This window comes from Lepus europaeus, chromosome 14, assembly GCF_033115175.1.
Source record: "Lepus europaeus isolate LE1 chromosome 14, mLepTim1.pri, whole genome shotgun sequence".
In the NCBI taxonomy this organism is placed as follows: domain Eukaryota; kingdom Metazoa; phylum Chordata; class Mammalia; order Lagomorpha; family Leporidae; genus Lepus; species Lepus europaeus.
Genome location: NC_084840.1, coordinates 37,390,860 through 37,531,193, shown reverse-complemented (window position 1 = coordinate 37,531,193; position 140,334 = coordinate 37,390,860). Strand labels below are relative to the sequence as shown.

At 54.9% G+C, this 140,334-nt stretch overlaps 2 protein-coding genes across 2 annotated transcripts in view; one reads left to right on the top strand and one right to left on the bottom strand.

The window, feature by feature from the left end:
• CAPN2 (calpain 2) overlaps positions 1-35,686 on the bottom strand; it is a 44,910-nt gene extending 9,224 nt beyond the window's left edge. Inside the window, exons 1-13 of the mRNA XM_062210440.1 lie at positions 35,414-35,686; positions 31,591-31,660; positions 9,640-9,758; positions 9,124-9,257; positions 8,019-8,187; positions 7,305-7,388; positions 6,088-6,173; positions 5,301-5,375; positions 4,457-4,617; positions 3,517-3,686; positions 2,826-2,837; positions 1,621-1,832; positions 383-419 (exon numbers count right to left, since the gene is read on the bottom strand). Of these exons, the coding sequence (XP_062066424.1) occupies positions 383-419; positions 1,621-1,832; positions 2,826-2,837; positions 3,517-3,686; positions 4,457-4,617; positions 5,301-5,375; positions 6,088-6,173; positions 7,305-7,388; positions 8,019-8,187; positions 9,124-9,257; positions 9,640-9,758; positions 31,591-31,660; positions 35,414-35,650 (1,566 nt within the window). The 5' untranslated portion in view covers positions 35,651-35,686. The remainder of the gene's footprint in view (positions 1-382; positions 420-1,620; positions 1,833-2,825; positions 2,838-3,516; positions 3,687-4,456; positions 4,618-5,300; positions 5,376-6,087; positions 6,174-7,304; positions 7,389-8,018; positions 8,188-9,123; positions 9,258-9,639; positions 9,759-31,590; positions 31,661-35,413) is intronic.
• Positions 35,687-66,970: 31,284 nt separating this feature from the next.
• On the top strand, positions 66,971-137,600 carry CAPN8 (calpain 8). Its single transcript, XM_062211336.1, has 21 exons — positions 66,971-67,207; positions 74,707-74,776; positions 101,749-101,867; positions 102,353-102,486; positions 103,943-104,111; positions 104,897-104,980; positions 107,765-107,850; positions 109,982-110,056; positions 110,799-110,959; positions 114,140-114,315; positions 117,784-117,795; positions 121,258-121,469; positions 124,666-124,702; positions 128,072-128,140; positions 129,156-129,213; positions 131,011-131,075; positions 134,422-134,490; positions 134,910-134,988; positions 135,547-135,663; positions 136,140-136,198; positions 137,456-137,600. Exons 1-21 carry the CDS (start codon positions 66,971-66,973, stop codon positions 137,477-137,479), a joined length of 2,112 nt encoding a protein of 703 aa, XP_062067320.1. The 3' UTR covers positions 137,480-137,600.
• Positions 137,601-140,334: the final 2,734 nt, after the last annotated feature.

The window sequence follows — 140,334 nt, the reverse complement described above, 5'->3', positions numbered from 1 at the left end:
CCTCTGTAGGGCTTTTCACTCCTTAGCTTTGGGTTTGTGAGGATTGGGCCTATTTGAAATTCCTAGATTATAGCCCTAAAAGCCCTTCAGGATTTGCCACCGCGTCACAGTCTCAGAACTCCAGGAGACTGGAGAAGTCGTGTCACCCTGCATGGCCATCGTACACAGGAAGCAGGCACTGCTCGGTGCAGCAGTGGCGCCCCCGTGTGTGCGGGCCCAGCACACACCAGCAGGCAAATGATGGCCCAGGCCCCAGGGCTGTGTCCTCGCTTCCATGTCTGATGGTGCAGTCCTGGGGCGCCTAAGCCCTGGGAGCTACCGCTTGTTTCTTGGCTTTCTGGCTGTCCAGGGCAGTGCGTGGAGTTCAAGGAGTTACAAGTACCTCTTCCAGGTCGGCCTCGATTTCATCATCGACAGCTCTGGAAACAGAAGGAAATGACGTCAGTGGAAGGCAGGCGAGGGCGGAGAGGAAAGCCCTGCTGAGATGCAGAGCCACAGGGCGGCGGGTCTGTCCTGTAACGCCCTACACGGTGGAGGTGAAGGCAGAGGACACGCGGCACGGGGGCCTGTGTGCATTTCTGGTCTCCATCAGATGGCAGTCTCCCCTGGGGTGTGGGGCAGGGACCGCAGGGACAGCACTTGGGTCCCACTTGAAACGCTCCCTGCCCTCGCAAGGCCTGCTCGCGGCCAAGGCTGTGACCTCCCCTGCGGCTCCGACAGTGGCTGCTGTGTTCCCAGCGGCATCCTGTGCGGCGGGCAGGGGCCTTCTGCTCCGGGGTGAGGGTCGTGAGGCTTAGGAGGGTCTTCCTTGGGCCCCTGGGATCTTCTCATTTAACTCAAGTTTATTTTAAAGGCAGGGAGACAGAGATTGAGAACAAGAGGCCAAAAGACCTTTCAGCTGCCAGTTTACTCCTCAACTGCCTTCAACAGCCAGGAGCCAGGACCTTCGTCCAGGTCTCCCACGTGGAGGGCAGGGACCCAAGTACTTGGGCCATCATTGTGGCTTCCCAGAGTGTGCACTAGCAGGAAGCTGGGTGGGAAGTGGAGTGCCCAGGACTTGAACCTAGAGACTGAGACTCGGGATGTGGGCGTCCTCAGTGGCGATGTAACTGCTGCGCCAGGTGCCCACTCTGCCCCTGGCTTCTTAAGCCGGGCTGAGAGCCCGTCAGCAGGGCAGCACGGCACAGGAGCCAGGAGGCGTCCCGGTGCTCACAGCCGGGAGCTGCGGCAGGAGTCACAGCCCGGGACGAGGACACCGGGTGGGGAGCTCATCAGGGGCTTGAGGATCCCAGGACGGTGGCTGGCAGAGAAGGGACAGCACTGGGTTTGGTAAAGAACAGGGTCAGCCCAGTGACACTGGCTCACATCACCTTTTCCTTGTCAGTGGGGACTAAACTACCCCAACCAGGCTTCCTCCAGGGATCCTAGGATCGCACCAGCTGTGCCCAGCACTGGGCAGGTGCCGGGCCTGGGCTCCCGGGCAGCCCAACACAGCGGTCGACGCGACAGCAACGGCTTGGAAACAGACGCAGCTGTGAGGCGAGCTTCTGCAGGTCGCTGCCGGCCACCGTGCCCAGCCCCGCCCTCCCCAGGACGGAAGGCGGGCAGCACGCCACCTACTGGTAGTCGGCCTTCTTCTCGGAAAAGACGCGGACGCAGAAGTCGCCGTTCTTGTTGGGCTCGAAGGTGGAGGGCACCAGGATGTACTCCCCCGGCGGCAGCTTGAAGCGGTTGAGCACCTCACGCAGGTTGATGAAGGTGTCCGACCGCTCCCTCGCCCGCGTGGTCAGGAAGAAGTTTTTGCCCAGGTGGATGTTGGTCTGCCCCCGTAGCTGATGAGCCGAAGCAGAGGTCAGTGGGCGTGGTGGCAAATGTGAGGATCACAGAGGCCAGGTCTGGATCGTGCCAGAGAAAAAGAACTCGGGGACCCCAGCCACCCAACTGTGCAGAGGGAGCCCCAGCTTTCCACCTGGGGTCCACATGGCAGGAATCCGGCTCATTCTGTGTGGTGGGTGACACACGAGTAAAAGCAAAGACCACACCGAGGGGAGAAGGGCTGGTGTGTTCCGTGGGACCACGGCCCGGGGCCGGGGCCAGCAGATGCAGCAGCTTGCCGCGCGAGAACACGGCGCAGCAGGCCACAGTGCCCACGCCAGCCGGGGCCTTTCATCCCTGGTGTCCCTTCTGGTCCCGGCCTCCCGGCATTTGAGTCCGGTGAACAGGACGGCTGCCCGTTTTTATCAGAAAGGAAATGGCAGGGCCGGCACTATGGCACAGCGGGTTAAGCCTCCGCCTGCAGCATCAGCATCCCATATGGGTACTGGTTCGAGACTGACGCTTCACTTCTGATCCAGCTCCCTGCTTAATGTGCCTGGGCAAGATGGCCCAACTGCTTGGGCCCTACTGCCCATGTGGGAGAGGAGACCCAGAGGTTAAAAGAAAACTGAGCTATAGGAGGGATGTGTGCCTTGTCTGAGGCCATGCAGCCTGGGAACTGGGCCCCAGCCTCTTTCCCTGCGCACCCACGTTCGTATGGTACAGCCTGCAGGTGCACCTTTGCCTTGACTCAGCCTTGTTCTCAGAGCCAGACTGCTGGAGTCCTGGGCTGTCCACCTGGAACTGAGGCCTGCACAGGCTCTCTGGGGCCCCTCAGAGGGCTTCCAGGGATGCCCTGCCTTAAGTGTAAACCAGCAGGAACTAGAACCCAGGACCCCAGCCCCTGGCCAAGCCCTATACCACTCCCTGGCCTCTGGCAGTCCGTCTTGTCCACATTGTTGGACCCGCGCCCCCGGGGGTAGGTGGAGGCCGATGCGTGGCAAACGTACCTCTTCTGGAACCTGCAAAATAAAGGAGACGAATGAAGGGCCCTCACCCCAGACCCTGGGAACACAGAGCGTGAGAACGCCTCTCTACGGCATCAGCAGCATCGACCAAGTCCACACACCAGCTCATTCCCCGAGCACTAACATGCCAACGAGACCCAGCCCTGCACACCAGCCCCAACTACAGGGCATTAAACCAAAGCAGAGATGGGACGCCAGCTGGCTGCAGCCCCCTCCCTCCCAGCCCGGGACAGCTGGGCAGAAGGCCCCCCAGGCGAGGAGCCCGCAGGGCCGGCCTCTGGCAGCCACAGCCCAGGCTGCTGCCGTGACCTTCCCAACACGGGGCTGAGGCACGCGGGCCTCCAGGGGCCGGGAGCGGCTCCACACATCACAGGCTCCGCCCACCAAGCCTCGCCACACCAGGACTCCAGCCGACGGGGGCCTGCGGGGAGCCCCTGTCCTCCCGTCCCAAGCACCCCACGGCCCAAGCTGACGGCTCTGCTGGGCTCCCCCCGGCTGGACCCGCTGGCTCAGTGCCGCCCACCGTGTCCTGAAGCGCCCCTTGCGTTCTGTTCTGGGGGTGCGGGAAGGGCTGGGGGCCCAGGTGGCATGCAGCGGCTGCGTGCAGTGAGTAGGCCATGGCTCTACACTGCCTCCGCCGAGCTCTGGGCCCGGGGTCTCCTCCCTGGCGCACCTCGTAGATGCCGAAGCCGATGGTGTGCATGTCCTCGCCCATCTTCCTCTGGCGCCGCCGGTGCTTCTGGATGAGGCCCACCAGGAAGGTGCAGCCGCTCTCGCCGTCCTCCTGGTCCTCATCCTCCTCCTCCAGCTTGATCACGTACTGGGGGTTCATCCAGAAAGTGTCTGCATCCGGGAGGGGCAGAGGAGCCGGGCCCTGAGCAGGTGCGCACGGCCCGGCACCTGCACCAATCCCAAGGCGGCCTGAGCCGGGACTCTCCCTTGGCTGGGTGGCTAGAGCGGTGGTGCCCCCTAGTGGTACCGCTCCCTCGCTGGGCTCTAACGGAGAGGTCAGAGATGAGCACTGCTGGCCTGGCAGAGGGGCCTGGGCCCACAGACCCAGCAGTGCTTACTCTGTGGCAGGGGAGGGGGGAGCTGCTGACCCCTGACCCCGAGGTGCCACACCCTGAGGGGAGGACGTGCGAGTGGCAGGGGCGGCAGCCAGCCAGTCCTCGTCTGTTTGCTCTGGGTCCTGGCATGCCACCGAGCCCCAGCGCCTTCATCTGTCAGAGAGTCGACACACAGCCCTGCAGGGCCACCACGACTGGGTCTGGCCTGGGTTCACATTCCAGCAGGCACCTGGCTTTGGGCATCGTGAGACCCCTCCCAGCCAGGTGATGGCAGGGGCCTGGTGTGCGGGCTGCTGGGGGCAGTGGGTGAGGTGAGCCTTTGAGGCTTGGCTGCCTGGGTTTTGGGCAGGTGCAGCAGCTCCTGGGCGTGCAGGGGTTCGAGCAGGCCTCAGTGGGCATAGCAGGGGGTTGGGGCCTGGGAAGACAGCTTAGGAATCTTGGGTTCTGCCAAAGTGGGCGGCGAGCAGATGCAAGAGGTAACGGGGCTCAGAACACAGAGATGGAAACCCAGACAGACAGGAGAGTGGGGGCCCCTGCTGCCCTTACTCGGGTAGTTCCTGCAGCCTCCCGCGGTGGAGCCCCGCCGCCAGTTGCCGTCCATCTTGGTGAGTTTCCACTTCTTGTAGGTGTCGCTGGTGAGGGTGTCGGGCGTCAGGTTGCAGATCTCCAGGCGGGAGTAGTGCCTCAGGAAGTCGCTGAAGGACATCCTGGCGAAAGCAGTGACACTGGTTAGTGGAGGACACGCGGATCGCCCTGAGCTGCTGGGACCGTGCAGGGCGGCAGGCCCAGGATCAGGAGGCCCAAAGCCCAGAAGCAGCGCTGCCACCTTTCAGCTGGGCGACTCTGGACCTCTCTGAGGTGCAGAACTTTGTTCTGGTCAAGGGGGAGCCATGGGCGGACGTGGGCACTCACGGGGCGAGCGGTGTGCCGCGTGCACACCAGGGTCCCCAGGGTGATGCACACACACAGCCGTGCAGGCCAACCCCTGTTCCCAAGGACTGGGGTCCAGGGCTGAGTCTCCAGAGCCCCACCTTGGCCCTGCTTGTCCTTGGGGTGGGAACCTCACTGCGGGAACCTCACTGCGGGAGTTGCGTGTTAGTCTGCCAGAGGCAGCTCAGCGTGTGAGCCCCATTGTTGAGATGGATACGGGAAAGGAGTTCAGATACATTTTTGGCCAGGGTCTGAGAGTGAACCTGAGATAACAAAACCAGAACCCCACGCCTCTGGGCTCTGGACAGACTACTTTCTGTCTGTCTCTCTATTGGGCAGGGTTCTGTGGCAGGGCCCCGGCCAACACGCACGCCCCCCTGCGGCAGAGCCCTGGCAAACACGCGCGCCCCCGAGGCAGAGCGCCGGCTGACACGCGTGTCCCGGGCCCCTCCTGTCTTACCAGAACTCGCCATCTTCATGCCGTTCGGCCAGCCTCTCCCTCACCTCGGGGTCCACAGTGTTCCAGTTTGGGCAGCTGCAAGCAAAGTCAGGGGAGGTGGTGAAAACTAGCGCAGGGCGAGGACGTCCCAGTGATAGCCGGGCTCAGCTCTGAGCACTCGCCCGCACCTAAAGTACTTTAGGACACCTTATCCCAGAAGACGGGCGCAAGGAAGAATCCAGAAAATGAACACAGCCCATCAGAGAAGTAGCGTCCGTTGTCCAAACCGCCAGGCATGGCCACGCTTAAAGGCAACAGAAAACCCAACAAGCAGCATCTCGTCTTGGCCTCAGCGGGTGTCCGTGTGCTGTGGCCAGGGTTCCTGGGCCCCCGCCAGGGAGGAGGGAGAAGGGCTGCAGGTGTTGGGAGCTCAGCCCAGGTGGCTGATGTCACAGGGCCTGGCAATCAAGAGAGGGTGGGCTCTGTGGTCCCTGCACCCAGTTCACAGCCTGGGAACAGAAGTGCTGGGGGGGAGGGATGTACTTTCTCCCTGTGAAGACCCATAGAGGGGAACTTTGAGCTAGGGCCAAGAAGAACCATGACACAACGGAGCCCGAGGCCTGTAGCCCTGCACCCAGTCAGCCACAGGCGCTGTCCTGGTTCCGGGGCCCTCGGAGGGCCTGCCTGCCCCACGGTCCCCCCGGGCATGGCCGGTGCTCCTGGAGCCGTGTTTCCCAGCGCCATGCACACTGCCTCCCCGCCCCGTGGGAAGCATGCCTGCCCAGGCTCCCCGCAGAGCCCTGCTCACTTGTCATTCCACCTCCCGGTCCACTCCACTTCTCCCCAGGGGTTGCGGATGCGGATCAGCTTCTGCAGGCTCCCAGCACTTTCAACCTGAAGATGGAGATGAAAGACGGGAGGCGGAGCTTGAGGACAAGCCAGGCCTGGAGGGGCTGGGGCCCAAGCCCCCTGCAGCGTGAGCCAAGATGGCAGCCCATCAGAAAAGTGGAAGGAGCTACCCTCCCCTGCCTCAGCCCCTCACTGCTGCCCAGCTCTGGGACCCGGGAACCAGAGCTCCCAGGGCTCCACTCCTGCAGGACTGGGGTCGTGAGAGGCATGTACACACGGTTCTAGAAACCACGCTGACCCCTGCACCTCACTGGCTGACCAACACAGGGGCCCTCGTGTCACGATGCTCAGAGCGGCCATCCCACTTGGTGAAGAAGCGCGGGGCAGAACAAGCAGATGGGCTTGGGGCTGAGAATGGACCTCTTGGGCAGCTGGGAAAACGCCCATAGGGACTGCACGGCAGTGATGCCACGGAGTGAGCGGCGGGAAGCAGCGGGCACGAGGAGGGTTCGCGCTTATGGGTGAGGTCAATGCTGCAGCGTTTAGCAGTCAAAGCTCAGGACGCCCACGGCTTCCGACTGTGCACACAGATCGCTGTCCCATCTACAGGGACAGCGTTTGGATGCTTATTCTGTCCTTCTACCAACTTTTCTGCAGACTCAGCATTTTAAAAAATAAAACCACGTGTGTGTCTATGTGAGGGGAAATAATTTTTTTTAAGTCCAAGATTAAAAAAAAGCGAAGGACAGGGACATGTCAGCAGACCCGGGTCTGGTGTGGGTTTTGTCCTTAACAGTGAACTCCACAGTCACAGCCCGGCTGGATGTTGCTACTGTTTCCGCGTCAGGGTTGGCAATGAGCTCAGGTAACTTCGCAGGCCCTCTGTGGTGAGACGCAGAGGCACATTCGACCGCGGGCAGGGAGGCCTCTGTGCGATCTGATGGGAACGCACTTGGAGACGCTAAGACGCCTAGTGCTGCTGACGGCGCTGAACTGGCCCTGGGAGCCGGGAGGCAGCAGCGCTGGCACCGAGCCCAGCCGGACGCCTGCAGCGCGCCGGTGTGGCCACCAGGGGGCAGCGCAGCAGCGCCGCCGGGCACGCGGGCACACCCACCGGAGCTGCGGGGACGGGAGGAACACGGCGGAGGCCCACCCCGCGTCCCAGGAGAGGGTTACCTCCTCGGCTCCGGTGACCGAGTACGCGTGGCCCTTCACCAGCTTCTGCAGCGTGATGGCCTCCGAGTCGGCGGCGCTGGTGATCTGGAACGGGGACGCTCGGGTGAACGCGGTGTGTTCAGGGCCCCGCAGGCCGGCCCTGTAGAGAGGGCCGATGGGCGGCCCAGCCTCGCAGAGCTCCAGGCTGCACGGAGCCCCCAGCCCGGCCGCCCCGACTTCCCTCCGGAGTGGGGATTTGCTTCGCTGTGTTGGACTCCCCGAAGCCACTCCTGCCCCCATGTTTCTGGGGTTGGACAACGGGAGGAAGGGCCACCCCGCGTTCCGCAGAAGGGAAGCTGTCTAGCGAGTCTACTGGGCTTCTGGTCGCCTGGAGGGGGCAGGGCCGGGTACTGGGCACAGCTTTTGTATCAGGACACCTGCCCACCCTCCATGCCCTGCTGAGATCTGCCTCCTGGGCCTTCTCACACAGGCCCACAAACCCTGCAGGGGGCGTCAGGACTCGTGGCTGGCAGGGGTTCTCCGGGCAGTGATCTCGGGGTAGGGGGTGAGTCCCAGCAGGCGGAGGACACCCCCCCACACACACACACCCCGCCTGGCCAGCCCTGGCTTCCGGGTGATGAGTGCTGTGCACAGGGTGGGGCCTCCTGGGGTGCTGCTGGGCCTCCCCTCAGCTGGCGCAGGCTGGGGTGCGTTCAGGCGGGAGGCGGGGCTTACGTCGATGGAGCAGCCCAGGAGAGAGCCTTTCTGCAGAGCCTTCTGGATGATCCTGAACAGGTCGGGAGGGGCCTTCCTGAGCTCATACCACTCGGCGATGCCCCCCGTGAAGTCCTCGAAGCCCTCGGTGGTGGCGCCCCCCGAGAGCGCCTCGTAGCATCCGTTGATCCTGCGGGAGAGGACGGGGCTGCCGACTCCAGGAGCCGCCCCGGAGACACCCCCCCCAGGGCTGCAGGGACCCCTGCTCCCCCCACCCCGGCTCTGCCTGCAGCCCTGGGTGCCGAGGAGGGCACAGCTCCTGTGGTTCTGGTGCTTTGCGAAGTGTTTTCAAAGCCTCCCAGCACCTTGGAGCTGGAAGGACCTCAGCACAGGTCTGACCCAGCCTCCCAGGCTGCTTCCCCAGCATCCTGTCGGGGAGGTACGGTCTGCTAATTGGCTGTTTGCACCGAGAGCTTGCCAGAGAGACGACGATCCAGTAATGCAGCCACTTCCCCAGGGAACAGGTGCTGTGCCAGCCTGGGCTCGGGCTCTGGACCACCGAGGCTGGGCTCTGAAAGCTTTAAGAATCTAGCGTTTGAGCTCTGGGCCCCAGCAGCCTCCTGTGAGCCCCTGGGGCCCGGGGCTGCCTTCCAGTGGGGGCACTTCATGGAGGGAGCTCAGGCAGCACGGCCAAGAGCAGGCCGCCCTGGAGAGGGCTGGCGTGGGGCTTCCCATGGAGAGCAGGCGGCGCCCTGGCACAGCTGGTGGGCAGTGGCTGGCGGACGCCTGGGGAAATCAGTTCTGACCAGCGACAGGACGGGAGCTTCCCTGAGCGTCCTGTCTCTGCCACAGGGACACTTCCCTGCGGGCAACACCCTGCTGTTCACAGTTGGCAAAACTGCGGGGTGAGCTAAGGAAGCAGGGCTCCCCGGGCCCCCTCCGCCCCTTCTGGTTCCTGTGCATTTGGCATTTCTCGGGGCGGAGGGGGGCCAGGCGCCCCACGCTCGGCACTCCTTGAGCTTAGAGCCTGAGGGGGCCCGCAGGGTCCCTTCTGTAGCACAGGACTGCTCCTCGGGGTGCTCCCAGGCATTCCGGGCAGGCCCGGGCGCATGGTGCGCTCACTCACTTGGCGTAGGCCTTCTCCAGCAGGGCGCTCCAGAACTCGCTCCCCTCTGCCGAGTGCACGAACAGCAGCTCCCCGTCCTTGGTGGGCAGCCGGTCGTCCACCACCACCTCCACCCACTCGCCATACTGCCAGAACTGCGGGCACCGGGGAGGGAGGGGTGGCATGAGCGGGCAGCCCTGGGACCCCAGCCTCCGCCCCGGCCCCGGCTTCCTGGGAGATGTCCTTCCAAGTCCTCCTGCTGCAGCAGGGCCCTTGCCACGCCCACCTCCTAGAAATCCTCTATTTAACTCAGGAATGAATCACTTCCTGAACCCCTGCTCTCCCCACTCCTCAGGTCTCAAGAGCCCCCTCTGTGGCCCCTGCTGGGTCCCTGGCTGTGGGCGGCCTGGGAGCTCCCTGCATTCGCTCAGTGTCCTCTGCAGGCCGGCCGCGGTCCTGGGAGTCTGCAGACACCGGGGCTGACTAGTGGGGACCACCCAGGGGGCCATGAGGAGACGCGGCGCAGACCCGAGGTACCTGGAAGCGGAAGATGCCCGCGTAGTTCTCCTGGAAGCTCTGGTCCAGGGGCACGACTCGGGCCAGGACCTCCTCGTTGAGGGTCAGTGAGGCGATGGCTGCCAGCAGCCAGCAGTCACCTGTGGACAGAGCACGGGTGTACTCAGTGCCAGCCTCACCTCCCCGGAGCCGACGGGCGCTGCCGCACACGGGTCTCCCTGAGGGGGTGTGGCAGGACCTGCGTGGTGTCATCCCTCAAATGCCTGCAACAGCCAGGGCCAGGCCATGCCAAGCTATGAGCCTGGAACTGCCTCTGGTTCCATGTACCTGAGCCGCCACCAGCTGCCTCCCAGGGTATGCATGAGCAGGGAGCTGGGATCAGGACCCCAGGCACTCTGATACGGGGCAAGCACTTCCCGAGCGGCATCTTAACAGCCGCACCAGATGCTTGCCTTGAGGAGTGTTTTAGTTGTGCTGGTGGCTGGGTGGAGGCAGGGACATTCCCTCTCAGACAGACCCAGAACCCCGAGCTGGCTGACCTGTGCCCGGCACCTGGGAGCCAAGGCCATGCAGGGTGAGTGATGCCAGTGTGGCCAGCAGAGGCTCCTGGGAAGACAGGCTCTAAAGGGAGCCTGGGTGGGAGGAAGAGGACACGGTGACAGGTGGGAGGGGGTTGCGGTGGCCCACTCCACCCAGGAGAGGAGCTGAGAGATGAGGAAGAGGGCCAGCAGGCGGTACAACGGCAGAAGTGCAGGTGATGCAGGCGGATCAGCCACGAGGCGGTGTGCGAAGGTCTGTGGGTCTGCCAGAGTTCCCGGGCAGGGCCGGGTGGGGCCGCCTGGCCCCTCCGAGCCTCAGGACCCTCCTCTGGGCAAGGTGGATGAAAGTGGGGCATGGTGAGAGCACCAGCATGCACGTGGTGCCATGGCAACACTCAGCAGTGCGAGACGGTGCAGGGTGGGGGCGGGGTCGTGCGTGCTGCCCAGTACAAACAAAAGGGGTCTGGGAAGAGAACGGGGGTGCTCACCCCACTCCTGGGGCAGGAGTGTAAAATGTCCTAACAATGACAGCAGATGGCCTCGGGTGAGTTTAATTCGCTGTCGGGTTTACCTTTGCTAATTGACAGGCTTATTAAGAACATCACCAAAGTTCACTGATGGTTCCTCAGCGAGATGTCCCCCGTGGACACTGAGAAATGGCCACATGAAGCTCTCAGAGGCTCATAAATGCCAGTGACAAGGTTGTACATGGGGACACCTGCCAGGGCTCCTGTGTGGGCCACGGTGCTGGGACTGCACCTGCTCTCCTCCTGGGAACACGGAAGTTGCCCCGATGGAAGGACTGCCCTGTGTTCCCGTCCTGCACTGACCCTGCCCCCACACGGAGGGACCCTGTGGACATCTCCCTGGCTCCAGGGGCCGGCAGGGCAGGGCTAGGACTGGAGCTCTGGTCTCTTCACTTCCAGTCCATGTTCTTTCCATCAACAGGTGAAAAAAATATATAACAAGTAACTACCATTGGTATAATACTTCACAGTTTAAGTTGAAATTTTTTAAAAAAAATTTGAGAGGCAAGACAGAGAGAAATCTCCCATCAGCTGATTCATTCACCAAAGGCTTGGGCCAAGCTGAAGTCAGGAGCTGAGAACTCAATCCAGGGCGCCCACGTGGGTAGCAGGAACATAAGTTCTTAAGCCATCAGCTGCTGCCTCCCAGGGTTGACATTAGCAGGAGTCAGGAGGAGGGTTGGGACTTGAACCCAGGCACTCAGAAACAGAACATGGGTATCTGAACCCCAGGCCAGAGCTCACCCCTACTTTACAGTTTAGAAAGGTCATTTGGGTGAGCATTTGGCACAGCGGTTAGGATGCCACATCCCGTGCTGGAGTGCCTGGTTGAAGTCCCAGCTCCTATACTCTGCTACAACTTCCTGCTAGCGTGCATCTTGGAAGGCAACAGATGACAGCTCAAATACTTGGGTCCCTGCCACCCACATGGGAGACTTTGGCCTGGCCACTCCCAGCTGTTACAGGCATTTGGGGAAGGAAACCAGTGGATGGAAGATCTCTGTTTCTCTAACATTCAAATAAAATGAAAATAAATAAACGAATGAATGTTTCAAAGAAAGAACATTATGCATGTTTCATTTGGTCCTCACATTAATCTCATGAGGTGGTTATCGTTCTGATTACCAGCTGTTTGGGATGAAGTCTCAGGAGTAGGTAATTGGCAAGCCTCACACGCAGAGCCTCTGAATCCAAATGCCAAGTTTTGAGAGGTAGGCATTGTGGTGCAGTGGGGTGAGCCACCACCTGGGATGCCTGTATCCGGTACTGGAGTGCCAGTTCAAGTCCCAGCTACTCCACTTCCAATCCAGCTTCATGCTAATGTGTCTAGGAAGGCAGCAGAGGAAGGCTCAAGTGCCAGGGCCCCTGCCATCCAAGTGGGAGACTTGGATGGAATTCTGGGCTCCTGGCTTCGGCCTGGCCCAGCCCCAGCTGCTGCAGGCATTTGGGGAATGAACCAGTGAATGAAAGATAGGTGTAGGGGTGTTTGTGCGTGTGTGAGAGAGAGACTCTGCCTTTCAGGTAGATTAAAATAAAAAGTAAGCATTTTTTAAAAAGACAGATGCAGGGTTTTGTGTAGGAACTACACCTTGACAGTACTTTCTTTTGGTTAAAAGGATCAAATTCCTTTAAGGAGAGACCCACTAGGAATATCCGACTGCAACTCAAATTTCAAGCGACGGGGTAACCAGCTGGTGGCTTCCTTAAATCCTATACTGTGTTTCTAAGAGCGAATACCCATGGGTTCATGAAATATTAATCCTGTCACCTGTTTCACGCGACATAATTCACCAAGACAGCAGCATGGTCTGTCACCCCCCGGCCCAGACAGTGGTGCTAAGCTCAGTGCAGTTGGGAGGAAACATTTTCCAAAGATCCCAAAAGTTTTTCATTAGTTTCCCAATTTCTGGAGTTGAGGGAGACTATTAAGGTGGAAGCATCTGAAGTCCTATTGTATATTTCTTTTTTTTCTTTTATTTTTTTTCTTTTGACAGGCAGAGTGGATAGTGAGAGAGAGAGAGAGAGACAGAGAGAAAGGTCTTCCTTTTCGCCATTGGTTCACCCTCCAATGGCCGCCGCAGCCAGAGCGCTGTGGATCAGAAGGCAGGAGCCAGGTGCTTCTCCTGGTCTCCCATGCAGGTGCAGCGCCCAAGCACTTGAGCCATCCTCCACTGCACTCCCTGGCTACAGCAGAGAGCTGGCCTGGAAGAGGGGCAACCGGGACAGAATCCGGCGCCCCAACCGGGACTAGAACCTGGTGTGCTGGCACCGCAAGGCAGAGGATTAGCCTATTGAGCCACGGCGCCGGCCCTATTGTATATTTCTGATTCCTTACTTCTCTCCCTCACCCCAGCGAGCAAGTCAGGAAGTGCCCTTATCACCCAATTTTTATTTTAATACCTGCTCATATAAGCTTTCCCAGGAAGAAGATCTGCACACAAGGATCCTAACAGCTCTGTTCACTAGGGCTTACTGCGGACCAGGCCCTGAGCGAACACTTTGTGTGCGTGGCTGCGTTAGCTCATTTCATGTCACAAAACAGCCCCAGGCAGCCACCATTATCCTCCTACTTCACAGGTGAGGAAAAGGAGGTTGTGGTGCACACACACACACACACACACACCCCTCCCCCCCCCCTCCCAGCTAATAGTGGCTCCCAGGTCTGCTTGGTAAGGCACACCCATGTTTTTACCAGATAAGTCTGCATAGATAAGCTACAAATAGGCTGAGGTCATTTTAAAGTCACCTACTTCAACTTCAAAGGACACTGTTTTGGGGCCGTCTGTCCTTGACAGGTGACTGGATGTTGTACCCTGGGGGCTGTACGGTGTTGTCCTCACTCCACCTGGGCGTCCTTCTCATTCCACCTGGTTGGCCTGTATCTGCTACAGGGCTTCTCCCCCCAGGACACCTGTTACACTACACAGCCCCATCAGCTGTAGCCTCCTTCAGTGTGCCCTGCCTGGGGCACTCCCCGTCAATGTCAGAATCCACCTCCCCTAAGATAACTTCTGGGAACCCTTCTCTTCTGGGTGCCCCCGCGTGACTTGCTGGCAGGAGAAGTCCATGGAGTCTCCCTGTGCTGAGCGAGTTCGGGGCAGTTACATACTAGTCTGGATAAAACCAAGGCTGGCTGGTCCCAATGCTCTCCAGAGCTCCCAGCCTGCCTCCTGGTGAGTTTTCCAGTAGTTGGAAGCCTGTGGCCTCCCAGTCCGGGTGAAAAGTCTGTTTACCCTGCTTATCTGTTGCTAACTCTCCATCCATAATGACCCCACTTATCTCAGAGCAGATCCAATCCTCCTGGGGCCCGAGCACCTGACCTGACGCCTTGCAGCTGTCTTTCCACGTCCAGTCTCCACCCTCCATCCTGCTCTCTTGCGGGAGCTGGGTGACCCTGGACCTCTGCAGCTGCTGGTAGGGCTCAGCCCGCAGGGGAGCGTGGAGCCCCCAGAGGGGACCTCCCTGGCTCCTGGAGGGGCTTTAGACCATCATTCACGTCTGTTTTAAAAAACTGGCCCATAGTCTTGCCTCAAAATTATCACAAACATGCTATTTCCTCTTAAGTTACCTATACACTTAATACAATAGTAGTAATACGATTTAAGAAACATTTGGAACTTAGCTGACTCTAAAGTTTATAAGGAAAAATTGAAGACAAAGCACAGGCAGAAAACAATGTGAAAGGGAAGGGAGCGCCGTCAGCTGCTGCAGTGTGCGTCAGGCTGCTGTAATCACCACGGGGCAGCACGGTGTCCGGGCACACACAGTCCAGGGAAGGTTCCACACTCAGGGACCTGATCCAGAGAGCCAGGCCCGAGTGGCACTGGAACTGAGCGTCCATGCAGCAAGAAACCAAGCTGCAGTTCGTCTTGTCACAGGACAAACTCTAAATGGAGTAATAATTATAGATCAACAGGTAACAGTATACTTATGTACATATTTTCATGTGTACATTATCTGCACATTCAAAAATGTGATAAACCTGGCCATTTGTGTTCTTTATACATCATGGTTTACATAATGTATCTTATTTGTATTTTAAGATATCTCTATTATAATGGGATTTAACATAAACATAACAGCTGTATGAATTCATAAACATTCCAGGAGACAATGCGAGAATTTTGGTATAATCTCAGAGTGGAGATGGGATATCTAATGATGGTCTGCAAGCTATAAAATTTTAAAGCTAATATTTAGGTTCAAAATAAGATAAATTCAACTAAAGTAAAAAAAAATTACATGGTAAAAACCACAACACGCTCTACCAAAGAGAAAAAAATGACACAGAAAAAAATATCTGTTTTTCTGATCTCAGCTCACAGGTTAACTTTTCTAGGATAAAAAGAGAAAAAGGGTCAGAGCTTACTAGAAAAATGGGCAGGTATATAAGCAGAGCTAACAGAAAAAGAACACATTCATGACTCTTAACTAGGTTAACTCTTCACTGTCTAACTACACCCAGCCTCAGGGCAGGTGGTCAGTGCATGGCCACACTCCATGTCAGAGTGCCAGGTTCCACTCCCTGCTACTGCATTTTCCAATCCAGCTCCATGCTAATGCGCCTGGGAAAGCAGCAGAACACGTCTAAAATACTTGGGCCCTGCCACGCGTGTGGGAGACCTGGATGGAGTTCCAGGCTCCTGGCTTCAGCCTGGCCCAGCCCTGGCTGTTGTGGCCAACTGGGGAGTGAACCAGCAGATGGGGGATCTCTCTTTGTCTCTCCCCTCCCCTGCACCCCGTCTTTCTGCCTTTCAAATAAACATATAAGCCTTTAAAGAAAAAGGCGCTCATCCTAGAAATGTGAAGAAAAACTACACCGAGATACCGTTTTCACCTTTCAGATTACAAAGATCAAACAGCGTGACGATCTGGAGAGGCGCGGGAGACACCTCTCTCACGGGGGCCATCTCCCTAAAGGCCGCGAGCCACCTGCCCACACCAGCCACGAGCCCGCCTGTAGACGCACACGCAGGACACACAGCAGCGCCAGGCTGCACCGTCACCATGGCAGCTTGGGAAACAACCGGCCACTCCCGCACAGGGCCGCCGTCTCAGCAGGGAACACCTCCACAGCTGAAAGGGATCTCCCAGAGACAGCACGTAAAACCAAGCAAGGCACAGAGCAGTGTGCACATGCTGTGCCACAAAGAGAAATAGGAAATACAAAAGAGGGGGAAAAGAAGAGGCCGGCACAGCGCCTCTCCCTTGGGTGAGGCAGAACTTCGCGACCTGGAGGGATTTCCGGGTGCCGGGTAAGGAGATGAGCAATACATAGCCTTTTGTGCGCTCAGATTATCGTTTTTATGACCGAAAGCCTTAGTTTAGTGCCCTCAATACATCCTCCAGACTATGTCTGTGCTCACGGCCAAAAAGGAGAGCTTCCTGTCAGTTATTCGGAGAGGAAAACGCTGCTTCATGGTGGAAGTCCGAGATAGGAGCAACCAGTCATCTGGCTTATTCCGGTGTCTCTCCAAAGTGCATCTGGAGAAACTCGGTCCTCAAGAAGTGAGTGGGAATTCCTTGAGGGAACGTTCTATGGTCAGGTAAGCTTGCGAAACACACAGCTAACCAGGTCAAGTGCGGAGACGCCTCGGAGCGCCTCAAAAATCTCACAAGGTGGTAGGGGTGGGGTGGTGCAAGCTCAGACTTAGGGGCGCCCAGAACCACCCCCTCCCCATTGATGTCTCACACAGCCAGCGCCCCATGGGCCCCCGGGCCTACCTGGTGGGTTCTCCCTGACTTCCCCCCTCAAGGCCACGGGAGATGTGTCCACGGCCCTCAGGCAAGTGCCTGCAGCAGCTGGGGTACCTCGGACAGCCCCCGGGCCTTGTTCTCTCCAGATCCAAACCCTCTTCTTTCTGGACTGTCTTTCCTTTAGGGCTATTTTCCTTTATGGTTTGTGGGTCAGGGTTTGCGCCTCTGGTTTGCGGAATGAGGCGCGGCCTTTGCAAACACTAAGGTACTCTGACTCACTGGCCCTCATGCGCCCCTCCTGGCCAGCCTGTGGGACAAGAACAGGGAGAGGGGTCAGCGCGGGGGCACTGTCCATCTAACAGCCCCTGCGCCTCCCCAGGGAGTGAGGCGGCTGCTAGGGATGACCGATGGTCATGTCCGTGTCAGCCAGGGCCTGCTGGGGGTTCCCCACGAGGGAGCAAGCAACTAGAAGAAGGCCAGACCAACTCCACCCCACAGCTCCTTGCCAGCACGCACACAGCAAACAACACAGGATGGATGCCCATGTGACAAATATTTGCCAAAGGACAGTAAGACTCTAGTTTTGACAAAAACAAGTTGGAAAAGGCTCCATTAAGACCGCCCCTACCTTTGCAGGAGCTAACATAACCCCTGCATGTGCTCTTTGGAGATGACATACGAATACCTCCAAGACTACGACACCTCAGTGGCTTGGTCTCTCTCTACCAGCCCCTTGGTTTGCTTGGAGCTTCTCTGTTTCCCACTCTTTCCTTCTTTTGCTTCTTCTCTTCTCACCGTGGTGCCCGGTCTCATAAACTGGCATGGACACCAGGACCCCAGCCGGGACTCATCTCACCAGCAGTGGGCTCACAGCTGCAGGCTCCAGGGACACAGGTGGGCCACTCCTTCCTCCGTGTGCTCCCCAGAGCCAGCTAGCACAGCCTGAGCAGCTGGGGAGAGGGGTGGGGACTTTTCTGCCTGCCTGCTTCCTAGGACAAGTCCACCTGGGCGTCCCTCATGCTTAGGGGCTGCCTGCGCCCTTCCTCCACAAACCGCACTGCTTCTGGTCTCCGTCTCCTGAGCAGGAGAAAGAGCTATCACCCCACATCGCGGGATCACACTCAGCCTGCAAACACCCATGGGAGAGGAACCCTTGGGTTTAAATGCCCCGATGTGCAAATGCCTGAAAGGTTTCCAGTGTATGCTGGAAGGAGCAGGGTTCCAGGGGTCTGCAGCCAGCATGGTTAGAAGGTGATCAGCAAGGGTCCCGAGGCCTCACTTGCCTCCTTATCGTTTGCTTGGGTTGGCACCGAGATGTCCTGCCTTCCCCAGTGGGCCTCCAGGGTCCCTGCAAGAGGCCTGTCTCACTAGAGGCCGGGTTCACGTCTGTTCTCTCAGAAGAGCTAAACTCACTGTTCCGACCCTGGTTCTTTTTTTTTTTTTTTTTTTTTTTTGACAGGCAGAGTGGACAGTGAGAGAGAGAGACAGAGAGAAAGGTCTTCCTTTTGCCGTTGGTTCACCCTCCAATGGCCGCCGCGGCAGCGCGCTGCGGCCGGCGCACCGCGCTGATCCGATGGCAGGAGCCAGGTGCTTATCCTGGTCTCCCATGGGGTGCAGGGCCCAACAACTTGGGCCATCCTCCACTGCACTCCCTGGCCACAGCTGAGAGCTGGCCTGGAAGAGGGGCAACCGGGACAGGATCGGTGCCCCAACCGGGACTAGAACCCGGTGTGCCGGCGCCGCAAGGCGGAGGATTAGCCTAGTGAGCCGCGGCGCCGGCCCCGACCCTGGTTCTTACCCTGGCTGCCATCAGCCTGAACACCTTCTGCCTCCTGGCCCCGAGGCAGCACCTGCCAGCCCATCCGTCTCCAGGTTCCTTGGATCCTGGGCTCTTGGCTGGCCTCTCACTCCCCTCTGCCTGCCTTTGTTCCTCCAGCTCAGCCCCTTGGGATCGCCCTTCCTGAGCCCCTCCGCAGGCACTGTCCCCTGGCCCAGCACCCGCTGTGCCATGCGCACTAGGAGGAGGCAGGCTCCTCAGGGGCCCTGTGGCCTGCAGGCCAAGGGGGAACTCGGGGCAGGGCTGCTGCTGAGCTGGGCGGACAGGGGTCCCAAGCAAGTGAGCTGGTGCACTCGCTTGCTGTGGCGGGTTCACAGCAGTCCCTGTGCAGGCTGCCTGTCCCCTCAGGAGGGAAGAGGAAGGGGGAAGGGAGGGGAGGAAGGGGAGAGGAGGGAGGATGAGAGGAAGGAAGAGGGGAGGGGAGTGTGGAGGGGAGGGGAAAGGAGGAGAGGAAGAAGGGGGAGGAGATGGGGAGAGGGGAAAAGGGGAAGGGAAGGAAGGAGAGGTGAGAGGGAAGGAAAGGCGAGGGGAGTGGAGGGAGTGGGAGGAGAGTAGGGGGAGGGGAGAGGTGGGAAGGGGAGAGGAAAGGGGAGTGGAGGGATGGAGTATGGGAGGGGAGGGGATTGGAAAGGGAAGGAGAGAGGTGGGGGAGGGAAGGGGAGTGGAGGGGAGAATAGGAGAGGGGAGAGGAGAGGAAAGGGAGAGGAAAGGAGGGGAGGGGAGGGGATAGGAAGGGAGGGGAGGGGAGAGGAGAGGAAGGAAGGGAACAGGAGGGGAGGGGAGAGGAGGGAAGGGGAGAGAAGAGGAAGGGAGGGGAGGGGAAGGGAGGGGAGGGGAGGGGAGAAGAGAGGAGGGAAGGGGAGGGGAGGGGAGGGCTTCAGTGAGGAGGGCTGAGGGCTGTGGGGTCTGTCTGCATCCCCGGCCTCTGTAAGCTCTTTGGAAGGGGCGGGGGCAGGTCCCAAATAACAAGGATAAAGAGGAAGGAAAGAGCACCGGGGGCTGCAGGTGCAAGCTCGGACCCCAGGGGAGCCTGCAGGGTGCTGCTGCCCCTCACAGCCCTCGCCTGAGACCCGCCCCTCCCTCACCAGGGGCAAGGCTGGCTTTTCCGCCCCTTTTCCGCCTTGTCCCCCACAACACGAGACAGTGGGGCCGCAGTCCCTCCCCTGCCTGGGCCGTGGGTCCCCCCGGGGAGCTCTGACCACGGCTTCTTCAGCTGTTCCACAGCTGCTTGGCCACATCCTCCCCGCCCCGCCTCTGGGGCACCTGCTGGCCTCATGAGTCCCTTTTGTGTGCTTCCAAATTCTCGCTTCCTCCTGTCCCCCACTATTCGGGGAAAGGAGGCCCCAGTGAGACTTTTGGACCTGGAGGCCGGCTGCCTCACCCTGGGTAGGGGGCTTCACTGTCTGCAGGGGGCTCCCCCTCCTCGGGCGCCTGGGTGAGCAGCCCCGGAGTCTGCAGCCTGTCCTCCACGCCCACGCCTCAGACAGGACCTGTGACAGGACACCGCTCCCAGACAGACCTGATGAATGCCCCTTTATGCTCGGGCCCTCTCATGAGAAGGTAAATTCATCCAGGCCGCATTAGTAAGTTTCCACAGGGTCAGCTCTGTGGGGAGGGGCTGCAGCCGGCGGGGGCTCTGTGGGGAGGGGCTGCAGCCCATTACTCATACTTGTGGCGCTGGTGGCTCTCCCACAATAGTTTTGTGTTCTTGTTCTTTCCCTTCCACCACGACCGCCTTTCCGTCACAAACAGGAAAGCGGGGCAGAGCTGGGGCGCCACCCAGGAAGCCCAGGGTATGCTAGGCTTCTGATGCACCTGTCCCCGCCGGGACCATCTCACCATAGATGCAGCGGCCCGCCGACCACCCCAGAGGGACAGAGTCTGGCTCATCACAGTCCCTGGGCCTGCAGCGGGGAGTAGGTCCTCATTGCTGTAAACACCCCCACGCCAGAACCAGGCCCAGGAAGTCCTTCCTCCTGGAGCGGCAGACAGAACGCCCTGCCCGGTGCCCAGCGCCAGCCCTGCTCACAGAAGCCCGCCCTGCCTCTGCACCCCCACTGTGACTCCTCACCAGGGGCCCCACCCTCCTCTGGGCACCCCTGGCCTCCCAGGCACTCATGTCTGTCTTCTCCCCTGACTCCAAAGGGCTATTTCAGAGGCCAGCTCCCAGCCAGCACACAGCCGGGGGACGTGGTCAGATGGCAGCGAGCGTGCTGGGCTGGCAATCTGAGCAGGCTGCCTGGGTGCCCAGGGGCAGAGGAGCTGGGGCTGAGCCCTAAGGGGCTAGGGGGTGGAGCTTCTTCAGGGAGAGAGGTCCAGGGCAGAGACCCGACAGGAGTGGGGGCGGGGAGCACAGTGCAGGGCCAGCAGGTAGCAGGACAGGCCGTGCTGGGTGAGCGGAGAAGGCTGAGCTCTGGTAGGAACTGGGACTGCAGGGAGGTTTAAGCCAAGAGCTCCTCTCGCCACTTCCACGTCTGCACCAGGCCCTCGGGGCACACGGCACTTGCGCTGTCCAGAATGAACCACCTCCCGCTGCAGAAGAACACACTGCTCCCACTGCCTTAGGCACGGATGCCTTACACCTCCCCTATCCCTCTCCCTTCACAACCATCCTGGGCGACTCCTCCTTGGGGTGTCCCCTGTCACCTCTGGCTGTTCCCCTTCACGGGACCCCAGCGTTCCAGCACTTCACCATCAAAACCTAACACTGGGCATCCCCTCAGCTCCCTGCACACCGGGGTTTCTGGCAGGAACGTCCAAAGTGAACTAGAGACGGATAGAGACCCAGATCAGCACTACAGGGGAGAATTAAGGCCTGGAGGAAAGGGAGGCTTGGGGACAAATTAAAGACGTGGGATGGAGAGGACTGGCCGGAGGTTGGACGGGAGGCTGAGGCAAGGTCTTGAATAGAGAGGGGGCATATTTTTATTCTGTCTTCTCTGGCCTGAAGCCCCAGGCATTGCTCTTCCTATACCGGGCACCCAGTAAAGCTGCCAAACAGAAACAGAGGCGATGGCTGGCCTGTGCTGTCAGGGCACACAGACCCTGGGAGTGTCTCAGAAACACTTGGGGGTTCCCCCACTGCCTTGCATATTGGGAGCCCCAGAACTTCCCTGCCTCCCCCAAACCATGATGGACTAAGTAGCTGTGGTCACCTGGGTAAAGGACAAGAAGGCTGGTGTCCAAAGAGGAGCAAAATGGCAGCAATAATAGTTCTAGTCTCCCAGACTCTTCCAGAATGTTCCATTCCCCGTGGGGAAGTGGGGCCTATGTCCCTTCCCCTTGAACCTGGGCAGAACTTTGTCCATCTCAATGAGCAGGATCTGCCAAAGTGATGCTATGTGACTCCTGAGCCCAGGTCATCTGAGGCGAGCCAGCTTCCTCGACTCTCTTGGGACGTTACCACTGTGCAAGCTCAGCTCCCTGCAAGCCCATGGCATAGACCACGTAAGAATCAAGCTCCCTGGAGCCCCAGCTGATCCACCTCCAGTCTCAGCCCCAGACATGCGGGCGAGGGGGCTTTAGGCAACCACATCTCCACCCTTGTCTGACCGTACTATCCTAAGAGACCTTGGGAGTCACCTAGCTCAGCCACTCGGCTTCCAGAATGATAAAATGACCACTGTCTCAAGTCGTTTATTTTGGGGTGGGCTGCTACACACTGGATGCAGGTGCAGTAAGACAGGGACCTTCCTGAACTCCGTGCCTGGGAGTCTGGAAATCTAATTTAGGCCAGGCACAGTAAGATGCACCTGCTAACAGGTACCACCTCTGGTAGAGCCAGCAAGAAGAGGGAGCCAACACCAAGAGAGGCATCAGGATTTGCAAGACACCCAAACACTCTGCGGCCCTTGGGGGCACCTCGGGACCGAGATGTGTCCTACAGTCTCCCACGTGTGGTCCCAGGAAGGGCACCTGGGCCAGGAAGCTGAGGAGACAGACAGGCCTGCCTGGGAGGCATTCTCGAGGCAAGGGGGTGGGGCCGTCTCCTGCTTGGCTGGCAGGAGGAGTGCTGGCTCCCACAAGCTCAAACATCCCAGCAACGTGCCCCCACGCTGCACGTTCATTGTGCTCTCCCGCCCTACAGAGCCGACTCCCAGCTGTGGCTTCGTGAGGCTGCAGCAATGCTGGAGAGTGCGCCAAGTCTGTCTCAGCACTGATCCCTGCCTGGCCACGTCCTGTTTGGGGATCTTCACTGATCAGCATGGGACTCTCTGCACTGGTGCCCAGTGACCTCCCCCCTTAACATTTCCACATTTCCCCCGGACCCCTACAGTGGTCCTCAAGGGGGCCCTTCTCATCCCCCTCCTTCTGGGAACCTTTGGCGGCATCTGTGGCTGTCACAGGGGCCAAGGCTGCTGCTCAACACAGACCACTGCACAGGACAGCTACCCCCAGGGGGATTCACGTGGGCCAAGACCAGGCAGCCCTGCTCTGTCTCAAATCTGTCTGCTGCCTTAGAGAAGCGACAGACTGGCCCAGACCTGATGGCTGCCAGGCCACCTCTTACCCTCCCTGAGACCACAGTATCTTAACACCCTGCCCGGAAGGGGCAGCACGGGGGAGGAAAGCTACATAGGAGCCCCACCTCCCACCCCCAGCACTGGCGGGAGAGGGCTTCCCTGGAGGACACCTGGCCCCGGGTTGGGGGGGGGGGGTGGCTGATGAGTCACTCTGGGCCACCTTCCAGTTACTCCCTGCAGCGTCTGGCAGAGCCCAGTACAGGTGACCCTGGGCCACGAGTTCTCCACCCATGCACATCACCTCTTTTCCTATCAGGGGCTGGGGGGAGGCCCTGGACTTGACTCACCTCCCAGCCCTTAACACACAGGGTCCTACCCCATGCCCTCCTACAGCCGGAGATGAGGATGCTGGGGCCTGCAGGTCACCCCCTAATGTGCCCGCGCGCGCGCACAAACACACACACACACACACACTGTCAAGTGGCGGCTGTGGAAGCTGAGCCCCTTCCCTTCTCAGCCGTTCCTGCTCCAGGAGGATGCCTGTTCCCTGCAGCCCTGCCCCCGCCAGGCCCTGGCCCCACGGTCACTACCCGATCCCAGGGCCCCCAGCACCTTCCTCCCCTGATCACTGCGCTGTCACAGACCCCACAGGAGGGGACGGGGGAGCACGATCCTTGGCTGCCAGCTCTGTCCCACGTGCCCGCTCTTCCAGGACCTCCCCTCCTCACCTCCTGGAGGAAGCAGGCCAGGCGGCTGCATACCTATGTACACCTATGTTTCTGACTCGCAGGGGCATTCACGGGGCTTGGCTAAGAAGGTGGTCCCTCTGGGGCGGGGGCGGCAAAGTGCAGGAGCAATGTCACACGGAGGACTGGCCTAGCAGGAAGGAATGCCGGCGAAGCTCTCAGATCCTGCTCCGCAGAGAAACAAGGGAGCCGCAGAGGCCCGGGTCCCACCGGCACTGTTCAGTCACATGGTCTTAAAGTTTCCCACCTTGTGGGAAGAGGAGAAGGACCGACACACGCCTCCCTGTTCTGACACTGTGGCTGAGAACCACAGGGTCCCCGAGGCAGGTGCCTGTGTCGGGAGAGGGGAGAGTCCCAGCTCTGTGGCATGGAAGGACCCCTGGCCCTTTGGGGGTGACACTAGGAAGCAGTGACCATCACATGAGCTCAGAAAGTTGGAACAGAGACTTCACTGAGTTTCTGGAGGTTTTCCCTGAACACCGCTTCCTCCATCACACCCTTCTCCAAAACGTCAGTGGCTACCGACGCCCAGGGCCAAGGCCGGGACCCAGCACAACGCGGCTCCATCTCCATGGCAGTGCTCCTACAGACACCAGGTCCCTGAGGATACCACGCAATCCGAGTTTGCAGACCCCTTTCTGCACATCACCTGGGCGCTCCAAGCTTTTCATGCCTGATTCCAGTATAAGCTCACCGCTTCCCGCTGACCCCGGCAGATTTTGTTATCCGCATTTTAAGAACAAAGAACCAAGACTAGAGGCTTTTTACTCAAAATGACGGCATTTATGAGTGGCAGAACCGAGAGGCCAGCCCCTAACTCTTGGACAACCAAAGCCTTGTGCTTGACCCTGATACTTGCAGGCAGTGACCGGCATCTGTGCCTTGCAGGGAGGGCTTTGCTGTGAGGCCTGGCCTGGCTCAGCTGAGCTCAGCTCAGCCCAGCCCGGCCCAGGGAACAAAGGATGGAGGCTGGATCCCAAAGCTCAGTTGTCTGCTGTGCTGCCAAATGAACGGTGGCAATAAATTACAAATTCATTGCATTCATTCGTCACATTGCAAGTGCTCAACAACCACAGGTGGCCAGTGACTACCTTACTGGGCAGTGCAGATCCAGAACATTCCATCCCTGCTACCCATTCTGCTTCAGTGCTGGTCAAGTATCTGCACACACCTGCTGGCCAGGCCAGCCAGAGGCAATGCCAGCCACCTCCTCCTGGGCGCCATTGCCCTAGGTGCTGCCGGCCATGACCCCTGCAGACCTCAGGCCAGCTTGCTTCTGAATGCCCTGGGAGGGGCCCCTCTGTGGTTGATACAGTTGGGAACTGAAGCTGGACACCTGGACAAGGCACCCAGGACCTTGGAGCAGACATGTCCTTGCTCATAAACAGGCATCCAGCAGGAGCTTGGGGAGGGGGGATGCAGAGTGGACTCGGGGGCTGCAGGGGGGGTGACAGCAGGTTTCAGAGTCACAGAGGAAGATCTGACCCAGCTCTCTCATCTCAGAGCCAAGGGGACAGAGGCCACAGCGGGTGAAGCGAGTGGCAACGCTGAGGGAGCACCTGCCCAGGTGAAGTATCCCCTCCTCTGACAACCACCCCTGATCCCAGGGCCCTGGGTAGCAGCTGGGCCCCAGGCTTCAGGGGAAAGTGTGTGGGGACAGTCTCCTCACCCCTGCTGCCACAGCCAGGGGTGACCTGACCTTCAGACACCTGACGAAGCTGCAGCCCTGTTGTCCAACGGCCACAGCTGGTGTGGCCAGGCCAGGGTCTCTGGGTACCAACAGGGCTAGGGTTCATCCCTGCCCTGTTTTTGAACCAGATGAGTTGCACAGAGAGGGCAGCTCAGAGGAGTGGCGGAGCAGCCACAGGGGCGAGGAGAAGCCAAGGGGAGACTGTGTGACTCATGGGCCCCATGTCTGCCCCAGAAGTTGGGGTGCTGAGGCTGATGGCCGAGTGACCATTTTCAAGAAAAAGAAAAAAATATTTAGGGGCCGGTACTGGGGCGTAGCGGGTGAAGCCGCAGCCTGTGGTGCTGGCATGCCATAGGCACTGGTTCAAGTCCCGGCTGCTTCACTTCTGATCCAGCTCTCTGCTGTGGCCTGGGAAAGCAATGGAGGATGGTCCAAGTTTGGGCCTGCACCCATGTGGGAGACTCAGAGGAAGCTCCTGGCTTCAGATCATCACAGCTCCAGCCATTGCTGCCAACTGGGGAGTGAACCAGCGGATGGAAGACCGACCTCCCTCCCTCTCTCTCTCTCTCTCTCTTTCTCTGCCTCTCCTTCTCTCTCTGTGTAACTATTACTTTCAAATAAATAAATGAATCTTAAAAAAAAAAGAAAGAAATATTTATTTTCTCCATCAAACCAGCCAACCCCAGGGTGAGCACTTGGCCTAGTGGTTAAGGTTCCAGTTACACCTTGGTCCCACACTGGAGTGCCTGGGCTTGATAACTGGGGCTCCGGCTCCTGACTCGGGCTTTCTGTTGATGCTGATCCTGGGAGCCAGCAGCGATGGCTCAAGCAGTTGGGTCCCTGCCCCCACGTGGAAGACTGGGATTGAGTTTCTGGCTCCCAGCTTTGGCCTGACCCAGCACTAGCTGGCAACTGGGGCAGTGAACCAGTGGATAGAACATCTCTCTCAAGTAGGTAAGTAAAAACTAAAAAACAAAAAATCAAAACAGCCAGCACCTATATTCTAGTATTCTTAACTGCACGCGTTATTGTAAGGCGAATTCCAGTAGAGGGTCATCCTCCAAGATCCCCGACTGGCACGCCTGAAGGCCACCACAAACAAGACACGACCGAGGACCTGTCACAGCCAAGAATGCCGAAGACGACAGGACAGCTCAGGGTGGCGAGCTGCCCTGGGGGGACCGCGGGACAGCAAAAGGACATTAGGTGAAGACATAGGCAAACCAAAGTGCGGCCTTTGAGGATGGCGTTTCACCATTGTACCCAGTGCTCTCTATTGCCGTAGACGCTAACTACAGGGGAGACTGGGTGTGCCATGTGCAGAACCCTCGGTTCCGTCTTCTCAACTGTCCTGAAGTTTTCAGTTGTTTTAAAATAATAAGTCTAACATATTTAAAAAGTACAAGTTGTAAAAGCAAAATTGTAAACGTGTAACTTAAAGATCATTAAAAAAGTTATTTAAAAACATTTATGACTTCAGCTTCTGAAACCGAAGAGTGTGCATCTGCCCCACACCCTCATGCGTCCCCCCTCCCCACACACTCCTCCCCCTGGGTGCTACAATCACGTGCTACCCAAACACAGCTCACCCATAGGTCCCATCAGCTTTTCAAAGCACGAGGGTCTACTTTCCAACCCAACTTATCTCCTTTTTCTTTATAAGATTTACTTATTTCGAAAGTCGGAGTTACAAAGAGAGAGACTGACTCTTCCACCTGCCAGTTCACTCCCCAAATGGCCACAATGGCCAGAGCTGGGCCAGGTTGAAGCCAGGAGCTTCTTCCGGCTCTCCCACATGGGTGGCAGGGGCCCAAACTCCTGGGCCATCCTCCACTGCTTTTCCCAGGCCATTAGCAGGGAGCTGGACGGGAAGTGGAGCAGCTGGGACACAGTCGGCATCCAGACGGCATGCTGGTGCTGCAGGCAGCGGCTTCACTGGCTATGCCACAGTGCCGGCCCCAAGTCAGTTCCTTTTTCCTCCTTTTCTTCTTCTTTGACATCTTCTTTCTCTTGCACATTTTGGTGGAAGGACTTTTCACGTGGCTAGACTCGGTAATAACCAGTGGCCCCTGGAATCTGTGTAGGACTCCCCAGCGTGCCAAGGGGGTTAGCCTACACTCCTCACCGTGCTGGGAAGGGCGCATGCTTATCAGAGATGCTCCTCAACTCATCACAAACTGAAAAGACCCTCAGTCAAAAGCGCATTAATATGCCTCGCTTACCCCAAACGTGCTCGGGACACTTACAGCAACCTACGGTTGGGCAAAACCACCTGACACAGCCCTGAGGATCCCAGGTACCAAACACGGCACAGGGCCCTGACTGAACGGCTGCCCTAGTGATCGCATCGGTGGCTGCTGCCTAGGGTCTCAAGGAAGGCTCATGGCTCCTGTAGTCCAGGGACACGTCCAGATTCAAAATAAGAAGTGCAGTTTTGGGGCCGGTGTTGTGGCCTGAAGTGCCAGAATCCCACATGGGCGCTGGTTCTAGTCCCAGCTGCTCCACTTCCAAGCCAGCTCTCTTCTGTGGCCTGGGAAAGCAGTAGAAGATGGCCCTAGACCTTGGGACCCTGCACCCACGTGGGAGACCCAGAAGAAGCTCCAAGCTCCTGGCTCCAGGCTTCGGATCAGCGCAGCTCTGGCCGTTGCGGCCATCTGGGGAGTGAGCCAGCGGATGGAAGACCTCTCTCTGTCTCTACCTCTCTAACTCTTTCAAATAAATAAAATAAATCTTTAAAACAAAAAAAAAGCAAAGAAACAAAAAAAGAAGTACAGTTTCTGCTGAATGTGTATCAGTTTTGCACCATCACAAAGTCAAAATAAACCACGTCAGGTCAGCATTGTGGCCCAATGGATTAAATCGCCACCTACGACGCTGGCATCCCATGTGAGCACCAGGTCAAGTCCCAGCTGTTCCAGCTCCCTGATGGTGCAGCTGGGAAAGCAGTGGAAGACAGCATAAGTGCTTGGACCCCTGCCATCCACGTGGAAGACCCATGTGTGGAATTCTAGGTGCCTGGCTTCAGCCTGGCCCAGCCCTAGCCGCTGCAGCCATTTAGGGAGTGAACCAGTGGATGGAAGATCTGTCTCTCCCTCTAACTCTGCCTTTCAAATAGATAAATAAACCTTTTAAAAAATCAGGTCAAGCCATTGTAAGTTATGGATGTCTGTATCGCTGTTTAACTGACGAGAAAGCTGGGGCTCAGGGATACTGGGTAACCTGCCCGAAGTCACACAGGCAAATAAGGGTGGAATCGCAGTACTGGAAACGTCACCTTCTGCAGTGCTACTCCCACTGGCCCTGCCTCTCCCCACTCTGTGGTGCTGAGCAGATGGGAAGGGCCAAACAGCTCCTCGTGGGTATCCTGGGGGGCCCAGGGGACTTTTGGGGATGGGGTCAGGGTGAGCCACCCTTAAGGTTCCTGGGGAACTCGGGGCTGCACTGTTTCAACAGCTCAGACAGCACCAGCAGCCGTGGTCTCTACCCCAGGAAGCCAGGGCCGGCCAGGGCTAAGTCCCATGTGCCTTCCAGGCAGGGTTAGCAGCCTCAGGGTAGGAGAGGTTCAGCATTTGAACCTGCTGGTCCCTGGGGGCCATTCCAAGCAGCAATCACCACCAGCAACTGCAAAGCCACCCTAGCACCATCTCAATTCTGCCGGTGACTCACCGTCAAGGCAGCCCTGCAGACACGACCTGCACTGCTGAGCCTTCCAGGAAAGATGAGGGATACTTGCAAATAACCACCCGTGGTCAGTAACAGTAAAGGCCACAGAGGATGTCACCTTCACAGGTGCCCTGGGGCACCCGAGTGAGTGTCAGGGTGGAAAGGGCAGGAAGAAGAAATGGATTTTTCCAAGGACTGCTCCTTAGCACAGCACCCTGGCGATTCGGAGGATGCCAGGGTCACGGTCGGAGCAGAGCTCATCCCCTCCAGCATCGTCAGGGGCGTGTGGCTTTCCAAGTGCCCGCCCCTCTCCGTGCCTCCTCTGCACGATGGCGATGAAGTTACTTCTGAGTAGGGACGACCGCATGAGCCAACGTGGAGAGCTGCTCCACGAGCTGCTGCACACGCGACGGGCAGCGCTGCTGCCCCGGGTGGGAGCCAAAGGGCGATGTTGTGGCCCTCGGAGCTCCCCCACGGGAACGAGGGCAGCTGGGAGGGAGCCAGGGCAGCCTCACCACAGCCCAGCGCCACTCCTCAGGGGGCCTCTGGGCCCTCCTCTTCCCTCCCTGTTTTTAGAACGCTGAGGCTCTGACTGAGGACTTGGCCACCGTCTTCCAACCACACACAGAGCCCAGCCTCCTGTCTCTGGCCACGTGGCGGGTGTTGCTGCCATGGCCCCTGGTCCAGATGCTTCTGAGCCTCCTGGGATGCAGCGACGTCATCACCCCTTCACCATCCTAGCCCAGATGCCAGGACCAGGGCGGGAGTTCAGTAAACCACGTTTCACAAGCAGCCATCTAACCAGGTTCCCCTCTAAAATAAAAGGCCGGGAGAGCAAGCTGGCCAGCGTAGCACTGAGTACGAAACAAAGAAATGAGGCAAACCTTGGAAACCCCAGGCCAGGGGCCGGCCCTGCAGCGTAGTGGGTTGAACTGCCACTTGCAACGCAGGCGTCCCCTGTCCGAGTGCTGATTCGGGTCCCAGCTACTCTGCTTTCCATCCAGCTTCCTGCTAATGTAGCAGGTGCTGGTTCAAGTATTTGGGTTGTTGCCACCCATGTGGGAGACCTGGATGAAGTTCTGGGCCCAGCTCCAGCTGTCATGAGCATTTGGGGAGTCAATCAACAGAAAGGAGGTTTCTCTATCTCCCTCTGTCACTCTGTCTTTCCAGTAAGTAAATATTTTTTAAAAAGAGAGAACTTACAAGTTTCTGAGAAATTTAAAAACTTCAAAAATGTTTACATTTCAGTTTGGTTTGCTGAGTCCAGAGGGGACTTTCTCCCAGGAATGTAAGCTTTGCCAGTCTCCTCCACAAATGGCGTGCTGGTATTTAAACAGAACTCCAACCACGCACTTGCTAGTTGCAACCTGCCCTTAAGAGGCTGATAAACCTTGAAGTAGATGTTTCGTCTGGGTATGTGTTTAGCAGGTGCCATGTTTGTCTCCATTTGCTGAAGTCCCCAGGATTGTTCAAAGTCTCCATCCACGGTAGTCTTAGGAAATTCCATCCTAAGCAGTGGGTGCTCCTGGAGCACCCAGGCTTCCACCTGTGGGTGGGAGAGTGCACGGGAAAGCGGGGGTGTGCTTCCTGCAGGTCGTAACCTGCTCTAGCATCTTAGCAATCTGCACAGCGCGAGCTCTCCACAGCGGGCTTCTCAGCCCAGCTCTGGGTCATGTTCTCCCTTGAGGGCCATGCGATCCTAATGACTCACACAGAACTTGACACCCATCAGGGCTGTGTGCTCTGCCTGGGGCTGCCCCCAGGATGAGACATCCAGGGGGTTCTGGACATGGAAATGCTAAGCTACCCAGGGAGGCAGACAAGCCCTGGATGCCCCATCCCTCCCAGTGCCCCCTCTGGGAGTCTAGCTCAGGGGTTAAACACATGGGCCCTAGGTTAGACTGTATTTCCTGCTTCGCCTGTGTGAGAACCTCAGTGTGCTCATCCATAAAATGGGAATAATCGTGGTACCTTAGAAACTTTGCGAGCAGAGCTGAGTGTCTGGCAAATAGCACATGCTAACTGTTCCTAACTGTCACAGCTGTTACTAGAGTGTCAGAGCCCCCGTGAGTTGAAAGAAAAGGAACTATAATTCCAGCTAATCAATTTTGGGATTGATGGATTTATTTGGGGAGTCAGATGGCAGGAAACAGGTTTTTGGTTTCTCCGAGCCGGTATTCTGTTCCAGTAATCACAGGTTCACAAAGTATAAACTTACAGAAAAATGGAGGGTAGCTTCCAAGAGAACTTAAGTAATGGTCATAGGTCCCGCCCTGGGGACTTCATAGCAAGCCTGGGGCTTTCAGACCAAGGCTGGAGGAGCCCTCCCTCCACAACCTGGTCCAAGACTTCCTCAGGCAGGGGATCCAGACACCTCGTGACTCACACCTCAGCCACTCAGCGGCTTTGCTCCAGTGAGCACCACAACCCTACAGCAGCGCGGAGTGATAACCGCGACGAGCCGGCCTGCAAATACCGAGAGCGCTTGCAAACGCGAGAACGCCTGGTGCCTGAACTTCCTCTCCCATGGTGCTGGGTTTCCTCTTCCTTTACAATGAGTCATCTCCCCCGCTTCCCAAACCTCAGGGGCGGGGCGGGGGGGTCCTCCCTCTGGGTGTGGGCCCCTGGAAATTCCGGCCTAGGACAGCCCAGGGACCAAGGGGAAAACTACAGAAGCCCTCCTGACCTTGGCCGCATGCCCAGCGCGGGGCTGCAGGGAGGACCCCCGCCCCAGAACCAGAACTGCCACCGGCAGGGAAGGGAGAGAAGCCGCAGACCTCCCCTCACCCCTTCCCGGGTCCGTCACTCACCCAGGGCTCCCTGGCAGATGTCTGTGCGGGTGGCTCCTCCAACGATGAACTGGGGCTCAGGGCTCAGCTCCTGCGAACGAGACCCAGAGGGTGCCGTCAGCCAGCAGGCAGCTGCTTCTGCAGCTAGGACACCCGAGCTGCCGGCGGGGGCCTCGGCACCCCTCTCTCCCCCATGCAGTCAGCGCTCTGTGTGGAGGGATCCCTCGGACTCCTGCTCCATGGGCCCCAGGGAGTGGGTGGGGGCTCCTCCACCCTGCTGTGTCCCAGGGAGTCCAGTCTCCTCCACCAGACACTGAGACCCTCTCCTCTCCGGAGCTCCCCGACCCCTCCTCTGGTCCTGGGCAAGCTGTTTTACTTCCATGGAATTCCTCCATGTCTCAGCCTGACCCCTCCTTTTCTACACTGCACCATATCTGGCAGCTCCTTGCCACCTCCTCCACGGAGCCCTCCTTCATAGTCCAACCCCCAGTGAGCACACAGAGCAGGGCCTAGGCTCTGGCCCTTCTGAATTTTTCCCTAGGCTGGGGTACCTGAGTCTCCGATTCTTCTGTACCTGCTGTTTAGTAAATACTGTGCTTGCAGTTTTACCCTTGGGGCCCTCTCTGGAGCACAAGACCGGTTCATCCTGGTTTCACAGAGAGAGAGACACACACAGAGGGAGAGAGGAAAGAAGAGAGGCAGACAGGCAGGCAGGCAGCCCTGGGCGCTGAAGTTAAAGCACAGCTGCACTCCTGCTGGGCCCTAACTGCTAGGAACCAGCTCCAAGGGCATTGCAAGCAGCCCGTGGGGGAGCCAGCCCTGACTCATGCCGGCCCCTGCAGTGGCCTCTCTGGGTGCGTTTGCGCTCCACCCAAGGCCACGGAGGAAGGCAGCGTGCGTGTCCAGGTTCCTGTTGGCCTTTGTGGCGTGATCCGTAGGCATCTCACAGCTGGTCGAGTGCTGCGCGTGTGCACCCCACCCCACACCCCACACCCCAGGCCGCATGCCCCACGCCGGCTACCCTGGCTCAGGCAGCACAAGCTCTTCTGTTGCACAGCACATTCCCTTCGTTCCTCTGCATTGTCCCCTCCCTGCTCAGATCTGTCTGTCCCGGCAGCTGGGAGCGTGTGTGTGTGTGTGTGTGTGTGTTAGGGGGTGGGGCAGTGACAGGGACAATGAGAAAACTCCCCCGGCTCAGATCTGTCTGTCCCGGGAGCTGGGCTGAGGGTGTTAGGGGGTAGGGGAAGTGACAGGGACAATAACGCTCTTTTGCTGGGGCAAATGAAGCCAGCTTTGCCCAAGGCCCGCCAGCCAAGAGTTCACCGGGCAGATGGAGCAGACCGGGCTCCCTTAAACAGCACTGCATGCCACTCCTGAGGCTGCCAGGCGCCTACAGGGACTTTGCCCACAGCACTCGGAACGCTGGGCCTCGTGCACAGTGAGTGGGGGGTCAGCCTCACTGTGGGATGTGACAGTCAGAGGGGGCGGCCCCAGGGCCTGGGCGTCTGCAACCTCATCCTGAGCCCTGGCTCTGGCACTGTGTTACGGGTCCTTTGACCCTGGCCTCAGTGTCCTCACCTGCACAATGGGAACCGGCTGCACAGGAGGACACTGAGGGTTAAAGGAGGCACCTGTATTGCACTCCATAAGTGTTGCCCATTGTTTAATCATCACTGGCTTGGAGACAGGACATGTGGGGGGAGGGGGGGCTGACCGCGAGCAAGCCACCTGGCTCCCGGGGACAATGCCCCCCCCCCCCCCCCCACCTAACGGAGGTGCCACCGCGGCATCACACCGGCTTCCTCTTCACTGCGCCCCGGGCACTTGCACCTCACCCTCACCCTCACCGGGACTTCATCCACTTCCTGCTGAGCCCCTGGACCCACCGGGAGCCTCTCTCTGAGCAACAGCGGTCCCTCCTCCCTGCCAGGCGAAACCACACCCAGCCCTGGCCGCACCCCGAACTCTCACTTCCTCAGGGACCCTGCTTCACTGTCTTTCCGCCTTTATCTCCAATCCCTTCCTCTCCAGTGACTCAACATGGAACATATTCCGTCATCGTAACACACCCCAGCTGCTTCCAGCAGTGTGGCCTCTCGGGCCCCAGACTCATTCACTCTCTCTCTCAGATCTCCATCTTCACGTCTGCTTCCCTCACCTTGGAGCCTGCTGCAACCTGGCCTCTACCCTGGCCCTCCATGGAAACTGCTCTGCTGCGATGACTTGCTAACATCCACACCCAGTAGAAATGCTTCTGTCCCCCTGCCTGCCCCCAGCAGCGCTGGAGGAGTGGGAGGAGGCAGTCAGAGCAGCTGTGAGAGGGGTCCAACATGCTCAGACCGGACACAGCCCTGGCTGCACCCTGCACACCAGAGGGACTCCAGTAAGCAGCTAACCTCCCCCAGCCTGTTTGCTCACCTCCCGTGCACTGCCTGCCTGCCTGCCCCACACAGGGGCCTGCCCGTGGCCCTGGAGCTCTATTTCTCGTCTGGAAACTCCAGCTGTTAGGGAACTTGTCTCCTCTCACCCACCTCTAAAATCGTCAGAGGTACAAACTATATGCATGGCATTACAAACAGTAGGTATTCAATAAATGCTTAATGAATGAATTAAAATCAGCGAAAGAGTGCAAATTCATTATGCAACCCAGACTGTGCTACATGACTGCAAGACAAACACACTTTGATAACTAGGATTTCATGGAGGGCTCATTACAAACTCACATCCACTCATTCCACGGTCATTTTCTTTTGGGCTCACTGATGCACCCTGAGTGTTTAGGACAGTGCCAGGTATGTTATAGGCACTCAATAAATACTGTTGAATGAGTAACGAACGTGGAAGGGCACTGGGTACATATTGCATAGGGATGTGCCGGACTTCCTGCCGTAGCAAGGGCAAACACACGGCGGCAATTACTTGTACACATTGTAAAAAAACCGCTGTGAAGGCCAGCAGGGAGAATGAGGAAAGGGGGAAAGGCATTGCTAAGGATGGGCAGGAAAGACCACTTGGGGAGGGGCCACGTGGCAAAGGCCCAAAGGGCGAGCGCAAGGCAGACTTGGGTGAGAAGGCCAAGGCAGGGGAGAAGGGAGTTAGCATTTAGGCGTCACTGCTGCTTCCAGCCCTGGAGAGGTGGCAAGGCAGGGTGAGTGCTGGGCACTTCCTGCCGCTCAAGGCTACCCAGGGGCTGGACTGGGAGCACAGGAGACCCGCCCCCGTGGAAGCTGGGGGAGGCCCCCTAGTCTGGGTGTGGGGGCCGCAGGGGCAGAGTGGACAAGCAGGTCCGAGAGCAAAGTTGTCCCAAGGCCGGAGAGACCTCGAGGGGCAGCACAAGGGGGCTCTGAGGTTCCTAGGGGAGGGTCGGGGGCCAGGGGGACCACGACCAGGAACCCGCAGCTCCTGGGAACACTTGCTGTCCGCTGCTCCTGTCGCGGGATGGGCTCCCGCAGCTCCTTTCCGCGGATAAACAAGCAACTCCGGATAAAGGTAGCGGGCCCCTTGGTGAGGTCGCCCGCATATATGATCTGCATTTCTCGCCCAATACGCAAGGTCCCCATTGGCGGCCCACCCTGGGGCGGATGGCACCTCCCTGCAGCCCTGAGGGTTCCACCGGGCCTCCCTCCGGGCACCACCTGAGTTTTTGTGGGGTTCCAATGGGCCCCCGCCCCGTGACCACAGCCCTGAGGGTTCCCCCCGGCCTCCCTCCGGGTGCCACTCGAGTTTTTGTGAGGTCCCAAGGCGAAGTCCCCGCGACCCCAGCCCGGGAGACGCAGCGCGCGGCCGAGGTCCCGGGCGGGCCGCCCCGCGCCCAGCCCCGCACCCCCAGCCCCGCACCCCCTACCGTGGGCCGCTTCCACTCGATGCCCCGAGTCTTGCTGGAGTAGGGCCCCAGCTCCTTGAAGCCCAGCGACGAGGGCTGGGCCGGGAAGGAGGGGTCCTGGAAGAGCGTCCCGGCCTCCAGGCACGCGTCCCGCAGCGCTTCGTAGTCCTGGTTCAGGTACTTGACGGCCCTCTCGTGCGAGCCCAGCCCTTCGGCCGCCTCCCGGTCCCTGGCCAGCCTGGCCGCGATGCCCGCCATGGTCGCGGCACTGCGCGGGAGCCAAGTGTTGGCGAGCTGGGGCGCGCGGCCAGGGCCCGGCGCGCTGAGCGGACTGCGGGCGGGCGGCCGGGCGGGCGATGATTCACCGCGGAGAGCGCCGCGGCCGCGGGGTGTGGCCTGGGCCGCTCCCGGCCTGCTCGGCGCCGGCTCCGGACGCCGACAGCCGGGGCCTGCGGAGCGCGGAGCCGGCCCGGCGCGGGTGCTGCCACCTGCGGCCCGCGAGCGGAATGGCGCGGGCCGGACAGAGGCTACACCTCGGCAGCTCCGGCCAGGAAGCGGATCCAAACCTCCAGGACACACCCAGAGTCAGGAGGGGATCGGCGAGCCGAGCCGCGGAGCCAGGCCAGCGTCCATCGCTTGGGCCCCGGCTTAGCGGTGTCCTGCCAGCAACTCCGCCAACAAGGTGCTGCTCGCTACCGTCCCATCTTACAGATGAGAAAACTCAGTCTCAGAGACTCGAAAACCCGGGGCTGCTGGTCCCAGCCGACGAGGGATTCTCAGCCGCCAAAAACACCGTGCTCCAGTGCTGCTCAGCTACTTGGTCACGAAGCCCGCTGTGCCACTTGGTGGGAAGAAGAGGAAGCGCTCTCCTCAGTTGAATTTGCGTTTCCCGTAAACAAGGAATGCCTTCCTAAGTGTATGTATGTCCCCAATACGGCATGAGTCCTTATACTAACACAGGGAGGCCTTCTTTCTCTGGAGCCCAAAGTAACTGAATTAACTTTGGGAAAGTGCTTAGAACAGCACCTGTGTGGGTGGCTACCGGGGCCACTGTCTTGGGGCCCAGTCTGTGATTATCACACACAGAGAATCAGGTGTGAACCAGAGGCTGATCGGGGGAAGGGGTGGCCCCTCTGCCCTCCACCCTGGGAGGAAAGGATGTGCATTTTTTTTTTTGGACAGAGTGGACAGTGAGAGAGAGAGACAGAGAGAAAGGTCTTCCTTTTTCTGTTGGTTCACCCTCCAATGGCTGCTGCGGCCGGCACACCGCGCTGATCCGAAGCCAAGAGCCAGGTGCTTCTCCTGGTCTCCCATGTGGGTGCAGGGCCCAAGCACTTGGGCCATCCTCCACTGCCTTCCCGGGCCATAGCAGAGAGCTGGCCTGGAAGAGGAGCAACCTGGACAGAATCTGGTGCCCCGATGGGGATTAGAACCCGGTGTGCTGGTGCAGCAGGCGGATGATTAGCCTAGTGAACCGCCGCGCCAGCCAGGATGTGCATTCTTTCCTTCAGTGCTTCTCAGCTGGGGGCGCTGTCCCCCATCCCACCTCCCCACCTCGGGAGATTTTTGGCATTGTTGGGAGTTTCATTTAAGTTAAAATTAAAAATTGAGAGGGAACCAGAAAGAGTGCACGAGTGAGAGCACACGCCCATCCACTGGTTTATTCCCTAAATGCCTGCAATGGCTGGCAGCTGGGCCAAGGCAGGAGCCAGGGGCCAGGTGTAGGCCATGTAGGTGTCCCACGTGTGTGGCTGGGGCCTACTTCCTTACCATTACTGCTGCCTCCATCTGGAGACAGGAGGGGAGCTGAACGAGGACTTGCACCAGGTACTCTGACGTGAGACAGGGGCATCTTAGCTGCCAGGGAAAAAGCCCGCCCCTGGGGACACTTTTCTCCTCTCAGCTGGGGCATGGGGTGCTGTTGGTCTCTGCTGAGCAGAAGCCGGGATGAGGTTTACCTTGCCACGCCCAGGACGGCTCGCAGAGAAAGAAGTATCCGGCTCAGGCTGTCAGCAGCGCCGAGGCGGGGCCATCCTGGCCTAGGGAACCTGGCAGAACAGTTTTTCTACAGACAGGGAAATGACTTCTCCCCTGTGAAGGGGCTACTTACTGCAGATCCGAGAGAAGCCAGGTTTGGTCTGTTTGCTCGCTTGTCTCAGTAGCCCTGGCTCCAGGAGGTGGGCGTTGTGGCACAGTGGGGCACGCCCCTGTGATACCTGCACCCCATATCCAAGCACCTGCTTCTCTGCCTCTGACCCAGCTCCCTGCTAGTGCATCCTGGGGGCCAGCTGATGTTGGCTCAGGCACTTGGGTTCCGGCCACCCACGTGGGAGACCCGGATGGAGTTTTGGGTTCCTGACTTCAGTCTGGACAGCCATGGCTGTTGTGGACATTTGGAGAGTGGACCAGTGGATCTCTCTCTCTCTCAGTCTACCTTTCAAGTAGATGAAAAACTTTAAAAACACTTAAAAATAACCAAATATACTTCACTCCATGTAAATGGATGTTTCTTTGACTTCTCATTTGAGTCATCACACCTGGTTCCTTAATTTGAGTGCAATGAAACCTTTAACCCACGTACATTTTATACCTGTGAGTCATATTACCTTTTAAAAAACATTACCTTCACCTGTATTATCCCCTGCCCACTTCGCCTTGTCCTTGACCCAATGTCCATGGTTGTCCATTGCTTTGCTTGACCAAACCTTAGTTGAGTCTCTTGTCTCTAAGCATTGCTTGCCCTAAGCCCTTTAAGTGAGCACAGCAGCCCAGCCCCAGTCCTTGCGTCAGCTCCACGCAGGGAGACCCTGTTCCTTCCAGCACCTTCACCCCCCCTCCGGTCATTTCTCTCATTTGTCCCATGTCCTCTTAAGAATCTGCTCATCCAAGGCCAGCGCTGTGGCTCACTAGGCTAATCCTCTGCCTGCGGCACCGGCACACCAGGATCTAGTCCCGGTCGGGGCGCCGGATTCTGTCCCAGTTGCCCCTCTTCCAGGCCAGCTCTCTGCTGTGGCCCAGGAAAGCAGTGGAGGATGGCCCAAGTGCTTGGGCCCTGCACCCCATGGGAGACCAGGAGAAGCACCTGGCTCCTGGCTTCGGATCAGCGCAGCGCACCGGCAGCAGCGCACTGGCCGCAGCAGCCATTGGAGGGTGAACCATGGCAAAGGAAGACCTTTCTCTCTGTCTCTCTCTCTCACTGTCCACTCTGCCTGTCAAAAAAAAAAAAAAAATCATCTGCTCATCCTTGCTTTACCCTGCAACAGAAAACCCCTTTTCTGCTTGATTTTGAGATGCTTGGAGATTTCTGAGATGGGAACACTCTTCCTGTGCAATCATCTTTCCAATGAAACTCTCTCCCTGAGTCTGGATTATTTTTCTTTGATGTCGGCCATCTCCAGTTTGTAAGGCTGGGGCGTGCTGCCTGATGGACAGGCACCACTGTCTCCCCCCACCCCCACCCCGGTTCTGTCGGTGCCATTGGATGAGATGGAGATGCAGGCAGGCGTTTCTAGCTCATGGGTTTCTGGCACAGGAGTTTGCTGAAAGCATCAGAACTAAGAGGGGAGACAGCCCTTTCTGGGAGCTGTAACTCTGTTTCACTGTCTGATTTCTGTTGGCTCTGCCCTGATGTCTTCTGGCTTCTGGGAGGAAGCTTGTCCACCTGCCCAGTGGGGCAGAGCTCACACTTCTTATCCCGCCCATCTCCTCAACAACAGCTCCCTTCCGGGGGAAGTGCCTCCTCCCCAGGCAGCTGGAGGGGGCTCCCTCCCAAGTCCTTTCAGCAACAAAGGACTCGGCAGGGTGGAGCCATCATCCCGGTTAAATCAGAAGCTTTGCACAGCCCAGGGGCAGAAGAGGCTTCTGGCTCACCCCGGACTTCCACCTCCTAGCCCGGGCAATGCCCCGTCTGGTGCAGCCCTGGTAGCAGACCTTGCCAGGCACCGGGGACTCTGCACAAAAGCTGCTGCCATTCTGCAAACACACACAGTGCCTCCTGTCCCCACCTGATGGACACGGCTGTTTGCAACCTGTGTGAACCTTGCTCCTTATGCTTCTCAGAGCCTCTCACCCAGTGTCACCTTGCTGCACCTGGCAAGGCCACCTCTGTCTCTGACCGCACGGTGCCTTTCCCGGGAGCACAAGGCGTGGACAGACCCGCACTCCACCCGCACTGCAGTGGAAACCCTTCCTGCAGTGAGTCATCCCATGCCCGGGGCAGCCGGTGAGTCAGAAGCAGCAGAGAGGCTCACCAACCGCCTGGGCTTGGCCCACAGCCCTTGTGAGAAAAAAAAAAAAGAAATTAGAATGTGTGTATGTCTCAGGGCCACAACAAGGGAATCTTTGTTAACAAATATTTTCAAATGTTTAAATATTTATCAAAAGTAAAGCCATTCGGTTCATTTTCAAAGTAAGGTGTTTAGCTGTGAGTCGACAGTAACCAGCATGGCAGCTTGCGGGTGTGTGGTGCAAAGTTACAAGCAGCTGCAGGCAAAACAGTTAGGTTGCACACACCTGGAAAGCGCGCAGCAGTGGCCAAGACAGCTGAAGCAAATGCGGGAAGATTGAGCCGGCACTACTTCTTAGCCAATGAGGGGCTGGGGGAGGGACCTGCGTGTACCAGGGAATAAATTACTGGCTGAACCTGCATCTGGAGCGCCTGCCTACCGGACACCCGGTCTTCCCAGACCGTTAATGAAGTCTCATTTTTGCTGCACTTGCTCAGTCTGCGTCCGTCCTTTGCGTGGCCCTGTGAGGCTGTTTCTCACAACATTCCACAAGGGTTCCATGCATTTTTGATTAACCTCTAATTATCATGCATATTTATAGGCTATGGTGTGATATTTTAAGACATTTGGGGTTAAGCAGCTTTTTGTTATGACAACAAAAATACCCAAGGCAACCAATTTCATCAAGAAGGGAGGCTTAGGCCGACGCCGTGGCTCAACAGGCTAATCCTCCGCCTTGCGGCGCCGGCACACCGGGTTCAAGTCCCGGTTGGGGCGCTGGATTCTATCCCGGTTGCCCCTCTTCCAGGCCAGCTCTCTGCTATGGCCCGGGAAGGCAGTGGAGGATGGCCCAAGTCCTTGGGCCCTGCACCTGCATGGGAGACCAGGAGAAGCACCTGGCTCCTGGCTTCGGAAGATGCGCCGGCCGCAGCGGCCATTGGAGGGTGAACCAACGGCAAAAAGGCAAAAAGGAAGACCTTTCTCTCTATCTCTCTCTCTCACTATCCACTCTGCCTGTCCAAAAAAAAAAAAAAAAAAAGGAGGCTTATTTCTGCTCACGGTTCTGCAGATTCCCAACCCGACATCCACAGCCCCCCCCCCCCCCCCCCCCCGCCTGGTTTGGTGGCTGGCCATGACATTCTTGTGGCTGGAGCCTTGAAGTGGGGCAGAGTGTCACAGGGCAAGAGGGAGAGTGAGTGTATGAGTGTGTGTGTGTGTGTGCACGCACGCGCGTGTCCCTGTCTGTGTGGTCTCTCCTCATGAAGCCACCAGGACAGAATCACAGGAGCTCCATCCAAATGGCCCAACCCAAGCCACTCACTTCCCAAAGACCCCGCCTCCAGATGCCATCACGCTAATATCCAAACCACAGTATATTTATACAGCGAGCAGTGATTAAACTGTGATTTGCATTTCTAGCTTCCTGTCACTTTTGGAGCTCATCTTTTTAAAATAGACGACAGGTTATTGTGAGCTGTGACCACTCCTCCGTGCTGTGGAACACTGGTGTGTATCCCTGTACTAACCTCCCTCTCTGCTCTCTCTTCTAACCCTTCCCAACTTCTAATAATTGCTAAGCAGCCCATTTTTGTAGTGTTTTCCTTTAGAAGATTTTCTCCAAGTACAAAGAAAAAGAAAACTTAGAGGCTGCACCAACTCCACGGCTCTGACGTCTACCAGAGGCGCCATTTGTGGCTTCTGGAGACTCGCCGGATCCCCCATGTTAATGGACGGTCTCCACACGCCAGCTGTCGAGCCCGGTGCTATACATGCGCTGGCCCTTGATCTTCACTGCTGGCCAAGGGCCACCTTAGCTCCTCATTCTATGGAGGAGCAATGGTAGACCAGGGAGGCGGCAGCGTGTGGTGGAGGCTGGCTGTGTCCTCGATGTCCCCTCCCGGCTAAGGAGGGCAGAGGCACTGGCAGATGGCGGCTGAGGAAGAGTCCCTGGTTTCCTCCTCTGCCTCTCTCAGGGCTGCGATGGGAATCCCAGGGAGAACGGAGAGCAGGTGAAATCGCAGTTACCGTGGGCTCATTAGGAAAGAGATCCTTTCTCGTTCGGAGCCGTTACAGGGTTTATTCTTTGCTTATGACGTTTGCACGGTAATGGACAGGGCTGTTAGGTACCATGAAGCACTCAGGGGCTGTCTGAAGGGATACTGAGGGTGGAAGGAGATGGGATGCTGAGCAGAAGAAAAGTCCAGAAAGCGCGGAGCAGCCCCTGCAGCCTGCAGGGGGCCACTCAGTCTGCAGGAGCCCAGGGGGTCGTGTCCCACCCCCACCGAGAGGCTAGAGCAGCCGCTGCTGCCCCTCACCCTCCACCTCCAGTGCTGACTCTGGGAGGGGGTTTCATGGCAGGGCTCTCCCAACAATATCTGTGCTAGTAATAAATTATAGCTTGTATTTATGGTGTCCCTCACAGGTTTTTTTAATATTTATTTACTTGAAAGGCAGAGTTACCAAGAAGCAGAGGCAGAGAGAGCGCGAGCTAGCGAGTGAGTTCTTCTATCCACTGGTTCACTCACCAAATGGCTGCAATGGCCACAGCTGAGCTAATCTGAAGCCAGGAGCCAGAAGCTTCTTCCAGGTCTCCCACATGGGTTCAGGGGCCAAGCACTTGGGCCATCTTCCACTGCTTTCCCAGGTGCATTAGCAGAGGGCTGGATTGGAAGTGGAGCAGCCAGGACTCCAAGTCCAAGTGCTTGGACTCCTGCCACCAAATTGGGAGACCAGGATGAAGCTCCTGGCTCTTGACTTTGGCCTGGGCTAGCGCTGGCTGTTGCAGCCATTTGGGGAGTGAACCAGTGGATGGAAATGTGCTCTCTCTCTCTATCTTGCTGTCACTTTTCCTTTCAAATAAATAAAAATAATTTTTTTAAAAAGAGACCTGCTTTTCACAGTCCACAGAGTGGTCATCAGTGTCGAGTGACAACGTGAGATTGTTTAGGGGGTGGCACTGCCCTGGGTGCCACCATTGTTCTCGTCTACCATGGGCCTCTCTGGCCAGCACATGTCCGACAGGAGCCACAGGTCCTCCGTACTCGCCCTCTGAATACAGGTGAGTGTCTCTCTACTCCGTGGAAAGTAGTGGAGTCACCTGCCAGCACCACCCATAATTCCCACTGCAGTAACCCAAAGCGTCCCCCCAAAACGTGTTTCTAAGCCAGAAGGGGTGTTTACTAAGTGAGCTCTCACCCCCTACCCTGTCTGCCATCCACGTTGTCTTCATCCCAAGCAGAGATTCTAGAACTGACTCAGGGCCAGTGTTTGGCCTAGCTAAGAGGCCTACGTCCTGTATCAGGTGCAGCGTCTGGGTTTGAGTCCTGGCTCTGCCCCTGATTCCAGGTTCCTGCCAATGTAGGCCCTGGGAGGCAGCAGGAGATGAATCAATAGTTGAGTCTCTCTTGCCCGGGTAGGATACCTGATGGAGTTCCTGGCTTCAGCCCCACCCCAGCCCAGCCTTGGCTATTGTGGGCATTTAAGTAGTAAACCAGCAGATGGCAGATGACATATGCTGGAGTCCCTATGGTAGGGAGGCCAAGGCAGCACGCTGGCACCAGCCCTCCTAGCCCTTGGTCCAGTGCACAGTGTCCCCACAACCCCAGCCATGGCAGGAACCTGTTTCCCCAAAACTTCCCAGCAGCTGTTCCTAGGTATAAGAATCCCAGTGCCAGTTTAAATTGTGATTTAGGCAGCTCTCTCTGTCTCTTTCCCTGCCTCCCTCCCTCCCTCTCTCTCTCTCTCTAAATATTTATTCATTTGAAAGGCAGAGTTACAGAGGGAAAGACAGGTCTTCCATATGCTGGTTCAATCCCCAAATGGCCTTAACAGCTGGGACTGAGCCAGGCCAACGCCAGGAGGTAAGAACTTCCTCAGGGTCTTCCACATGGGTGCAGGGGTCCAAGCACTTGGGCCATCCTCTGCTGGTTTCCCAAGCACATTAGCAGGGAGCTGGATCGGAAGTGGAGCTGCTGGGGCTTGAACCTGCACCTCTGTGGTCCAGACTGGCCATGTGGGATGCCTGCATTATGCGTTGCAGGTGGTGGCTTTACCCATCACACCACAGTGCCGTCTCCTTTTTGTTTTGTTACTTCCCCCAGTTCTGGTCCTTTCCTCCACCAGCCGATGAACAGGCTCGTTACCTAGATGTGTGTAATAACCCCAGTGGTGCCAGCACAGAGCACAGAAGTGGGCCGGGCCTGGGGCCGCTAAGGCCCTGCTGTGCAGCCCTGAGTCTTCAGTTCCATGGACCGGGAAGGAGTTGCTGGGACAGCAAAGGCCAAGGTGGGGGCGGGGCTCAGGGACAGCCACCTGCCAGTCCTGGGTGGGATGCGACAGCCACGTGGGTCTCGGCACTTCCCCGCCCTCGGTCACCTGTGTCTCAGGACAGTCTGGACCAGTCTCGGTAGCCCTTCTGCACTCCCTGGGGCCACGCCTGCTTCCTTGGTTTGGCCTCCTTCCTGATTCAGGCACAGGGTTGAGCCTGCCTTCCTGGCTGCTCCGCTCAGGCGCCTGCCTGTACCTTTACACAGGTGCTCCGGCTTTCCTGCCCGGGCAACACCTGTGCTTTGAGCATCCACAGGGGCCATTGGTAAATGTAGCCAGGGTTTGGGGTGGAGTATCCAAGACATGTCCGCTGGCTGGGCCTCTTCCCCTCTGAGGTGGTCTTTTTCATTTCCTCCCCTCCCCTCCCCCCCCAACCTTTTTTTAAAGATTTACTTTATTTATTATTTGAAAGGCAGAGTGACACACACACACATGCACATACACACAGATCTTCCACGGGCTGGTTCATGCCCCAAATGGCCACAAGGCTGCCTGGGGCAGGGCCAGGCAGAAGCTAGGAGCCTAGAACTCCATCTGGGTTTCCCATGTGGGTGACAGAGACCCAAGCACTTGAGCCATTCCCTGATGCTTTCCTAGGCACAACATCAGGGAGCTGGATTGGAAGCAGAGCAGCCAGGAAGAGAATTGGCGCCCTACAGCATACCGGTGGCATCGTGGGTGGTGGCTTAGCCCACTGCACCACAGTGCCGGCCTGTCCACTCTTTCCTTAATATAGGTGCAGGTGACTTTTCTGTGGACGTGCCCACTTTCTAGGGTATCAACTGGCCGTCAGGCACAGCTGGTGGTGTCCGAGTGGCTGTCCTGGAAAGCCACCCCGTGCCTCAGCCTCTCCAGGGATGAGGCCGTCAGCCCAGAGCCCAGCCCAGCCTGTCTCCTCCATGGCCCAGAGAGGCTCTGCCTCTCAGTTCCCGAGAGAGATGACACCGAAACCCTGCGGGGGCCAAATAAGGGAATGTTCCAGAGGGCCCTGAGAGCCCCGTCTGCGTCTGAGTCACATCTTGGCCAGCACGGCCACGCAGCTTCTGACTCAGCGCATGGAGATTCTTGGAGTGAGACACTGCATGGGTTCAGAGGAGCAGGGGCGGGCAGGGCTGAGCTGCATCCGGGGTCAGGGCTGCAGCCGAGGGGCGGGGCCCTGGGCAGGCCGGTGTCAGAGGGAGGGCTGGAGCCCACGGGGGATTCTCCAAGCACAGGAGCAGTTGGCCTGCTCCCCAGCCTCTGGCCAGCACGCTTGTGCAAGTCGCTGCCCCTGGCCCTGCTCTGCTGGGGAGGCCTTGGCTCCCTGACTCACGCTGGGAAGGGAGTGCCTTAGAGGGATTCCTCTCCACACCAGCCGTCTGATAAAAATGCAAGTCATGTCCAGACACAAGTGCTCTCCAGCATGCACTCTGGACGTGAGCTTGAATACAAATCAGCCTACACAGCGGCTGCTGCTATCACCTCAGCACTTGGCATATTTGATGGCAGTGCCTCTTCCAGCCTGCACCACCTGGCGCCAGGAACACTGGCGGCTCCCGTTCCCGCTGGCCGGGTCGTCTGCTCCTGCAGGGGAGAGACTGGATTTTTTTTTTTTTTTAAATTAAAGATTTACTTATTGAAAGGCAGAGTTACACACAGAGCAACACACACACACACACACAGAAAGTGGAGAGAGAGAGAGAGAGAGAGAGAGAGAGAGAGAGAGAGAGGTCTTCCATCCTCTGGTTTACTTCTCAAATGGCTGCAATGGCCAGGGATGGCCAGGCCAAAGCCAGGAGCCAGGATCTTCTTCAGTGTCTCCCACATGAGTGCAGGGGCCCAAGCACTGCTTTTCCAGGCACATTAGCAGGGAGCTGGAACCCCTGGGACTTGAACTGGTGCCTCTGTGGGATGTCGGTGGCACAGGCTGTGGCCCAGTCCATTAAGCCACAATGCTGGCCCCAGACTGCGTCTCGTTCAGCTTTGTGATCCTGACTCAGTGCTTGGCACCTGCTGGGTACTTGGTAAAGGTTGACTGAAGGAAGGGTCACGGGCACAAAGCATTCCCAGGGCAACGCTTGGTGGCATCTTCAGTGGGAATCCCTGCTTGGGCTCCGCGTCCTGCCGAAGGGCCCCCGAGTTAGTAATAGCTTGGGATTGTTCCGGATTGTTCTGTGTGGGGGTGGGGGCAGGCTCCCTCTTTACCAAATAGGAGACCTCTCCCTGGCTGGGCGGCGGGGGGGGGGGGGGGGGGTCCATGGCAGAGGGTAGGGGTGTTCCTGCGTCCACACAGCCCCTTGTGCCCTGTTGCCTGCCCTTCCCCTTGCTTTCTGGGGCTGGGCTGGTCTAGGCCCGGTGTGGGTGCTCGTGTCTGTGGGTAGGGCTGAGGAGCTGGGGCGCCTCCTTGGGACAAGTGTGGCCATTGCCACAAAGCCCAGCTCTCCCACCCATGGCCACCCCTGGGACATCCTGCAAAGTCCTGGAAAAGGAAACCATGGAGACGCCTTTGTCCTCCCATGCAGGGATGGAGGTGGGTGGGCGTGGTCCTGGGGGTGTCAGAGACAAGCTGTTCACTCAGTGACATCGTTCAAGCGTGATGAGGAAGGGGCTTTCTTCAGGACCCCCCCCCCCCCAGCCCGTAATTGGCAGAGGGACCACCACAATGGAGGCCTGACTGACTAAACCACGGGCAAGTGGAAATTTACACCAAGGAGCAGAGCGGGGGTCAGTGGATGGAAAACGACTGAGGAGAAACATGAGGTGTGAGGGGGCTTCTGTTACACTGAACAAAGAGGGAGCCGGTGTGTGGCACAGCAGGTTAAGCTGCCGCATGGGATGCTGGCATCCCACAGGACACCGGTTCGAGTCCCGGTTGCTCCACTTCCCATCCATCTCCTGGCTGATGTGCCTGTGAAATTGGGGGGAGGGTTTGTGGCCCAAGTGGACGGGCCCCTGCACCTATGTGGGAGACCCTGACAGAGTTCCAGGCCCCTGGCTGTGGCCTGGCCCAGCCCCTGGCTGTTGTGGCCATCTGCGGAGTGAACCACCCAGTGGAAGATTCTGTTTCTCCCTCTGTAACGGCCTTTCAAATAAATAAGACTAAATCCTGAGGGGAAAAAAAAAAACCCACGACCTAACAGGATTGCTGCTGGACGGGACAGGCCAGAAGGACCCGGCCTCCCTGTGGGGTGGTGAGGGGCGAGCCCCATGAGACATGGAGGGTGCGCAGGTTGGGGATGAAGTGGAGCAGGGGTGCGGAGGGGCTACCCCGGGTGGGGGCGGCTGTACGGACCGTGGCGCCGCCTTCCGGGACGCAGAAGTGGCGGGGAAGGCGGAGCCCGCAGCCCTCGGAGGCTCTCCGGGGACGCAGCTGCGGGGAGGACACCGCCCCGGGCCCCCTCGCGGGGCTGGGTGGCTTGAGTTTTGAGGAGGTGTAAAGCTCCCTAGGAGTTCCTGAGCAGCAAACCTAATCCTGCAGCCAAGTCTTCGCACGAAACCCCGCTCTCCACAGCGAACAAGGTCGGGGGAGGTCACGCCCAGGCCGACCCAGGCTGGGGAAAATGGCGGCCCCCGAGGCCTCATTGGCGTCGCGTTGGCGCCACCACGTGGCTAACCGTGGTATTGTTACTCCAAAGCAAGACACAGCCTCATTGAACTAGGAAATCCGCCCGCAGGAGGCCTCTGAACCTCTTCACCCAAACTGGCGAGACGCAGTGCTGTGGATCCCGGGCAGTCAGGACTCAGATCCCCTCGCCCCGTGAGTCCGAGTCCTTCATCTGCTGGTCAGTGAATGGATCAAGAGTCGTGACCGCGTTTGTGCAGGGAGGCTGAGCGCCAAGGCTTGACCCGAAGGGGTGCACACACGGTGAGCAGGCAGCTGTGAGTCACTGTGGTGAGTGCTGCGGTGGGAACTAAGTGACTGGGGGTCCTCGGGCAGCGGTGGGAGCCTGGCTGCTTCAGTCAGCTGAGCCCTCAGGGTTCACTCACGTTGCTCGTGACGGGACCTACCTCCCTTTTTATAATTAAAAAAAAATTATTTTATTCTAAAGGCAGAGGTATGGGCAGGGGCAAAGAGACAGAGAGACAGAGGGCTTCCGTCCACTGGTTCACTCCCCAGATGGCCCCCATGGCTGGAGCTGGGCGGACCTGAAGCCAGGAGCCAGGAACTTCTTCTGGGTCTCCTACGTGGGTGCAGGGGCCTAAGCACTTGGGCCATCCTCCACTGCTTTCTCAGGTGCATTATCAGGGAGCTGGACTGGAAGTGAAACAGCTGGGACTCGAACTGGTGTCCATATGGGATGCCGGCATCACAGGTGGCAGCTTACCCTGCTACACCACATTGACCCCTTACTTCCTTTTTGAAGGCAGGATAAAAATATGTTGAATGGAAGTCCCCCACCCCCACCCACCCAGGGGATGTCTTAAACAGAAGGCACAAACTGAGGCTGGAGAGCTGAGCTAGGTTCACATGGGGCGGGGGGGGGGGGGGATGGGGAGAGAACAGGAAGGGAGAGGACTCCAAACCAACCAGTGCCACTGGGCTGGGACCTGAGCGAGATTAGAGTGGCCAGGCGCAGAGTCAATGGGGACAGTGGTGGAGACGAGCCTTGGGTCCCTACCACTCCCATGGAAGACCTGGATGGAGTGCCAGGCTCCTGCCACTAGCCTGGCCCAGCCCTAGCTGTTGGAAGCATTTGGGATGTGAACCAGCAGATAGATGGGCTTTCTCTCTTCTCTCTCTCTCCCTTTCAAATAAATAAAACAGAAACAAAGGAAACCACAGAGCCACATGTGTTTCGCGTGTTTCAGGAGTTGGCTTGCGCGGAGCGCTGCTGTGATCCGAGCGCACCCAGGGAGGGTGCACGCTGACCAGATTGTGAGCAGGGCTCGGAGGAGGGTGTGATGACGACTCATCCAGCAGCTCGCCTGCCTTCCCCTGCTGTCCGTGAGTCCCACCCCGCCCCCTCCTGTCATCACTCATCCATCAAGATGTCTCTGGCTTGCACTCTCCCAGTTGGCAGGCTTCTAGCTGTGGGAAACACCATGGCCATTCTTCAGGCACTTACACACAGGGTTACCCTGTGATCAGCACCTCCACTGGGTGTGTACCCTAAGAATGGGGAGCAGGGTCTGGAGGAGATCTCTGCACCCCTGGTTCATATCAGCCAAGAGCTGGGAGCAACATGAGTATCCATTATTGGATAAATGGAGAAATGAAACGTAGTACGCACACAGCGGAGGACAGCAAATGGACTACAAGCGGTGACACTGCTACCTGCTACAGTGGATGAGTGAGATAAGCCAGTTACCAGAGGACAAATCCTGTGTGATTCACTCACACATGGGGTCTTCCAAAACCTCGCCGAAAATGCACATTTAAAAAATTTCCATTTTCCATGAGTTCTTGAAGTCCCTTCATATAGCAGACTTAGGGTTGTTGAGTTCAGAGATGGAAGGAGAGTGGAGGTGCCTGTGCCCATGGGGCTGTGCAGGGGAAGTCAGTCCAGGAGCTGTCACACTCAGGTGTGAACACACACACACTGTGACCTGCACACGCAGACGTGGTCAGGGTCCGGGAGCTGTCACCTCAGGTGTGAACACACACACACTGTGACCTGCACATGCAGACGTGGTCAGGGTCTGGGAGCTGTCACCCTCGGGTGTGAACATACACACACCGAGACCTGCCCTCTCAGATGTGGTCAGGGTCCGGAAGCTGTCACGCTTGGGTGTGAACACATACACACTGTGACCTGCCCTCTCAGATGTGGTCAGGGTCCGGGAGCTGTCACGCTCAGGTGTGAACATACACACACACTGTGACCTGCACACTTAGATGTGGTCAGGATCCGGGAGCTGTCACGCTCAGGTGTGAACACACACACTGTGACCTGCACACTCAGATGTGGTCAGGGTCTGGGAGCTATCATGCTCAGGTGTGAACACACACACTGTGACCAGCACACGCAGACGTGGTCAGGGTCCGGGAACTGTCACACTCGGGTGTGAACACACACACTGAGACCTGCACTCTCAGATGTGGTCAGGATGATGCGTGTTGTGTTGTGTGCCCTTCAATTACAGTGAACCTCCTCCTGCTGTGCCTCCATCGGTCAGCCTGGCATAGCTACACACGGACAGCCGGGGGGTGTCCAGAAGCACCAAGCCTGGCTGGGAGCAGAAACTCTAGCGGTGAACAGTGCTGTTGGCTTCCTGACCTCTGCTCCCTCGGACAGAAGCCCGTGTCTAGCAGAACCCTCTGTGATGTTTGGGGAGCCCCCACCCCAGCTGAGCCCTGCTGACTGAGTGGCTGCGTATTGGCTCCCCAGAGACGTGCAGGGCCTCCTCGCCCTAGCACCTGGGGCTGCATTGCCTCCCTGGCACAAGGGACTTTGCAGGAGGGATTAGGTTAAGGAGCTTGAGGAGGGACGGTGATCCTGGATCATCTGCGTGGTAATCACAGGATCCACAGAGGGAGGCGCAAGGACTGGTTAGGAGTAAGAGATGTGACAACCGAAGCAGAGTGTGGAGCGATGGGAAGAAGGGACCAGGAATGAGGCGGGCAGCCGGGCTCTAGCAGTTGCCAAAGGCAAGGGATGAAGCATGCCCTGGGCTCCGGTGGGAGCCAGCCGGACCTCCAGCACTGTAGGGCACTGAATGTGTGTGGTCTGATGCCACCTGGTTCCTAGGAATGGGTGACCACTGCCACAGGGCACCAGTGCAGCGGCGCTGTGCCACGGTCTCTAGAGCTCACACGATTGGACCCTCACCTTCCTGGTTCCGTGGGAGTGGGCTCTTGGGTGCATAAGCTGGGCATTGCCTGTCAGAGGCTCCTGCCAGGACTGTGATATGGAGTGAGTCACTCAAAGAAGACAGTGGAAGGTTCTCAGGGGTTGGTGGCGGTGGGACATACAGGGTCTAATGAGTGACCTTTGGGGTCCTGCCCAGCTCGTGCAGTGGCGCCTCCTGCTGGATCTGTTCCGTGTCCAGTGTCCATCAGGGAGAGTGATAGTGACAGCCTCACTTGGTCCTTATGGCATGGCTTTGGCTCTGTAGCTCTGACTTTTAAATAAATTAAATCTTTAAAAATATATTCCATATATATAGTGGTTTATTTATTTGAAAGGTATAGAGAGAGAGAGGGAGAGAGAGAAAGAGAGAGAGAGAGAGGTTCACTCCCCAAATGGCCACTATAGTTGGGGCTGCGCCAGGCCAAAGGCAGGTGCCAGGATCTCCATCAGAGTCTCCTATGTGGGTGTTAGGGGACCAAGCCTTTCTAGTTGTGTTAGCAGGAAGCTGAACCGGAAGCAGAGCTGCTGGGGTTCGAGCTGGTGCTCTGCTGTGGATGCCAGTGTCACAGGAGGCTTCCACAACACTGGCCCGTCTCTTACACCTGCTCTGCTCCGGCTCTGGAATGAACCAGATGCTGCAAATCCCCAGGGCAGACAGATCTCTGGCCCCTCTGTCCAAAAGACCCACCCGGGAGTTCTTGTACTCTTGAGAATGTTGGATTTGCCCTTGGTTGATTTGTTACAGACCGATTAATAGCACCATGGCTCTGTAAGGGTAGATGCTAGCACAGAGATTCTTATCTGGCCCAGATGCAAACACATTGTCAGGTAAAAAGTAAAATAGCACAAACTAAAATAAAAACGGAAGCAAAAGCCCCAGATCCCAGAGGTCCCGGTTTCCTTGTGCTGCATGACCTTAACTAGTTTTGTAAATAACCCGGAATCCTCTTTTGAGCCTCCTTTCTCCCAGTGCCTGTCATACTTAATCCCTTACATTCTCGTTGAATCAGCTTTAGCAGCCTGCTAGTTCTCTCAGTAATTAGATAAATAAATAATAAAAATCAGGCCAATAAACTCCATGCTCACTTCATGTTTATGAAAGTAAATAAAATAGGTTTTTAACTTGTAAAATATTATACTTTGCTTCCTGAGCACTGGTTGAGCTACAATTCCAATGAGCACCATGTGGCTTACCTTAACTTTTTGTTTTTCCATATTTCTTTTTTTTTAATGTTTAGAGGGGTTGGCGTTGCGGTGTAGCAGGTTAAGCCACTGCCTGCAATGCTGGGTCAGAAGTAGAGCAGCTGAGTCAGGAACTGTTGCTCGCTGTGGGGTGCTGGGGTCGCACGCAGTGGCTTACTTTACTGCCTGCAAAGCTGCCTGGCTTTGTTCCTCTCCCTCTGTCCCATAGACTCATTTAGAATCTGAAATCTGTTTTGCTATCCATGCTACAGTGTGTTAGCGATGGAGGTACCTTTCACATGAAGACGGCCCACTGCTTTTTGCACAAGGTGGCCATGTAAATAGAAACACCAAATGCACATGGAAGTGACTTCGGCTGGCTTATTAATAATTTTCAATATTAATAACCCTGTGGGTTCTTGCCACTTAATCAGAGAAGAATTCTGAATATCGGCTCAAGTAGGCCAGGCAACATGGTAAGCTTTATAAGCTTTTATTCAGTGAGAGGAATGCACAGCAGAGTGAGGGCTTTATTTAGGGGAGAAAGAGAGGGCTAGAAGTTAAGTTGGGTCCACACCAAGCAGAGAGCAGGCCGGGAGTGAGCCCCGTGGAGCAGGTGTATGGTTATGAGCAGCCACAGGTGGCTTAGCACACGCGGCAAAGCGAAAGCAGAGCGCAGGCCAGTAGGCCACGTCCCCAAGGGGCTGGGCAACAAGGGGAGAGCCCACCATGTTCCAGGCCTTTTATTTACTCCCAAAGCGGGTGTGGTTACGTAGTCTGATTGACAGGTGGGCCTACTGGTGGGGTCAGGCGGGGCATGAGATCACACAGGGGCATGGTCTTCCAGCTCATAAACCTAATCGATTTTATCCTATCCGCCTGTCTATATCAGAAAGGAATGTAAGAAAAAAATCAAGTGGAGTTTGATGTGGCCTCCCGAGTCATGCATTCAATTTACCAGTGCTTCTATTTTATTGGCCTTCCACTGCTGTCCTAAGTACACATTAGTTCTTTCCACCCCACGTGGAAAATGGCAGTATCGGCACATTTTAATTAACTCCAGATGTATTTCTCCGCTCAGAATTCTGAGACGCTGATCTTCCTCCAGACGACCTGGGTAATAAAAAGCAGCTCCAGTTCCCTAGAGCTGGGCCGTTCAAAGCCAGTTTTAAACAAGAGGGGGCACGATGTCCCCGATGTTTCATCTTCTGTTTGGTGTTCATGCCCTTCTGGTGATAAGGGTTTTTTATGACTCACAGAAATGATGTCTTAATTCTGGTTTTAAAAAGCCGGGCTGTGTGAGTCGCTCCTATTCCTGAGGGCTGTGTGATTCAGCTGGGATGGGGATCTGACGAAGCCTCCTGGGGGAAGACTCTGGAGCCTGTCCCGGCCTGCCTGGGTTCCCCCATTTCTGTGTGCCGTGCCCCTGGGGCATTTTCTTAAACATTAGCCCATCTTCTCTCATAAAAGGACCCACAATTCATTCTGATTAAGGTGCAAATAGCAGGTAATAGCTGCCAGTGCAGTTCCTCTCTTCCAGGCTCCCATGGAACACCCTCAGGGCAGCCCACGTAATAGGCTTGGTTTGTCGGGCAAATTGTGAAAATGTGGGCATTCTGTTCAAAATGCGGGGGAAAAGTGCTGTTAAAAGTGTACAATATCCAACTTCTTCTAGAAAGCTTGTAAAATGTAATAGGGATAATAGTGCTAGATGAATAACAAAATATACTTAGAGATACTCTTATTATATAATACAATGAATAATAATATTTTATTAGTGTGATACCTTGATGGAGCTTACTATTCTCCTGGGTTGCTTTTCTGCATATACATTTATTAAGCCATCAAAATTCGTACTTTGAAGAGAGTGACAGCGTGGGGACATGACTGTGCTGGCTGCCGCCTGTGAAGCCAGCCCTGCCACCCCGGTCGCTGGTTCTCTGGGTCTGGGCGTAGATGCTCAGGTGGAGTCTGGTGTGGGGAGTAGCTATTAGGGATCAATATCTGTGGGTGGACAGGGGAGGGAGCAGTCTTGGGCAGAAAGGGAAGTTAAAATGTGATGCAATTATGGCCGGCGCCGTGGCTCAACAGGCTAATCCTCCGCCTTGCGGCGCCGGCACACCGGGTTCTAGTCCCGGTCGGGGCACCGATCCTGTCCCGGTTGCCCCTCTTCCAGGCCAGCTCTCTGCTGTGGCCAGGGAGTGCAGTGGAGGATGGCCCAAGTGCTTGGGCCCTGCACCCCATGGGAGACCAGGAGAAGCACCTGGCTCCTGCCATCGGAACAGCGCGGTGCGCCGGCCGCAGCGCGCTACCGCGGCGGCCATTGGAGGGTGAACCAACGGCAAAAGGAAGACCTTCCTCTCTGTCTCTCTCTCACTGTCCACTCTGCCTGTCAAAAAAAAAAAAAAAAAAAAAAAAAAAGAAAAAAGAAAAAAAGAAAAAAAAATGTGATGCAATTATGACAAAGCTGTGGCCACTCCCATGGGTGCCCTGGATCCCACCTGGCCCATCAGAGGTGCTGGGTGGACCACAGTGTTGGCTGAGGGAGGGGGGCTGCCTCAGCTGTGGCAGTCGTGCGAGCAGGAAGTTACCAGCTCACAGGTCCTTTAGCATCTGTCTTGGCTATGGAGAAGCCACCTCAGCCACCTCACAGCTGCCCCAGGTTGACCTACGACCTGAGTTATCGTCTGAAGAAAATAGTGGCAAACTGAATCCAGCTACGTACATGTGGCCATAGATCTCAGCCAATAGCGTGTGTCTGTTCCACAAATGGGAGGGTTGGTTTAACACGACCAGGGGATCAACTGTTGGTTGGTTGATCTGCATTGAAAGAGAGATGCCCCAGGCACACATAGGAAGTGAGAACTGTCACCAGTCTCGGAGGGTTGCCCGAGCGCATCTCGTGGGTTCTTTTCCTCAGCTTAGTATAGAAATAAAAAGCTGGGAAACAATTGCAAAGAGGCAGAAACTTTTATTAGACAGAAAAGAAACTTTTAGTTGATTGACAAGTGTCAATCAGAGATAGTGTCTGGTCCAAGAGGAGAGCAGGCGGAGTGCCCGAGCGGGACACTGGCTTTGAGGAAGTGTCCTGGGTTTCTAAGGCATTGGTATCTGTTCACTGGGTCATCCTACTGGGGGTGCCCATTGGACAGGGGTCTCACATATGTATGTTGATTGGCTTGGGGCTCATGGAATTAGCAGGGGTCTCCTTAGGAGCTCAGCCCCCTCCTCTGCTAGCTCTGGGTGGAAGACTGCAACTAACTTAAAGGCATGATTTAAAACCACAAGGTCACACGAGATAGCCAGGGTCTCTTAGAGTCAGTCCAACTCTCCCCAGAGGCTCAGCCCCTTCCCCTGCCAGCTGAGGGTGAAAGACTGCAGCCACCCTGAAGGTGTGATTTCGGGCTGCAAGGTCACACGTGCAGCGCAAGACGCTATTAGTGGGGGAGATGCCAGTCGGCCTGGAGACAGGCTTTCCAGCCACAGCTGACAGCTTGCATGTGAAGGGCGTTCTGCCTGCGTGTGAAGGGACCCACAGACCCCCAGCCCCACTGGCCGGCCTCAGAAACTAAAGTGGAAGGGAAAGACTTACCAAGTGCGCGGGAGCCAGAAGGAAGCTGCCATGGCTGTAGTCATATCAGACAAAATAAACTGTAAGGCAGAAGGCATCGTTCCAGACGACAGCGGGTGGTTTTGTAACAAGGCTCGCCAGGGACGTTAGGAAGACAGGGAAGCTGGTTGAGCGGAAGCACAGGGGAGAGCTTTGAGGTCCGTGAGTGTGTCCGCAAGCTCAGAGCCTCGGCACCCTTTTCCCACCGGCCAGCAGGCAGAAAGTGCAACGTTTGCGTTAGTTTAGTTAACACCACAGAAAGGAAGGTGCTGTCAACTTGTGGAGAGACGTGGGGGAACCATGCATTTGAGGGTATTCCAAAGGGTTTGCAGAAAGTGAAATCAAAGCTAAGTTTACTTTTATTATGATTTTAAGGATTTATTTATTTGAAAGGCAGAGTTAGAGAGAGAGGGAGATCTTCCATCCGCTGTTTACTGCTCAAATGCCTGCAATGGCAAGGCTGGGCTAGACTGAAGCCAGGAGCCAGGAGCTCCATCTGGGTCTCCCACGTGGGTGTATGGGCCCAAGCACTCGGGTCATCTTCTGCTTTCCCAGGTGCATTAGCAGGGAGCTGGATCGGAGGTGGAGCAGCCGGGACTTGAACTGGTGCTCATATGGATGCCGGCTCTGCAGAGGTGGCTTAACTTGCTGCACCATAATTCCCAAAGATAAGGGTTTTTTTTTTGGTGCACAAAATGTTTGAAATCCATGCATAGGAGGAGGTCATGAGAAGGCATATTATGAAGAACTGTGTGTGAATTTCAACATTTTTTGAGCTCAAACATATCTTTGAATCCATTTTCAAGCCTTTTGATGTCCATCTTGTGTTACTCAGTGAAAAAAAGGCAATCTGAAAAGACCACATGCTGCAGCTCACTGATGGCTCCAGAAAAGACGAAACTACGGAGACAGTAAAAATATAGCTGCCAGGTGTTTGCTGGTGTGGTGGCAGAACAGGTGGAGCAGAGAAGATTCTCAGGGCACTGAAACAGCTCTGCACGATGCTCTGATGGTGGACACAGGTCGTGGTAGCTTTGTCCAGGCCCACAGAATGGAACACAGAAAGCGAGCCCTGATGTCAAGAAGGGTGACGACATCACGTCAATGTAGGTTCATTAACTATAACCAGTGACCCACTCCAGTGCAATTGGGGATACTAGGGGAACCGCATCTGCACCTTCTCGATTTTTCTGTAAACCCCCAGACTAAGAATGCCCAACCTCAGGGCCTTGGACAGAATGCTCCCATGCGTGGCCGCATTGAGGACCTTAAGCGTTAGCAGCAGGAAAGCCCTGACTCTGCAGGCAGAGCTTCCGTGTGGACGTGACCCCCAGGACCAGCTTCCTGATAGGACAGGATTGGGCAGAGTCGTGAAGTGGACTGGGGTAGAACGGTGGCTGCCAGGCACCAGGCGGATGGGGCGCTACTGAGGCGGGTGGCGAGGGTTGCCCCATCCTGTGCGTGTACTTATTGCCGGCAAAATGTTTGCTGGAATGATACATTTGTTTTAAAATGTAAGTGCATGGGGCTGGCGCTGTGGCGCAGCAGGTTAAAGCCCTGGCCTGAAGCACCAGCATTCCATATGGGCACTGGTTCTAGTCCCGGTTGCTCCTTTTCCAATTCAGCTCTCTGCTATGGCCTGGGAAAGCAGTAGAAGATGGCTCAAGTCCTTAGGCCCCTGCATCCGCATGGGAGACCCGGTAAAAAAAAAAAAAAAAAAAGAAAAACAAAACAAAACAAAAACTCCTGGCTCCTGGTTTTGGATCAGCGCAGCTCTGGCTGCTGATACCATTTGGGGAGTGAACCAGCAGAAGGAAGACCTTTCTCTCTGTCTCTCCCTCTCACTGTCTGTAACTCTACCTCTCAAATAAATAAATAAAATCTTTAAAAAAAAAAAAAGTGAGTGCATGCTAAGCATCCTGAAATGTCATGGAAACATCAAGGAGAGTACAGTCACGCTCCAGGAAGAGCTGACGGAGAGAGTAAGCCGACGTTAGGATTCTCTCTCCACACCTTATTTCTTATCAAAGGCCTTGTGGCAGGGAAGGTGGGAGGAGAGGTACCCCAGCTTTACTTCTCCCGGTTTCAGCCATCAGATCCAAGCCCCAGGGAAGGGACTTGTTGGTCCCTGTTGGGTCAGGTACAGCCCCCTGCATCGATCAGCCGTGGGCACCAAGACTGTGGGGTGCGGGGTGGCCGAGTTTGCTAAATGTCCCGTGTGTGTTTGGTGTTGCAGGCTCAGTATTTTATACAGGCTGAGGAGGGGAAGCTTGTGAACTGTGTTGTTCAAATCTTCTCCATCCTCACTGGTATTTCTGTCTGTTCGTTCTGTCAGTTGCTAAGAATATTATAGTAAAATTTCACACTAAGGGACTGGCGTGTGGTGCAATGGTTAAAGCTGCCACTTGGAATGCCCGCATGCATTATGGAGTGTCTGGTTCAAGCTCTGGCTCCCCATTTCCAACCTAGCTTCCTGGTAATGTACCTGAGAAAGCAGTGGAGGATGGCCCAAGTGCTTGGGTCCCTACCACCCATGGGGGAGACCTCGTTGAAGTTCCTGGCTCCCAGCTTCAACCAGGCCTAGCCCTGGCTATTGCTGGCATTTGGGAAATGAACCAGCAGGTGGAAGCTCTCTTTCTCCCCCTCCCTCTGTGTCACTCTGCCTTTTGAATAAATAACTAAACAAATCTAAAACAAAAACTCACTAAGATTGTATGTTTTAATTTTTTGTCCTGCCAATTTTCACTTCATTACTTTGACTTATGTTGTTGTGAGTATACAAATTTAAAATTATTGCAGCATCTTCTCAATGAATTGATATTTTATTATTATGAAATATCTCTTTTATTTCAAGTAACTTTTTTGTTTCAAGGTGTTTTTTTCCCCTAATGTTAGTAGAGTTACATCAGCTTTCTTTGTACACATTATTTGTCCTTTTATTTTTAACTTTTCTTTATAATTAAGCTGCATCACTTTAAATTAGTCTTTTAAATAAAAAAAATATTTGGAAGACTGACGGGGGGGGCGGGGAGAGAGAGAGAGAGAGAGAGAGAGAGAGAGAGAGAGGTCTTCCATCCACTGGTTCATTCCCCAAATTCCTGCAACAGCCAGGGCTGAGTCAGGCCAACACCAAGAGCCAAAAACTCCATCCAGGTCTCTCACATAGATTGCAGGGGCCAAATACTTGGCCATCCTCTGCTGCTTTCCCAGGCACATTAACAGGGAGCTGGGTTGGAAGTGGAGCAGCCAGGACTTGAACTGGCACTCCGATATGAGATGCCAGGGTCACAGGCAGCAGCTTAACCTGCTGTGCCACAAGGCCGACTCCAAGCTGCATTTTCTTGTTTTTAACTAGTCCAAGAATCTCTCTCTCTCTCTTTTTTAAAAAGATTTATCTGAAATAGTTATATATAGAGAGGGAGAGACAGAGACGAGGAGGTCTTCCATCTGCTGGTTCATTTCCCAAATGGCTGCAATGGCTGGGGCTGGATCAGGCCAAAGGCAGGAGTCAGGAGCTTCTTCCGGGTCTCCCATGTGGGTGCAGGGGCCCAAGCACTTGGGCCATTCTCCGCTTCTTCCCCAGGCGCATTAGCAGGGAGCTGGATGGGAAGTGGAGCAACCAGGAAACGAACTGGCACCCATGTGGGATGCTGGTGCTGCAGGTGATGTCTTTACCTGCTTTGTACAGTGTTGGCCTCTAGTCCAAGAATCTAATCTTTATAAGTGCAGCCATTTAGATGGAATGGGATTGCTGATTTATTTGTATTTGAACCTACTGTTTTCTTTTGCTTTTTATTTGCCTACCTAGTCTATGTTTTCTTTTCTCTCCTTTTTGGGAGGGGGGCTTTTTTTTTTTTTTTTTTTTTGGTTAGATTGTTATCATCCCATTTAGCCAGTAGGTTGATTAGTTATATATTCTTTGACAATTCTTTTAGTGATGTCAGTAATGCAGAGGCTGAGGGACTCTGCGTGTCCTCCTGTCCTCTCTAAGTTGCCAGTAAGATCTGGAGTCCTGATTAGATCCAATCTATTTTTGGGGAGAGGCCAGAACCTTCCCAGGTGGGCCTGGCCTGTGCGCCCTATTGTAGAAGAGAAGGCAATAAGGCCCCACGCGCTGGTGAGCAGATTGATGAGTGGGGCTGGGTGTTTCAGCCTGGTCCATCCATTGTCAAGTTCCTCCTTAACCTTCCATCTGATTGTGTTAGCAGCCATTGGTGATGGCTGCCTAGCTCCATTCAATGAGGTGGCTCAGGTATTAGCTGCAATTTTTTAATTTAATTGATTTTTTTAAAATTTGAGAGGCAGGGAAGAGAGAGAGAGAGAGAGAGAGAGAGAGAGAGAGAGAGAGGAACTCAGTCCAGATCTCCCTCGTGGTGGCAGGAAACCAATTAGAAACCATTACCACTGCTTCCCAGGCAGTGTTAGCAGGGACCTAGAATCAGGAACTGGAGCTGGGTACTGAACCCAGTTGCTCCAGGATGGGACACTGGCGTCTTAACTCTGGGTCAAAGGCCACTCCCATTAGTTGCAATTCTTAAGAAAATCATGCCCTTATCAACTCGTTGACTACCCTGAAATACAGTCCGGATAGGAAGGGCAGGATAAATGCATGCCTCTTTCCCTCTGTCGCTGTTCAGAGTCCTTTGTGATTTAAGAATATGCTTGAAATATTCTTTACACAGTAGGTGTTTCAGGAGAAGTCATTAGTAACCGCCATCTGAGGTGGGAAACAGGAAAACAGTGACTGCTCAGCGTCCCAGCGAGCACTGGCTTTTGCAGGAGCCCCCTTGGCCTGCTGGGGGGACGGGGAGTTCTAGGGGGCAGCAGAGACCACCGGCTGCCAGGGTCTGACCACAGTCTCACTGCAGCCAGCTGGACTCTGAGCTTCCCGGGGTGGGCGCAGCGAGCTGCAGGGGCTGGGGCGGGTGCCCTGGTCCCTGGTCCCTGGTGCTCACAGGGGAGGGTGCGTCTCAGCGGCAAGGGAGCAGCCCACCCTGGCTCAGCTCCCCCGCTGCATCCTGCATGCTTTAAATGATGTCTGTCTGCCAGGTCTCCTGAGTAAATGCCTGGGCCGTGGCTCAGACAAGCCTGGGTTCAAATCCTGGTCCCTGTGCGGGAGAGCTGTGTGACTGGCACAGTGCTCACTCTTGCTTGGTGGCAGCACGGGCCTACGCACAGCTGTCTTTAATTTCCTGAATTTCTTACCAGCAGCATGGTGATCTCTCTGTGTCCGCTACCCTACCCAGGACCCCAGATTTCTTGAACTTTCCAGCCATCCGGGTGCTCCTGCTCCCCTCCCGCCGCTCTTCGGGACAGAAGAGATCAATGTTTTCAGCCTCGGTTGATCTTTCCTTCTTGTGCGTGTTTTGCTCAGTATGTTTGCATGTGTGTGTTATGTTTTCTGCATTCACAGTTTTTGCCACTGAGGCCGACTCTAAGCCTGGAAACGGCCTGGAAGATCCCACATGTTCCTTATCAAACACTTAAAAAACTCCTTTTACAAAAATAGCTCTCAACAAACCTGATAGTGCTGTGCTGATGCCAAGCACCTCTCCTGCCCTCCCGGCTTCTGTGACTGCTGGCGACATGGCTCCAAGAGCGTGAGCGTGAGCCCACTTCCCCGACGGGGGTAGGCAGGGCTGGTGCAGGCAGGAAGCACATCAAAGCTTGTGGACAGAGGGTGGCGGAGGGCGGTGGGCAGGTGTTTGGTGCAGGGGTCTGAGGCCCGCATCCCATAATGAGTGCAGGCTGGAGTCCTGGCTCTATTTCCCCTTCTAGCTTCCTGCTATCCACACCCTGGGAGGTAGCAGGTAAGGGCTCAAGGAACCGGGTCTCTGCCACACACATGGTAGATCTGGATTGAGTTCCTGGCTCCTGAGCATTTGGGGAGTGAACCAGTGGATGGGAGTTTGCACCTCTCTCTCTCTCTCTCTCTCTCACTCTCCCTTTAAAATGAGAAAGGAAATGGTCAAGGGCTGTGCCACAGCATCACCCTTAAGCTGGTCAATGCGTGGGACCTGCGGGGCTTGGCTGGAGAAGGTGTGGGGCCAATCAGAGTCTCTGTGTTGGGACACTGGACGGAGAAACACAAAGGGGAGACTTGCTAAGTTAGTGGTGGGAGTTGCATTTGATGGCAGGAGACAGAGTTGGAGACCCTGCGAGGGGCCACCCCGGACAAGGCCGTGCTGTGCTCCCTCCCTAACATGCTCCTGAAGCTCCTCGCCCTGTGTCAGGCCAAGCAAGACGAGGACGGGGGGCACTGCTCTTTGGCTTTAGCACAGTCAGGGTCACGAGGCCCAGGGGCTGCTGGCTTCACCCTGAGCCTCCGTCTAGGAGACCAACAGGAGTGGGCTGGACCCACCGGAGAAGCAGACAGCGAGGGCTGCAGGTGCACCCATGGCTGCATGCAGCAGGGACCGAGGGCAGGGAGGTGCGTGACAAGGTGATGTGCCTCAGAGTCTGTTGGAAGCCCCTGCAGGGTGAAGAGTTGTGCTGGAACCTGAGGGGTATGCCATAGCACTGGCTCCATTCACCATTTTTTTGGAAAATATTTATTTTATTTATTTGAAAGGCAGAGTTACACAGAAAGAGAGAGAAGGAAAGAGAGAGAAGGACACAGAGAATCTTCCGTCCTCTGGTTTATTCCCCAAATGGTCAAAGTGGCTGGGGCTGGCCATCTTCCACTGCCTGCCCAGGTGCATTAGCAGGGAGCTGGATTGGAAGTGGAGCAGCTGGGACTCAAACCGGTGCTCATATGGGATTCTGGTGTCACAGGTGGCAGCTTAATGTGTTACACCACAGTGCTGCCCCCAAAACTCATAATTTTAAAGTGTATACAGTGAGATTTTAAGCTGTGCAACCATCACCACTGGCTAATTCCACAACATTTGTATTTCCAACACCCCCAAAAGAAACCTTGTTCCTATTAGTTGTCACTCCCAATTCCCCTCCCTATCGGATCCCTGGAAATCACTAATCCACAGTCTGCCTCCACGTGTTTGCCAGTCTGGGCATTTCATATTCCTGGAACCACACAAGGCATGGCCGTTTGCGGCAAGCTTTGTTTACTTTGCTTAAAGATCCCAGATGCCATCCATGTTATAGCATGTAACGGTATTCCACTCATTTTTGTGGCTGCATGCTATTCCATTGGGTGCACGTGCCACATTTTGCTTACCCATTCATCTGTTGGCAGACATGTGAGTTGCCTCCTCTTTTTGGCTATCACAGGTAACACTGCTATGGGCATTGGAGCATAGGTTTTGGTGTGGGTGTATGTTTCTGCTTCTCTGTTGATTCCTTGTGAGATGTGAATGCTGCTTGGAGTTACGATGCACCTCTAAGATTAGTATTTTGGGCAACTGCCAGGCTGCTCTCCAAACAGCTGCTGGATTTTTACCTTTCCAGGAGTGGTGGTTCGGACTTGGTAATACCCCTGACCCTGGCTTCCAACCTCCCTGCCTGAGCCTTCCCAACTTGAAAGCTCAGGAGAGAGAATTCTGCTACCAGACTTCACGCAGCTGTTTCCCAGGTTGCAGCTGTACAAGACAAGAAGCTTTGCAGACTTTAATTGCCTGGAAAGCACAGCATGGCCCTTGGGTGCAGCCAGCGTGATCTATCTGTCTAGCTGAGGGGATCCTTTAGCCCAGGAGGCGCCACCTGTGGGTGAAACTCGGGCGCTGGCTGGGCTGACGTTCCCAGGAAAGGGAACTGTGTTGACCTGGGCGGTTTGCCAGGAGGCGTCCGTATTCTGTGGGATCTGCCAGGCACATCTCGTCAGGCTCTGGAACAGATCCTGGGGTTTGCTGACAGGGAGCTGGCGTCGGCTTGGGTGTCAGGGGCGTGAGGCAGGAGAGCTCTGTCCAGGTGGATGGAGATGGCAGGTGCAGACTGCTTCTCCCTAGGGGCCGGACAGGAGAGCAGGTAGATGGGGGCTGTCTGTTCACAAGCGGCATGGAGCAGAGGCCTCCTGGCTGCCCACGCTGTTCTTTTTGCGATTGGGAAGATGAAGGCCCTGCCTGCAGGAGCCCAGACCTGCCTGCCTAGATGAGTGAGGGTTTGTGTGTGCAGCATCTGGATGCGGGAGTGAGGTAATGTAGGCAGGTGGGGCGGGAAGGAGATTGCTAACCCCGAAGGAGTTCCCTTGTGGAGAAGGAAAATTACCAGCTGCACTGATTCTGCCACTGGAGGGGAGGCAGGACTTGTTCATTTAGTCAGGCTGAGGCAGTGGTGTGGGAGGTGGAGGGAAGAGACAGCCGGGGAGACGCTCCCCTCAGATCCTTGTGGACTCGCCAGGCACCTGCCTGCAGGTGTCAGGTCCATGAAACCTGGGGGGAGATTTGTCCAGCCCTGGACGTCTCAGGCCTGGGAGTGTTTATTCACACAACAAATATTTATGGAGGTCCTTACTGTGGCCTCGGAAGCTTCTGGGATTCAGGAACATAACCACAAGCAAAATAAGCACCTATAATTGTCCCCGTGGCGATCTGAGCCTCCGGGGGCAGAGGGGCCCTGAATGGATGATTCAGGAAAGTAGGCACTATGGGAAATGGCTCAATGTAGAGGGGCCCAGAAAACCTTTCTTGCAACGCTGGGGGCCATCAGAAGTGAGCAAGGGTAGTGGGGAGGGAGGCAGGGAGAACAGCCTTGCAGGTGGAGGGCACAGCAGGTGTAGCGCAGCATCCCAGGAGGGAGAACAGAGAGGAAGGAGGGGCATGGAGGATGGGTAGGCGGGGCCAGTCTGCTCAGGTTCACAGGCTATGGGACTTGTTCTTCCTTGTGAGCAGTGGCGGGACGTGGTGGGCTGTGTTTGAAGTGACTGCTCTGGGGGAGAAGGTGGCGCACAGATAGCAGTCACAAGCCTTGCAGGACGAGGCAGCGGATTCAGAAGTAGAAACAAACATCCCTTTGGGGTGGGCATTGTAGTGCAGGGGGTTAAGCCATCACTTGGGGTGCCTGTACCCCATGCATTGAGTCCTGTCTCCGCTTCTGATCCAGCTTCCTGCTAAAGTGCCCGGGAGACAGCAAATCATGGCCCAGGTATTTGGGTTCCTGCCACCCGCAAGGGAGACCCAGCCCAGCCTAGGCTGCTGTGGGCATTTGGAGGGGAGTGAACCAGCAGATGGAAGACCTCTGTCTTTCTCCCTCTCTCTGTCACTCTGCCTTTCAACAAAATAAATTAATTAAAATAAACATTCCTTTCCCTCGCCACATAGAGTTGTGAGATTTCTCCTGGGAGCTCCTGAGTGGATGGGGTTGTGGTCCTGGCTTTAGGAGAGGGAGGGGCCGCCCAAGTGAGACCAGGGCCAGCTCTGGCAGGTGCAAGGTCAGTGAGGACGCTGGATGGGCTTCGCAGCAGAACAGCTGAGTCACGGGAAGAGTTGGTGCTGAGAGGAGGTGGGTGCCTCGCGGGGGCAGGGGCCACACAAGCCCTTCTGACGCTGGCTTGAGCCTCTGAAGCTCATTTTGGCCTTGAATTTCTGGTAGAACTGGGAAACCACATTTTTTCCTGGGCACCTGGGGAGCAGACCTTCCTCCCTTGGGTTCCCTCAGACCTACCCGGCTAGGTGTGTAAGCCACACCTGCCACTGTCTTAGAAGGTCTGAGCTGGAGGCCTCAGAGTCCAGCTCTCCAGGGCTTCTCAGAGTATGGTCCTGAGAGCCCTGTACTAGCATTGTCTGTGGGGTAACAGCTACCTCAGACCTACTGAGTCAGAATTCGCTATTTTGGGCACAGAGGTAGGCAATGGTAGGACTTAGTAAATCAGTACTTAAATGATTTATTTACTTATTGGAGAGAGAGTGAGTGAGCGAGCGAGCTGTCGTCTGGTTTACTCCCCAGATGCCCACAATGGCTGGAGTGCAACCAGGGCTGGGCTGTAACCAGGAACTCCACCCAGGACTCTCACGTGAGTGGCAGCTCAGTTGCTTGAGCCATCATTGCTGCCTCCGAGGTGGTGCATTCGCAGGAAGCTGGAGTCAGGAGCTGGAGCCAGGAGGCAAACCCGGGCACTCTGATGCGGGACATAGGCGTCTTAGCCACTAGGCTAAATGCCTGCTCTGGATTCCGCATTTTAAGTAAGTGTTCTGGAGGATTCTTGGAATATGGCTTTGTTTCCTGTGGGTGTTGTCAGACATTCCACAAATGCGCTGGCTGAAAACAACAGAGATATGTTCTCTCACAGGCCCGAAGGCCCAGCTCAGCCTCCCCGGGCCACACTCCTTCCAGAAGGCCAAGGGGAGAACCTGCCCTTGACCTCCTGCAGCTGGGGGTGGCTGCTCCTCGGCCTGTGGCAGGGCCTCTCCATTCTCTGCCTCCCTGATTGCACGCCTTCTCTCTTGCCTGCTGCCAGGTCTCCCCTAGCCTCCCTCCCACGAGGACACTATGCAGTTAGGGCCGGGAGAATCTCAAGTTCCTTAGTTGTATTTGCAAACCCTTCTCCTAGATAAGGTACCATTTACTGTTTCCAAAGATTACCACCTGGTATCTTGGGAGACCATTTTCTAGCTTGCCATGCATACCCAAGCTCAAAAACCATTGATATGGTCCACACCCTTGGGGTGGTCAAGGCACGGGGAGCTGGAGCCCAGGGAGCAGTGACCAATCCAGGGTCACACAGTCCGTAAGTCCCTTCTGAGATCAGAACCAAGGCTCCCGATCCCCAGGCTTTTGTCCCAGCTCCTGGCTCCGAGGTGCACTGGCATTTGGGAGTTGCTGGGTGTCTTATGTGCAAATCTGAGCAAATTACACGCACAATCCCATCGCTCCTCCACACAAGCCTGTGAGCGAGGCTTTCCTATTATCTTCCATTTTACACAGGGGAAAGTGCAAGGGACAGGGGATTAGGTAGCTCGCTCAAGGTAGCAGAGCCGATTCCTGGTGGAGCTGGGACAGCGACCGAGGTGGTCAGAGGCGCAGACTTTCACTCGTGTGGAGCCTCCCTCCAGCGCGACTCACTCTGAACCTACCCTTGTCTGATACGGTGGCCCTGCTGGAAGAGAGGGAACCACACTTCCCTGCTTGGAAAGGAGACCCCTGCAGCCCCTTGTCCTCCTGTTCAGAACCATTCATCCCATTCCTCGGGGAGCCCCTACCTCAAGCCGTGCCCCCAGCCGTCTCGTCAGTCCCTGGGTCTGATGCTGGGCAATAGGTCTTACCAAGAGGTGAAGGTGCTTGGGATCCTGAGGGATTTCTTGGGCTAATGACCTGGGATGGGCCCTGGAAGGTTCCCAGCAGCCTCCAAGTTGTCTAGGAGAGGCAGACGGAGGAGGTGGGGCAGGTGCGTGTGCACCTTGGGTACATATTTGTTTCTAGCTGTGACTCACTTCCCTCTGCAGTGGGCCCTGGGGAGAAACGTTTACCTGCTCCACCTCCGTCCGTGCTGCCTTATAGCTCCCCTCCCAGTGGGGTAGGTGTCTGAGAACACAGCCGCCTGCCCTGTGTCCATCCCGCAGAGCCCTGGGCCATGGCAGCCCTGGCAGCTGGCGTGTCCAGGCAGCGGGCGGCTGCGGAAGGTCTTGGCTCCATCCAGAAAGCCGTGAAGTACTTGGGCCAGGACTTCGAGACCCTGAGGCAACAGTGCCTGGACTCAGGGGTCCTATTTAAGGACCCAGAGTTCCCAGCTTGTCCGTCAGCTTTGGGCTTTAAGGAACTGGGACCACACTCCCCCCAGACTCAAGGCATTGTGTGGAAGCGGCCCACGGTAAGGAGGCGGCCTCTGTGAGTGCCGGGTGGGGTGGGGACCCCTTGAGTCTGGCCAGGGTGGAGTTGAGGGAGACGTGGCTGCTGTGCCTCCCGAGTTCCTGATTCCCCCGTTTCAGACCCTTCTCGCCTCCTCTGCTTTTAAAAGCTGTTTTCAGAGGCAGTGAGGAAGAACCGACTTGGGCTCTGGGACCAGAGACAAGTTAGATTTGAATCTTGCCTCACTGTGGACAGATAAGTAACCTTGGTGAGCATCAGTTTTGTCATCTGTGAAGGTGTGCCATTAGCTCCTTATTTTTCTGGGAGATAAAACAAAGATAAATCTGATTATATTACCACAGAATATGTGGTAGGTGTCGCCCAGGCCCCCGGGGCCAGAGCACAGTGGGACAAGCCAGTGCTAGATGTGGTCAGCCCTGGGTCGTGAGGACAGCCCTCCGGCTGAAGGGTCCCTGAGTGGCCACTGCTTTGTCAGGGCGGAGCCGTGGCTCTGTGGATGCAGTGGAAGCCGGGGGCTCCTGGATGCCTTTACTGATGTCCACAAAGCCCAAGGTCAGGAGACAGAGAATTGTCCTCCCCAAACCCAGGCCTGCGACTTCTCCCTGGGTGGCCCTTCTTGAATGATTTCCCTGTGAGGGCCAGAGCCCCCTTCACCTAGAGTGCTTGTGAGAACTGGGGCCACCAGCCTGAGGTCTCTGTTCTGTGCGACACCTGAGTCTCAGAAGGTGAGCTGTTCGGTGAACATACTCAGCGGCCTTGGCCTTGATAACAGGAGCATCAGGGCATGGTTCCTGTTTGCCTGGCAGTGTTCGAAAGGGAAGATAGGAAGGGAATAATTCTCTGGAAATGATCAAAATCCCCGCTCCACTCCAGCTCTCCCTGCTCCTCTATCTCCACCCTATTGGTTTAGCACCACAGTTTGCACCTCTGGGAATAAGTCCTTCTCCACGTCTCCCTTCTGTCTACCCTGGCCCTTCTCCCCAGGGCCCTCTGAAACCTACTGGTCACCGTGGGCGAGGGCAAATCCAAGTGGGAAATCAGTCTTGGGCGGTGACTGCGAGGGTGATAGCCGTGTCCTGTCTGAGCAGGCGGCTTCTCAGCCACCGTTCTGTGCCAGGCATCAGCGCTGCCTTGTTTGGGAGGGCGGCTGCGGGGAGTGGAGGAATGGGCTGTGGTCTCTGCACCGGCAGAAACTGCGGGAGGGCTGACGCCAAGGGCAGGAGGAAGAAGTGCTCACTAGAGGCATAAAAGGATGTCACAGGGACTTGGGATGTTCGGCTGAGCACCCCGATCTGAAAACTTTAAATCCCAAATCTGAAAATGTTTGTGTGTATACCTGATGCCACAAGTGGAAGACTGCCCGCTGGACCTCACGTGACGGGTTGTGTGCACTGGAAATATCGTATAAACTTTCTTTCAGGCTGTGAGTATAAGATACAGACACACATGGGGCCGGTGCCGTGGCTTGCTGGGTTAATTCTCTGCCTGTGGTGCTGGCATCCCATATGGGCGCCAGGTTCTAGTCCTGGTTGCTCCTCTTCCAGTCCAGCTCTCTGCTGCGGCCTGGGAGGGCAGTGGGGGATGGCCTAAGTGCTTGAGCTCCTGCACCTGCATGGGAGACTGGGAAGAGGCACCTGGCTCCTGGCTTTGGATTGGCATAGCTCCGGCCGTAGTGGCCATCTGGGGGTGATCCAACGGAGGGAGGACCTTTCTCTCTGTCTCTCTCTGTCTGTCAAATAAAAATAAAAGTAAAAATAAAAAGAGATACAGACACATGTGCCCGAGTTGCATCCCCAAGATATCTCACCCTGTGTATGTAAGTATGCCAAAATCTGAAAACATCTGAAATCAAAACACTTCTGGTCCCAAGTATTTGGGATAAAGAATGTGCCACTTCAAGTGGAGTTGAGGGGAGGGGCTGAGATGGGGCTGAGGAGGGAACAGCACTTCCTTTTGTAGTCAGTCATGCATCAGTTAACCTTTGCCTAGTTTTCCTCCTTCCCTTTAAATTCATTTTCATGTTAAAAAATTTTAGTGAGCACATAATATTCGTGTTATGAATTTATGGGGTACAGTATGATATCCAGTACATAGATGCACCACGTAATGCTCCAGTCAGGGTAATTGGTATTTTCATCTTCAAATATTTATTGTTTTTATGTAAAGGGAATCTCTGGACACTTCTAATTATTTTAAAATATATAATACACAATTTTAGACTGGAATTACTCTCTGGTGTGCCATAGAATACTAGCTATTTTTTTTTAAAGATTTATTTTATTTATTTGAAATATAGAGTTACAGAGAGAGTTAGAAATAGAGAGATATAGGTCTTCCATCTGCTGGTTCACTCCCCAAATGGCCACAACAGCCAGAGCTGCACCAATCCAAAGCCAGGAGCTTCTTCTGAGTCTCCCACATGGGTGCAGGGGCCCAAGAACTCAGGCCATCCTCTACTGCTTTCCCAGGCCATAGCAGAGAGCTGGATTGAAAGAGGAGCAGCCAGGACTAGAACCAGTGCCCATGTGGGATGCTGGTGCTTCAGGCCAGGGCATTAACCTGCTGCGCCACAGTGCTAGCCCCCTTAATATTTTTAAAAGATTATTTATTTATTTGAGAGGCAGACAGAGAGAGGGAGAGATAGAGAGGTCTTCTATCCACTGGTTCACTCCCCAAATGGATGCAATGGCCGGAGCTGGGCTGATCTGAAGCCAGGAGCCAGGAGCCAGGAGCTTCTTCCTGGCCTCCCATGTGGGTGCAGGGGCCCAAGGACTTGGGCCATCTTCTACTGCTTTCCCAGGCCATAGAAGAAAACTGGATCAGAAGTGGAGTTGCCAGGTTTTGAATTGGCACCCATATGGGGTGCTGGCACTGCAGGAGGTGGCTTTACCTGCTATGCCACAGTGCCAACCCCCTACTTATTTTTAGATTGTGGTAAAGTCCACATAACATAAAGCTTGATGCATTCCCGCTGCCGTGCAATCATCGCCACACTCCATCTCCAGAACCTTCTTCATCTTGCAGAACTGAAACCCTGGACCCATTAAACAGCAATGCCCCAGCCCCTGCAAGCTACCATTCTACTTCCTGACCAAGAACCTGGCTATGCTGGGTGCCTCATATAAGTAGAATCAGACACACCTCAAGGTTATCCGTGTTGTAGCATGTGTCAGAATTTCTTCCCCACCCACTCACACCCCCCACCCCCCTTTTTTTAAAAAAATTTTTATTCAGTTATTTGAAAGGCTGAGAAATAGAGACAGGAAGAGAGAGAGGGAGAGAGGGAGGGAGCGGAGAGAGAGAGAGGCTGATGATTCACCCCCCCCCCCCCCCCATGTTGTTGCAATGGCCGGAGCTGGTCTAGACTGAAGCCAAGAGCCTAGAACTCCATCCTGGTCTCCCACCTGGGTGGCAAGGCCCATGTTCTTAGGCCATCCTCTGCTGTCCTCCCAGGCACATTAGCAGGGAGCTGGATCAGAAGCAGAGCAGTCAGGGCTTCAACCAGCGCTCTGATATGGGATGCCGGCGTCGTAGGCCTCAACCTCACCCAGGCACCACAACGCCGGCCCCTTCCTTTCTTTTTCAGGCTCAGTCGTATCACATGCTACATTTTATTCACTCATCCATTGATGGACACTTGGGTTGCTTCCGCCTTTTGGCTGCTATGAATCACGCTGCTGTGAACACGGGTGTGCCAATATCACTGATTCCAGTTCTTCGGCTAGATATGCAGCAGTGGGATTGCCGGATCATGGCGTAATACTATCTCAGGTTTTGAGGAATCGCCACCCTGTTTTACACAGCGGCTGCATCATTTTACATTCCCACCAGTGGTGCACAGGATCCCTGCTTTCCCACATCCTTGCTGCTGTTTGGTATTTCCTGGTTTTTTGGGACGGTAGTCATCCTCGTGGGTGTGAAGTGGTTTCTCGTTGTGCTTTTGCTGTGCATTTTCCTAACGCTTCCTGAGTTGAGCATCTTTTCTTGTGCTTATTGATCACTTGTAGGTGTGCCCTGGAGAAATGCCCATGCAAGTCCTTTGCCCATTTTCTAGGCAGGTGGATTCTTTTCTTTGCTTCACTTGCTTTTGTTTCACTTTTGAGGATGACTTCTAATTTCTTGGGGGATTTCTAAGTCAGCTGCCCAGATGCAGCTCTTATCATTTTGGTGCCCCCAGAGATGTTAATTCTTATCTGCCTTTGGAAAAAAGGAGCAGGGATCTATATTATATGTCATATATTGTAGGTTGTTTATAATTATATATCCTAGGCTGCATACTAGGTGTTTTTGCCCTTCCCATAACACATAAAGACGAATACTTGGATGTTGTCTGGAGCTCCTGTCTCTGCAGGGGTGTCTGCCTTGTCCGAGGCTGCGAAGCACAGGGTTCGCCTGGGCGCTTGTCTCAAGGGTTGGACAACAAGTTTGCCCAGATAAAGATCTCAAGGTCAAGCTGGGACTCTCAGGATGAGCTTTTGGTTGTTCATACTCCTAAGGCAGTTTTTCCCACTGCTATTAGGCAGAACAACAGTTCCGTCACAAGCAAAACGACTGGCTGTGCAGGATCAGGGAGCGCTCCTGGCGGCTGCTTCTCTCATCCTCCTGCCCAGGCGTCCCCACTGTGCTAGGGCAGTGCCTCTGTGGTTTGAGGAGTAGCCCGCATGAGCAGACCCTGGCGTGGACCAGTCAATGATGCTCTCTTCTGAAGTGTCCACTTGCGACAATTAAGTAGTTTATTGATCTTAAGAAGAAATTCAGAGATAGGAGCTGCATGACAAGGAGCCCCGGGAAGAGAGACAGTGAGCACTGAAGTGTTGGGAGATTAGCAGAAGGGGCAGAGGCAGGGACTTGAGTCTGCGGCCGCCACCCTTTGTCCAGGTGCTCCCTTGTGCATTTGTGAATCTGGAATTTTCAATCCAGCCATGGTTTAATGCATGCTGGTTGTGTGAAGGTGCTCAAGAGGACTCTTTGTGGACTGCAACTAGTCAGGGAGAGGCGGATGGACAATTGGCCGGCTGGCCGGCAGCAGAGTAGTTAAGAGCAAGGGCTTGGGTGTCAGGTGCATTGGGGTTCTGGACTTCTGCCTGCCTTTGCTAGAGGATAACCATGGGGGAAGTTACTAAGCTCCCTGAGACCCAGTCTCCTCAGTTATGCAAGGGAATAATAGTATTTTCTACTTCATTGAGTTCTAGGGAGACTTGAATGAGTAATGGGTGAGTGCTTCATTCAATGAGGCGTCAGAAGGAGAAGGCAGAGGGTGAGTGGCCATTGTCATTGCAGGAGAGAGGATGTGGTGGGAAATGCAGACCGATGGGTGTGGGAACGCCCTGGGGGAGGGGAGTAGGCGCTTCCACGGAGCCAGCATCCCGGAGAAGTGCAGTGTAAGTCACTTCCTGCCTTGGATTGCTTGCTGATGCCCGCTCCCCGGAATTCATATTTGTGCACAGTGTGGGTCCTTTACTCGATCGAGAGGAACATTATTACTGAAAACGCACGATTGCTATTAAGGGGAAAAAAAGAGGCACGCGTGTGGGCCTGTGGGAGCCTGCATCTTCCATCCTCTAGTCTGAGTTCCAGCAGGAAGCTCGGGCAGGAGAAGGCCTGGGCGAGTTCTTCGGGCACAGCGTGGCCATGCAGGCTCCTCATCTCTGCAAACCTAGGGATTCCCTCACAGTGCAGCAGTCCTGGCATTTCTTGGTTGTTTTAATTTTTTTTTTTCTGGATGAGGGGGCGCATTTTGGATAATACCAGTGAATAAGACTAGTAAAATAAACATTCCTTCCGCCCACAAACCACTTAGTGCCACTCTGGGTGAGAGGAACGAGTCTTTTTTTTTTTTTTTTAAATTTATTTGACAGGTAGAGTTATAGACAGAGAGAGAGAGAGAGAGAGAGAGAGAGAGGTCTTCCTTCCATTGGTTCACCCCCCAAATGGCCACTATGGCCGGCACTGCGCTGATCTGAAGCCAAGAGCCAGGTGCTTCCTCCTGGTCTCCCATGCAGGTGCAGGGGCCCAAGCACTTGGGCCATCCTCCACTACCCTCCTGGGCCACAGCAGAGAGCTGGACTGGAAGAGGAGCAACCGGGACTAGAACCCGGTGCCCATATGGGATGCCGGCTCCACAGGCGGAGGATTAACCAAGTGAGCCACGGCGCCAGTCAGATAGTCCTGATGTCACACAGCCTGGGTGCCTCCGAGTCAATGTGGCAGACTTCTTTTGCTTCTTGGGGTCCTGTTCTTCTCCCTCAAACAATGTGGTGGTCGGGCAGACCCAGGCCTTCTTTGGGTACCAGTCTATAGATGTCCCCTGAATCCTGCATTTCTATCCATCTATCTGTCCATCTGAAAGAGAGAGAGAGAGAGAGAGAGAGAGAGAGAAAGAGCTCCTATCCTCTGGTTTACTACCCCAAGTGTCCATTACAGCTAGGATTGGGCCAAACCAAAACCAGGGACTTGGAACTCAATCTAGGTCTCCCGTTAGGGTAGCAGGGATCCAGGTATGTGGACCATTGCCTGCTGCCTCCCAGGTGCACATTAGCAGGAAGCTGGAGTCAGCAGCAGAGCTGGGCCCCCACGCGGGCCCTTCCGTGTGCTGAACGCCCTGCCTCTCCGACAGACGTGCGCCATCTCCCACGGGAACAGTCTTTCAGCCTTCATGGCTGTCGGGCATTTCCGACTTTCCTGTCTTTGTGGACGTCGTCTGCGTTCCATCGTTATGTGCTAGCCCTTTGCCTCTGGCTGTGTCATGAGTGCCAGTCTCGGTTTCCCACACAGATTGAAAGCCCTTGGAGGCCAAGTGTTTTCTTTCTTTCTGTTCCCCATTCCCCCTGCTCCCCCTTTCCCCTGCCTGCCATAGTGAGTGGAGCAGGCACAGAATAAACCCTTGCTGGGAAACAAAGAAGGCAGGCAGACCTCGTGCCAGGCAGAGCTGGGAGGGGAGGCAGCGCAGGTCAGCCAGGGGATGGTGTCTCTGGAAATGGCACTTCCTGACACCTCAGCGTTTCCACCTGCACAAGGGATCATTATCACTTAGTCAGGTATTTAACGAGTGTCCACAGGGTGCGGAGCATTTTGCTAAACCCTGTTCTACTCCTCTCTCTGTGTAAATAGGGGCGGTGTCTGGATGGGTGGGATCCTCTGTCATCGCCTAGTTATCTCAGCTGGTGCCTTTCTCCTACCTCTCTGTGCCCCACCCCCTCTTCACACCCACACAACACACACAACGCGCAATGAAAATGCACACAACACACACAACAGGCAGAGCAATCCAAAGGCCGTTCGCGGCAGGGACTCCGGGCTTTGGCTCCTGCTGTGTTCTCCCTGAGCTGTGTGACTCTGGGAGGGTGTCCTCCCTTCTCTGGGCTTCAGAGCCCTTGGCACGAAGACCACGTGTGTGCAGTAGATGGTCTCCTAGTTTCTCCAGCTTTCAGTTCTGCCTCTCTGATGCGGCCACCGTCATGGGCACCTGGTGACTTGTGTTTTGTCCCAAATCACTTCCAGGAGTTGTGTCCCAGCCCTCAGTTTATCGTTGGTGGAGCCACACGCACAGACATTCGGCAGGGTGGTCTGGGTGAGTACCTGGGAGAGTCCTGTTTGTTCTGGGGGAGGGCGCTGTGTATCTGTAATTCGCAGTGTCAGATTAAGTTGTTGGACTTGACCAGCTACATTATGTACACAATTTACCCATTCGAATTCACGCTCTTGAGACTGCAGGCTTTACGCTGGCACGGTGCTTTGGCTCCCCCTAACAAGAGATTTTCTGCCAGCTCATTTAACCTGCTTCGTGCTAGAGTAACAAGCTAGGTTTATATGCAAGTAGCAGAGCACTATGATGTACTATGTTTTTGTAATATTATCTTTAATTTGCCTTACGGAATAATTGTGGGCTATCATCATAGATGCTTTTATAATTCGTAAGAACACAAGAATCTTATTTTTCTAGCCAAACATTCTTTCGCAGGCTTGGGAGCCCAGAATCAAGAATCGCCACTTCCCAGCCCATCAGAGCCCTTCCAGGTCAGGTGCAGCTAAGCTTAGGAAATAATTGCTGTTTTGCGAGCTCCAGCCTTGCTTGTGGGAAAACCAGGCTGTCCTTGGTAGCGGTCTGCAAGCCTCGCAGAGGGGAGTTTCTGCGCAGAGTCAGACCACACTTAATATTTTATGGGACAACACAGCCCTGGATGGAATTTAGTGGGTTTCCAAATCACTGTCGAGGGCCAGCAACAAACCCCAGCACTGGAAGCGAAGGCAAAGAAGAGACAAATCCTCTCGGTGAAAATGAGCAAAGCAAACACAAACCCCAGCACCCACAGGGACCCCCTGACCTGTATTTGTTAGATTTTTCCTTCCGTCTCTCTCTGCCTTGTTCCAGCCAGGAAAACCTTTTTTGCCTTCAGCCTGCTGGAAACCCTCATGATTGTGCAAAATCACAGAGCGTTTTATTTCAAAGGCTTCCAATGTTCTGTCCTTTAATGAGTTCGGCAAATAGGCCTTGGCCAGCTGCACGGAGAGTGGCTAGGAGGCAGAGGGAGGCATTTGGGGGGCCAGCAGTGTGTGCCCTGTTCCCTGAAAACCTCAGCCCTAGGTCCCCGGGCTTTTTCGTGAAGGCGCACGGAGCGTGGCGTGCTGACCTTTTCTGGCTCTGGGTAAGTGCGTGGTGCTTTTCCTTCGCGCTGTGTTCAGCCTGTGACTCGGGGAAATGCCACTTTGGAGGCAGGCCGTTCACAGCCCCTCGTTAGAGATGTTTAACTTTGGGAAAGGTGTTTAATAAGTGCCTCTGCGCTGATTGACTTGGGTGGATTTTCTGCTGAATAGTTTTAAGCAAAGAGAAGAGAGCGTTTGCACAGAGTGGTTCAAGCGTTACCATGGAGAGAGTGTGCCGTGATGGAGGCCGGGGGTGCAGGAAACGAACCCCACTCACTCTCAGAATCTGGCTCGCATCAAAACAAGTGGTACATGTGCTGTGGTGGTCACCCTGGGGTAGCCCAGCTGTTGCCGTGGAGGGCTCTTTAAAAGTTTGTTTTGCTTTATAATTGTCTATTTGAGGAAGAGAGAGAGAAATATCTCCCCCATCCACTGCCTCCCCAAAGGCCCACAATGGCTGGAGCTGGGCCTGGGGCCAGGAACTCAATCGAAGCCTCCCATGTGGGTGGTGGGTGGCAGGGACTCAGGTATGGAAGCCAGCATGGCTGCCTCCCAGGGTGTGCATTATTAGCAGGGAGCCAGGGATCAAAGCTGGGTCCTCCAATGCAGGTGTGCAGTTGACTTAGGCTTAATCACTGGGCTGAATACCCACCCGGTGCTGGTGGTTTATACCGAAGAGAGAGGCAAGGGACTGCCGAGTCCAACCTCCCGGAAGGGGTCAGGTGCTTGGGGCAGCAGGACCTGTGGGCCGGTGAAGCAACCTGAGCTTCAGCAGGTAGAAAAGTGGCTGCTTCCCAGACCTGAGGCTGCAACGCGGTGCCAGGGTGGGGAGCCAGGCCCAAGCCACTGCCACCTGTGTGGGCTGGGAGGTGGAGCCAGCGGTGGCCCTGAGCCGGGGTGGGGAATCGTGGGAGATCACAGGAGAGATTCCTCACTCGACACACAGTGTGTGTTCCTGAAAAGCAACGCCGTGTCACAGGCCCGGTGAGCTGGGGCACGGGGTTGACGCGCGTTAGATGCTCTGTGGACTTGCAGAGCCCAGCCCGGTGCAGCGGGTCTGCTCCAGGTTTTTCTCTAATTATCTTTTTTCACTTGCCAAATGGCCGAAACAGTCCAGGCTGGAGCTGGGGACTCCACTTGGGTCTCACACTGGGTGGCAGGGGCCTGAGCACTTGAGCCATTGTCTGCTGCCCTTCCAGGTGCATTAGCTGGAGGCTGGATTGGGAGCCGGGACTTGAACAGGTGCTCCACTTCGGGGTGTTACGGCTTAACTGCTGTGTCACAGTGCCAGCCTCTCTAATGCAACTTTTTTTTTTTAACATTTGGTCTATATCATGAAAACATATATTTCATATAATTATGTGTTATTGTTTTATTATTATTTTGAATACCTACAATTCAAAAATGGAGACCACTGAAAGGCAAACCTTGAAAGGGATGCTTCCCACCTGTCTCCCACGTGTCTCCACCTGTTCCATTGCTCACTGCCTTGTTACCAAAATAGTTTCAGGGCTTCTTTATGCAAATCCAAGCAAACAGAAATACACATCCTAATTTGTATCCCTCTCTTGCATTGAAGATAGCATGCTGTAAGCCTTGGTTGACAACTTTGCAGTTGTTTGCTATTATTTCACTGAATAAAATATCTTGGCAGTCTTTCCCTGTCTACAGAGAGCTTTGTTCTTTTTTTAACCTCTCTGAGTACTGGACTGCATCGCACAGATGTAGCTCAGTTATTCTATCCTGTCTCCTGCTGGTGGACACTGGATTTATTCCCTCCCTTCTACTGTGATGGAAAGTGGTGCACCGAATCTCCTGGGTCATACCTCGTGGCCAGTTGGGGTGTTTGTCAGCAGGTCTGAAGTAGGGCTGCCTCAGACAGGATGTACTGTCCACAGTCCACAGTCCCGTCTTCCTGAGGCTCCTTGCTCAGCCAGAATTCACCCTCAAAGTGTGAATGATGATCCTTGTGCAGATGGGAACACTGAGGTGTCTGAGCTTATGCTTGCAAATAGCCCAGGAGCTGGCAGTGTTTGGAGACATAATTATAGGAAAATAAAGAGTGGGGAGGCTGCAGTGCTAAGGAGCCCTTGCTCCAAGTAGTTCTTGCTGTAGAATCCGACTTTTCCTGCGGTAGCTCGGCCCCTGCAGGACACGATGGTTTTGCCTCTACACAAGTGATTAAATGAGCATCTGTGGATGAAAGCGCTCCCAAGCAAAGCTCTCCTTGGGTCCTCGGGCCTCTTGCCACCCTGAGGAGGCAAGTTCTCCAAAGATGCTGTCTTCTGCATCACCACCTCTCCTTGCCGTGTCTTCTCAGCTGAGCCCACCAGGTTCACCTGAGTTCACCAGGTCCAGCAAGGGCCACCCACATACAGGGTCCCTCCAGCGGGCGGGGATGGAGTCAGCTCTAAGTGTGAAGTTCCATGCAGAACGTATCCGCAAGTGCCTGGCCCAGTGGACGCTCATGCTGCCCGTCACTCAGCTGCAGAGACCCAGCCGGTCCTGCTGCTGCTTCTCCCAGCCAGCCAGCCTCTCCCTTGCATTCTGCTCTGTGCATGTCCCAGCCATCTTAAGGCCTCTGTGGCCAGTGTGGCTGCCCCACTCTCATCTCCTGATGGCCTCTGTGGGCTGGCTTCAGTCTCGTCCTTGGTAGACAGGCTGCACATGGCATGCCCACGAGTGGTCCCGAGCTTCACCCCAATGGCACCCTAAACAGCGTTGGTTTTCCCAGTCTCAGGAAAGGACTGTGATGTGATGTGATGGTTTGTGCTTTCACCCACAGTGTGGGCCCGGTACTGCAGTCAGAGGGGTGAGATACCGCATGGTTGTGCCAGTGAGGTTGTGGACCCACCCTTTTTTTTTTTTTTTAAGATTTATTTTATTTATTTGAAAGAGTTACAGAGAGAGGTAGAGACAGAGAGAGGTCTTCCATCCAGTGGTTCACTCCCCAGATGGTTGCAACGGCCAGAGCTGGGCTGATCCGAATCCAGGAGCCAGGTGCTTCTTCCAGGTCTCCCACATGGGTGCAGGGGCCCAAGGACTTGGGCATCTTCTACTGCTTTCCCAGGCCACAGCAGAGAGCTGGATCGGAAGAGGAGCAGCTGGGACTCAAACCAGCGTCCATATGGGATGCTGGCGCTTCAGGCCAGGGCTTTAACCTGCTGCACCACAGTGCCGGCCCCATGGACCCACTCTTGTGAGAGTCTCCCCCAAAACCACAGGGCACATTCCCTAGAAGACCAGGGCACGGGCTGTGGGCATTGAAAAGCAGGAGAGTAACCGTCAGCATTGAGTGGACAGGGACTCAGGGCTGGCCTACCCGCACTCTTCCTCCCCAGGTCATCTCTGCCCTTTGGCCTCTTTGCCCCTCCCCTAAGTGTACCCCCCCGCAGTGCCCCTGGAGGCACTTTCCTGAGGGCCCTGCTTCTTTCGCCCTGGATTCCACACACAAAGTAGCCCTGGGTCTCCATGGTCTCTCTGTGGCCTCTCTACCTCGGTTTTCCCAGCTGCAAAGTGGGTATATAATATAATCAAACCCTGCTTGTCAGGTGGTTGTGATAAGTAGAGAATTAATGCTGGGTTCCTTATCGTCCAAGAAATGAGCACTACGTGGATGGACATGGGTGGTAAGAAGCCTGGGAGTCCTGCCTGTGTGTTCCACGGGACTGTCTCACACGTTCTGTATCCACCGTGCCTGGGGCAAAGCAGGGTTCATGTATGTCTGCTGCACTTCTGTGTGCTGGCCTAAACCTCTGCCTGCATCATTATAAAACATTTGAAAACAGACTGTCCTAGTCAATTTTTTTTTTTGCTGCTAAGACAGACTGGGTCATTTATAAACAATGGATGTTTATTCAGCTCACGGTTTTGGAGGCTGGGAGGCCTGAGAGCGTGGCTGCAGCATCTGGTGGGGCCTCCTGCTGCGGGCGGAAGGGAAATGAGTATGTGCGAGGGAGGGGTGGGGATGTGAACCTGCCCACTCCTGAGATAACAGAATTAACCAGGCAGAGCGTTCTTAAAGGCCCCACCTCTTAATACCATCCTCATTGCAATTGAATTTCAGCATTGGTTTTGGAGGGAACATTCAAACCACGGCTGTAGGCGTAGCTTCAACTTGAGGCTCCTGTGTTTTTCTTCCTCGGCAATCAGGCTGGATCAGGCATTTAGAATAAAACTTCCGACCTGAAGTTGCCCACGTGTGTTTATCTCAAGAGGATTTCAGGGTTTCATGCAATCCTGCTCCTCTGTCTGTCCTTGGCTTGCAGACACTGCTGGGTGGAACAGAAGGCGTTTGAAGGTGCTTGCTGGCCCGCAACAACAGAAGTAGGTCCCAGGAACAGGCTGTGGATGGGACTGGCCCAGGGCCCTAAGGGTGGCTGTGGGACACGGAGGATCCCGTGGCCCTGTCTCTCGCAAGCTCAGCAGTGACTGCTGACTCCACCTCCTGCCCAGGCGTCATCCCGTCCTCTTGTATCAGCCACAGGCAAGAAGGCACCATGACGTGGTATCGTCGTGTGCCTATGGCACACGTGTGCCTATGTGAACATGCAATAGGACTTGACACAGCCTGAGCGTAGGTGGGCTTGAAGGCTGGTGAGGGCTGTCACTCTGTAAGTGGAAGACCTTGGTCTTTGACAAATGAAATGTGGTGCTCGCTGCTTCAAGAACAGGCGTCAGGACATTTTTCTGCTTCGACAAATGAGGAGGAGTGGGCCTTGGCACAGCACAGACACCGCTTGGGAAGCCCACATCCATACCAGAGGGCCTGGGGTCCAGTCCCGGCTCTGCTCCTGGTTCCAGCCTCCTGCTACTGTGCACCCTGTGAGGCAGTGGGTGATGGCTCACGTTCCTGGGTCCTGCCACCCCTGTGGGAGACCAGGATTGGATTCCAGGCTCCTGGCTTTGGCATGGCCCAGGCCTAGCTGTTGTGAGCATTTGGGGAGTGAACTCTCTCTGTGCCTTTCAAACAAAAATAAATAAATAAATAAATAAACGAAAATTAGACCAACAAACAAATAAATGAGGAACAGAGACTCCCAGAGTGTAGATAGAAATGGGAATGTTTTCTGCTACGATGTTTATCCAAACTTTTAATCTCTCAGGGCAGGGTCGGGAGATTATTGTCTATGAGTGAGGCAAGCTTTGCTTTGAAGGGCCTGAGGGTCTAGTCAGTGCTGGGGGCTCCCCCTCTCCCTAGTCTGTTTGTCATGCTCAGTCTTGTGCTCTGTGTGTCTGAGCTGTGTGTGTTCCTGTCTCTCCCTCTCCTCTCTCTCTCTTTTCTTTCTTTCTTTTTTTTTTTTGACAGGCAGAGTTAAACAGAGAGAGAGAGACAGAGAGAAAGGTCTTCCTTTTCCGTTGGTTCACCCCCCAATGGCTGCTATGGCCGGCGCTGCACCGATCTGAAACCAGGAGCCAGGTGCTTCCTCCCAGTCTCCCATGCAGGTGCAGGACCCAAGCACTTGGGCCATCCTCCACTGCCTTCCCGGGCCACAGCAGAGAGCTGGACTGGAAGAGGAACAACCAGGACAGAACCGGTGCCCCAACCGGGACTAGAACCCGGAGTGCCGGCGCTGCAGGCCGAGGATTAGCCTAGTGAGCTGAGGCGCCGGCCTCTCTTTTTAAAAAAAAGATTTATTTATTTGAAAGGCAGAGTTACAGAGAGGAGAGAGAGAGACAGAGAGCTCTTCCATCTGCAGGCTTACGCCCCAAATGGCTGCAATGGTCAGGGCTGGGCCAGACTGAATCCAGGAGCCAGGAGCTTTTTTTGGATCTCCCATGTAGGTGCAAGGGCCCAAGCACTTGGGTCATCCTCCACTGCTTTCCCAGGTGCATTAGCAGGGAGCTGGATTGGAAGTGGAGCTGCGGGGACTTGAACCGGTGCTCACGTGGGGCGCCGGCACTACAGGCGGAGGCTTAGCCTTCTACGCCACAGCACTGGCCCCTCCTGTCTCTTTTGACCTGATTTTTCTCCTCACTTCTATGGGGTTGATGCCTTTCATCCTTGTGGTATTTATTGAACGGCGTTTTATACCTGTATTCCTATTTTCAAGAGAGAATAGCTGGATCATTTCCCACGTCTCTGAAGACAAACAAAGAACCCACAGCAACGACCTAAATTCGTTGCTTTCCCTTACGCATCCCTGACATTGATTTTCCTCCATGAGTCAGCGCGCTCTGGGGAACGAGGCCTGGGTTTCTGGCGCAGGGACCTGGCGCACACGGCAAGCCAGTAATTGGGAGTGGTGTCAGCATCTTTAAGAGCACTTTTCCAGACACCTTTTGATCTGCAGCATCCTTTGAGGACTGGGGCGAAGTAAATCAATTCACTGGTTACTCTTAATGAGCATTCAGGGAGGCCACATCCGCTCGCTGATTCAGGAGAGGCCAGGCTCAGGCAGTGGGAGGCAGAGAACCGTGGTGACAGTCGCAGGCAGCCCAGGGGGCTTCACTTTGCTGATAGGGGCTTGTCTTCCCCGCAGTGGCTGTCCTGCTCCCTCTGTCTGGGCTCCCAGTGCTCAGTGCTCTCCTGTTCTGCTTCGCCACCACCACTGTCCTGTGCATTTTGGACCAAGGGCCCAGGACAACCGTTCACACTCTGATGAGAATTTGAGACAGCGGGTTACAGGACAGTATTTCCTGAGCATGGGAGAATTCTGTATTATAAGGTTGATTCTCTGCTTCTCACTAATGGATCACCCTTCAGTATTAATATAGGCAGTAAAGCTCAGTCATAGAAATCATACTGACAGGGGCCGGCTTTGGGCCACCAGCAGTTAGGACACCACCTGGGACACCTGCGTCCCATTATCTGGATGCCTGGTGCGTGTCCTGGCTCCTCCACTTCCCATCCAGCTTCCTGCTAGTGTGCACCCTGGGAGGCAGCAGGGGATGGCTCAGATGCTTGGGTCCCTGCCAGCCATGTGGGAGACCCAGGTGGACTTCCGGGCTCCTGGCTTTGGCCTGGTCCAGCCCTGCTGTTGTGGGCACTTGGGGAGTGAAGCAGCAGTTAGAGAATCTCTGTTCATCCATCTCTCTGTCTCCTTGCCTTTTAAATACAGTGGAAATAAATAAAGCAATAAATAAAAAATCACAGTAATAGTTGTAACAAACATCCAACACACCCCTTTGCTCGTCATCCCCTTGTGATTATGCCACTTGCTGTCCTTCCTCCAAATCTTGTACACCGGGCATTAGTACAGATGCACAAACAACTGTAGCATAACTTTTTTTTTTTTTTTGACAGGCAGAGTGGACAGTGAGAGAGAGAGACAGAGAGAAAGGTCTTCCTTTTGCCGTTGGTTCACCCTCCAATGGCTGCTGCGGCTGGTGCACTGTGCTGATCTGAAAGCAGGAGCCAGGTGCTTCTCCTGGTCTCCCATGGGGTGCAGGGCCCAAGGACTTGGGCCATCCTCCACTGCACTCCCTGGCCACAGCAGAGAGCTGGCCTGGAAGAGGGGCAACCGGGACAGAATCCGGTGCCCCAACTGGGACTAGAACCCCGTGTGCCAGCACCGCAAGGCGGAGGATTAGCCAGTTGAGCCGCGGTGCCGGCCATAACTTTTTTTTTTTTTTAAGATTTATTTATTTATTTGAAAGTCAGAGTTACACAGAGAAGGAGAGGCAAAGAGAGAGGGAGAGAGGGGGAGAGAGGTCTTCCATCCTATGGTTCACTTCCCAGTTGGCCGCAATGGCTGGAGCAGTGCCAATCTGAAGCCAGGAGCCAGGACCTTCCTCCGGGTCTTCCCATGCGGTGGTCTTGGGCCATCTTCCACTGCTTTCCCAGGCCATAGCAGAGAGCTGGATCAGCAGTGGAGCAGCTGAGTTTCTAACCACTGCCCATTTGGGATGCTGGCACTGCAGGCAGCAGCTTTACCTGCAACGCCACAGTGCTGGCCCCTGTAGCATAATTTGAAAGCCATGTTTGATAACTTCCAATATACTTTTTTATTTTTTTTTCTAGTCACGTTTTGGGCTTTCATGCATTTAGAAATGTGGCTCTGAGTTCAGGTCCCGGCCTGTGTCAGGAAAGGTGAAGAGCCCTGCGTGTGGGAATGCCTGCCTGCGTGTGCCAGGGGGACTTTTGCAGGAAGAGGATTCTGTCTGTGGCCTCCAGCTTCCCCAACTTGTTCAGCGTAGGTGCTGACTCCCCTTCACTGGGCAGCAGAAGTGCAGTGCGTGCAGGCGAGCCTTGCGGTCCCAGGAGCCAGCCTCATAGCCTGGCGGTCGCTTGACCTCATGAACAGGTGGTGGGTGGTCTCTGGCCCCAGGCTGCTCTCTGAGCACCGGCTGGCTAGAGGGCATGACTAAAGGACGTCACCTGTAGACACTGGTGATGCAATGTCCCAGTGCCATGTCCCCTCCCCGGCCCGGGGCTCCTGGGGGCCCATTGGTGCTGACTCCCGGGGGTGTCATTGAGAAGGGGAAAGATGAGCCAGGCTGGGGCAGCAGGAAGCGCGAGGCTGTAGGCTGTGCTCAGGCCTCCGTCACACTCAGGGCAGCCTTGGGCGTTAGCTGGAAGCCCCAGCCATGGCACGGAGACAGAGGGGCTGTAGATTGACTTTCTTCTTCTGTAGATTGACTGCCGCCACTCAAGGCACGGGAGCAGTCTGGGTCCACCTGGCAGGGCAGAAGGGACAGGTGCCTCCCTTCTCGTAGGCTATGGATTAGAGGCATGGAAACAAACTCCATCTCACTAGCGCTGTGCAGACGCCACTCTGTTGGGCGCTTCCTTCCGCCCTGTGGGCTCCTGTCACTCCCTCTTGCTGTCTCTGTGGCTTTTGCTGGCCTAGAGCTAACAGAGGCTGGCTGGGCCTCCCATGTCCAGAGGTGCAGTCTGTTGCCCCCGGTGCTCCTTCTACCCCTTCCTGTTACCTGGTGAAGCTCCCAGAGTGGCCTAGGATGCCCACACCCCTCCCTAAACCTTCTCCTTAAACATCTCTCTACACCCTCTCCTTAGGGTGGGCCCCTCTCCACCTTGCATGTCGCCCTACCTGGGACCAAGATGCCTCTTGATGGCTCCCCTGGAGGCCCCACAGGATGGCTGGGTGGCCCTGGGGTTTGTTCCGGGTCTCACGCCCTGACCACTCTCACCAGGCGCTGCGTCCTTGCTTCAGCCTGGGTCCCTGATCCTCCGCAGCCCGGGTCCCCTAGCCTTCTGCTCTGTCCTATCTTGTGACTCCTGCCACTCACAACTTGGGTCCCTTTTGCACATCCCAGGAACTGTGCTGCTCCTCACTTTCCAGGCCAGAGCCCAGACAGATGCCACTCATCAGCTGTGTCTTGGTGGTTGCCCCTCTCCATCCCACATGTGCCTACTCATTCTCCTTACCTGCTCGGGCTCAGGGTCTCCTTTCTCCCTTGGGTCCTGGGTAGCCCAAGTTGGAGGGACTCAGGGAAGGACTGACTCCAGGGGCTGCATTCATGAGTAGAGTAGGCCAGGAGGAGCTAACAATAGGGAGGAGTAGGGACTGTGGCAAGCTAGAGACGTATTCTGCAAGAAGGGGAAGCCATCACAGCTTGAGCTGGATGTTACAAGAAAGGACCCGGAGGCTGTATCCTTACAGTGTAGAGAAATGTTTGCACAGAGTAGATGCTCAGTAAATATCTGTAGAATCCATATATGGAGGGATTTGGGCCAGATTTTGCAATTTTTAGGAGAAGCCAGAAATGTACATTTTCATGGGAGGCCTTCTAATTCAAACATATAAATCACCGTGCATGTCAGTCCTGGGCACACGGAACAGAATAGATTTGCAAGCCAGTGGTGACTGGCCTATTGCCTTCTGTCTACACCAAGCCTCTGCTGCGCCTACATTATGGCCTTGACCCTTGGGACGTTCTGCCTTCCCACTGGCGTCCACTCTTGTGAGCTGCCTGAGCTACGGCCTGTGGCATAACGCGATTTCTTCCTAGGTGGGCTCCGGCACACCTGCTCGGGCTGCTGGTGGAGTTGCTCTCTGCAGTTGCCCTGCCCACCCACCTGCCAGGGGCCTCTCTCCCACTCCACCTGAGACTTTTGCTTCCCTCCCATCTCCTGGCCTCTGGTTCTTAGGCACGGGACCCAGGGCAGTTTCCCAGTCCCCAGCTACCTTGTTTGCTGTTCTCAGCCCCGCACTGGGTTATCTTGGTTCCTACAGCTGAGTTAGCTGTATGTGTGTGGCTGCAGTGCCGCCCTCATCCTGCCGTGGGTCTGAGGACCCACACCCTGAGGCCTACACTTGGAAGCCTCAGGAACCCTAGCACTGATCTGGGGGTGTACGATTTACAGCCATTTTTGGAGGGGTATTTAACAGCCTGTCTGGCTGTTCCCAGTGGATGTGGGGCCTCCCCACATGTGTTTCAGCCAGGGCTGGAGTCAACCATGGAATCCCAACGGTTACCTTTGCGTTTAATTTTCCGTGACATCTGGCTTTGAACGTTTTGTCGTATATCAGAAGGGCATTCTAAATCAACCCAGTGAGCGAAGCCACTTTGCCTAGGAACTGGCGCCAAGGTGTATTTACCTAAACCCCAAATGTGTTTCCTTAGCGACTTCCTCCCCCCACTCCAGTGCATCCACTCCAGTCCCTAACCTGCTAGAAATGCCCTCCTCGGAGTAGCTCTGAGGTTCTGATTCATAGCTGGGGATGGAAAAAGGGCAGCAAGTCGGGAGGCAGGTGCCTGTCCTCCAACGCCCGCACAAAGCAGATAGGCATCAGTCTCGCAGAGGCGCTGGCATAACCTGAGTAAGTTCTCCCAGTGTGAAGACTTCGCTTGCTTTTTCCTTTCCTCCCCTCTGATAGCTGAGAAGGGGACAAGAAGATTGAGAGGTGACCCACCAATCTTGCCCCTCTTTTTCTTTTTTGGAAGCGCATTAGCTCTCTGGGGTGCCCTGCAGCTCCTGGAAACCAAAGACCCCCCAGGCCCCAAGTCCTCAGGCAACTGCTGTGATGCATGACCGCCCCACCCAGCGCGAGGGCCCACGCTGCTGCTGGCAGTGCTGAAAGGCCCTCCTGGGTCGTCATGGGAACCAGGAGTGGCAGGGCCAGGAGACCTCCCCAACCCCCCGGGCAGGGGGCGGCAGGAATGGATTATTTAGTGTGCTTTATTATACGCAGTACAGCTCCAGAGGGTTATTTTGAGGATATAAAAATTATAGCTGCCATAAATGAGTCACACTGCCATTGCTCAGAAAAACGCCAGTGGGATTTGGGAAACTGTATGGGCGACTCTGCTTCCTGCAAATCCAATACCCCAGCCCCAGCAGGGAACGTGGCTCCTGGGCCCTCAGGAGTTCTGGCCATCTGCAGTGGCTAGGCTTGGTGTGCTTGTTGCTGGAACAATGGCACCTTGCTGTAATGCGCCCGGGAACTGAGGGACCTGGTCCCGTAAGGGGTGCTGGAGTCTTCATTTGCAGACACAGCAGGAGGCGGGGGTCGCTGTGAGAAGGGCGGTGGAGCTCGCGCCAGACTCATTGTCAGCATCAGGAAGAACTTTCACAGCTCACTCGTTCCTCCATCCAATGTTTGTTCAGTGTCTTCATCTTGCCCAGTGCCGTAGATATTGGGGAAATAAATAAAACAGAAACAGGCACTGTCTCGCTTCCAGGATGGGGGAGGAGGAGGGGTGCAGGCGGCACAGGTGGTAGGAATGAAGGTCCTTCAGACAGAAGGAGCACGGTGTGGGCAGAGCAAGCCCAGGGGCTGGAGCAAGCAGGGAAGGGGGTACAGACTGGAGAGAGGTGAGAGGGGCAAAGCTCCCACGCTGCGAGAAGGAATTTCGGCTTTGTTCATAAGGGCAATGAGGAGTATTTTCTTACAATTTATTTATTTATCTGAGTTACAGAGAGGAGAGAGAGGGAGAGATCTTCCACCTGCTGGTTCACTCCCCAGATGGCTGCAATGGCTAGGAGCTTCATCCGGGTCTCCCACGCAGGTAGCAGGGACCCAAGCACTTGGGCCACCTCACACTGCTTTTGCCCACGTGCATTAGCAGGGAGCTGGATGGGAAGTGGAGCAGCTGGGACTTGAACCAGCACTCACGTGGGATGCTGGCATCACAGGCGGCGGCTTTGCCTGCTACACTGCAACGTTGGCTCCTTATGGAAGGTTTCTAAACAGGGGTTGTTTGCTGCAATGTGGAGAAGGGAAACAACACAATACAAGAAACCCTAGCTATGCAGAATAAGGAAGGGGACCTTCGTAGTAAACAGTTTTTTTTTTTTAAACTTTTTAAAAAAATTATTTATTTATTTATTTATTTATTTTTTTGACAGGCGAGTGGACAGTGAGAGAGAGAGACAGAGAGAAAGATCCTTCTTTGCCGTTGGTTCACCCTCCAATGGCTGCCGCGGCCAGTGTGCTGCGGTCGGCGCACCGCGCCAATCCGATGGCAGGAGCCAGGTGCTTCTCCTGGTCTCCCATGGGGTGCAGAGCCCAAGCACTTGGGCCATCCTCCACTGCACTCCCTGGCCACAGCAGAGAGCTGGCCTGGAAGAGGGGCAACCGGGACAGGATCGGTGCCCCGACCGGGACTAGAACCCGGTGTGCCGGCGCCGTAAGGTGGAGGATTAGCCTAGTGAGCCGCGGCACCGGCCGTAAACAGTTTTTTAGTATATGTGCTGCCGAGGCGAGCACAGTAAACAGTTTTTTAAAAAAGGCTTGATTATTGCATTACTTTAAAAACAACACAAGAAAGTGTGAAAGCAATTTCTTCTGTTTCACAACACTGATGCCGTCATTGCAGTTCCATGTGGGCTCTGAGGATATGGAATGAGTCCACTGGTCACTGGGTGAGGGGTTGTACTTCTTAAAAAAAAGACAAGCCAGCAGGACGCGACAGTTGCTGTCTCTTGCGGGACCCTAGAGGCAGAGTCCCACTCGAGGGCTTCTCTCAGTCCTTTGACGCTCAACTCCGTCCATTTCCGGCGCCAGCCCTGCCTCAAGCTGGGCAGTTCTCAGCTGTAAGGCCAGGCTGCCCTGGCTCACTGGCTCGGAAGCCTGTGTCCTGTGTCCCTCTCATCAACTTCATGACATTCTGCCAGTGCAACAAAATATTCAGGGTTTCTCTCTTGGTCTGTGTGCACTGCTGTGACAGTGACTACAGGCTGGGTAATTTATGTAAATAAGAAAACTTACATCTCGTGGTCCTGAAGGCTGGGAGATTCCTGATCAGGGTGCCGGCAGGTGTGTGGCCAAGGCGCCGGCAGGTGTGTGTCCAGGGTGGTGCTGAGGTGCTGTGTCCTCTGAAGAGGGTGGAAGGTAAAAGAAGGGGTGTTAGGGGAGAGCTCTCATGACTCAATCCCCGCTTGAGGGCCATGCTTCTTAATAGTTTTGCGTTGGAGATGAAGCTGCAGCATGAATTTTGTAGGGCACAGAGCATTCAAACCGCAGCAGCCACTTTGCAAGCACTTGGCCTTGTGCTCGGCTGTGAGGCTGGCCTGGTTGGCGGTCACCAGTCCAGCTAGCGGGAGCGGGGGTGGGATGTTTGAGGGCAAACTCACGAACGTTTTCGTGTTGTGGACGGTCTTCCTTCTATCTGCAGCTTCTGGATGGCAGCTCCCGGCCCATGAATGTTTGGAGAAAGAGGGTCCCTTCCAGTCCCAGTGGGAAAGGACACCATGGCAATGGTGCTGGAGAGAAGGGGTGGGACTTGAGAGCTCCTTAGGGGTCAGATCAGAAGGATTCGGGAAGCAACTAGACAGGGGCGAAGGGCAAAGGGATCGGATTGGCTTCTAGACTTGACCAGCCCAGACTCTGCTGTTGGAGAGGCCGGGAGCTGGGGGTGGACGCGCCAGCTGTCCTGCTTCCCGCACTCAGCACAGGGAAGGACGCCAGCAACCTCCTAGGATGTGTCTTCTCGTAGGAGGTGGGCGCTCCATAAATACAGCTGCTGATTCTCTTGTTCCGGCTCCCCCGTGTTTGCGGTTGTGTGTGGGGTGACCAGAGCTGATAATAAGGAGGCTTGTTGAAGGCTGTCAATGGAGCAGGCACAGCTAAGCACCTCACATGCCTTGTCTGGTTTTCATCTTCTTAGCAACTCTCAGAAGGAGTGGCTGTGTGAGTCGGTGCTACTATGTGGGGTAGGTCAGAGGCTGAAGGAGGTGTTGCCAGGGTGGGGAGAGGGTGTGGGTGAGGCACAGGCAAGACGGGGGAAGAGACGCTAATGAGAAGCAGAGGTGCTGTGTGTGAGTTGAGGGAAGCAGGCACCACTCCTTGCTTTCCTTACACAGAGGCCTAGTGTGGTGGAATGAGAAGGCCATGCCAAGATGGCCACTGGCAAGTGAGTGTCAGTTACTCAGGAATGGCTTTGAAATCCACCTGGCAATGGAGCCTGCTTGGCAGCAGTCTGTGATTGGATGGCTTCAGAAACCACATGGCAATGGAGCCTGCCTGGCAACAGGCTGTGATTGGATGGCTTCGGATACTACCTGGCAACAGGCTGTGATTGGTTAGGGCATAAACCACCCCTTGACCGGATTGGCTGCCTTGGCTATTTAAGCTGCTGTACCAACTGAAATAAATGAGTCTTCAGGCTCCTCGCCTCTGGCCCGCTTTCACTCAACTCCTGGGGTCTGTTAAAGATCCCCACATTTGTGGCAGTCCTTGGGCACCCCAGGCTCTCAGGGCAGCCGCTAAACCACATTCCACCCACATGTTTGCTTTTAATCTTGAAGTGGATGCAAAATTCAGGCCCTGGATTCCAACACCCGTAGAAAGGCATCTACTAACCAAGGTTGAGGATATGCTTGTGTCTTTCCAGAGAATGTGGGACAGCCCATTTGGGTACCAGCCAGAAACATCAAGCCTGCAACTGACAGCCAACTGGAACCAGCTGAACAAGACTGAGAGTCTGCCTTGTTAGCAGATGCACCTGCCCTATTTCCTATCCTTAGAAACTGACCATAGCCACATCCGCTACTGTTTTATACCCACTAGTTCTGGTCAGCCACTCAAACGGCCCACAGCCTGTGTGCGGTCATGCCATTCCTGATTACCACTGTTCCTCATTCCTACCCCCATCTGAGCAAGCACTCCTGTGGTCTCCCGTTTTGAGCGCTGGTTAGTTGATGACAGGTAAGATCCCCTGGGGGACAACCTAAGACAGGCATAGCCGCGTAAGGAGACCACATGGAAACGGGGTCAACAATGGTATGGCCAAGAATCATGCCTCCTGTTGCTCAAAAATAAACGAAAAGGGGGAAATGTGGTGGAATGAGAAGGCCATGCCAAGATGGCCACTGGCAAGCGAGTGTCATTTACTCAGGAATGGCTTCGAAACCCACCTGGCAATGGAACCTGCCTGGCAACAGGCTGTGATTGGTTAGGGCATAAACTGCCCCTTGACCGGATTGGCTGCCTTGGGTATATAAGCTGCTGTGCCAACTGAAATAAATGAGTCTGTGGGCTCCTTGCCTCTGGCCTGCTTTCACCCGACTCCCGGGGTCTGTGTGGTGACTCCGTGCCTCTTGCCTCCACCACGCTCCTCTCAGAACGAATCCACAGCAACAGCCTAGGGCATGGGTCTTCAGTGGTGATGACCATGCTGGCCTCGGCTCCAGGGAGCCTGTTGTCTTACCAGGCCAGTCCGGCCCCGAGGTCGACTTTCCAGTCTCTGGAGGTCACTGGGCTGCTCAGGGCCTCAGTGATACTCATCAAACAAATGGGCCTTAAAGACCCAGTTTAACAGGTGCAAAGCCTCGGAAGATCCAGATATAGAAAGTGCTCGGGAGAAACTTGGGACAAAATAAACTTAACAGAATTTGAGTGAAGAGGAACTCATGAAACAGGCAGTGCTCAAAACGAGAAGAGGTTCGAGAACCGCACGGCAGCTGCGTGGGCTTTTTATAGGCTGAAGGCGGAAGACAAAGACATGTTCCATTGGTCAGTAGAATGACTCCAGCTAGCAGGGCTGTCTGGATATTTATAACCTCATTCACAGACCATACACAATGATCAACATAGAAATTAGCTTGCTATAGATTTACTGAAGTTGAGTCCTGCTTGTGGTTGCCTTGGCAGAGCCAGACCAAAGGATATTACGTAAGGGCCTTACACGGCTGGCAGGCCGGCCATGCTCCCCCCAGCCTGAGGGTAGTTCAAGGGTTCTGATGGGTCAAGTCTTCAGTTTCATTTTAGTGTTTACCTTGGGGTGCGGCTTGCTTCCAGGGGAACTTAAAGCTCTGGAGTTGCCCTCCCAGTTAAGACTCTTTTGGCAAGAGGTATTCTGCCTGGTTAGCACACTGGTGAAAGCGTGGCTTAGGGGACCTCACGAACTCCTGGAGGTCAAAGGCTGAGCCCAGAGTGCATTTTCTTCTGGTCTCCACTTTGTGGGAACTCAACTCTGTCCAGAAGCCGCTGGATGAAGCTACTTCCATTCTACTGTCGTGCGATTTACTGTGGGCAGCTTCCAGATGTGCAAGTGTATGCTACAACATGGTTATGGCTTGGCTGTGTCCCCCAGGGGTACTCATGCTGGGAGCTTGGTGCTCAGTGTGTGCTGTTGGGGGGTGGTGGGGCCTGGTGGAGGGTGGTGAGTCATTAGAAGAGATTACTGTAGATTTCATGGGACCCTGGTTAGTTCCCAGGAGAGAGAAGTGTCACAAAAAGTGCAGGCCTGGCTCCTGAATCTTTCTGGAGCCCGTCTCGCCACGTGATGTCTTCCGCACGTGTCCCCACCATGAGGCCCTCGTCAGACGCTGCAGAGATGGGGTTGTCCACTCTTGGGCTTTGAGCCGCCCAGACTGTGAGTGAAGTAGGCTTTTTCGCTTTGTGAGTGACTCAGACACAGGTACTTTGTTGCAGCCTTGGAAAGTGGGCTCATGCAGTCCACTGACCCCACGTTTGCTGCCTCCGTGGGGGCACAGAGAAGGGGCTTTCAGCCTGACTGGTAGAGGAGCCTGTGGGTTCCGATGGAGCTGGGCCCTGGGGAGGAGCTCAGGTGGGCGTTGAGAGCACGAGCTGCTGCTCACAGAGACACTTCCTCTCACTCCGTGGGGTCTGTTTGAGGGAGAGTTAGAGACCATTACGGACAAAGACTGAGGGGCTGGCGGGACAGGAGGCACTGAAGGTGCTGTTTTGCCTTGGGTATGGGAAGGCCATGCAGTGGTCCCTATATCATCAGAGAGCCACTTGCTTATCGGAGGAGGTGTTCATCTCCCATGAGCCCCTGTAGGCCCTGGATTTAGCACGTGGCACACGTCTGCTTGGCTCTTCCTCGAGCTCCCTGGGTGGGGGAAGTGGGGAGCTGCCTGTGTCCACCCCGACTTTACAATGTCTGACCCAGTAGCACAGCTCAGTGCCTTTGGATCACTGCCAGTCTCTAGGGCCCCTCAGCTCTTCTCTCCCTTTCCCTAATAGGGCTGGGTGGGCTGGGATGGGACCTTCGGGGCTTCCTGGATGTGGTAGCCCCATCTGTGGTTGTATGGTCAGCCTAGACCACACCCAGGGGCCTGTGCTGGTGTTCACTGTTGGATCCCACTGGTGGCCTCTTGTCCTTTCTCTCTTGAGGTCACGGGGCATCTGTAGGGGTTTGTGGAGAGCCTGCCAGCCATCCCTGTCCATCCACTGCCTCCACTCTCTTAGCCCTATAGAGGCTGTCCAGGCTGGTGTAGGGCTCCTCTCCATAGCAGTTTTCTCTGAGTCTCGGTTTGGGAGGGGGCCGGGAAACTGTGCTCCACTGTGCCCATCTCAGCCTATTCAGGCACGTTCTCCCTGCTCCACGTCTTACTGCCCGTCCGCGCCTCACCTGCCTGAAGCAGTGGTGCCAGAAGGGGTTGGGGGGAGCTGACTTACCCATGGGGAGCATAATCAGACACTGAAGAGGTACTCTACATCGGCACCCCTGTGTTATCTTTTATATCTTTTGTGTCCTGATGTCCTCTCAACCCAACTGGAGACTATTCCTAAACATTTCTCTTGTTCTTACTCAGGGTCAAATAAATGGTGAGATACAAACCCATTTTATTTTAAAGATGTATTATTTATTTATTTGAGAGGTACAGTTACAGACACAGAGCGGGAGAGACAGAGAGAGAGAGGTCTTCCATCTGATGGTTCACTCCCCCAAATGGCTGCAACAGCCGGAGCTGGGCTGATCTGAAGCCAGGAGCCAGGAGCTTCTTCCAGTTTTCCCTTGTGGGTGCAGGAGCCCAAGCACTTGGGCCATCTTCTACTGCTTTCCCAGGCCATAGTAGACTGCTGGATTGGAAGAGGAGCAGCTGGGACTTGAACCGGCATCCTTATGAGACACTAGTGCTGCAGGCCAGATGCTTAGCCCAGCATACCACAGTGCCGGCCCCCAAACCCATTTTAGAGATTGAAAAACTGAGGGTCACAAGAGCCAAGTGAGTAATGTACCACCCAAATGAAGTCAGGAAGTTAGACCCAGTTCTCATCACTGTGCACCAGGGGGCTTCAGGGAGGCGACTGATGGAAGCTGGTTGAGTTCTGGCACGGGTTCCCAGCCTGAGGAGCAAGTCTGAGACCCCCTTGGCTGGTACCATTTTCTATGGCCAGGGAAGGCAGGCCTGTGAGAAGGAGGGAAGCAGAAAGTGGATCCCAGAAAAGTCTAGAAGTGACAAAGTACAGAAATACCCTTATCTTCATTGTCAGTGATGCTGATAATACAAGGGACTGCTTAGATCTGTAGTCTTGTGAGAAGTCACTTTGTCCACCCTCCCTCCAATGCAAGATTTTACTGTGGATGTCTGGCTCATTTGTTCTCGTGTGTGTGTGTGTGTGTGTGTGATTCTTCCCCCAGGGGGTTTTGGGCAAAGTCTGGCAACATCTTTCTTTGTCACAGTATGGGTTGGGGTGTGGTGCTGCGGCTTGCAGTGGGTGGAGGTCACAGATGCTGCTGGGTATCCTACGATGCACAGGATGGCCCTCATCACAAAGACTGATCCAGCCTCACATGTTGGTGGCACTGAGGTCGAGCAACCTCCTTCTAGTTGGATACATCTACGCTGCATGCAGGTGCTTCACGAAGATAAGCTGATTTTGGTGAAGACTTTCCTCCTATGAGAAGTCGCGTCTCATTTTTTTACAATACACATTTTCCTACAAAGTTTTCAAAGCCTCTCAACAAAAGTTTTGTTAACCATGACAATGCTGTAAACTCTCAGTCTGGTTCCAGTCCCACACAGAACTGACACACATGTTGCTTTCTGTCTCCCTGTTTGAGACGTCAGCTACGAAGTGTGTTCAATCCTAAGATCTGCCTGCTGGCAGTCAAGGGATGAAGTGCAAATGACCTCTTCATACCGAAGTACATTCATTCCAGAGGCCTCGTGCGCCGGGGCAGGGGAGAACCTGAGGCCCCCGGTCTCCCTGCAGCCGGTGTTCAGTCCAGCCAGAGGGGTGGAAATTCAGCACGGAGAGCCAGAAACCAGTGCGTGGCTCTCACTGTGGTGTGAATGACATGCAGAGGCTTGAACACCTGTGTTCTCCAGTGAGAGGGAAAGGGGCTGCTGTGATTGCTTAGTTGTAGTGTGCAGAGCTGAATCGGGCCTGTGCAGCCTCGTCTGGAGAGACAGGCAAGGATGTCTGGGCTGTGATCAAATATTGAAGATGGGTGTTCAAAAACGGACGTGTATTAGCACAGTCAAATTCTTTGCATTCGTTCGGATGTGCAGTGGGTGGAACATTCTTCATGCTTCTCAACTGTTCTCGGCTTGCTGGGGAGCCCAGGTTTCCATGACCGTGAGTGGGAGCGGAACCTGGAGCAGCTGATTCAAGGTCTGACACCTTTGCCTGCTCTAGGTTCTCGTCTCTTTTGGGCAAGGATTCCTCAGTCCATTACTCTATGTGAGTGCTGCCGCAGACTACATCTGTCTCCCCCAGAATTCACAGGTTAAGTCCTAACCCGCACCGTGCAGGGGGTAGGAGGTGATTAGGTCGTGAGTGTGGAGCCCTCATGAGTAGGGTCAGTGGCCTCACCAGATGCAGCCTGGAGAGCTCCCATCCCCTGCACCATGTAAGGGCACAGCCAGAAGGCAGCTGCCTGCAGCCAGGAAGCAACCCTGACCAGACATGGGATCTGCCCACGTCTTGACCCTGGACTGCACAGCCTCCAGATCCTGAGAAGTCTCTGTTGTCTCTGTTGTTGGGAAGCGACCCGATTGATCGTATTTGGTGCGAGCAGTACAGATGGATGAAGACGGGGGCTTCTGACTTCTCTCGCCCCCACCCCCAGGATGGTGCCTGGATGTGACGAAGGCCAGTCTACCCATGCAGTGGGCTGGGACCTGGTGGTTTCTCCTGGGTCCCTGCAGACCTGCTGGAGGGGTGATGGCACCTGGTTTCTTCTCCTGGTCAGTCCCCTTCCTATACCTCCAGGTCTATACATGCTTTTCGGGGTGGGGGCCCAGGCAGCCTCCCTCCCTGTTTCAGCAGGTTGCGGTTCACTTGTACCCCAAGGCTTCCTCTCTGCACCTCTGCAGGCTATCAACCCTGCTTGGAGATCAGACACAGCCATTCCCCGGGCCTTCTAGTCCCCCTGGAACAGGCTCAGCCCAGTGCATGGCAGTGCGTGCGTTTCAATGGGTCTTACTCACAACATGTTTTACAAACTCCTTTTGTGGCGTTTTTTTTCCAGAACAAATTTATGAAGGTTACCAAATCTTCTTTAATAAATTAATTGATTAGAAAGTCAGAGATATACAAACAGAGGAGAGAGGGACGGAGGAAGAGAGAGAGAGAGAGAGAGAGAGAGAGAGAGAGACCAGTCTTCTATCTGCTGGTGCATTTCCCAAATGTCCATAACAGCTAGGGCTGGGCCTGGTTGAAGCCAGACACCTAGAACTCAATCCTGGTCTCCTATATGGGTGGCAGGGACCCAATTAAGTTCTGCCTCCCAGGGTGCATATTGGCAAGAAGCGGGGTCAGAAGCAGAGTTGGATTCTCACTGTATCAGGAAAACGTTGGTTGCAAGCAGCATAAATCCCAGCCACGGTGGCTTAAACAGAAGGGGGGGGGGTGTTACTTGTGGGAAGACAGGAATTGTGGAGGCAGTCGGCCCAGGCTTGTGCAGCTCGCAGTGGGCTCCTGCTCTGCTTCCTGACTTGACTTCACCCTGCACTTGCAGGCTGGGGGTTGTGAGACGACCCTGAACCTCCAGGTGTGACGTGGACTTTCTAGGAGGAAAGAAGGGGTAGGGGTAAGGGGCAAAAAAATCCGCCAGCCAAATCTGTCTGATCTCAACAGGAAATCAAACACTTTCCCTGAACTCCCACTGGCAGACCTGCACTTAAAGCTCATGGACCTCTCTCTCTTTCTCTTTCCACCCCTCCTTTCTCTGTAGCTCTGACTTTCAAACAAATAAAAAAATAATAAAAAAAAAACTATGATAAAAAAATAAACAAACAAAAAAAAACCACTATGGGGCTAGCATTGTGGTGTAGAGGGTAAAGCTGCCGCCTGTGACACTGGCCTCTCATATGGGTGCTGGTTTGAGTCCCGGCTGCTCCACTTCCAATCCAGCTCCCTACTAATGGCCCGGGAATGCAGTGGAAGATGGCCCAAGTGTTCAGGCCCCGGCACTCATGTGGGAGTCCTGGATGAAGCTGCTGGCTCAGCCCTAGCCAGAAGCCATCTGGAGAGTGAACCAGAGGATGGAAGATCTCTGTTTCTCGCTCTGTCTCTGTAGCTCTGACTTTCAAATAAATAAATCTTTTAAAAAATAAAGTAATAGAAAGCTCCTGGGTGAGAACCGTACCCTAGCCATGAGCAGCCCTAGCTGGAAGGTGGCCCGGAGGTGGACTTGTCCATTGAGGTGGTTCCCAGCTCTTTTGTCTACTTTATTCACCACCACGCTTGGATCTGAAAGCTCTTGGCTGCTTTTAGAAATTAAAACTGCACTCAGAGATCAAAACTGCGTCTCCACAGAGAAGACCCCAAGGAGTACGCACGGGCTCTGAGGAAGGTCCCCACGGCAAGTTTCTGAAATGTTAGGAGCGACAGAATGAATGTCCTTCCTCTCAAGGGGACTTCAGCGGGAAAACACTCGTGCGGTATGTTCCCCAGGAAACGCATCCTTGTCGCGACAATCCATTTGCACCTCGCCCAGAGACTGGCAGCTCTGCTGAGCCTCTGTGCTTGCTGCTGGAGCCCAGTGGGCCTTGGGAAATGTCAGGAGCGAGGGAGATGAAGAGAAAATTAAACTCTGCTCTGGCTGGACAGCCTTGTTTGATGTCAGCCAGGGAGGGCTGGTTTGTTGCTGTGCCTTGAATTGTAATGTCCAGAGAGTGTGCTGGGTGTGCAGCTGCCAGCAGCTCAGACTGGGAGCAAGAATGGTCCCTTCAAAAGGGAGCTGGGGCCAGGCCCGGTAACGAGGGCCGCCACCTGCTTCAGAGGCGTCGCCGAGCAGTCACCATGTCCACCCTCCGGGGACTGAGCCTCCATGCCCATCTCACTTTGTCTGTCTCCCTGGACCCGAGGGCTTTAGACAGCTCAGGCCCTTGATGTTGGTGGGGGTAGAATCTGTCAGGTGCAATGCAGAGCTTGTGGGACCCCCCACTTCCCTACAGCCCTGGGAGGTCAGGTACAAACGCAGGTGCTGTTCGAGACTTGACAAAGAACAAAGTGGGGCTCGCTGGTTCATTTGGTCATTTACTTTAATTCACCCAACATTCACTGGGCCCCTACTATGTGTCAGCCACCTGCTGCGGATGCCAGGATGTGAGACTCCACATCCCTGCTCTGCAGAAAGAGATCTGAGGAATGGGGGAGGGAGGCAAGGGGAAGTGCCAGGGCACTCCCAGGAGTTGAGGCATGGGTGCAGGTTTTTTTTTTTTTTTTTTTTAACTAAGTAAAGAGTTCAACAATTTGCACAAAAAACAAAAAACAACAACAACAAAACTGTTCCTCAACAGTGGAGACAAAGACTGTTAAAAGTCAGTGCATCCTGAAGTTAATTCACTTCTTTTTTTTTTTTTTAGAAAATTAACTTTAAAGAAGCACCCAAGAATGATGCATCTTTTGTGAGCACTTAGACATAATTATAATACAACTCTTTGAGGACAGAGGTCCTACATGGGGACTAAGTGCACAGTGACTCCTGTTATTGATGTAAGAATTAACAAACACTTATGTATGACATCAGTGATCACCCGAGGCTCTTGACATGAGCTGTCACAGCTGGGGAAGCCTTTTGAATCCACAAACCCTGTCAGTATTTAGACAAGGCCATAAGCAAAGTGGAAGTTCTCTTCTCCATTCAGAGAAAGGTACCTCCTTTGTTGATGACCACTTCTTTCCACTGGGGTCTCACCCACCGAGGTCCTTCATGTAGGACATTTTTTGCCACAGTGTCTTGGCTTCCCATGCCTGAAATGCTCTCATGGGCTTTTCAGCCAGAGGGATGCAGTTTTGAATCACATCTAGGTGAGGCCTGTGGTCTGAGGCAGTTTGCAATAAGTGTGCAGGAGGAGAAATCAGGTCTTCAGGAAGCACAGGGGAAGAGAGGTGACTGCTGGCTGGGGGGTGGGAGGCGGCAGGGAAGACTCCGTGGAGAAGGGGTAACGTTCAGCAGGTGAAGCTGCAGCCAGGGCCTTGCAAGCAGAGGGAACACGTGAGAAACAGCACGGACATGGACAAGCCCAGGGCATGGACTGTGCACACCCATGTTTGATTGGGGGGCCCCATCACTGTGGCAGTGTGATGGGAAAGACTGGAGTGGCTGGTGGGCGTCACGTTGTGAAGGGTCTTGCTGCCCAGCTGGGCGTTTTTGTTCCTTGTGTGAGCAATGGAGAAGAGTCGTGGGTTTTTGCGCAGAGGGATGGCATGATCAGAGGTGGCTGCGGGGCAAAAGGCGAGCTGAGTGGGAGGAGGAAACTGGGATTTTATCCACTCTGCGGAAGTTGCCTGGTAATGAGATACTGCCCTGCTCCAGGCTTCTTGGGTGAGAAGTGACATAACCCGTGCCTGCCCGTGCACACCAGCCATGCCACCTGCAGCTCCCAGGCCGAGTCTCACCTGGGAGCTCTGTTTCCACCAGGAGGATGGTGTTTGGTGGTGAAGTGGAGCTGGGGAGAGAGGGGCTTCTGGGTGGTGCTCCTCTGGCACCCCCAGGTGTGGGCTCGCTGGGCCCAGTTTGCTTACTGCTCACTCAGACAACCTGAGCCTGAGGAAGGCACGACACGTTCACCTGTGCAACAGGTCAGCTGCATTGGCTGTGGGGTTAAGGAAGACAGAGCTAGGTGAGGGCTGCCGAGGGTCTCTGAATGGTGACAGGCCTCATACGGACAAGATGAAGGCTGGGACATGCAGGGAGGGGTTTGGGGCCATGTCATCTGGCTGGACAGGAGAAACAGGGACTTGTTCACCAGACCCTAGACTCCGAGAGCTGGGCTGTGCTGGGGAAGGGAGTGCTGGCCGGGGAGAGGAGAGAAGCCCCCTGCAGGCCTTGGAGGCCTCAGGGGCTGGTGTGCAGCAAGTATGCAAGTGGAGGTGAGAAAGGGGACATCACTTCCGAGATGGCAGCTGACCATGGTGTGGTGAGGCAGGCAAAGGTGCCGTGTAGGGCCTGTGCCCTTCCCAGGAGCCACCCGGGAGCTCACAGAAAGGGCTTTTCTGTTTGCTGCCGCGTGTGCTTGCATCTCCAAGGTGGCCAACAGCAGCCCCCAATGTTCACCTCTCTTGACTTTGATTTCTTCTGCTTCAGACTCTGCTGATTGAAAGCTCATCAGTGTCTCCAGCAGCACAGGGCACAGCACAGGGCAGCAGCACAGGGCAGCAGGGCTGTCGTGGTGAACACTGAGACATTGAAGGGCAGCGCTCCAAACGGTCATCCGGAGCCAGCTCTCTGCAACCCCAGGCTGTGAGGAGCAGGGAGCTCGCTGTCGCTCACATACGCACCCACTCGTGTACTCACATACACGCACACATTAAGGGTGGCTAAAGAGCTTCAGTGTTTCCCCCTCAACCAAATCCATGAGAGTTGCTAATTAGGGACCGATTTTCCCTTCTCTTTCTTTGCATTTTTCACTCCCTGGGTAGAGTGCTCAGGAGATGTGCTGTGGTCAGCACGTGGGCGCCGCAGCAGGGAGGGGCAGAGAAGTTGAGCCCCCAGCGAGGCCTCGGGGGCTGACTGCTGACACCAGGGGCAGGGAAGGGGGCTGCCTGATGAATAAGGGGGTGGGGTGATGGTGCCAAGGGTAGGATGGATGCATCCCTCCAAGTTCATAGTCAGAACATAAGACCCAAGGCTCTAGGGTTCTGCCCTCATGAATGGGGTTGGTCCCTGTCTGAGTTTCTTTCCTATTGCTAATAGCACAATAGCACAGACTGGGTAAATTATAAAGGAGAAAGATTTATTGTAGCTCACGGTTTTTGTCCTGGGTCAGAGCATCACATCTGGTGATGACCTTGCTGGCAGAGTCCCAGGGCAGCATGGTAGGTGACAGGGAACACACGAGAGAGCCTGCTGACCACTCTCACGATGACCTGCCAACCCAGTAGTCCCCTGAGTGGATTCCTGCCTTCATGAGGACAGAGCGCCAGTCGCCTCTTAGTATCTCCTCTTGGGGATTATTCTCCATGTGAGTTTGGGGTGGGGGCACTAACCACATCCCAGCCACAGCAGAGCCCTTATGGAAGCACTGGAGAGAACCAGCAAGGTCCCTTGGCCTGCTGCTCTTCTGACAGGCAAGGACATGGTGCCCAGGGGTCATCTGGGGAGCAGAGAGCAGCCCTCATGAAACCCCGAATCTGTTGGCACCTTGATCTTGGACTCTCCAGACTCCAGTACCAGCAGAAATAAATGTATTCCCTTTGTCAATGCCTGGTCTCAGGGATTTTGCTGTAGCAGCAGCAATGGACTAGACGCGGCCTCTGGATGAACAGGGCAGTGAGGATCAGAGAAGGCAAGGATTCTGCAGGCCTGGCCTGAGCAGCCTGTGTCCCCCATGGCACTGTGCAGGTGACTGCTGGCTTCTGGCGGCCATTGCTTCCCTGACCTTGAATGAAAAGCTTCTTTACCGTGTGGTTCCCAAGGACCAGAGCTTCCAGAAGAACTACGCGGGCATCTTTCATTTCCAGGTACTGTGCCTTGCTCAGGGCCTTTGTCACTACGTCCCATACTCTCAGGTCCTACCCTAGCTCCACCAGATCAGAAAGATCGTGGTGGTGGGGCCCAGTGCACTGTCTGTGAGCAGTTCCCCCAGGGATTCTGGCGCATGCTTAAGTCTAAAAACCACTGCTTTAGTGCATGCGTCCAGGCATCCATGGGCCCACCCCCTCCCCCCTCCTTCAGGCCACGTCAGAGTCACTGTTGCCACTGGGTGGTGTTGGGAATGTTCTCTCACCCACAAACCCAGAGGCTGCCCCAGATGCCTCCTGGTTCATCCAGTGTCTCCTAAGGGGTAGGTAAGGCAGGCAGGGATCTTGCTCCTAAGGAGCTTGGAGTTCACAAAAGGCCCAGGACTTAACAGAGACTGCACAGAGCCCCGTCTGAGGCCCACTGAAGACACCCCTTGCCCCTCTGTGTTTTCATGTGAGGCCCTGTGTTGTCTTCCTGCCCCCAGTTCTGGCAGTACGGCGAGTGGGTAGAGGTGGTGGTGGACGACCGGCTGCCCACCAGGCACGGGCAGCTGCTGTTCGTGCACTCGGCAGAGGGGAGCGAGTTCTGGAGCGCCCTGCTGGAGAAGGCCTACGCCAAGTAAGAGTGCAGAGCCCCCCGGGGCACCCCCCCCCCCCCCCCGCAACACCTGCCTGCCTGTGCCACTTCTTTCCCAGCAGGTGGACCCCCAGGGGCTGGAGAGAAAGCGTCCCTTGGTCACAAGGAGAAACAGCAATTTGAACTGGGGGTTGAAAACCTCAGCTCCATCCCGCATGAATGTGTGACTGCCTAGTCTGTCTGGGCCTTAGCTCTCTGCTTTCTCAAATCCTGGTGTGGGCTATTAAGGGAAGATGATTTTTTTTTAAAGGATTTGTTTGTTTGTTTGTTTGAAAGTCAGAGTTATAGAGAGAGAGAGAGAGGAAGAGAGAGAGAGTTCTTCCATCTGCTGTTTCACCCCCCAGATGGCTATAACAGCAAGGACTGGGCCAGGCCAAAGCCAGGAGCCAGGAGCCTCCTCCAAGTCTCCCACATGGACACAGGGGTCAAATGCTTGGGCCATCCCTTGCTTCAAGGCCATTAGCAGGGAGCTGGACTGGAGTGGAGCAGCTGGGTCTTGAACTGGCGCCCATATGGGATGCTGGTATTGCAGGCGGCAGCTTTACCTGGTATACCACAACACTGGCCCCAGGCAAGGTGAATTTTAAGAAGAATAAAGAAGAAATGTGTTTAGATCCCAAACTCAACTAAGTCTGCACTCCTTTCAGGAGTCATTTTCCTTCTCACTGGGTTTTTTTTTTTTTTTTTTTAAGATTTATTTGTTTATTTGAAAGTCAGAGTTACACAGAGAGAGGAGAGGCAGAGAGAGAGAGGTCTTCCATCCGATGGTTCACTCCCCAATTGGCCGCAACAGCCAGAGCTGCGCCAATCCAAAGCCAGGAGCTTCTTCCGGGACTCCTACATGGGTGCAGAACTTGGGCCACCTTCTACTGCTTTCCCAGACCATAGCAGAGAGCTGGATCAGAAGAGGAGCAGCCGGGACTAGAACTGGCACCCGTATGGGATGCTGGTGCTTCAGGCCAGGGTGTTAACCCACTGCGCCACAGCGCCAGCCCCTCTCATTGGGATTTAATGTTCAAGGCCTTCTTTGGGGTTCTTAAGTTTTGTTCACTGACACCTTGTTCTGCAACCCCAGTTCCTTTCTGGACCTTTTCTAAAGGGCACCTCAGCAGCCTCTCAGCCTTGAGGGAGGGTCCTCTTGTCCCTACCTGACCCCTAGTGCCCAGAATCACAAGGAGCCAAGGTCAGTTCTGGAAGGATGACCCCAAGCTTTGTCAAGAAGTGGGTGTGTGGGGCACAGGTTGTTAGAGAGGGTTCTTCGTCAAGTGCCTGGGCTGGCCTTGTGGAGCCATGGCCTGAGCACTTCCTGGCCCCTAGGCAAAACTGGCCAAGGGCCCTCCTTGACCTTCCAGACCCCAGTATGTCCCCTACCCCTGGGGTCCCCATGCTGTGGTTGCTAATGGTTTAGATGGTGCATGTCTTCTGTCTTCCCTAACAGGCTCAACGGCTCGTACGAAGCTCTTACCGGAGGGTCCACAGTGGAGGGGTTTGAAGATTTCACAGGTGGCATCTCTGAGTTTTACGACCTGAAGGAGCCGCCCCCTAATCTGTATCAGATCGTCCGGAAGGCCCTGCGCAAGGGGTCTCTGCTGGGCTGCTCCATCGATGTGAGCCAGGGGCTGCTCTTCCTTCCACCCCCCTGCATGGAAGGGAAGAGACCAGACAGGGAGAGCGAGAGAGGCCTGAGAAGGCTTTGGGCCAGCACAGAGTCTGGGACTTTGTGGGCAAATCTGGTGACATGCTGGTGGCAGTACAAAGGAGCTGCTGAAGACTAGTTAGTGGGTAGGAGCTGAGGTTAGTTGCCTTATAGGAAGCCCAGTTTCCCTTTAGTCAGTGCTGCTGGGACGCCCTGAGAACAAACACCTGCCCCCGGACCCTAGGCCCTACCTCTGCTACTCCCCTGATGCCGGATAAGCTGGGGATTCTGGAAAGCAGAAGTGATTGGTGATGCTTGGTGGATTTGGAGATCCCTGAGGAAAAGGGAAGGGGCTCTGAAGCCAGGGGTCACGGTCGGCCAGAGGGGTGGCTGCCTGGAGCGCTCAGACGGTCACAGGGAGCAGAGAGCTGTGGAGCCAGCAGCCCCGAGGGTCTGTTACCAGCGCCCCACCAGCTACCTTTCCTTCCTGTCTTTCTGTCGTTGAGGATACTTAGTCCCCAGGCAGTGTGGGGCTGCTCAGCTTCCTGCCACACAGCACCTGCTGGTCCTGCAGGCCTGATTAAAGAGGGGTGAATGGGGACGGCACCACATACCTGCAGTTCATTGCCAGGTCTGCAGCCCTAGCCCCACACTGGGGCAGCCTTGGCTGTGCAGTGTGTGCGTGGACAGTATGGTAGGGATGGCTCCAAACAGGTCACGGTCAGCCACCCCGAGTGCACTTTCTGTTCGGCCCAGGTCTCCAGTGCAGCTGAGACAGAAGCCATCACCAGCCAGAAGCTGGTCAAGAGTCACGCGTACTCTGTCACTGGAGTCGAAGAGGTACAAATGGATGAGGGGAGCGGGAGGTCCTGTGCTGCGGTATTACCACAAATCCAGGCCAGAGAGGGAGGGAGAGAGAGAGGGGGGTGATCGGCACTACGAGGCTCGCGGTATTACCACAAATCCAGGCCAGAGAGGGAGGGAGAGAGAGAGGGGGGTGATCGGCGCTACGACGCTCGCGGTATTACCACAAATCCAGGCCAGAGAGAGAGGGAGAGAGAGAGAGAGGGGTGATCAGCGCTATGAGGCTCGCAGTCGGCTTTGGAGCTTCCGTGGCCTGCTGTACAGAGCCCCCTGCACGGCAGGTGTGTGGTTAGCTTCCGTTCACTCCCAGGGCCCTCCCGACTCACCCACACAGAGACGGGGGTGTAACCCTCTGAACTTTAGCTCGGGGCTTCTGACTCGATTCAGGCTCTCTTTTGATGTGTGTCTAGGGAAGTTGTAGAGGATGCCAGTTAGACTGTACGTATATTCCAAGAGTATTTTCATGTAGGTAAAGCTGTGAAGATGCATAGGATCCCTAAAGGGGAAAAAAAAGACGGTAATGCCTGTCCCAACTTTCAGGGTTGAAAAGGCGTGCAGGCATTTCTTCCTCTCTAATCAAGGGGAAAGCATAGGCTATAATTTTTATTATTTTTATTTCTTTTTAAAAGATTTATTTATTTATTTGAAAGTCAGAGTTACACAGAGAGAAGGAGAGACAGAGAGAGACAGAGAGAGAGAGAGAGAGAGAGAGAGAGAGAGAGAGGTCTTCCATCTGCTGGTTCACTCCCCAGTTGGCTGTGATGGCTAGAGCTGCGCTGATCTGAAGCCAGGAGCCAGGAGCTTCCTCCAGGTCTCCCACGTGGGTACAGGGGCCCAAGGACTTGGACCATCTTCTACTGCTTTCCCAGGCTATAGCAGAGAGCTGGATCGGAAGAGGAGCAGCCAGAACTCGAACTGGTGCCCATATAGGATGCTGGCACTGCAGGTGGCAGCTTGACCCGCTACGCCACAACACTGGCCCCTTATTTTTATTTCTATGTTCTGCCTACTTTCAAAAATAATTTGAAACAGTTTACAATTGAAAGTAACTAAGGTAAAATATATTAATCTAGGCTGAAGACAGAGCTACAGTTGACCAATTAATTTTGCTTTGGGTTTCCCAATGGCCAATGCAAAAAGGGAAATGCAGTGGGTGACCCAGTTCTTGTTATTTATTCAAAGAGCATGGACGCTCATTACACGTGTGTTTATGGTTGATGAATATGTTCTTTAGTGAAGTCAAGCCTGTAAAACACAAATTGAACATGTATGGGTAAACTTTGGGCTAGGGCATAATGGAGGATATGGGGAAATTAAGACAATGAAGACCTAACTGTGTGGGTGTGTGTGTGGGTGTGTGTGTGTAGATGCAAGCAGGTGTGCAGGAGCCCTGGGGATGGGGGTCATACTCGAGTGTTCAGTAAAAGTGAGTGGGAGGCAATGTCTTAGTTGCTTTCCTTTGCTGTAACCGAAGACCTGAGCCTGAGTAATTTATAAAGGAAGGAGCTTTGGTGAGCTCTTGGCTCTGGGGGTTGAGAAGTCCAGCACTGGGTGACAGCATCAGCTGTGGCACTTGTGCAGCTACATCATGTGGCAGAAGTCAAGAGGGCACGTTCGGATCAGAGCCAGGCGGGGTGGGGCTCACTTGTAACACCCCACATTTTTAGTAAATAATTCAGTCCTGAGAGACCTAGAGCTCACTCGCTGCCAGGAGAATTAACCCAGGCCCATGAGAAAGGTGTGAATCCCTCCCTTATTAAAAGCTCCACCTCGGGGCTGGTGCTGTGGCCTAGCGGGTAAAGCCGCTGCCTGCAGTGCCGGCATCCCGTATGGGCACCAGTTCGAGTTCTGGCTGCTCCTCTTCTGATTCAGCTCTCTGCTATGGGCTGGGAAAGACGCAGAAGATGGCCCAAATGCTTGGGCCCCTGCACCCATGTGGGAGACCCGTAAGAAGCTCCTGGCTCCTGGCTCCTGGCTTCTGATTGGCACTGCTCTGGCCATTACAGCCAACTGAGGGGTGAACCATCGGATGGAAGACCTCTCTCTCTCTGCCTCTCCTCTCTCTGTGTAACTCTGACTTTCAAATGAATAGATAAATCTTTTTGGGAAAAAAAACTCTTCCTTTTTAAAAAAAAGCCCTAGCTCCAAATCCTGCTGTGATGATGATGATGATGGTGATGATGGAATTTCGACATTCAACCCAGAGCAGGTGGGATGTGGGCCTTGGAGGCAGACTGCCTGGGCTCCCATGCAGCAGCCAGCACTTCCTAGCAAGATAATGCTGGGTCACTGAGCTTCCCTGAGTCCCCGATGTTGGAGCTGGAAAATGAAGATACTGGTAGTCTGCAGCTCACAGGCTTGTTCTGTGGTTACATGAGGCACTGATGCATTCGAGGGACTTAGCACTGTGCCTCCTCCTTAACTGCTACCCGCTGTGCCATCGAGAGCTCTTTGGAAGATGTTTAACATCATGAGGGTTCGGATATAAAGAACACAGTCAACTGAGTCAACTATAAAATCTACATCAAAGCCAAAGCAGACATCAACTGGTTTTTGTGCTACACCCATTCTTCATTATTCACACACATCATGAAAAATAAGAGCACTCAACCACGGCCTGCAAAGCTGCCTTCAGAGTAAATAAAAGCCTGGCCTTTCAGGACATCCGAAAGCCTAACGCAGATCCTTTCAGGTGCTGCTGGGAGTGCCGGGCAGCAGGGCGCTGTCGTTCAGCTGCTTCTCTGTGTGTGGACCTTGCAGGTGCATTTCCACGGCCGCCCAGAGAAGCTGATCCGACTCAGGAACCCATGGGGCGAAGTGGAATGGTCAGGAGCCTGGAGCGATGAGTAGGTGCCTTCCTCCCTCCCTTCCCCGCCCTGGCTCCCTCCCGGGAAAGGTGTCCAGGGAGACCCGAAGGATGGGGCGGGCAGATCGTGGTGAGCGCAGGGCACTCACCGTCCGGAAGTCACATCGCCTGCTCAGAAGCGAGGATTTGATGACTCCAGGCTGGAAAAAGCGATGGAGAAACCACTGAGCAGTGCTCCTAGAGTCTGGATTTCTGCTCTGCTCTGGCATTTGAGGGTTTGGTGGCTTTGTCGAGTTTGCTTAGTGTGGAAGCGTTTGCTTGTTATCTGCCCACCTCACCACGGTGACCCAAGGGTCCCCCACAGCCTGACCCTTTCTACTCACAAACGCTGATCACTTTGACAAAGGCCACAGCCTGCTGTACCAAGGGGAAAGGATGATGCTGGGAGGATGGAACTCGACCCAGGAGCCACAGCCCCTGCAGGTGGTGTTGGGGGGGAGTGGTGCCCACCCTAGGAGCTGGGGAGGCTCTTCTTGGGCGGCCTTTCCGCTGGAGGGCACGAGTCGGTCAGTGGTGGTGCGTCCCTCCTGGCTGCAGGAGGAGGATGGAGGAGGCCTGGGGGTTGCCGTCTGCTGAGCACGGCTGGTACGGGGGAGGCTGGGGCCACCCTTCGTTTTCATGACGAACAGTCACCAGAAGTGTGGGTGGATGTGGCCACCCCCCTTTCCTGAGCCGTCCCTAAGCCTCAGGGGCGCCCCCCACGGTTGTGCATCCTCTATGAGGACATTGGGAGAAGACGTGACCATCTTCATCCCCGCACCGTTAGGCTCAGAGTGGCCATGCTTTCCTTTGGGCCTGGTGTCGTGAAGTGCACCTGTACCGCGGGCCGCAGGGGGGCCCCTGATGAGAAAACCTTTTCATTCAACTGCCCATACTGAAAAAAAAAAAAAAAACCAACCCCAGGCCTCCATTCTGCCAGCTGCCCTACAGGGCCATCAGACCAGATGAAGTCGAATCCTGAGTGCTGGCCGTTGTTCCCAAGCTGTGACTTCGCTTCCTTGCTCTGACTCCATCCAGGCTGGGGAAGCCCAGGGGTGGCAGGCGGTGACCGGTGAGGCCTGGGGGTGACTCCAGCTGGAGACAGAGCTCGGCATAGTCTATGTTGACTGTTGGAGTAGGAGGGTAACATCCCTGGGCCCAGCCCATAGTCTAAATAGATTTTACCTTTTTTTTTTTTTTTTAAGTTTAAGCAAACCAACTGGGAGATTAGGTTGGACCTATTGGAATTCTCCCATGTGTCCCCAATCTTTGTTTATAACAAGCACCTCTGAGAGCTGCTTTAGCAAATTCGTGTTTAATGAATGAAGGGCCCTAGGAGGGCTCCCGTGGATCCCCCGGCTCTTAGAGTTCAACTGCAAGGGAGAGTCTGGGCTTGGGGGTGTCCCAGCTTTTGTCTGGGGACAGCAGGCCTTTGGGTTTTGTTGCAAATTTTTAGGGAAGGGATTTTTTTTTCCCTCCGAAGGTGGATCTCGATGCTGCACCGTTACTTAGACACTGCAGATGTATTTCAAGAAACCTCACTTTGTAAAGGTCAGGGAGCTGGAGATGGCATTTGAACAAAATATGTGGTTGTTGCTAGGGAAAGGCCACCAGCGGGAGGCCTCCCAGGGTGGTGCCACTTCAGGGAAGTGGCTAGAAAACCGGGCCTTGGGCAGTTCTTGCAGGCCAAGAACACAGGCCGTGTCCTTGTTCCAAGAGCTGTTCAGGGCCTCTCCCAGTGCCTTTGCCCCAGGCTGATGGGTAAGCCAGGAGGCTGCCTGCCTCAATGGTGGTGGAGTGCATGCCTCGCCTCACTTCTCCTCTCCTGGACTTCGTCATCCCTACCATCAGGGCCTGAGAGCCTCCATCAGCAACGTGAATCTTACCTGGAGAGCAAAGGGTAGAGCCAGGCCATAATGCTCCTGCCATGTGTCCCAGGCCCCCCGCTGGTCCCCGTGGAGGCTGAGCCGCAGCCTGGATTGCTGCCTGGACCATGCACTCCCCCGACACCTGCCTTTTGTGGATGTCCTGTTTTTGGTCCTTACTGGGAAGTTCAAGTGCAGTGGACGGCTTGCACCGTGGTAGGGACCCCCAGGCGCGATCACTTCTCTGCTTTCTTTCTTTTCTCCCAGCGCCCCTGAGTGGAATGACATCGATCCCAGGCAGAAGGAAGAGCTGGACAAGAAAGCGGAGGATGGAGAGTTCTGGTGAGGCTCTGCTGCAGAGCCCTGCCTCGGGGTGGGGGTCCCCCCAGATCTGAGGGGCAGTGCAGCCCATCTCCGGCAGGTGGGACTCGAGTCTTCCAGGAGGGCGTCGTGGTTCCTGGCCATGGGGGCTTTCACTGCTCTCACCCTTTGGCCCTGGTCTGGTTCTACCGCTGTGGCAGCAGGTGTGAAGCGTGCAACCCACGGTGCCTGGGCTCTCATTGTGGCTTAGCCATCAGCCCGTGGGCCGTAGCCTCGGTGGTCTTAGCACTGCTTCTGTGTCTCTGCGGGAAGCTCTGGTCTTCGTCACAGCAAGGTAACCTCCCTCCCTCCTGTGGGCTCAGGAAGACTCCAGGGCCGCCTCTTAACTATGCTACAACTTAGTGGCTACGTCTCTGCTGGAGGTCACTGAGAAGCAAATGGAAAGGAGCCTCCTGTGGGCTTGACCTTGACCCAACTGAGAGGCAGGGGCTGTGCTCAGATCACCTCCTGGGGCCTCTTCCAGGTTATGGCTCAGACTCTGCCTGGGGGCAGATAGGCAAGGGGAGCTCTTTCCAAGATCAGAGATGTCAACCACAGCCAGGAATTTGGATGGCAGTCCCTGTGTGCTTGTGGCAGTGGGCTGTGGGGGCCCCTTGGCCAGCCGTGGCCTCTGTGGATGCTCATGGGGCTCTTTGTGGTGCCCAGCACTTGGCTTCGATTGCTTTCCACTGAGAGCCCTTGGGTTCCTCTGCCCGGCCCCCAGGATGTCATTTTCAGACTTCCTGAGACAGTTCTCTCGCCTGGAGATCTGCAACTTGTCCCCGGACTCCCTGAGCAGCGAGGAAATGCACAAGTGGAACCTGGTCCTGTTCAACGGCCGCTGGACCCGGGGCTCCACCGCGGGGGGCTGCCAGAACTACCCAGGTAAGGCCCTGAGGCAGCCTGGGCCCCACCTCCCCCCTGCTCCCCTCCCGGAGCTGCCAGCCTCTCGGTGATCTCTGGGTTACTCCTCTGTGTGTTGTTCCTGGCTCCTGGGCACCCTCGGGAGGCCCTGCTTCTCCCTGGGGCAGGGGTGGGGTTGGGGGGCTTGGAGGCCGGGGAAGCGAAGGTGGGCCGCAGGTCCTATCTCAGTCTCTGTGTGTTCAGACCCACCCTGCTTCCCCCAGCTGGCCCTGGCCTCGCCCCCTCGCTTCTTCCTACTCAGCTGCTCCCAGTCCCCATGGTCCTCCTTACACACTTCCACCTTCCCCACCTGCCCACTGAGCTCTGGGACAGCGTGGCTGACGGTGTGCTGAGGGAGCGTGGCCCATACCCAGCACAGGGGCGGCTCTGCTCTGTGTCTGCACCTGAGCCGGAGATGCAAGAGTGAGAGAGTGTGGCTCAAGGACAGCCTCCCTGTGTGTGCCCACCGCCTGCTCCCAAGGGCGCCACGGGGCTCGATCCCTGCTGGGACCCGTATGGTGCACCTGTTGCCTGGGCACTAACACGGGCTTCTTATCTTACTAACGAAGGGAAGTGTTCCAGGTTCACAAAAGCTCACTCATAGATCGGTATATAGGCTCCTCCTAGGCTGAACCCACACCTGATGAAGAAACTGACAAAGCCAGCCCACCTCTGTAAGGAGACGTGAAGGAAGGAGGACCCCTCTCGGCCCGCGCCGCTTCCCGAGCCCCACGCTCCGGCCGGTTTGCTGCTGATCCTGGTTGATTTGGTTGATTTGTGTGGGCTGACTTGGGCCCTCAGCACTGGGGCAGGGCCAGCTGCTTTCTTCTGAGCACAGCGTGCTGCCTGTGGGAGCTGCGTTATCCTAAAGTCCCACACGGGAGTGGTGTTTGGCCAGGCAGTTAAGATGCCGCTTGGGCTGCCCGCATCCCAGATGGGAGTGCTTGGGTTCACATCCTGGCTCTGCTCACCATTCCAGCCTCCTGTTCATGTGCACCCTACGGAGGCAGCAGGTAACCTGCCTGGGTCCCTGCCACACACGTGCAGATCTGCACAGTTTCCAGCTCATGGCTTTGGCTTGGCCCAGCCCCAGCTGTTGTGGGCATTTGGGGGAGTGAACCAGTGGGTAGAAGATCTCTGTCTATCTCTGTCTTTCAAATAAAAATGAAAATAAACAAAAATTAAAAAACAATGAAGTCCCACGCGGGTACAATCATGCTCTCGCAGTCTCTCCTCCTGCATTCTGGCTCCCCCCAAAGCTCCCCTTTCTGGCAGCAGCTTGCATCCTGCACCTGGGGCTCAGCCTAGCAGCTGGGGGGCCCCGGGGGGGTGTTCTCCTTTCCTGGGCTTCATTTCCTAATCCCTTCCAGCCAGATGCCGTGAGTAGTGTGAGCCCGAGTGTGCCGGCAGGTGCCTGCTCGACCGCGCAGCATGGTACAAACGGGAGCTGTTTTTTTATGGCCCATTCTCTACCTCTAGTCCTGTTAAAGAGTAAACAAAAAAGCGTGGCGCTTGCAGTGATGGCACATTTGGGAGAAATTAAAATATGCTCACCATTAGCAAGCTCTTAGCAAATGCTTGGCAAATCTTCCCGGATCGTTCTGGGAGCACAGAACTGTAGGGGGTGCCCAAGGTGTCTATGGGAACCAAATTTCAGGCCCGTCTGTGTGCTTGCTCCCGGTCAGGAAGAAATGGCTCGTCCTCGTCTTTGGAAAGAAGATTACAGAATATTCTCTGGAATCTATAAATACTTGGCTTTAAAATCCTTGCACTTGTGCCTTAAAGTCAGGAACTGAAGTCTGGGCAGGTGGCAATGAACAAGTCATCTCGCTGCTAGGAGAAAATAGACATGGTGGACAGCTCTGGGTTTCCTGGGAGTGCCGTGGGTGATCCATCACAGCGGGCCCTGTTGAGAGGATGTGAGAGAAGCCCCTCCCCCTCCTGGTTCCCCCCACTCCTCTCTGCCCCAGGACGCAGCATTACTGGCCTTGCTGAGGCTCTGTCCTCGCCGCGTGACTGCCACAGAGCTGCTGTGTGCCCTGGCACGAGCCTTTTGACTCTGCACCTCGGCTTGCTTGCTCATTATCTTGAAATGAATTCTCTTAGCCGGCAGAGATTAGCTCAATAGGCTAATCCTCCGCCTGCAGTGCCGGCACACCGGGTTCTAGTCCCAGTTGGGGCGCCGGATTCTTCCCGGTTGCCCCTCTTCCAGGCCAGCTCTCTGCTATGGCCCGGGAAGGCAGTGGAGGATGGCCCAAGTGCTTGGGCCCTGCACCTGCATGTGAGACCAGGAGAAGCACCTGGCTCCTGGCTTCGGATCAGCGCGGTGCGCCGGCCGCAGCACGCCAGCTGCGGTGGCCATTAGAGGGTGAACCAACGATAAAGGAAGACCTTTCTCTCTCTCTCTCTTTCTCTCTCTCTCTCTCTCTCACTGTCCACTCTGCCTGTCGAAAAAAAAGAAATGGATTCTCTTAACCCCTTTGTGGGAGGTGTGGCAGGAACAAGTCTTGATAGCCTTGTGCATTGTTACGTGACTTCTTGGAGGGAGTGTGTCTCTCAAGTGGGCTGTGGCCACTGACGCCATCCCATGAGACCCTGGGTCCCTGGACAGAGGATCGGATCCTAGGGTGGCTTCCGGCTGTGACCTGGAGCTAGGATGCTCTCGGAGGTAGGACCCAGCCGATCATGGGGCCCACAACCCGGCAGGCACAGCCCTCTGCGGTGGCATGTCTGCCCTGGCATCCTGTCCTTGTCTGTCCCAGGCTCAGGCTTTTTACTCGAGATACCTCCCTTTCTCCAGGAAGTGGCTTTGCGTCGGCAGGCCGGAGCTGAGCACAAGCAGATGTAAACTGTTCCCCAGCGGGGCTTGGAGGTCGCTTCCCAGCACAACACAGTGCAGCCTGGGGACTGTGGGATCTCCAGTATTCCCAGTGGAGCACATATGCACAAATGCAAACCTTGTGAATGCGTGGGGCCTGTCTTCTTGCCTGGGCGTGGGGGCGGGCGGGAGGGGACGGTGCTGCCGCCTGGCGGAGAGCACTTCCTCCGCCTGCTCACCCGGGTGGTGCTTTCCCTGGGATGACCCAAGTTCTCCCCTCTCATTTTATTCTTCCACATTTCTTCACCCACCGCGGGGAACCGCCTCCCCCGGGTGACCTCCAGCCACGTACTGGACCAATCCCCAGTTCAAGATCCACCTGGACGAGGCGGACGAGGACCAGGAGGAGAGCGCCGGTGAGCCCTGCTGCACGGTGCTGCTGGGCCTGATGCAGAAGAACCGCAGGCGCCAGAAGAGGATGGGCCAGGGCATGCTTAGCATCGGCTATGCCGTCTACCAGGTGAGCTGGGTTCGGCCTCAGTCATACCCGAGCTGTCTTTGGTCTGTGGCAGTCATTTGAGCATACATCGTCCCTGTGGCTTGAATGTTTCTAGCCAAGCATTGTCCTTGCCCCCCAAACACCCTTCCCAGTGGCCTGCTACTGAGGCCTGAACTCCGCAATTACAGATTCATTCCTGTGTCTCAAGTCTGCGGGTAGCTTGATTCGTTAAACTTTGCCTGTGGTCGAGGGCAGTGTAAATGTGCTTGCTTGTTCGATTTCCTTCCCAGGGGTCAGGAGCCAAAAACTAGGGGACCCAAAGTGCTTGGGGGACATGGAAGGGACATTGCTTAGTGGGGGAAGGGAGGCTGGATCTGGGAGCCAGAGATGAACGCCGGCTTCCTCCCACTCTGGGGAGGAACCCATGGGGCAGTGGCTGCCGGAAGTGGCCATCTTCGGTTCTGGTGTCTCTGCATTGGGGAACACAGCTGTCTCTGGTTTCGGGCTGTGACCCCTGCTCAGGGGCCGGTTTGCCCCAGTAACCGGCCCTCTGTGGCTCCAGCAGTCTCACAGGTAATGTCGAAGCAAGACCTTTGGATCTTGACAAGTCTGGCCAGGAGCAAATTGGAACCCACCTTTTTTTTTTTTTTTAATATAGGCAAAGATTCCTTATAACAAATTCCAGGGGGATTTGTGGTGGAGTTTTTGGGTTTTTGTTTCTTACAATTTTGTTAACAAATGAATTTCTTGAGAAAAATGCAATTCTAATCAGGAAGACTAAGAGCTGGCTGGAGGCCCAATATCTCTGGATAAATTAATGCATGAAAAATAGCCATTGTAAAAGAAACCAGTGAGGACATGTGCAATTGTCAAGCACATACCTCCCTCCCCAGCCCCTTCCTTTATCCTGTTCTGAAAGGTAGGGCTTGAGAGTTTAGGGGGTGTGTGTGTTTTGTGTTGGAAGGATGGAGTTAGAAAAGAATTGCTACTTGATGGCAGGTTACTTAATGCAAATAAATAAGCTCCAGTTCTGCTCCAGCTCAGCCCTCCCATTCCTACCTAGAATGTAAATAGAACAAAACCAGACTCGGCTTCTGGGGACCAAGGAGTGCCTGAGAGGTCACTTGGTAAATGCACATCAATGCAGGGAACTTCAGTGAGCACCTGCTATGTGCCAGGTGCAGTGCTGAAAGCTGGGGACACTGCAGGGACCAACATGGGGGTGCTGGGGTCTCCTGGAAGAGGGGCAGCTACATGGAGGAGGGGGCGTTTGTTCAGGGCTTTGAAAGATGAGCTGGATTTCAAAGGTGGTGAAAGGAGAACATTCTAGCCAGAGGGCCACCATGTGTGTCTAAGTGATGGTTTTGCTGAGCAGAGAGTAGGTGGGTGTGGCTGCAGGGCGGGACCCTCAAGGACCGTGGCCACTAGGTCTTTCTCCATCAGGCCCATCTTATGCAGCCACATCAGCCAAGTGTTTGTTCGAGGCTGAAAGATTTGTGTGGTATACTGTTTGCTCTCACAAATATTATATAAAGCAGTCCGTTTCTCAGGCCTCAAGTTATAGCTGCTTATAAAATACTGCAGTGGATGTGAGCCATGGTCTTTCTTCTTATGGCCAGAGCATGACTTGTGTGAGCAGAAACAGTTCTGAAGTTAGGTTGTGGAGGGGGTAGGGCTGCAGGGAGTGGCTGGGGTTGTGGGCAGGGGTGTGCTGGGTTGTAGGGGTGCCTGTGGCTGCAGGGAGTGGTTGAGGTTGTGGGCAGGAGTGTGCAAGGTTGTAGAAGTCCCTGTGGCTGCAGGGAGTGGTTAGGGTTGTGAGCAGGGGTATGCAGGGTTGTAGGGGTCCCTGGGGGCTGCAGGGAGTGGCTAGGGTTGTAGGCAGAGGTGTGCTGAGTTTTAGGCACCCCTGTGGCTGCAGGGAGTGGCTGGGGTTGTAGGTAGGGGTGTGCAGGGTTATAGGCTTCCCTGTGGCTGCAGGGAGTGGCTGGGGTTGTAGGTAGGGGTGTGCAGGGTTATAGGCTTTCCCGTGGCTGCAGGGAGTGGCTGGGGTTGTGGGCAGGGAGTGGCTGGGGTTGTGGGCAGGGGTGTGCTGGGTTGCAGGGGTACTGCATTCCTAGCCCTGTAGCTCCTTTGCTGGTTTTAACTGTCTGACATTATGGTCTGGCTTGATGTTGGAAACCTGCCACCAGTTGAGACACAGACAGGATCCAGCTGAAGCTAAAGAGCCCTGCTTGTCCAGCAGCCCCGCCCCTGGCTTACCTTCATGCGGTGACCACAGGCTCCTGCCAGCTCGTTCCGGGGTGGGAGCCTGCGTTTAACAGGGGCTGTCCCTCTCCGCCTGCTCTCCCGCCTCGCTGCTCTGCCTGACTGCTCTCCTGCCCAGTGGCTCTCGCTGCGCTGCACTCAGAGCACGTGACGGGGCGGTGGTGATGGCCGAGCTGTTAATGGAAAGATGGCAGAGCTAGTTAGGAAAGGCCCTGCTGAGGGTGGCTGCAGCTTTTAGGCTGAGTGGAGAGGAAAATGCCCATGAGGGCTCTGCAAGGGTGATTTTGGTTTGAAACGCAAATTAAAGGAGTGACGGCAACCCTGGACTTTGCCACCTCAGCTGCCGGTGAAAGGCAGGAGCTCGGGCGGCAAGGAGGCCAGCTAATGGGCATTTTCTCCCGGTGGCCTGTTTCTCAATGCTGTGGGCCATGGCCCACAGACCTAAGCTGTGAACAGGACCCTCCCTGCCCTTCTGGTCAGCAGGGCCTGTGTGGTAGGGGCAGCTGGGGGCGAGGGACAGAACTAGAATTTGAACCCTCTTTGCCAGCCCAGCATGGGCACTCTGGGCACAGGAGGGTTCCTGCTTGGTCTGAGAGCTGATCTGTGTGGATGGCAACCCATCCAGTGGCGAATGCATGCAAGAAAGCCCAACTCAGACTAAGCCAGTGGGAAAAGAAATCATGCATGTAAGGAGAGGGGCTGGGGACTCAGGACTCGGAAGCTGGTGAAGCATTTCTCCCCTCCCCTCCAGGGTCAACATCACTGGCCTGGTCTCAATTTCTCCACCCCGGATATCATAAAGGAAGGACTCCCTTTCTTAATTCCAGTTACGAAATCCTAGAAAGCTTCTGATGGGCCCAGCTTGGGTCATGTGCCTGTTCTCGGACCACTCACCATAGCCAAGGGCAAGATAAATTCTGGCTGCATGTGGCTGAGATCCCTCGCTCTGGGAGGCGAGGTCTGTAGCCCAAGATATTAGGTATTGGGTCTGTAGGCTCTCATTTAACCCTCAAGGTTATTACTCCTGGGATCCTGGTAGATTATCCAACCAGAAAATAAGAGTGTGGAGCCCCTCTTGCTTGCCCGGATTTCAGTAGTTGACTGGTCCGGTGGCCCAGGGTTGCATGCCTGTCTGTAGGATGGAATGGCGGTGGTATTGGGGCCACAAAGGCACACAGGACCTGGTAGCTCGCAGGTGACCTGCTCTTTCCTTCTGCCCTGCAGGTTCCCAAGGAGGTACGTGAGCGCTGCCAGGTGTCCTTCCTTCGGTAAGAAATAGCTTGGCTGCCTTCGGGCATCCAGCAGTATCTGCTTCCCGTGATGGTTCATAGGGACTCAGTAGGAAGCGCTGAGTGGGCAGCCCTGCGAGTTGGTAAAGACAGTCCCAAGTCCCTCCGGCCAGGTCCCCATGAAAGAGAACAGTGGTGACCTTTGCCCTTGCACCTGTTCATCTGCTCAGAACAAGATGATTGTAGCACAGCTTAGGTTCCCAGTAATAGATATCTGGCTGCCAGCTTTTCCTGTCCCTCCTCAGTAACTTACAACTGGATTAGGGATTCGTGTCATTGTCATACTCACATCAGGGGCTTCCTGCCACCAGCCCAGCCTTCGCTCGCCTATACCACCTACCTTAGCTGGTTGGAGGCGAGAGCCCCAGGCAATACCCGGGAGTGGCTCTTGTGGCCTGCTATGAGAGTGTACCTCAGCGCTGCCAGCACTGAGTCAGCCCAGTGATCTCCTTTGCAGCAACCATGGGAACATTTAAAATCTTGTTACCCAGAGCGATTGTATCAGAATTGGTGGTGGTGATGGCGGCGGGGCACCCAAGAATCACAGGTTTATAAAAGTCCCAGGGCTTTCAGGACTCCATCAGGGTTTTGAATGGGACTCCCCGCAGTGGGAGTCAAGGGCATTTGTTATGCAGAGGTGCCTTGGCCCTGCTGCACACAGTCTTACTCCTGCACTTGCAGGTTCTTGAGCTTGGCTAGCTATGCAGTGGGTGCCGGTGAGGGTCAAAGTCATGGCCCCATCCCATGCCATGCCGAAGGATGCAGACTTGGGGTCTACCCTGCCCTTGGCTCACACATGCATGTAACTGCTTATGGAGGAAGGAATTTTGGATGACTTTGAAAATACAAGAGATCTTGAAAATGTTCATGGAGTGAATGCCAATTAGGGAAAACTACGCAGGGTTTGCAAATTTTTCTGCACCAAAATAAACTTCTTCTTCTTCTTCTTCTTCTTCTTTTTTTTTTTTGTGACAATCAGAGTGGACAGTGAGAGAGAGAGACAGAGAGAACAGTCTTCCTTTTGCCGTTGGTTCACCCTCCAATGGCCGCCGCGGCTGGTGTGCTGCGGCCGGCGCACCGCGCTGATCCGAAGGCAGGAGCCAGGTGCTTCTCCTAGTCTCCCACGGGGTGCAGGGCCCAAGCACATGGGCCATCCTCCACTGCACTCCCTGGCCACAGCAGAGAGCTGGCCTGGAAGAGGGGCAACCGGGACAGAATCCGGTGCTCTGACCGGGACTAGAACCCGGTGTACCGGTGCCGCAAGGTGGAGGATTAGCCTATTGAGCCGCGGTGCCGGCCCAAAATAAACTTATTTTAAAGACAATGATTTCTTCTTAAGAAGACTTATTTATTTGTTTGAAAGGCAGAGTTACAGAGAGACAGAGGTTGAGAGAGAGAAAGAGAGAGATCTTCTGTCCACTGGTTCACCCCCCAGATGGCCGCAACAGCTGGAGCTGCACTAATCAGAAGCCAGGAGCCAGGAGCTTTCTCCTGGTCTCCCACATGCTTGCAAGGGCCCAAGCACTTGGGCCATACTCTACTGCTTTCCTAGGACATAGCAGAGCCAGGATTTGAACCGGTGCCCATATGGGATGTAGGCACCGCAGGTGGCAGCTTTACCTGCTACGCCACAGCATTGGCCCCCAAAATAAACTTTTAATTCCATTTTTCCATGAGTGCTTTTCAGTGTCCTGGCACCAAAAGCACCCAAGTTAAGTGCAGTTGGCGCCTTTTGAGTGCAATGCTGTATACACACACACACACACACACACACGGCAGCCCCTCCCCCAGCAGCGCCCTCAGTGTGTCACCTTGGGTACTGCGCTCTGCCAGGGAGTCTTCAGGTCCAAGGTTGTCCAGCTTGAAGGTGCCTCAGAATCAGTCCGCTGCAGGCCTTGTAGAAGCGCAGGTCGCTAGGCCCTGTCCCCCCAGCTTCTCATTCTGCAGGCCTGGGAAGGGTCTGAGGATCTAACAAGTCTGTCTCTCGCCCACTCCCTAGTGCTCACACTGGTCCCTGGCCAGCTTTGAGGCCCACTCTCTGTTACACCTGCTCCACCCATCTCCCGTCACTCCTGCTGACATGGCAGGGGAAGATCTGAGGGCCAGAGACCTTCTGACACCTGCCTGTTTGGGGTCCCTGGTGGGAAGTGGGGACCTCAGCTATGCATGAGCCCTGGCCAGGATGGTGGGGCGGGTAGCCCTGTTTCCCTCCCCTGCTTAACAGACCAGGGATCCAAGGAGGGTGTGGTGCCCTTGAGTGGACTCTGTCCGCCCCGCAGTGGGCAATCCAGCTTCAGGTCGGTCACATGGGAGTCACAGCCCTTGCTGCTCGTCAGCACCTGCCCTGTCGTAGGCATCTTGATGAAGACTGAGCACAAAGAGGCAGTGCTATGGGGAGGCCTCATCACAGCAGCAGCAACGTGGGCACCTGTGTTTCAGAAGCACTCTGCAGTCACTAATTAGCCTATGTCACGCACCAACAGCCTCCTCCTTTTCCTCAACAAACAGGTGGGTCGTGGGACCATCTTCCCCTCTTCCAGGGTCCTGAGGGGACCAGGAGGGGCCCACCCTGGGCCTGGCTGCACCTGCCTCCTTCTCAGCTGCTTCCTGGCTGCTTTTGCTTAAGGACTAAGATTTAAGTTCTCTTCTGTAGCCTCAGCCCTAAGCTGGAAGGTCAATGCTACACCCCCAGGGATGCTGCAGGACAAGAGTCTGTTGGATCAAGAGGAAAAAAATATCTAAAGAGAACCTTAGTACAGACTGGAGACCTTGCTGTTCAACCCTTCATTTTCTTGTAAAATGCTTATTTATTTTTTAATTTATTTGAAAGGCAGAGTAATAGAAAGTGACAGGGGAAGGGGGCAGGGAGAGGGGGAGAGAGAGAGAGAGAGAGAGAGAGATTGATTTCATCTGCTGGTTCACTCCCAAAGTTCTTGCAACAGTCAGGGCTGGGCTGAGACTCCGTGTGCATCTCCTATGGGGTGACAGGGACTCAGCTATTTGAGCCATCACCTGCTGCCTCCCAGCATTCTCTTTAGCAGGAAGCTGGATCAGAAGTGGAGTAGCTAGAACCTGAACCAGGCACTCTGCTCTGGGATGGGGCCATTTAATTCCAGGCACCATGACATATGCCCCTGAGATTGTTTAACCAGGGAGGTCCCGTGGGGGATAGGGGTCTGGCCAAGCTCATGCAGTCAATGTCAGTGCCTCAAACTGGGCCTGGCACTGAAGGTGCTCAGAATACACATGATGATTGACACAGTGAGTGCTGGACAGACTTCAAGGCCCCCTGACTCTTAACGTGGTGTTAAAAATCAACGATCCTTACATCAGCGCAATAAAACCGAGCTCTTTGGATGGCATCTTCCAAGATTTAAGGAGAAACTGATTCTCCTATTGCTTTGTGCAGCTGGAGAGGCACATAGACGTGCACCTGGGCCGGGATTTCTTCCTGGGCCACCAGCCGTCCGCCCGCTCCGGCACCTTCATCAACCTGCGGGAGGTGTGCGGCCGGACCCGGCTGCCCCCCGGCGAGTACCTGGTGGTGCCGTCCACCTTCGAGCCCTTCAAGGACGGCGAGTTCTGCTTGAGGGTGTTCTCGGAGAAGAAGGCCAAGGCCCTGTGCGTCCCCCTTCCCTCTGCACGGTGGGGTTTGTCTGAGCACGGGGCGGCCTTGGGAAAGGGCAGGGCGTGGGGGTCCTGTGGCTGGGGCACCTCTGTTTTCAGAGGTTTGTAAAACACCACAGCCCCCAAGGTACTGCACTGGTGTCCCCTCCTGTGCCCTCCGCCTTGCTCACTAGGACCTGGGAGAGGCTGGTGAGAAAGGCACTGGGGCAGCCTGGCTGGAGGGCTGGGGGGCACCCAGGGGCCATGGGAGGCCCAGAGGACAGGGTCAGGAGGGGAGCACTACCTCCTCCTTGTTACACACACACATGCACATACATACACACCACACCCTGCACATGCATGCCACACCACACGTGTACACCCCACACATACAACCCTCACAACACACCACACAGTCACATACCCTACACTACATGCCACATATCACACATGTGCACAGCCTATATGTACATGTCATACCACACATACCCTATATGTATACAACACACATATGCATACTCTGTATTATAGAACACACTACACACACCCCCTACGTGGACATACCACTCACACACCCTACATGTACATGCTACACACAGCACACACATATGTACACACCATACCACACTTGCATACACCAAACACCACACATCCTACCTATTCAAATCACATACCACACACAACTCACATCACATACTACACATCACACACAGTATACACACACCACGTAGACATAAGACATATCATAGCCTACACATGTACCACACATGCTCAATATTTCCTGCACATAGGGCTTCTCCATTACATCTCTCCATGTTATCTACATACTATACACATACCACACATACATGTGACATGCCCACACAGTAACATACCCATGTACCATATAATACCCCCACACATCATATACCATATCCCCTATAATACTGCACATACAATATGTACACAAAACATACTCTCCCCCATACACCATGGCATCTCCATATTCATGGATTCAGCAGCCATGGATTCAAGCAAGCATAGATTGGAAATGTTCAGAAAAGAAAAAAATTGTTCAGAACCTGTACAGACTTTTTTCTTGTCATTATTCCCCAAACAATATAATGTAGCAGCTATTTACGTAGCATTTATGTTGTATAATTAGGTATTAGAAGTAATCTGGAGATGGTTTAGAGTCCACAGGAGGGCTGTGTAGGTTCTATGTAAATACTGTGCTGCTTTATAGAGGAGATTTGAGCATCGTGTATTTTGGTACTCACAGGAAGCCCTTGAGCAAATGCCAGAAAGCAAGGAACAGTTGTGCCTGCTTATATCACAGACACACACCACACACATGCACCCCCCACACATACCACACACACATACACCCCAGACACACATACACCCCACACACTTGCACCACCCCCACAACCACACACATACACTGCATACCCCACCCATGTACACCATGTACCATCTGCACAATATGCCCCACGCACACACACCACACACACATATACCACAGACACACATATATCACATAGCACATACACCCCCATACACATATACCACACACACAAATGCACTACACACCCCACCCACGTGCACCATGCACTACCACATACATATACCACACATATATATACCACACACACACACCTCACATATATACTACACACCCCATCCATGTACACCATGTACCACCCACACATATACATCACATACACACATATACCACACAATACACTATACATCCCACCCATGTACCACCTGCACATATACACCACACACACATATACCACACACATACACTATACACTCCACCCATGTACACCATGTACTACCCACACATACATCACACACACGTACCACACACATACACTATACACTCCACCCATGTACACCATGTACCACCTGCACATATACACCACACACACATATACCACACACATACACTATACACTCCACCCATGTACACCATGTACTACCCACACATACATCACACACACGTACCACACACATACACTATACACTCCACCCATGTACACCATGTACCACCTGCACATATACACCACACACACATATACCACACACACACACTATACATTCCACCCATGTACACCATGTACCACCTACACATATACACCACACACACATGCACCACACACACACACTATACATCCCACCCATGTATACCATGTACCACCCACACATATACACCACACACACATATACCACACACACACACTATACATCCCACCCATGTATACCATGTACCACCTGCACATATACACCACACACACATATACCACACACACACACTATACACTCCACCCATGTACACCATGCACCACTTGCACGCATATACCACAGACATACACCATACACACATATACCACAGAGAGACATACATCACACACACATACACCCCCCCACAAACACCATACACCTCACCCATGTACACCATGTAACACCCACACACATCTACCACACATTTACACCACTCATACACATACACCACACACATACACTCTACACCCCACCCATGTACACCATGCACCACACACACACACATCACACATATATACTACACATTACACACACGTACACCATGCACCACCCACATATATACACCATACACACACAGGTATACCATATACCACCACCCCCATACCATACCTCACACACATATACCACACATCACACACATACAACATATTTCACACGTATACACCAAACACACATATACTACACACCACACACATACCCCCCACATGTGTACCATGCACCACACACACACAACTATACCACACACACATGCACAATGCAGCATACATACCACACAGCACACACAGCACATACTACATATACACGTGTGTGCACAGGCTGTGGCTTGCTACCTCATTCCCTGGAGGCCACTTCAACAGCAATGTTGAAATAGGTTTGCAGAGGAGAAAAGCAGTAACTGGGGCAAAGTGTGGGAGAGAATTACCCTAGAAGAGCAGCCCAGTAGAGTAGAATATTCTAGAATATTCCATGATGAGCCAACTGGACTTGGAAGCTCAGGGTAGAGGTTGGGGTTGGGGAGGGAAGGATCCTGTTTAAAGAGTCAGGATATGCAGTTTTTAGTAGAAGCCGAAGGTCCTGGGTGGGAAGAGAGAAAATCTTCCTGAAAGACCCTGGCCATTAGCTGTGCTTTATCTCATGTTTGGCCTCTTCCTTTGTATTTCAGGGAAATCGGGGATGTCATGGCTGGAAGCCCACATGAGGTATGCCGTCTTTTAGTGTGCTGAGTTCTGACATCGCTTCGCAGTCATTTGGGGGTTCTTATTGGTTCACTGGGGTTCTTTATATATGAAGGATGGTAACTTTATGCATCAGGACTATGACATTTTCTGGGCCCTGGCTTTTCCTGATGAAGATGAGATACAGCTTTGTGGTTTGTTCCCAGTCCCTGGGAGTGGAGCTGGGGAAGGTGTAGCATTGCCCACATCCAGGCAGTCAGATCCACAGACAGAGCGGTCACTGTATGCCTTGGCCATTCTGGGCAAGACCGAGAAGTCGACAGGAGCGATGCCGCTGGTCCTCTGCTCTCTGGTTGCCCTCCAGTCTTTGGGAGGAGAAGTGAGGGAAGCTTATGGGAAAGTTGGAGGACAGCACCTGTCAGATGGCCCTGCACCTGCTGGAGGGAGCACGTAGAGAAGGCCCACGAGGAGGTGACACCAGAGCAGACCGTGGAGGAAGAAGTGTGCAGGGTTTGGCGTGGGTTCCCCCTCTCCTCACTCCTTTCTCCCTCGCGTGTGCCTGACTTCTGTCCTTCCCCAGAGATGACGTGTGTGCTGGGAGCACGCTGAGGGCTATTGCTCCCTGTGGCTGCACTGCTCACTGTGGCAGGTGCTGGCCCAGGGCTGGGGCTCCTGGGCCCAGCTTCTGCCTCCATTCCGTGTGCCCAAACAGCCTGAGGTGCCTCTGGCTGCAGATGCCACGTGAGCACCCCTGTGGCTGGGCTGTCCTTGGTTGAGAGAGGCTTGAGACAGATCCTATTACTGGACATATCAAAGTTGTGAGGTCATAGTTCTTTTAAACATTTATTTTATTTGAAAATGAGGTGGGGAGAGAGAGAGAGAAGGACAGAGACAGAGACAGAGAGACTTGTCTACCCAAATGACCACAACAGCCAGGCCTGGGCCAGGCCGAGGCCAGGAACCTGAGACTTAGTCCAGGTCCCCATAGAGAGCGGCAGGGACCCGGGTTCTTTATCTTTCACTTGCTGCTTTCTAGGGTGCACATCAGCAGGAAGCTGTAACTGGGACCAGAGCGGGACTTGAGCCCAGCACTCCCATCTGGGATGCTGGTGTTACCAAGCAGGATCTTAACTGCTAGGCCATTAGCAAGGAGCTGGGTTGGAAGAGGAGCAGCTGGGATGTGAACCAGTGCCCATATGGGATGCTGGCTTTGCAGGCAGTGGTTTTACCTGCACAGTACCAGCCCCGTGTCATGTTTCTTAGCTTGAAAGTGCAAGCCCCAAGCGGATGTGACTGCTCCCCTGGGACTTGGGGCCAGTGGTCAGTAGCTGCATTCCTTCCGCCACAGCCTGTCTGTGTTTGTGGCTGTAGGTGAGCTGAGCCAGTCAGAATTCTCCCTCGTGCCCTCCACCCCAGCTGCGATGCCAGCCCAGCCTCCCCACTGCCCCACTGCCCCCAGGAGGACTTAGCTGTCTCGGTGGCATCTCTTGCTATGAGTCCCAGGGATGTTGGAGAAGCCACAGCTTCCAGGGCAGAGTGTGGGCAGAGTCCACCATTCAGGTGGTGAGACTCATCCTCCCTCCTTTTTGTTTCTTTTCTGCTGAATCAATGTAAAACCGACTCCATGCCCCCACTGACCCAGATTGGCAGGAGTTCACCCTCAGTCGTCACTGGGCTTCCCATCTCCACTTCCCATAGTCTTGGGGTTTATCTGAGACCCCAGAGCAGCAGGGAGCCTCCTGCGCTGGTGTGTTGACACTGGTCACCTGTGATCAGTTCACAGATTCCTTCTTGGCTTCTGTCCTCAGCCAGTGGCTTGGAATCTTTGGTGAACTCTAAGCTCCCAGACCCAGGGCCCAGCTTCCGGAGTGTGGTTGTGGAGCCTCCCAAGGTCTCCCAGTATGCTAAGGTGCTGGGCCTTTCAGTATCTTCTGGGTCTCTGGGAAACTGCCTCTTCTTTTCAGGGAGCCCCTCCCTCCAACACACACAGGCACACATCACACACTATACACACCATACATATACACACACATACCACACACCATACATACTATGCACACACACATCACACACCACACATACCATGTACACACACATCATATACCATATACGCCATACACACACATGCACACATTACACACCAAACACTACACATACACACATCACACACCAAACACTACACATACACACATCACACACCATACACGCCATGCACACACACCACAGAGAGACCAGCCCATGGGTCGCTGTTTTCAGTGGACTCAGGACTTTCCAAGACAGCCACCACGTGCAGTAGCTCTTTTCCTCCCTCTGAAAACCCCAGCTCGAGGGCAGTTGTTCAGAGGCCCGGCAGCCCGCTTGGATAGGGGAGGGAGAAATACAGGCTGAACAAACACACCTTTGGAACTTGGATGCGCCTCTGTCTTTGAAGTGTGGCCGGTGCCGAGAGCAGCCTCCCGGGTCCACGGGTGTAAATGAAAGAGCCTGTGCAAGGGGCTGGCAGGAAGCGAGCCCGCCGCAGAGGCACGCATTGGTGCAGGATCATCAGGCCGCCTCGGGCCTTTTGTCCTTGTCTCAGTGATGAATTTGGAAGCAATGGGCCCGGCTCTCTGGAACCCCTTCAGGCTGTCTGGGAAGCTGTGATGTTCCCGTTCTGTCTGGCGGTGACAGCGGGTTGGGGAGGGGGCATTCTATTTTGGACAGAGCTCACCGTCATATCAGAGAGTCTCCGGACAGACATTCATGGAGCGGCTTGTCATTCCCAAAGGACTTTGACACCTATTAGCTCCCATTCGACTCACCCCATGAGCCAGGCCTACTTAATTTAATAGGAGAATTGAGGCAATGGATACTCGGAGCTCTCGGTGTTTAGTAAGTGGCCAGTCTGCTGTGGGAACCCTGCTCTCCTGACCTCCAGTTCTGCTGTTTCTGGGGACCTTGCAATCGTGTTACTCTTTGAGAATCTAATGAAAGCTCAGCAAATGCATAGAAACCTGACCCCAAAGTTTTGTGCACCTGCTGGACCCCGCCCCACAAGGTCAGAGGTCATCAGTGAATCCATTAGGATGCCAAAGACCCAACCTGGGGTTCTCGTGTCAGTGGTTTTGTTTTCTGAAAGCGATTCAGGGTTGAAATTAGAAATTCAGGGGTGCTGGAATTTGGTTCCCTACATCTCTCGGGGAGAAGCCCTGGACCCCAGCACAGCACCCTGGTGGACTGTGAGCCCGGGGCCAGGACCTGCAATGTCCTCTTGTTCACCGCCGAATGTCCCCAAGGGACACACGTCTCGCACGGGACAGATGCACAGTAGATGTGAGTGGATGAATGAGTGAATTTTAAGTCTTTGTCTTTCTCTCTCCTCCGTCTTAACTTTGCAACTGTCTCTCCTTTTAGCCGCATCCCGCTGAGCTGGATGAGAAAGACGGCAGGTTCCAGAGCCTGTTGGAGGAGCTTGCTGGGAAGGTGAGGGCAGGAGCAGGCTCAGGAATGCTTTGGTCACGTCCCCTTTATTTCCTGGGTCCTGGGGCAAGAAGGGTCTCAGGACCCCGTTGCTTCCCCAGCTTCTGCGTCTGTCCCTTCAGCCCTTGCAAACACCCAGGGCACTGCAGGGAGAGGGTGAGCATGGGCCTGAGGCCAGTCACCTGGCTGATGCTTCCAAAGCCAGAAAAGCTTCAACTCCAGGTCCTGCCCAAAGCCTTTCTGTTTGTAAATTGGCCTTATCAGGGTGGGGCATCAGCGGCAAAACTTCCCTAAGGCCATGACCCTCAGAGGCAGGTCCCCAGTCCCCAGCCCAGGAGAAAGGTGGCTCAGTTAGCCTGGCCCAGGGCGGAGGTGTAGCCCAGCTCCCTGCCTTCTGAGAAGCCAGCAGCGCCCCGTCTGTGAGCCTGAGCATGTCTCAGACATAGGGAGCAAGAGAAAGAAGTCATCCCCTGCCCTTCCCGTCCACGCTGCTGGCCTGGGTTCAGTTGGTACTGTCCTGAGGGGACCAGAAGTCAGAGCACAGTGGGACTCAGAGGGCCTCAAGCATCCCAATGAACTCAGTGAACAAGCTGCTCCTCGGGCCTGGGAAAGGGACCACCCATGGCCCTGCCCCCAGGGGTGCCTTGCTGGAAGAAAACACATCAGAAACACCTGCAGGTGCAGCGCCTGGCACTGCCCTGCACGTGGGAGTCAAATGGACGGAGGTGCAGGCCCCCGGTCCTGCTGCCCAGGCCTTGCTTCCTTGGCTGCCAAGGGCCTTGCTGAATTGAGAACGTCAACAATGACAGGAAAGTAAAACTCGCACCTGGCGAGGCCTTTGCCTACCTTCTCTTTCTCTTGTCTCCTGCTGCGCGGGGCTGGATCGGCCCCTCTCCCTGCTTGCTTGGCAAGTGACCAGCACGAGGGGTTGGGGAGCTGGCTGAGCGGCCCCGCAGGGACGCCTTCCGACAGCTTGGTCAGGGTACACTGTGATTCCTATTTGGGTCCCTCTCTCCAGGGCTCTGAGATCACTGCCAGCGTGCTCAGGACGGTCCTGAATGGGGCGTTTTCCAAACGTGAGTTTCTCTTCGGGGAGGGGTGACCTGAGGGGGCAGCCAGGGCACAGGGTGGGTGGGGATGGCAAGTGCTGGGCCAGGGGCTCAGGTGAGGAGAAGGGGCTTCAGCCTCTGGTACCAGGGGTATGCTTTTCAAAACTTATTATTATTTTTTTTTTCATTTTATTTGAAAGAGAGAGATAGGCAAATAGATACAAGAGAGATCTTCCATCTGCTGATTTGCTCCCCTAATGCCTGCAACAGCTAGGACTGGGCCAGGCAGAAGCCAGGAGCTTGGAACTCCATTCAGGCCTCCCACGTGGATTGCAGGGCTTCAAGTACCTGAACCACCATCTGCTGCCTCCCAGGGGGCACATTCGCAGGAAGCTGGAGTCAGAACTGGAGCCGGGACTTGAACTCAGTTGCTCTGATATGGGATGCAGGCATCCCGAGTGGTATCCTAACCACTGTGCCAAACATCTGCTGTCCCCAGGGTTCTGATTCCATCCAGCAAGACAGGAGCAGCCAGTGGCTGGGGAGCACAGGGCGCTGGGTGGAAGTGAGAATGTGACCGGCAACCAGGGAGACCTTGCAGGACTGAAGCCATGTGGTGCAGAGGAAATTGTGGGCTGAGCCCCAGGAGGAGGAAGCTGGGCTGGGACTGACCTAAGTGAAATAATGTTTTCACCAGATGAATGACACTGACACTGTGGAGTTAAGACCTCGTTCTGTAGAGGGTCTTTGGGGGAGGGTTGTGCAAAGGCTGATGCTGCCTCTCCCAGTGGGCTGTTCTTAGACTCCAAGCCTGGGGGCTGGCAGAGTGTCAGCTGCACCAGGAGGCCAGGGCTGCTCCTTCCCTGCTGCCCCAGGCCTATGGAAGCTGCACGGAGCTGGCTGCTCTTCCGGCTCAGGTTGCAGCTGATTGAGGGATGGGCTCTCATTCCTCCAGCACAGCAGGACTGACATGGGAATGTGGCAGGCAGAAGTTTAGCCACAAGGTTAGGGGGGTACCTCCAGGAGACAGACATGGGGCTGAGCGGCTCCCTGGGGAGCCTTGTCTTGGGACAGACCGCCCCTTCTCTTGCTTTTAGCTTTTCTGAGAAGAGCGGGGAGGAGAGGGCTGCAGGGGCTCTGGCACCTGACCCTGGCTCCCAGATGTGAGGGAAGTGAGGCTGGAGGCCAAGGATGGCTGGAGCTCCCAGGAGATGCTGGATTTAGCAAGTGAGGGTGACAGCTGATGTTAAGCAGCTATGTGTGTAGTTAGTAACACAGGCTGTGGAGCCAGGTGGCCTGTGTTTAAATCCCAGCTGCATCCCCACTAGTTATGTGACTTGGAGCAAATGGTATTAGCTCTCTAGGCCTCAGTCTTCTTGTCTACAAAATGGGGACAATGAGAGCATCTGCTACAAGGGGTCACTTTGGAGAGTAGGTATATAGGGCTTAGAGCAATTAGGTGTTTTGTTAAGAACTTACCATGTACCAAGCACCATCTCACTGCACAAGCAAACCTTGGGCAATGTGTCGTCACTATTATTACTATTGCTCTTCCATCAGACATGGAGGGGACTGAAGCTCAGAAACATTAATTTGTCAAAGTCTGTGCCTGCAAATAACAAAGCCCAGGTTGGAATGTTGAGCCCCGATGCTGACGCTGGGGTCACCTGTTCTACCTCCCAAGGCACGAGAGGCCCAGGGAGACCCGTCCGGAGCCCACCGTGATGCTCTTTCCTCTTTGTGGAGACCACCTGAGGCTGCACACTGCAGCCGATGTCTCTGGGGTCTCCTGCATTGGGGGTTACTTTCTATGTGTTTATTTAGGAACGGACATGAAATTCGATGGATTCAACATCAACACTTGCCGGGAAATGATCAGCTTGCTGGATGTATCCTTTAAATGTCAGATTGTTGTTATTTTTGTGCTGTTCTCAAGCTTTTCCAGAAAGAAGAAAGGGAAGGGTAGACAAGGGAAAAACCGCAAAGGGAAGCAACATTTATTGAGCCTATGTCGGGAGTTGTGCTTGAAACGTTAAAGAAAAATGGGTCGCGTCACTGGGAGTCCTCAGGCAGCGTGAGATGCCCTGGGTTTACAGGGGGAGAATCTGAGGCATGCAGGGTATACCTGACTTGTTGGGAATCCTGCTGGTCTGTAGACAGCAGGTGGGTGGCATTTGTGCCCTTCTGCCTCCCCACCCTCTCTTGGTCACATGCTCCTCCCACTGTGCTCAGCGGCCCCCTTCCCACCACTGTCCGGTCTTTGTTTCAGAGTCTTCACATGGCCTTTGGACAGCCACTACTGATAGTTCAGACTTATCACCCCAGATAGAATCTACTTGCTCTCTTTGGTCTAATGTAACCCTCATGGCATAGTGAAGAATCGTGTCTTAGGCTGTTCAGGCTGCTGTAACAAGATACCGTAAACTGGATGTTTTCTACACAATAGAAATTCATTTCTCACTCTGCTAGGGGCTGGTAAGGCCACAATCAAGGCTGCCACAGACATGGTTGTCTGTGAGGGCCTGCTTCCTGCTGCGTGGACAGCCATGGTTTCACGTGGCCTCACATGGCAGAAGGGGTGGGGCACTTACCAGGATCCCTTTTATAGGAGCACTAATTTCATGCATGGAGGCTCCACCCATGGGACCTCTTGAGTACCCCACATCCTAATACACTCACATGGGGATTAGGTTTCATCGAGTGAATTTGCAGGAGATACCAGCACTCACCAGTGGAGAGGTTAGGGCATCCTAGGTGCAGGGAACACTCTAGGTGTAAAGGTGCAAAGGGTGGGGGGTCCAACAGCACCTCCTGAAAGTGATGCCTGGGGCAGGTGCAGGACTGGGACTCTCCGTCTTCCCTGAGCAGTGTTGGTGATGTGGGGTGGTGGCTCTCGATCGTGCTGTGCAGCAGAACAGCCCGTGCAGACTGTAAGCCCTCAGCTTTATTGAGATAAAATTCACGTACCACACAGCAGGCCCCTCAGTGTCCAGTTCAGTGGGTTTCCATTGATGCACAGAGTTGGGCAACTGCCACCAAATAATTTAGAACCTTGTTATCATCCCCCAAAGACACATTGTACTGATGTTAGCACTCCCCATTTCCCCTCAATCCCCAGCCCTAGCCAACCGCTAATCTATTTTCTCTCTCGATAAATTTGCCTGTTGTGGACATGTCATACAAATGGAACCCTGCACCATATGGTCCTTGGTGACTGGCTCCTTCCACTCAGCGTGATGTTTCTAGTACTACAGGATCTGTTATCCATGCTTTCTCACCCATGCAGCTTGTTTTTTTTTTTTTTTTTTTTTTTTTTTTAAGATGTATTTATTTATTTGAAAGGCTGGTTCACTCCCCAAATGGCTGCAATGGCTGAAGCTGGGCCCACCCATAGCCAGGAGCCCAGAGCTTCTTCCAGGTCTCCCATATGGGTGCAGGGGCCCAAGGACTTGGGCCATCTTCTGCTGCTTTTCCCAGGTAATTAGGAGGGAGCTGGATTGGAAATGGAGCAGCCGGGACTCAAACCGGCGCCCATCTGGGATGCCAGCCCTGCAGGTGGCAGCTTTGCCCTCTGTGCCACAGCACCAGCCCCACCCATGCATGCAGTTTTTAAAATACTGTTGCCCAAGTCTCTGGCCTGGAGATTCTGATTCAGTAGTTCTGGTCTCTGCAGGCACTTGTATCTGGAATTGAGGACAGGGGACCAAAGTCTGGCTCCATGACTTGTTAGGTGTCTAAGTGTGGGGAGCTCGCATGCTCTGAAGCTCAGCTTCTTCTCCTGGAAAGTGGGAAGTTAGCTTGAGTGGCTACTGTGGGGATGGAATGAAATGCAAAGATGTCCGGTGCCTGTACACAGAGCATGGGCTGAACAAGCACCATCTGAGAAAGGTTTCGAAGAGACTTCACTTCTTGAGGGCAAAGATGGTTCAAAACCAAATCCCCGTTGTCTAGCAGGGTGCTCAGTAGGTATTCACGGAGTGGATGTAAGTTGGACGCAGGGCATTCCACGTGACCTGCCACCTGTGTTGGCTGTGTGGTGGCCGACAAGCAGACTGCACGGCCGAGAATTCCAATCCCATTCCTGATGACTCCTGATGACTTGTCTCACAGAGTGTGGACAGTCTGACAAACTTATCATCTGAATGATCAACCGCATAAATTAAACTGGCAGTGAATTTACAGGTGTGAGAAACAACCTCCAGGTCCACTTGAGGATGGACTCAGACTCAGGAAGTGCAAGGAAAGCGAGAGTTTATTAACGGCCATGCAAGACCAGGTGCCTGGTGGGCCAGCACTCCCGGGCCGATTACAGCAAGCTGTTTATTTCCTAGCACATAGGCCCCTCCCCCGGTTCCTCATGGGCTGAGTAACTACGGGGTTAACAATCTTCCCAGCATTTGCTTCAATTGTTTTGGCCACACTTAATGTCCTGTTTGCCTAAGAACTTTCCAGGTGCATGTAACCTAGCTGTTACGCTAGCTGCTACGTGTAACTTTCCACACATCTGCAAGCTGTTATGCTAGCTAGTTGTCTACTCATAGATAAACATTTTGCTTTGAAAATGAACCAAATGTTTACTTCTCACACAGGTCATGTAACTCCTCTTTTTTTTTTAAGATTTATTTATTTGAAAGTCAGAGTTACACAGAGAGAGAAGAAGGGGCAGAGAGAAGGCCTTCCATACACTGGTTCATTCCCCAATTTGCTGCAACAGTGAGAGCTGCACCGATCTGAAGCCAGGAGCCAGGAGCTTTTTCTGGGTGTCCCACGTGGGTGCAGGGGCCCAAGCACTTAGACCATCTTCTACTGCTTTCCCAGGCCATAGCAGAGAACTGGATCAGAAGTGGAGCAGCTGGGACTTGAACCAGCACCCATATGGGATGCCAGCGCTGCAGGCGGTGGCTTTACGCACTACACCATAGCATTGGCCCCATAACTCCTCTCTTGATAACCCAGGCTGATGAGGGTGTTAGATGCTAATTAATGATATTGTGAGGGGTCTTCTGGCTCATGATTTGGCCTTTGTTCCTAGCTCTGTGCTTGGCCTCAAAGGAGGGACTTTGTGGACGCTGGACTTGTGTCTTTATTTGACTTCCCACTGTTAACCCCTACCACTCTGCTTGCTGCAGACCTGGGAGGTTGACTAAGACCTTAAGGCACTCATGCAAGGTCACGAGAGAAAGTCGTGTGAATGTAGAACTGAGACTCCATCATGTTGGCCTTTAACATGCCTAGAGCAATGGGACGGGTACCTTGGGACCAGATGAATTGAAGATGCTCTGGCTGAAAATTCAGAAGTATTTGGTAAGTTCTCTCCCACTTGGGCATCCCCTGGGTTCTGGTTCCTCTCCTTGGTTCTAACTCTCCCTGACACTCATTCCACATCTTGTTAGGATTGTCGGCTGACCGGATCCTAAATCATAGTGAAAACCAGCAAGACTTGGATTTGTTCAGGCTTTTTGTCCATTGTTCAGGGAGCAACAAGAAGGCACCTAGAGACCCTCATGCCAACTCCTGCCCTGAAGGCCCCACCATTCAGAGAGCAAAAGAGCCAGAGCTGGCCCTCAGCCCAAGCTCTTGTCCTTGTTCTGAAACCTTTCTGGGAAGAGGCAATGACTTCTCTTCTTGGAAGTGCCCCTGGCTTTCTGAGGAAGCCACAGCATGGAGGGATGTGGCTGCAGGGGCCATGGATGGCTGATTTCTGCCTGGGATTTCTGTTCCAGGAGATCTATCTGGACGTGGGTTGTAACCACTTGGGGACCATCGATGCCCATGAGATGAGGACAGCCCTCAAGAAGGCAGGTGAGGACACATGCTGTGGACAGGTCTTGGGGCCCAGGTGTGCCCATTGCAGATGGTGCCTCTCGTTGTCATGGCTACTAATGACTGTTGTTGGCACTTAGTTGCCTTATGTTGAACATCAGTGCTTCAACAAAGCTCTGTTGAGCACCTTCCTTATCCCAGAAGGTGGGAACGCTGCTGGATTCTACAGAACATGCCACTGGAGAATTTTCCCAAGAGCTCTGCCTGTTACCGGGAAGGTGACAGCCATCAGAGGGTGGGGCTGTGAAGGAGCCAGGCAGGGGACCACCACGACAGTCAGGCCCTCACCTTCTCCACTTTTACTTGCTGTGGCTAATGTGACCACGGTCAAGGTAGTGCTGGGCCAGGGAAAAGGCTGGTCCTGACGCAGGGTCTCCAAGAGGAGGCTGATGACAGCACACTTGTGGGATCCCCCTGGAGGAGGCAGGTTTACACAGAACCCCAGAGGAGCCCGGCGATGTCAGCCCCGTGGGTTTCCCTCCGGGTCCTGGCTGAGTCTTCCGCTCCCCCTGTGACCCAGGTCCCCTCTGCCCTCAGGTTTCACCCTCAACAACCAGGTGCAGCGGACCATTGCCATGCGTTATGCCTGCAGCAAGCTCGGAGTCGACTTCGACGGCTTCGTGGCCTGTGTGATCCGCCTGGAGAGCCTCTTCAGTGAGCCGCCTTTCCTGAACCCCAGCCCATTTTCCCCTTAGGCACAGGGAGTGGTCGGGGGCCAGGTCAGGAGGCAGAACCGGACACTGCCTTTGGGAGGCCAGGGGTTCTCTAGAACTTGCAGACAGAGCTCGGAACTCTTGGGTCAAGGGGAGGCAGAAATGGAATTGGCCAGACCCGAGGGCACAGTGTGCTTTTCCTTGGAGACTAAAAAAGCCGTCACTCAGATTATCGTGCACCTGTGGTTAAGGTGAGTGCGTTCCAATAGCGACCTTAAGTGGCTGAGTGGTGACATTTGTGCCTTGGTGAAGCTCATGTTGAGAGCACGTTGACAGCGTCCAGTGAGGAGATGGGGGCTTCCCCTGCCCCCTTGGGCCTTGGCAGTCTGCTGTGCGTGCTCAGGGAGGGGGAGGCGAGGGCAGCTCCGCAGTCCAGTGTCTGCCCTGTGTAACTGCATTCCTGTTGTGGCGTTTCAGAACTGTTCAGGCTTCTGGACAAGGACCAGAGTGGCACCGTGCAGCTCTCTCTGGCTGAGGTAATGGCTCGAGGTCTGATGGTGCTAGGAAGCTCTGGATGGCGTAGGTGCTGAGCGGTGCTACCCTCGGCTGTCTTAGTTCCGGTGGATCCCATGCAGGGTCCATGGCAGGTCCTGGGGGGAGGGCTGTGATTTGTAGACTTTCAGGCACTTTCAATTTTTTGTGATTGTCTTAAAGCTCCAGCCACATTTCAAAGGTGCAAACCCTGGTTAACTGGGATGGACTTGCAATGGGGACCACAACTTAAAGTCTTTGGTTTCTAGGAACAGATGTGTTAGGTTGCCATGCAGAAGGAAGACGTATGTCAGCAATAACAAATGAAATGGTACCAATGTAGAAATGAAGATGCAAACGAGTGTTTTCACTGTGTACAACTTGTGCACATTTAGGCAGCAAATGCTGTGGCACCTCCCCTGTGGAGGGCTGCAGCCTTGGCAATAGATGGGACAGCAGGAGGTGTAGACCTGTCCTGTGGTCCAGGCCAGGGGGAGACGTCGGCCCTTGATCTGCTTCTGAGGCAGTAGGGGGTTGCTCGCCCCGCCAAGCTCCTCTGTCCCTCTCTGAAATGGGGACATCATCAACCCCTCGCCTGTGATCTAGGAAAGGCCTCTTTGGGAGCGTGAATGATTCCTGGAGACCCCAGGACAATTATGACAACTGGGAGTAGAGTGTGTACACACAAGCAGGAGTGTATATGAACACATAGTGCCTATGTCACTAAGCAGGGGTGTGTGTGAGCACACAGTGCACACATCACCATGTATGTATAGACACAAGGGCTATGTCCAGTGTTCACGGAAAAGTAAAATTAAAAGGTAAGTTTATTTGGTGCAAGACATTTTCAATGCTATGCATACTTTTTTTCAAAAAATGCATTTTCCACAACCTTTTTGAAGTTCCCTAGTGTGCATAGATTTCACCTTTTTTGATACCAACATGAACTCTTAATTTCATTTGCACAAACTTTTGGCAGTACCCTTATGTGTGTATGTACATATGTGAATATACGAGTACATCTGTGTGGTTGTGGACACACATATACCTAATTTTGGAAGTCCCTTTTGGGTCTGGAGTTTTTTCTAGGTTATATTTGTGTAGTGCTCTGGTTTGGGGGTTGATGACTTAGCTAAGAGCTTCCTGCAGTTGAGTGAGACCCTTTCAGGGGGTTCACAGGGGGTGGGAGGAGTCCGGGTCACAGTGTGAGCGCCCCAGCTCCAGGGGAGGCCGTGAGCTGACCCCCGTCTCTTCCTTTGCAGTGGCTGTGTTGTGTGTTGGTCTGACGCCTGGCTCCCGACATCGACCACACTCCCTGCCTTCTGGCATGCCTCTTCCCTCCCCTTTCCCATTCTGTGGCATTCATTGGTTGTTCCTTGTCTTTGCTGCCTCTGGTTGTCCCCAAGATACTGGCCTGCCCCACCGCAGCAGGCTGGCAGCCCTGGGGCTCTAAGTAGCACTGAGCCTCGAGCTATGGGAAGTTGGCCCAAGACCCAGGGCAGGGAAAGTCACCCACAATGGGTGCTAGGGCTTGGCGGGTTAAGCCCCAGCTTGAGATGTCAGCATACCATGTTGAGTGCAGGTTCAAGTCCTGGCTGCTCTGTTTCCAAGCCAGTTTCCTGCTAATGTGCTTGGTAAGGGAAACCAGTGGAAGATGGCCCAGGTAGCTGGGCCCTGGCCATCCATGTGGGAGATCAGGATGGAATTCCTTGGCCCTGGTTTCAGCCCAGCCTAGCCCCGGCTGTTGGGGCCATTTGGAGAGTAAACCAGTGGATAGAAATCTCTTTCTCTATTCCTCTCCTTATCTCTCTCTCTGTGTTGCTCTGCAAATAAATAAGTAAATCTTTGGAAAATAATAATAAAAAAATAAAATTGTGTCCAGGAGAGTCTTGGCTTCCTCTAGTGACTCAACCTGGGGAGTGCCCAAGCTCTTCCCACCTTAGGAACGATGTTCTTGGGACAGATCAAGAACGTGGCTTAATGTGCTGGAGCAGAGGCCGCCAGGCACAGAGCTGCTTCTGGGGGCTGGCTGTCTTCAGGAGAGGGGCTGGGGCCCAGGCCTGTGTGGAGAGGTGTGGGCAGGGGTGTGGCAGCCCCGCGGTGGTCTGCCGGAGGATGAGTGGTCCACTTCTGGAAGCAGAGCTGGATGAACATCCCTCTAGAAAGAGGGGCTGTGACTACGGCGAAACACCGCAGGGCTTTGCTTCTGCCTGCGCGTCCCACAGGCCCAGTGTGTGTGTGTGGCGGGGGCGGGTCCCCAACTGAAGATGGGAGGGGAATGCTCTGGGGTCTCACCTTTCTGGGAGACACAGGGAGGGCCCCGCCAGTCTCAGCACAGAGAGGGAGCCCATGGGTCCCAGAGAAAAGGAGTCCTTGGTCATCTGGTCGGGGCTGTGAGGTGTCGGGGGTCAGAGCTCCCACCAGCGGCACTCAGTGGGTGTCAGCTCAGCCACTCACAGGCCACCTGGACGGAGCATCCCAGCGGCTCCCCAGGGCCCCGCTGGGGTAACTCTCATCCTCATCAACCAGCTTCAAGGTCCCACCCCATGTGAAAACAGCATGCTGCAAACCAGATCTCCCCACACTGGATGCGTTCCACACTTCCTCTTGGCCCTGGTAAACCCATCACAAGTCAAAAATATACTAATTATACTTACTGGGGCAGGTGCCGTGGCGCACTAGGTTAATCCTCCGCCTGCGGAGCCGGCATCCCATTTGGATGCCGGTTCTAGTCCCGGTTGCTCCTCTTCCAGTCCAGCATTCTGCTGTGGCCTGGGAAAGCAATAGAAGATGGCCCAAGTCCTTGGGCCCCTGCACCTGTGTGGGAGACTGGCTCCTGGCTTCGGATTGGTGCAGCTCCAGCCGTCGCGGCCACTTGGGGAGTGAACCAATGGAAGGAAGACCTTTCTCCCTGTCTTTCCCTCTCATTCTGTCTGCAACTCTGCCTGTCAAATAAATAAATAAATAAAATCTTTAAAAAAAGTATATATATATTTACTACACCCAACCTAGCAAACGCCAGAGTGAGCCCAGCCCCGCCTGGCGCATGAGTAAAACACTTATATTGCAGGTGGGCAAACTCATCGAGCACAAAGCTGATTTTATTAGAAAGCATTGCAAATATTGCCTGTAATATATTGAATATCTGTATCCAAAAGTCACTGGCCGCACAGCACACCAGAAGGCATGGGTTGTCTCCAGCAGAGTTGTGTGGCTGGCCGGGCGCTGGGGCCGCTGCTCGCCACCACCCTGGAGGGTGCATGTGCCTCACCCAGGAGATCAAAACCCAGAGTGGGAGCAGGGTTTCTACTGTGTGCCTGTTGCCCTCACACCGCCACCGAGCTGAGAAACCACGAAGACACACCATCTTACGTTGGCACCCTCTGTATCTGGCTCACCTTGCAACAGGCAGTTTGATTTTGAAGACTGCTAGCTCAGCGGGAAATAATGGCATCCCAGGGAATAGTTAACCTCGGAACTCCTCACAGAGCCCTTGAAGCCTCTTACAGATCCCGAGGTATTTCCTCTAGAACACCTGGGAGGTTGTTTTGGGCCCCGCCTCCAGCATCAGTGCAGCAGGAGATGCGGCTTTGGGGTGAAGCCTCTTTCTTGCACCCAAATGTGACCACATCTGAAGATTGGGCTCTTTCCTGCAGTCCACACCTGTGGTGGAATGAGAAGGTGAAAATGTCATGCCAAGATGGCCGCTGACAACAGAAACTGCCTGGCAACAGGCTGTGATTGGATGGCTTCGGAAACCACATGACAACAGAGCCTGACTGGCAACAGGCTGTGATTGGATGGCTTTGGAAACTGCCTGGCAACAGGCTGTGATTGGTTAGGGCATAGACCGCCCCTTGACCGGATTGGCTGTCTTGGCTATATAAGCTGGTGTACCAACTGAAATAAACGAGTCTTTGGGCTGCTCACCTCTGGCCTGCTTTCACCGACTCCCGGAGTCTGTGTGGTGACTCCGTGCCTCTTGCCCCCACCACGCTCCTCCTCTCAGAACGAATCCTCTCAGAAACAAATCAACTTCAACACACCCCCCTCCCCGGCAGAACTGGCACTCCACACTTGGGCCCACACTGCTCCTGATGGCACCGGCAGGCTGGCGTGCCTGTCCCTTCCAGTCCCATCA

Excerpts from the sequence above, each read along its gene's own strand:
- CAPN8 (XM_062211336.1), top strand. The coding sequence starts at position 66,971 with ATGGCAGCCCTGGCAGCTGGCGTGTCCAGGCAGCGGGCGGCTGCGGAA. Across the intron at positions 101,868-102,352 it reads CGGGCATCTTTCATTTCCAG|TTCTGGCAGTACGGCGAGTG; the intron begins GTACTGTGCCTT and ends TCCTGCCCCCAG. Across the intron at positions 134,989-135,546 it reads GACAGCCCTCAAGAAGGCAG|GTTTCACCCTCAACAACCAG; the intron begins GTGAGGACACAT and ends CTCTGCCCTCAG.